At 44.7% G+C, this 144,179-nt stretch overlaps 1 protein-coding gene across 3 annotated transcripts; it reads right to left on the bottom strand.

The window, feature by feature from the left end:
• Positions 1 to 58,672: 58,672 nt before the first annotated feature.
• LOC134352132 (platelet-derived growth factor subunit A-like) lies at positions 58,673 to 142,386 on the bottom strand. Of its 3 annotated transcripts, XM_063059356.1 has the most exons (7): positions 142,001 to 142,384; positions 140,290 to 140,386; positions 122,189 to 122,293; positions 97,237 to 97,424; positions 64,964 to 65,087; positions 62,867 to 62,996; positions 58,673 to 59,582 (listed from the first exon to the last, which is right to left on the bottom strand). In XM_063059356.1, exons 1-6 carry the CDS (start codon positions 142,058 to 142,060, stop codon positions 62,887 to 62,889), a joined length of 684 nt encoding a protein of 227 aa, XP_062915426.1. In that variant the 5' UTR covers positions 142,061 to 142,384; the 3' UTR covers positions 58,673 to 59,582; positions 62,867 to 62,886. The 3 variants fall into 3 exon arrangements, with proteins under 3 accessions (XP_062915426.1, XP_062915428.1, XP_062915429.1); XM_063059358.1 differs by lacking the exon at positions 62,867 to 62,996 and having other exon boundaries at positions 142,001 to 142,385; XM_063059359.1 differs by lacking the exons at positions 62,867 to 62,996; positions 64,964 to 65,087 and having other exon boundaries at positions 142,001 to 142,386.
• Positions 142,387 to 144,179: the final 1,793 nt, after the last annotated feature.

The raw sequence follows: 144,179 nt of genomic DNA, 5'->3' as shown, positions 1-144,179 counted from the left end.
TAGGAGCCTGAAGGGGCTACCCCTCAAGCACTGGCTACTCTTCAGGACCACCCTCCTGATCTTCGGTCTCCAGGGGGTGGGGGATAGGGGGTTCACTCGGGGGAACTCTTGGTCAGTTTCAGAATCAAAATCAGGTTTATTATCACCGACATACAGTATAGATTGCAGTACAGTGCAATCCATAAAAAGAATACTTCAAGATACAATAAGAAATAAATAAGGGAGCAAATTAGAGAGGTTGTTTCATGGATTCATGGACCGTTCGGAAATCTGATGGCGGAGGGGAAGAAGCTGTTCCTAAAAGTGTGTGCCTTCAGACTCCTGTACCTCCTCTTTGATGGTAGCAACGAGAAGAGGGCATGTCTCAGATGCTGAGGGTCCTTAGTGGTGGATGCTGCCTTCCTGAGGCATCGCCTTTTAACGATGTCCTCAGTGGTGGAGAGACTGCTGCCCATGGTGGAGCCAGTCTAGCTTACAATCCTGTGCATCAGAGCCTTCAAACCAGGCGGTGATACAGCCAGTCAGGATGCTCGCCTCAGTACATCTGCAGAAATTTGCTAGAGTCTTTGGTGACCTACCAAATCTTCTCAAACGCCTTTTGCTCCTGGGCCTGGCCACGGTGGCTGTTCGTGAGTCCAGAAGTCAAGGGTTCTGCCTGAGCTGATTGCCTGTCTCTCTTCTGAGGTAATGTCCAGGCCTAGGTGTGTCTGGAGAAGGAGCACGTAGTGGCTGTAGGTACAATGAGGGACTTCTGGGACACACCACCAAGCCAAAACTGCCTGGTTCAGGAAATGTTATTATCCTTCAACCTACAGACTCCAGGACCATCACTCACCTCAACACTGAACTGACTCCACACGCTATAGACTCGCTTTCAACCTCATTATCATTGAAACAGAATAGACGCTCACGGGATGTTTTTTTTTCCTCTCACTATTCTCTGTAAACTCTTCTGCGTGAAAATCCCAGGCGATCAATAGTTTCTGTGATACTCAAACCACCTTGAATGGCACCAACAATCATCCCACTGTCAAAGATCGCATTTCTCCCCCATTCTGATGTTTGGTCTGAACAACAACTGAACCTTTTGACTGTTATGCATTGAGTTGCTGCTGCAAGATAAGCTGATGAGATATTTGTGTTAATGAGATGTACAGGTGTACTTATTAAAGTTAACAAGCATGGGTACAGGTGGCCACTGAGTGTATGAACTTTGATAATAAATTTACTTTGAACCTTGGCTGATTTCCCCTATCTCTGTCCTTTTATTTTACCAACCCCATCATCACTAATTCTATCCCCTGCTCCCATTTGCACCTGCCCCTCTCTCCTCCCCTCCTTTCCAATCCCATCAAAGCAGGTTCCAGACCACATCTGAGCAGTACTATCCTAAACTCATACTCTCTGGAAAGATCGAGGGGAGCAAACCTAGAGGAAGATCTCGGCTTATGTACATCAAAAGCATAGCCAGGTGGCTACACATCGAGGAAATGGAAGTCGTCCAAAAAACGAAGGATAGAACTATATGGAAAACCATGGTCATCAAAGTCCGCATTGGATATGGTACCTAGACAGACAGACGGACTATCCTTGCTACTGTGTTTCCCAGCACTAGATCGAGTCTCAAAGTAAATTTATTATCAAAGTACATATATGTCATCTTACACAACCCAGGGATTTATTTTCTTACAAACATTCAGAGTAGAACAAAGATAGAATCAATGAGAAACTGCAAAGACTGACAAACAACCAAAGTTCAAAAGAACACAAAATGGGCAAATATAAACAATAATAAATAATTAATACTGAGATTATGAGTTGTGGAGTCCTTGAAAATGAGTCGATAGGATGTGGAGTCAGTCCAGTACTGAGGTGAGTGAACTTACCCATGTTGGTTCAGGAGTTAAATGGTCGTAGGGTAATAACTGTTTGTGAAGCTGGTGATGAGAGGCCTAAGGCTTCTGTAACTCCTTGCTGGTGGCAGAAGTGAGAAGTGAGCATGGTCTGGATGGTGGGGGTCTTTGATAACCGATGCCGTTTTCTTTTGGCTGTGCTGAATGGCGGAGGAGAGATTTTCCTGTGATGGACTACCTCTGCATCTTGACACAGGCAGCATCTCTTAACTCATACAGCCACTCCCAGTCACTTCCAAGCCTGTAATGCAAGAAGACAACAAATTTCTGGCAGTGAATGTCAGATATTTGTGCCTGGAAAAGACTTTGCAATCCTGATTTCCAACTTGCGTTGGGCAGACAGACTGATTGCGACAGAGATGTTTGCGATCTCCCTCCTTTCCCCAGGGGAGTTGCTTCAGCCCTTGGCAGACTCTTCCAGAGGATTTAAAGGATAATAGCGAGACCAGACCAGAAATCCCAAGCATCCATTCCAGTCTGCACTGAGTGTTACCGATATCATAGCTGGACAATGTGTGGCATGTCAAAATAGCAAAGCAACGGGGTAGGGAAGGGTTGGCTTATGGAGGAGGTGGACAGGATGGTCCCAAATTAAGTCCTATACTTTTAGAGTACCTTGCGTGTCCTTAGGACATCCCAGCACACTCCCCACATCCAATGAAATACCTCTGAAAAATTCTCAGAATTATTAATTTACTTATTTCAAGTGCAACTTCAGTTTATTGTCATCCATCTGTACACCTCCAATGTTCCTCTGACCCAAGGTGTATAACACAGATATAACTCACACACATCACACATAAGGTAATGTTGCCACAAATAAATAATAAGGTCCATTTATGACACAAGTTAAACAGTGAACAGCAGAACACTATTGGCCCTGTTCAGCACTTGCAGAGTTTGTCTTCTTTGGCACATTGGCTGTTTACCAGTCTTTGTGTGTGTGTAGTTTTTTTTATAAATTCTATTGTATTTCTTTATTTTCCTGTAAATGCCCACAAGAAAATTAATCTCAAGATAGTATATGGTGACATATATGTCCTCTTCTTAAACTGGTCATCCCTACTGGGGCATGGGCCACTGACCACAGCTCGCCGGAGTTCTCTGTCCTGGGCCCGTTTCGAAGATTCAAAGAACATTTGTTACCAAAGTACGTGTGCAGTATACAATTCTGAGACAGCCACAGAACACAGGAAACCATGGAACCCATTGAAAGAAAGACATCAAATCCCCAATATGCAAAAAAAAAGAACAAGTCACACAGATGCCAAAAAAAAGAGCAGTTAACACAGAATATAAAACACCAAACCACAAAGTCGTCAGCAGCGTCCAGGCACATTCAGTTCGGTCCAATCTCGCGCCGTGTCGTTCATTATCTGTGGTTCACAGAGCCAGTCCGCCCTGATCAAATCACACAAACTAACAACAAAAAAAGGAGCAACTAAAAACCAGAAACACATCACAAAGTGAACTAGAGTCCAATCCACAAACCCCGTTGATTAAACCTTGCTCAAGACCCAGGACTCCAGCACCATTCTCTGGCAGCCTCGAGCGAGAGGGAGAGAGAGATCTTTCATACTCAGGCACCTTCTTCTGGGAGCAGCAAGCAAGAGAGAGAGAGAGAGAGAGAGAGAGAGAGAGAGGGAGACCGGTCACACGCAGGCACCGTCCTCCAGGAGCAACGGGGGTGGGGGGGGAGAGAGAGAGAGAGGGACACACACACACCAGTCACACGCAGGTAGACGGCAATGAACACCCACTTGCCTTCCTCTCTGAACTTCATTGATTCAATCTTCCTCACTGCTTTAATCAGCATGATCGGTGACAGATGCAGTCGTTCTTGGATTTGCAGCCCTTCTCCAGGCTTCTGGCCTCCAGGCCTCTCATTCATCGAAACTTTACTGAAGCAACACTCACAACACGCTGGAAGAACTCAGCAGGTCGGGCAGCATCCGTGGAAATGATCAGTCGACGTTTCGGGCCGGAACCCTTCGTCAGGACTGAAGAGGGAAGGGGCAGAGGCCCTATAAAGAAGGTGGGGGGAGGGTGGGAAGGAGAAGGCTGGCAGGTTCCAGGTGAAAAACCAGTAAGGGGAAAGATAAAGGGGTGGGGAAGGGAGGCAGGGAGGGGATAGGCAGGAAAGGTGAAGAAAGAATGGGGAAAACACAATGGGTAGTAGAAGGAGGTGGAACCATGAGGGAGGTGATAGGCAGCTGGGGGAGGGAGCAGACTGACATAGGGATAGAGGAAAGGAGGGGGAGGGAATTACCGGAAGTTGGAGAATTCTATGTTCATACCAAGGGGCTGGAGACTACCTAGATGGTATATGAGGTGTTGCTCCTCCAACCTGAGTATAGCCTCATCATGGCAGTAGAGGAGGCCATGTATGGACATATCTGAATGGGAGTGGGAAGCAGAGTTGAAGTGGGTGGCTACTGGGAGATCCTGTCTGTGTACTGAACCCTCTCTTCCAGGTGAAGATACCTCCTCTCCCAGGGATAAAGCCTAATGGAGCTTCTGTTGGTGTGTCTGCAGCTCTGGGTTTTTATGGGATGGAGCTGCTAGCCCTGTGCCCAGCCATGCTCATTTCACAGCCAGGCTTGTGACCATCCATGGTGGAGTTTGACATTGATGTGCATTGATAATAAATTGACTTTGACTTCCACTTTGATTCCTCCTCTCACTCTCCAGTTCCTTCACTCTTTTACCCTTAACGTTCTCCCTTTCTTTCTGCTCCCACCCCCTTTCCTCACACTCACCTTCCTCTTATCCTCTGCGACCCTCCTTTTGACCAAATGTTTGGAGACTCCTCCTAATATTTCCCTCTTTGGCCTGGCATCCAATGTTTTGATTGCACCTCTAAGTCTAAATTTACTTTGAATTTTGAACTTTTATTGATTTCCCCCATCTCTGTCCTTCCTTCCAGCCCCATCATTACTAATTCTATGCCCCTGCTCCCACCGACCCCTTTCCCCCACCCCGTCAAAGTTTCACGCAGTTTCCAAACCACGTGCAAGTAGTACTAACCTGGCTGTGGCACATCATCGGTTCTCCGCATGGACGATCCCCACACCTGATCGGGCTGTAGGATTAGAGTCTTGACATCAGATTGCTGAATCCTTTTGTCATTTGCAAGCATGCTGTGATCAGATTCAGAATCAGGTTTAAAATCACCAGTTTATGAGGTGAAATTTGTTGTCTTTTTGGCACCAATAAAATGCAATACATAATAATAGAAAAAAACATGAGTTATCATAAATATGCATGAAAGAAACTTAGTGAGTGTCTTTGGTGACATACTAAATCTCCTCAAACTCCCAATGAAATATAGCCGCTGTTGGGCCTTATGTAACTGCATCAATATGTTGGGTCCAGGATAGATCCTCATTGTTGACACCCAGGAATGTGAAATTGCTCACTCTTTCCACTTCTCTCGATGAGGGAAGTTCCCTTGTGAGTCCCCTTGTCTTACCCCTTCTGAAGTCCACAATCAGTTCTTTGGTCTTACTGACATGGAGTACAAGATTGTTGCTGTGACACCTCATAACTAGTTGTTTAAGAAGCTTCTAAACCAGGGGTTCCCAAACTTTTTTGTTCTAGGGATCAATACCGTTAAGTAAGGGGTCCGCACCCCAGTTCAGCCACCCCTGTTCCAGACAAACATGTGAACACACAGTAAATGGAGGGATATGGATCATGTGCAGGCAGAGAAGATTAAATTTAATTTGGCATCATGTTCAGCACAGACATTGTGGGCTGAAGGGCCTGTTTCTAAAGATAAAGAGCAAACGAAAAGATAAAGATTAGCTTTCTTTGAAAAACGGTTTGGCATGAACTAAATGGGCCGAAGGGCCTGCTTATGTGCTGTACTTTTACATGACTCTGACTCCATGTCCTTCAAAACATACAGTGACATGCATCGTCTGCGTCAAAGAGGATGGGGGCGGGCAGCCTACAAGTGTCGCCATGCTTCTGGTGCCAACACAGCGTGCCCACAACTCACTAACCCTAACCGGTACGTCTTTGGACTGTGGGAGGAAACCAGAGCTCCCGGAGGAAACCCAAGCGTTCAAAGGAAGAACGTACAAACTCCTTACAGACAGCAGTGGTCCCATGATCACAGCTTCCTTGTTGTTTTGCACTTGTTATTTTACTTTTGTACTTTATAGTAATTGTATGTCTTTGGACTGAACAGCTGCCACAAGAAGTCTCACATCTGCGATGATATGATTCTGGTACCGATTCTACCCTTCGTGAGGCAAGTGTTGTATAGTAATCTCACTTCAACATAAAGTTCTCTCATCCCTCTCCTAATGTTTACTCTCTCTCTCTCTCTCTCTCTCTCTCTATTTCACTCTCTTTCTCTTCCTCTTTCCCTCTCTTTCTCCCTCTCCGCTCTTTCTCTCTTTCTTTCTTTCTCTTTCTCTTTTTTCTATCCTTCACACTCTCCCCCCTCTTTCTCATACTCTCTTTCTTTCTTTCTCTTTCTCTCCATATCTCTCTTTCCTGGCAGTGTTAGCAGTGAGGAGGATGCCAAGAGGATGCAGAGTGACTTGGATAGGTTGGGTGAGTGGGCAAATTCATGGCAGATGCAATTTAATGTGGATAAATGTGAAGTTATCCACTTTGGTGGCAAAAATAGGAAAACAGATTATTATCTGAATGGTGGCCGATTAGGAAAAGGGGAGGTGCAACGAGACCTGGGTGTCATTATACACCAGTCATTGAAAGTGGGCATGCAGGTACAGCAGGCGGTGAAAAAGGCGAACGGTATGCTGGCATTTATAGCGAGAGGATTTGAGTACAGGAGCAGGGAGGTACTACTGCAGTTGTACAAGGCCTTGGTGAGACCACACCTGGAGTATTGTGTGCAGTTTTGGTCCCCTAATCTGAGGAAAGACATCCTTGCCATAGAGGGAGTACAAAGAAGGTTCACCAGATTGATTCCTGGGATAGCGGGACTTTCATATGAAGAAAGACTGGATGAACTGGGCTTGTACTCGTTGGAATTTAGAAGATTGAGGGGGGATCTGATTGAAACGTATAAGATCCTAAAGGGATTGGACAGGCTAGATGCAGAAAGATTGTTCCCGATGTTGGGGAAGTCCAGAACGAGGGGTCACAGTTTGAGGATAGAGGGGAAGCCTTTTAGGACCGAGATTAGGAAAAACTTCTTCACACAGAGAGTGGTGAATCTGTGGAATTCTCTGCCACAGGAAACAGTTGAGGCCAGTTCATTGGCTATATTTAAGAGGGAGTTAGATATGGCCCTTGTGGCTACGGGGGTCAGGGGGTATGGAGGGAAGGCTGGGGCAGGGTTCTGAGTTGAATGATCAGCCATGATCATAATAAATAGCGGTGCAGGCTCGAAGGGCCGAATGGCCTACTCCTGCACCTATTTTCTATGTTTCTATGTTTCTCTTTCTTTTCTCTCTTTTCTCACTCTATTTCTCTTTCTTTTCTCTCTCTCTCTCCCTCTCCCTCTCCCTCCCTCCTTCCCTCACTCTTGGCTCCTCTCCCTTTGGAAAAGTGGCCATGTGGTCTTCAACAGTCCGTAATCATGGTGCAGACCTGGGAACCAGAGGCTGGTGTGTGTTGTCTGGGACACTTTGATGAAATCTCCTTTTCATCTTTCCAATTCTTACAAAGAATCATCTGCACCCTCCGAAAGGTTCTCTGCTTTTTCTACTTCATTGCTACAGTGCGTATACGACTCTCCCTCTGGCATTCTGGGGACAGGAGAGGAGCTCAAGAAAGGTAGAAAATGTGGACAAACGAGAGTTTATTGCTCGGGCATAGAGTTGACCAGGTTGGCCAAACCAAACACAAAACCAAGGTAAAGGGAAGTTCAGAAACTGCTCGGGATTGAAAATAGAAGCTGAGGTTTGGAGAGCAGGGAGTATTAAATGAAAAATATACAACAACGTGCTTTGATGAAGTTCCTTTAACATGGAAAATAGTGACTCAGAAATGCAATCAAAACATTGGACGCCAAGTCAAAGGAGGAAATACGAGGAGGGCTGTCCAAACGTTTGGTCAACAGGAGGGTCAGAGAGGATGAAAGGAAGGTGAATGGGAGCAACGGGAAAAGTCAAAGTAAGTTTATTACCAAAGTGTTTGCTGTAGACAGTGAACCTCGCCACATACCAGCCGGAGATTCATTTTCATGCAGACATTCAGAGGAAAATAAAGAAATACAAGAGAATATCAGGAAAACTATACATAAACAAAGACTGCCAAACAACCAATGTGCAAATGAAAACTAATTCTGCAAATAAAAAGGGTATATAAATATATTTCCTGTCTCTCTCTCTCTCTCTCTCTCTCTCTCTCTTTCTCCCTCTCTTTATATATACTGTGTGTGTGTAATATTATGTAAATAATACTGTAAAATCTTTGTAAGTGAGTCCATAGGTTGTGGAATCAATTCAGCACTGAGGTGAGTTAAATTACCCGTGCTGGTTCAGGCGCCTGATGGACGTGGGATAACAACTGTTTCTGAACCTGGTGGCGTGGGACCCAGGGCTCCTGTGCCTCCTGTCCGAGTGGACAGACGAGGAGCAGAAGGGAAGAGGAGGATGAGGGTTGGAGAGGAAGGAGAAGGGGAGTGAGAGGGAAGAGGAAGAGAGAGACGTTGCGAAGGGAAATGGAGTTGGAGCAGATGGGGGAGAGAGTGTTTATGAAGAGGGGTGGATAGATGAAAGAGGAGGAGAGGAAGAGGAAGGTAGGAGGGAGTGAGAATCATTATAGAGTGAAAGGGAAATGGAGGAGATGGGAGAGAGAGGGTAGGGAGACAGTACTGTAGAAGAAGAAGGGTAGACGTATGAAAGAAGGGGGAGTGGGAGAATGGACACAACAGGGATATTTTATGATGTTCAGAGAAATATAACCCAAGTAGAGTACTGTGCTAAAGTCTTAGGCACACATATATATATATATAACTAGGGTGCCTAAGACTTTTGCAGAGTACTGTAGTAATTTTACGTTTTGCACTGTACTGCTGCAAAAGACATCAAAAAACAAATTTTATGACATATGTGAGCGATGATAAACCTGATTCTGATATGGATCTCCATTGCAGACTGAGAGTGGTAAGGGGACATGGAGAGGCGAATCATGGTTGGGAAAAGGGGAAGGGAGAGGGGAGGGAGCAGGGATCACCAGACACACATTCTGTAATGATCAGTAAGCTAATTGTTTGGAATCTAATGACCTTGACTGGCATTTCAGGGCTGGGCTTGTCTGCATCAACACCTCCCCCGTCCCTGGCACTCCTTCTCTGCCACCTGTCCCACACCCCTCCCACGACACACCACCCTCGCCATTCCCAACGTCATTTGCTCCACGTTGACGAATATCTACTGTGCAAACGTTTAGGCACTCTAGATATGTGTGTGTGTGCGTGTGTGTGTGTGTGCGTGTGTGTGTGTGTGTGTGTGCGTGTGTGAGTGTGTGTGTGTGTGTGTATGTGCGTGTGCGTGTGTGTGTGTGTGTGTGTGTGCGTGTGTGAGTGTGTGTGTGTGTGTGTATGTGCGTGTGTGTGTGTGTGTGTGTATGTGCGTGTGTGTGTGTGTGTGTGTGTGTGTGTGCGTGTGTGAGTGTGTGTGTGTGTGTGTATGTGCGTGTGTGTGTGTGTGTGTGTGTGTGTGTGAGTGTGTGTGTGTGTGCGTGTGTGAGTGTGTGTGTGTGTGTGTATGTGTGTGTGTGTGTGTGTGTGTGTGTGTGTGTGTGTGTGTGTGTGAGTGTGTGTGTGTGTGTGTGTGTGTGTGAGTGTGTGTGTGTGTGTGTGTGTGTGTGTATGTGTGTGTGTGTGTGTGTATCTGTGTCTGTGTGTGTGTGTGTGTGTGTGTGTGTGTGTGTGTCTGTGTGTGTGTGTGTGTGTGTGTGTGTGTGTGTGTGTGTGTGTGTGTGCGTGTGTGTGTGTGTGTGTGCGCCTAACACCTTTGCACAGATTGTATATAGTTCGCTTTTTCCACACTTTCTATGCTGTCAGGATTTCTGCTGTCTTTCCAATACACTGTTAATCCTCCTCCCTCCCGAGTGAATGAGCGCTAAATATCCCTTTAACACAATAATGAAGCATTTATTGCCTGACCAAGCACACCGAAGAATAAATAAATTATTTGGAGATTATTACAATGCTGTGCGTGGGAGCTTGTTGTGCAAAGATTTGCCGCCTGGATTCCAACTTAGCAACAGTGACTGAAAATCCAAATGACTTCAGTAGTCCTGAGGTACTTAGGGACATTCTGGGAATGTGAAACTTTCCCTCAGAATACGAAACTTTTCCTTTCAGAGTCTGAAGAAGGAAGGCAATTTTTATTTCTGGTAAATCAGGGAGATGATGTTAACAGGTGGAATCCAAATTGTGAAATCACAAACAAGAGAAAATCTGCAGATGCTGGCAATCCAAGTAACACACACAAAATGCTGGAGGAACTCAGCAGGCCAGGCTGCACCTACAGTATGGAAAAGAAAATACGTTCGACTTTCGGGCCGAGACCCTTCACCAGTCCTGCTGAAGAGTCCTGGCCTGAACCGTCGCCTGTACTCTTTTCTAAAGATGCTGTCTGGTCTGCTGAGTTCCTCCAGCGTTTTGTGTGTGTTGTTTAGCGAACTCACTCCATTTTTGATCAGATCAAAAACAATTTATAAAACATTTTTAAAGGAGCAACACGCACAAAACGCTGGAGGAACTCAGCAGATCAGGCAACATTTATGTAGAGCAGGGGTTCCAAATCTTTTTTATACCATGGACCCCTACCATTAACCAATGGGTCTGTGGACCCCGGTTTGGGAACCCCTGATATGTGGAAAGGAATATACAGTCAATGATTCGGGCCGACACCCTTCATCAGGACTGGAAAGGAAAGGGGGAAGAAGCCAGAATAAGAAGGTGAGGGAGGGGAAGAATGATAAACTAGGATGGGTGATTGGTGAAGCCAGGTGAGGGGGAGAGTGGGTGGGTGGGGGAGGGGGTGATGTGAGAAGCTAGGAGGTGATTGGTAGAAAAGATAATGTGCTGAAGAAGAAGGAATCCGATAGGAGAGGAGAGTGGACCATGGGAGAAAGGTAAGGAGCAGGGGAACTAGAGGGGAGATGATCGGCAGGTGAGGAGAAGAGAAGGGGTAAGAGGGAAACAAGAACAGGGAATGGAAAAAGGGGGGGGCCAGCTGGTGGCGCAATGACATCAGCGCCGGACTCTGGAACGGAGGTCCCCGGGTTTGAACCCAGTTGGGGCCGCTCCCGAGTACGCTTTCCATCTGTGCCGGGTTGAGTGTCGAGATCGCAACTCAACCTCGTAAAATAAAGGGGAAAATATTGCGAAATGTCTGTGTGAGGAGTGGTGCGTCACACAGTCTCTCTCTCTCACTCCGCTCCTTGTAAAGGCATGAAAAAGACATCGTTAGATGTTCATGCTGTCAGGTTGGAGGCTACCCAGGTGGAATATGAGTGTTTGCTCCTCCAACCTGAGAGTGGCCTCATCGTGTATATAAGCACCCTGACAAGATTTACAGGAGCAGTAGCAAACACTATTTTGCTGAGCTGACATATGTGGACTGAAGACAAAATATCGATGAAATGTTCCCTACCGTGTAGTGTTTGGACACTCACTCACCACATTATTAGTTACCTCCTGTACCTAATAAAGTGGCCACTGAGTGTATGTTCACCATCTTCTGCTGCTGTAGCCCGTCCACTTCAAGGTTGAATGTGTTGTGCATTCAAAGATGTTCCTCTGCACACAACAGTCGTAACACACGTTTATTTGGGTCACTGTCGCCTTCCTGTCAGTTTGAACCAGTCTGACCATTCCCCTCTGACCTTTCAATAACAAGGTGTTTTCGCCCACAGAACTGCCACTCACTGGATGTTTTTTTTTGTTTTTCACACCAGTTTCTGTAAACTTTAGAGACTGCGCATGCAAATCCTAGATCAGCAATTTCTGAGATACTCAAACATCCCCGTACTTTTGAGGTATCACCTTTCGAAAATGTTCTCGATGCTGGGGAGGCCGGCGCCCATGATGGAGCTGGCTGAGTTAACAACATTCTGCAGTTTTTCTGATCCTGTGCGGTGCCCACCCCCGCCCCCTCGACCATCCACGCCGTTTTCTCTTCTCACTGCTGCCATCGGGAAGAAAGTACAGCAGCCTTAGAACCCACATCACCAAGTTCAGGAACAGTTATTACCCCTCAACATTCAGTCTTCTGAACCAGTGTGAATAACTTCACTCACCTCAACTCTGAACTGATTCCACAACCTATTGGCTCGCTTTCAAGGACTCTACAACTCATGTTCTCGGTATAGGCCTGAGCTATTAGGGAAGATTGAATAGACTAAGACTTTATTCCTTGGAGGTATACAAAATTATAAGGGTATAAGTAGGGTAAAGGCAAGCAGAATTTTCCAGTGAGGTTGGGTGGGACTACAACTAGATGTCATAGGTTAAAGGTGAAAGGTGAAAAGTTCAAGGGGAACATGAGGGGGATCTTCTTCACTCAGGGGGTGGTGAGGGCGTGGAATGAGCTGCCAACACAAGTGGTGCATGCGAGCTCGATTTCAACGTCTAAGAGAAGTTTGGATAGGTACATGGATGGTAGGGGTATGGAGGGCTCTGGTCCCAGTGCAAGTGCGTGAGAGTTTATCAGTTTGAATGGTTCAGCATGGACTAGCTGGGCCAAATGGCCTGTTTCTGTGCTGTAATTTTTTATGTATCTATTATTTATTTACTATTTGTTTATGAATTATCATTTTTTTTTAAATTGGCAAAGCTTGTCTGCTTTTGCGCATTGTTTGTCAACCTTTGTGTGTATTTTTTTCATTGATCCTATTGTATTTCTTTGTTCTGCAGTGAATGTCTGCAAAATAATGAATCTCAGGTCATAAATGGTGATATATATGTCCTTTGAAAACAAATTTACTTTCAACTTTGAACTTTGGAAGTTGATAAGCCCCTGATTAGTTTGGGTGTCAAAGGTGTCAGGGAGAAGGCAGGAGAATGGGGTTGAGAAGGACAATAAATCAGCCATGATTAAAGTCAAAGTCAAAGTAAACTTCATTATCATATGCCACCATATACTACCCTGAGATTCATTTTCTTGCAGGCGTTTACAGGAAAATAAAGAAATATGAAAATTCAAGAAGTTTTTATTGAAAGGCCAAATCACTTCCAATAAAGCACATGATGACCAAGCAGAGGCCTTGATATTACAGCTCGAGATGTCAGAGTTCAGAGTTCAATTTCTACGCCGTCTGTAATAAGTTTTTATGCCTTTCCCGTGACCACGTGGGTTTCTGCTATGTGCTCTGGTTTCCTCCCACAGTCCAAAGCCGTACCAGTTAGTAGGCTAATTGGTTATTGCAAATTGCCCCGTGATTAGGCTGGGGTTAAATCAGTGGGATGCTCTGTGGTGTGGCTCGTTGGGCTCTAAATTAAAAAAATAAACTACCCCGATAAAACTCCACAAGGGACTCAACCTCCCTAGATAAAACTGTGGCTTATCCCAAATACTTCTCTCCCTGTTGCTGTAAAATTAGCACGAAGCTGAGGTTGCTCTGGGTTGATAATTCAGTACAGAACTGATCCCTACATACATTTAATTGTCTGATTATCCCTCTGTAAATTGCTAATTAAAGCATTAAATGGATCACAGAGACTTATCCGTGGAATATATCTCGTGCTATCCCCCTGCCGTTACAATGTGTGGAAACTATTTTCTCTGATTTGCCTCGCGGACAGACCACAGCAGTCAGCTGTTTCCAGTTGCTGGACTGAATGTTTATTTCAAGTGGTGATTATAGAAGTGAACAAACTGGAGAAAGACAGTCGAGCAAAACTTAATCTACACTCGGCCGCCACTTCATTAGGTACCTCCTGTAATACAGTGACCAATGGCTGGATGTTCATGGTCTTCTGCTGCTGCAGCCCGTCCACGTCAAGATTCGACATGTTGTGCATTCAGAGATGCTCTTCTGCACATCGCTGTAGCAACACATCACTATTTGAGTTACTGTCGCCTTCTCGTCAGCTTGAACAAGTCTGGCCATTCTCCTCTGACCTCTCTCATTAGCAAATTGTTTTCAGCCACAGAATTGCCGCTCACTGCAGGATGTTTATTCTTTGCACCATTTCATGCTGTCGCATGTGAAGAATCGCAGGAGATCAGCAGTTTCTGAGATACTCAAACCACCCTGTCTGGCACCAACAATCATTTTGTGGTCAAAGTCCCTTAGATCATGTTTCTTCCCCATTCTGATGTTTGGTCTGAACAACAACTGAACCTCTTGACCATGTCTGCATGCTTTTATGTATTGAGTTGCTGCCACATGATTAGCTGATTAGATATTTGCATTAACGAGCAGGTGTACAGTGCATAATAAATTGGTTGCTGAGTGTACCTCCAAGAGGCCAGAAACCTGTCTCTGACACAAGCCCAGAATGAGTGCATGGTCGACCCTTGTTGCAGGCGTATCAGCTTTAGTTTGTGAAGCTACTGAGTGAAATATTGGTCCAGAGTATTCAACGTACAGTGTGGGATAGGTTAAAACTCACAAAGGCTTTAACCTTATGATGCTGAAAAAATTAATTCATATCTTATATCGAATCAACTAAATTACTGCGATACACTTTTTACTGGCCTTCCTAAGCAATCTATTGACAAACTTCAACTTATTCAGAATGCCCCTGCTAGACTTTCAATTAAAACCAGAATGGGGGAGCATATCACTCCCGACCTAGCTACTCTGCACTGGCTGCCTGTATCTTTTAGAATTGATTTTAAAGTCCTCTTACTTATCTTTAAAGCTCTTAATGGTCTGGGAGTGGAGAACATCACAGAATCACTTTTTTATAATCCTGCTCGAGCTCTCAGGTGTTCTTTTGCCAGTCCCTTAAATTTAAACAATCTCCCTCAAAAGATAATTGGCCGGCTAGCTTTTTGAACTGTGGAATTCAATACCTAAAACTATAAGAGATGCAGACTCAGTTGACACTTCTAAATATCAGCTCAAAGCATATTTATTTAATCTTGCTTTTAACTAATTTTTTGTCTTTTATTTTCATGTTTATTTTTATTTTTCAATTTATTTTAATGTTTTCACTTTATCCCATTGTAAATCACATCAAACTACATAATCATATGAAAATTTCTCTATTATTATTTTTTTTCTCTCCACTGGAGCTGGTACAACCTGGGGTCCAGGCAAAGCCAAGCACACTCGATTCTCAATCGCTAGGAACTTTTGGACTATTCTAGTGGTGTTTAGTATTGTGACTTCCTGAAGATTTACATAGATATTACTGTGTAGGTCTGGTTGTTTAATGCTATTGTGATGACTTTGAGATGAGACCACTTGTAGATATTACTATTGGGACAATGTATACATTGTTCATGCTCCATAGTCTTTCAATTTCCTCTTTTAATAATAATAAGTTGGGCCCAGGAGTCATATGTCTCCACAGTTATTATTATTATTAACTGCAGAGACACAAGAAACAGCTGGAAACAGGATCAACCAATGAGATGCTAGAGGAACTACATCCCACACCCACCCCAGACACCACCATGCTCCAAAGGACGAGCAGTTTCAAGTTGCTGGGTGTCAATATCTCTGAAAATCTATCCCGGGCCAAACATATTGAAGCAATTATAGGTTTGATGGACTGTACCCACTGAAGTTTAGAAGAATGAGGAGTCCAGATACACTGGATATGGAAAGGATGTTTCCAATAGTGGGCAAATCTATTACCCCAGAGTGGAAGAACATCATTTTGGGACAGAGATGAGGGGGGATTTCTTTATCTAGAGGGTGGTGAATCTGTGGAATTTATTGCCACAGATGGCTGTGGGGACCATGTTATTGAATACAGTGGACGCATTGGGACCAATTAAGCAGATGCCCCAATTAGCTGAAGTTTCATGGAAATAGTTTAAAAGGTATAAAAAGACAAACTACCACTTAACTGAGTAACAAATTATGTATTTGAATAAAATTCAGAACGAATTAGAACACTATCAATACTATTGCCTGCGGTATCTGATGAAAACAGGACACCAATGTAGGAGAGTATTTAAAGTGGAAAAGGTGTTGCACTAGGGCTGTTCCACTCTTTCAACCTCAGAAGTTCAAGTCCAGTGGTACGGTTAGTAATCACAATTTGGATCCTTCTTGGTTGCAGTGTTTGACCATGACTTATTCTGTGCTTCGTCACGCCCTGTGCGTTGCAGAGCTGCCTTCCTGGCTGTTGGATCTCACTGTTGATCTCATCCACCCAGTCTGCCAGAGTTGACTACGCATGTTAGGACAGGCATGTCCCTATCTCAACATGGTATGAGGCCAGCCAGCCAGCCTCCCTCACCTGGTTTAACTCACATGTCGAAACAGTATACTTTGAAGTTTGCGAAAATTTGGAATGACTTCTAAAACATTGACAAACTTCTGTGGATGTGTACTGACTGGTTGCATCACAGCCTGGTGTGGAAACACCAATGCCTTTGAATGGAAAATCCTATGAAAATTAGTGGATACAGCCCAGTCCATTATGGATAGAGCTCTCCCCACCAATGAGCACATCCACAGGGAACGCTGTCACGGGAAAGCAGCATCCGTCATCAAGGAACCCCACCTTCCAGGCCATTCTCTCTTCTTGCTGTTGCTATCATGAAAGAGGTACAGGAGCCTCAGGACCAACACCACCAGGTTCAGGAACAGTCATTACCTCTCATCCATCAGACTGTTGAACCAGAGGGGATAGCTTCACTCAAATTCACTTGCCCCATCACTGATCTGTTCCCACAACCGATGGACTCATTTTCAAGGACTCTTCATCTGAGGTTCTTAATATTTATTACTTATTTATCAATTATTATTATTATTATTACTTCTTTTATTTTTCATTTTGTATTTGTACAGTTTGGTTGCTCATGGATTGTCCATCCTATTGGGTGTGGTCTTTCATAGATTCTATTGTGTATCTTGGATTTATTGTGTATGCCTATGAGAAAACGAATCTCAAGGTTGTATATGGTGACATATAGCTATGTATTTTGATAATAAATTTACTTAGAACTTTGAACATTGAGATATAAAAAAGATAAACCGAGTGACAAAAATTATGTATCTAAATGAAATACAGAACAAATTAGAACATTACCAATGCTGCTACAGTATATAAAACTGTGTATTACTTCCTAATATTTATTGACAGAGGAATTAATCCAGTGCAGGCTGCCACGCAGATAATGGACTGCCTTCATATAGTGCTTCAGACGACCAAACAAGTGCATGCGACTGACGCTCGTTAGGAACTGTTCGGCGACAGACCCCGTCCCAATTAAGTGGCACAGTATCCCAAATAAACAAAGGGAATCTCGGCTATTTTCTTGATTAGATTTTGTTGTTTTAAAGTTGTCCCAAATAAGCTGCCCTGATTAATGGATGGCCCAATTAACCGGAATCCACTGTATATTTAAAACAGAGGTTGATAGGTTCTTGATGAGTTAAAGGCATGAAAGGTTATGGCGAGAAGGCAGGAGAAAGGAGTTGAGAGGGATAATAAATCAGCCATGGTTCAATAGCGGAACTGGCTCGATGTGTGTCAAATGGCTTAATTCTGTTCCTACCTTATGTCTTATGTGATCTGGGAGGAAACAGGAGGATCTGGGGGAAACCCATGCGGTCACAGGTAGAACTTGCAAACTCCACACAGACAGTGCCTGAGGTCAGGATTGAACTTGGGACTCTGGTGCTGCAAGGATGTGCACTATCCAATGTACTCCCTTGAAAACTAGTTCATTGAAAACAATTAGTCTTCTGTACCCTACAGCACTGGGTAGAGCGGTGAGTTTAACTCCCACTCATTCATCTGCCCTCATTGATATGATAATGAGGGATAGGAAACTGGAATTGGAATTGGTTTGTTATTGTCACATGTATTACATGAATCTGACTTGCAGACCCCAGTCAGCTCGGATTGACAGCCACATCTCCTCCACCATCTCCACCAGCACAAGTGCACCACAGGGCTGTGTGCTCAGCCCCTGCTCTGCTCGCTTCACACTTATGACTGTGCAACTGAGCCCAGCTCCAAAGCCATATTTAAGTTTGCTGATGACACCACTTTCACTGGCTGAATCAAAGGTGGTGACGAATCAACATATAGGAGGGAGACATACGGAAACACCAACACCCTTGAGCAGATAATCCACAAAAAGTAATGGATATGGTCCAGCCCATCATGGGTAAAGCCCTCCCCGCCATTGAGCACATCTATACAGAACCCATGAGAGGGGATAACTTCCCAAATGCACTCACTCCGTCACTGAAATGTTTCCACAACCAATGAACTCACTTTCAAGGATTCTTCATCTCACAGCCTTGATATTTCTTGCTGACTTATTTATTATTATTATTTTGCTTGGTTTGTTTCTTTGCAGGTATGTGGCCAGGTGGTTAAGGCATTGGACTCGCGACCTGAAGGTCGTGAGTTCGAGCCCCAGCCGAGGCAACGTGTTGTGTCCTTGAGCAAGGCACTTAATCACAGATTGCTCTGTGACAACACCGGTGCCAAGCTGCATGGGTCCTAATGCCCTTCTCTTGGACAAGATTGGTGTCGTGGAGAGGGGAGACTTGCAGCATGGGCAACTGCCGATCTTCCATACAACCTTGCCCAGGCCTGCACCCTGGAGAGTGAAGACTTTCCAGGCGCAGATCCATGGTCCCGCAAGACTAACGGATGCTTTTAATTTAATTTAATTGTTTCTTTGTATTTACTGTCAATGCCAGCAAGAAAATTAATCTTGGAGTTGTATATGATGACATAAGTACTTTGATAATAAATTTACTTTGAACTTTGAACATGTACAGTACCGAAGTACAGGAAAAACTTGTCTTGCATACTGTTCATATAGATCAATTCATTACAACAGCATATAGAGATAGAACAAGGTAAAACAATAACAATGCAAAATAAAGTGTTGCAGGTAGGTAGGAAATAAGGTGCAGTTCATAACAAGGTAGATTATGAGATCAAGTGTCCAACTTAAAATACCTGATGGCATGAATATCGACTTCTCCTTCCAGTTAAAAAGTTTTTCCCTCCCCCTCCCTTCTTCTTCTATTCCCCAACTCTGGCCTCTTACCTCTTCTCACCTGGCTATCACCTTCCCCTCAGTCCCCTCCTTCTTCCCTTTCTCCTATGGTCCACTCTGCTCCCCTATCAGATTCTTTCTCCTCCAGCCTTTTACATTTCACGCCCACCTGGCTTCACCTATCACCTCCTAGTTATCCTCCTTCCCCATCTGCTACCTTTTTATCCTAGCATCTTCTCCCTTTCCAGTCCTGATGATGGGTCTCAGCTCAAAACGTCAACTGTTTACTCATTTCCATTGCTATTGTCTGACCTGTTGAGTTCCTCAGATATTTGGTATGTGCTGCTTTGGATTTTCAACAGAATCTCTTGTGTTTATACTTGAGAACTATTTAACAGTTTTATAACAGTGAGATAGAAGCTGTCCTTGAGCCCGGTGCTATGTGCTTTCAGGCTTTTGTGTTTTCTGCCCAGTAGGGAATGGGGAAAAGAGCAAATGTTTTCGATGGGTTGGGTCTTTGATTATGCTGACCAAGGCAGCAAGAAGTGTAATCAGAGCCCATAAAGGGGAGGCTGGTTTCTGTGATGTGCTGAGCTGCATTCACAGCTCTCTGCAATTTCTCGCAGTTATTGGTAGAGCAATTTCCATACCAAACCATAAATGGGACACTTTCCATGGTACATTGATAAATATCAGTAAGGGTCAACAGGGACGTGCCGAATTTCTTTAGCCTCATAGTCATAAAGCTCTACAGCACAGAAACAGGCCCTTCAGCCCATCTAGTCCATGCTGAACTATTATTCTGTCTCGTCCTGCACCTGGACCATCTATATTGGCTCTTATTGATGGTGCTCACCTGGATAATTGCTTAGATCCAGACCCAGCACGAAATGAGGAACTGCTGTGTGCCTTGTTCTTAGAAAAACGTGGCTCCAGGATAATATTCCATGCACCATCAATCTTCAGGCTATGCCATTCAAGGAGATGTGCTAATATTATTTTAGTAACTATATGTGCTGTGTGTAAATGTATATTCTGTACCTTGCACCTTGGCTCCCCAGGAACAATGTTTCAATTAGCCTGAAGAAATAGAAGCATTGATGAGCTTTCTCGTCCATTGTGTCTACGTGGTTGGATCAGGAGAGAACAAAATGCTTTAAGGTATGTTTAGTGCTGCACTCAATGGCCAATTCCTGTCCTGTATCTCCCTGTGAGCCCCATAACTTCTCCACCACCATTTCACTCCCACCACCATCCACTCATAAAAATTAAAAATTCTTCCTCCATGTTAGGAATAATCAAACTCCTCTCAATATTAAGCAACACACATCAAAGTTGCTACCTGGCCTGCTGCGTTCACCAGCAACTTTGATGTGTGTTGCTTGAATTTCCAGCATCTGCAGATTTCCTCATGTTTGCGTCCTGTCAATATTAAACTTCTTTGTTAAAATCATTGTCTGGACAAAAGTGTAGTGACATGGAATACCACTGAGTCATTCAATGCATTTCCTTATGGGTGATAATGTTGAAAGATAAACACATTAATATACTGTTGTTAATTTAAATCCCTTGGCAGACGTTCCAATCAATACTGACTTTATTTATGAAAAGCCTTGCACCTGCGAAAAAAATCATACAGAATCAATTCTTCAAATAGAGATATGAGGCCGCACTATGGTGTAAGATCATTGAATGCTGAGCCAAAAATGTATTTATTTTGTGTGCTGACGGATGATAAAACAGGTGTCTTTCTTTTAAAGAAAATATAGTTGGTTCCTTTGAAACAGGGAAGGGTTTAATTTGGCTTTGCCATTACAGCCAAGTTTGCGGATGACACAAAGATAGCTGGAGGGGCAGGTCGTGTTGAGGAAGCGGGGAATCTGCAGAAGGACTTAGATTAGGAGAACGGGCAAAGAAGTGGCAGATGGAAAACAGTGTAGGGAAGTGTATAGTCATGCACTAAAAGCGTAGACTATTTTCTTAACGGGGAGTAAATTCAAAATTCAGACATGCAAAGGGTCTTGGGAGTCTTTGTGCAGGATTGCTTAAAGGTTAGCTTGCAGGTTGAGTCAGTGGTAAGGAAGGCAAATGTAATGTTAGCAGTCATTTTGAGAGAACAAGGATATAAAAGGTTGTAAGGCTGAGGCTTTATAAGGCATTGGTCAGACCTCACTTGGAGTATTGTAAGCAGTTTTGGACCCCTGATCCAAGAAAACATGTGCTGGCATTTGAGATGGTCTAATGATTCTGGGAATTTAAGGGGTAACATATGAGGAGCATTTGATGGCTCTAGGCCTGTAATTGCTGATGTTCAGAAGTATGAGGGAAGATCTCATTGAAACCTATCGAATATGGAAAGGCCAAGATAGAGTGGATGTGAAAAGAATGCTTCTTATAGTGGGGGAGTCTAGGACCAGAGGGCACAGCCTCAAAATAGAGGGATGTCCATTTAGAACAGTTATGAGGAGGGATTTTTTTCACAAGAGGGTAGTGAATCTATGGAATTCATTACCACAGATGACTGTGGAGGCCAAGTCATTGGATTGATAGGTACTTGAATAGCCAAGGTGTCAAAGTTTACAGGGACAAGGCAGGAGAATGGGGTGGAGAGGGATAATAAATTAGCCATGATGGAATGGCAGAGCAGACTCAATAGGCCGAATGGCCTAATTCTGCTTCTATGTCTTATGGTTTTATGGCATTAATTGTGGCCCGTAACGGTATGAAGTTGGAAGGAGAGTTAACACAAAATATTTCTCCTCAGACCCCTCTGCTGGTGGCTGTTACATCGAAGCCCATGTCAGACTGAGAAAGATCACCCTGTAATTTGCTGGACCTGCTCCAGGAATCTGCACAGTGTTGGATGATCCAGTTATAAAGAGCTCAATTGTTTTGTTTTTCTGTTTACATCAGGGATGTCCATTCTTTACCTGCTGTTCCTTCTATTTTCATCTGTATAGCTTGACTTCATAAGCATGATGCACCCTCCATTGAGCACACCTACAAGAAGCAGCATCCATCATTAAAGTCCACCAGCATCCAGGCATGCTTTCTTCTCTTCACTTCTTTTGCACATTGTCTGTTTGTCCGTCTTTGTAGTTTCTCATTGACTCGATTGTGTTTCTTTGTTTCTACTGTGAATGCCTGCAAGAAAGTGAATCTCAAGGTAGTATATGGTGACAATTCAGGGACAGTTATTACCCTTCACCCAACCAACAAGAGTAACTTCACTCACCTCAACTCTGAACTGATTCCACAACCTGTGGACTCACTTTCAAGGACTCTTTACAACTCATGTTGATTATTTATTATCTAAGATGCACTTTGATAATAAATGGACTTTGAACCTTGAACAATAACAGCATTGCACAGACTTCACAACACAAGCAACATATCACACAGACAAAGGAGCTTAAGCAGAATCAGATTCATGCTTGTTACCATTGGCATATAGAACAGTACCACACAGTACAGACCCTTTGGCCCATGATGTTGCGCCAATGCCTTAACGTATTCTTAGATCAATCTCACACTTCCCTTCTACACAGCCCTCCACTTTTCCTATTGTCCATGCCCTCCAGTCCTCGACTCTTCCACTATAGGAAACATCCTCTCTGCATCCACTCTATCTAGGCCTTACAATATTCAGTAGGTTTCATTGAAATCCCACACCCCCCCTGCCAAATTCTTAAATGTGCCTGATGCATTTGCTTCTACCACCATTCCTGGCAATATGTTCCACACACCCACCACGCTCTGTGTAAGTAACCTAGCTCCAACATCTCCCTATACTTTCCTCCAATCACCCTCAAATTATGCCCCCTGGTATTAGCCATTTCCACCCTGGGAAAAAATCTCTGGCTGTCCACTTGATCTTGCCTCTTATCACCTTGTACACCACTATCAAGTCAACTCTCATCCTCCTTCGCTCCAAAGAGAAAAGCCCTAGATCGCTCCACCTGTCTGTCATGAAATTTTGGGTTTTTTTTTTGTAGCAGCAGTACATAACATTTGCTGTAAGTTACAATAAATAAATTGTGCAAACATAAAGAAATAAAAAAAGATGGGTTTATGGATCGATAAGAAACTGAATCGTTGAGTGTGGGTCTTCCTGTACCTCTTCCCTGATGGTAGCAATGAGAAGAGGAAATGAGAGGGAGTTCAAGTGTTTCTAACAACATTTCACCCAGTTGATGACTTTCTACGTTCTACCTAATATCCGGTGAGTTCTTTTCTCCCTGGTCCACCCTCTTCCCTTATCAGATTCCTTCTTCTTCAGTGCAGTACCTCTTCCACCAATCATCTCCCAGCTTCTTACTTCATTCCCCAACCCCTGCCAACCACCCATCTTCCCCCTCACCTTGTCTTACCCATCACCTGCCAGCTTGTACGCCTTCTTCTCCCCCCACCTCCCTTCTTATTCTGGCTTCTTCCCTCTTCTTTTCCAGTCCTGATGAATGGCCTTGGCCCGAAATGGTGACTGTTTATTCTCCTCCATGGAAGCTGCCTGACCTGCAGAGCTCCTCCAGAACATTCTGTGTGTGCATTGCTCTGGATTTCCAGCGTCTGCAGAATCTCTTTTCTGTTAAAGAAGTGCTTTCTTTGTCCCAGAACACCCAGAGAAGTCGGAAGATTTGTTTCATTAATTTTCTGAACGCTCTGCCAGGAGAAAGTTCCCTGTTAAGTAAATCGGTGATTTTACTCAACCATTATCAACTCAGAGTGACACTGGGTTGCTGGTGCCTTTCACGTCCGGAGGCTTTGCAGAAATCCTAAAGATTACAAAGATAAAGATAAGCTTTATTTCTCAGCTGTACATCAAAACAGTGAAATGCATCACTGCATCAAATCAAATCACCAAAGCAAACAGTGAAATGCATGGCTTGCGTCAGATACCAGCACAGCCTGAGGATGCGCTGGGCTAGGCCATGAGTGTCACCAGGCTTCTGACACCAGCATAGCCCACAACTCACTAATCCCAGCAGTTCCCAACCTTGGGTCCACAGTCCCTTTACATAATACTATTGGTCCATGGCATAAAAAAGGTTGGGAACCACTGCATTAGACCATGCGGTCCACTGTTCCTTCATGGATGATTTATTATCCCTCTCAACACCATTCTCCTGCCTTCTCCCGTTACTAGTCAAGAACCTATCAACCTCTACTTTAAGTACACCCAACAACTTGGCCTCCACAGCCGTCTGTGACACCTGTACTTCCTTAGAGTGGGGGAAGAAACTGGAGCACCCAATGGAAACACACGTGGTCACAGGGAGAACGTACAAACATTCTCCCTGTCACCTTTGATGCCCTTACTATTAAGAACCTGTGAACCTCTGTTTTAACTACAGTATACCCTCCACAGCCGTCTGTGGCACCCGTATGTCTTTGGAATGTGGACGGAAGCTGGGGTATGCAGAAGAAAGCCACGTGGTCATGGGGAAAACATACAAACTCTTTATAGACCATGGCAGGAATTGTACCCTGATCATTGATCGCTGGCGCAGTAAAGCGATTGTGCTACAAACTTCCCTCCTAAAGACTCAAGGACTCCTCAATAACTATTGTCCAGCCGCACTCACAACCACAGTGATGAAGTGTTCTGAGAGTTTCGTGATGAAACATATCAACTCCTGCCTGAGAAGTGACTTGGATCAGCTCTAATTTGCCTACTGGAGCAACAGGTCCACGGCAGATGCCATCTCATTGGCTCTTCACCCAACCCTGGAACCCTGGACAGCAAAGATACATACATCAGGGTGCAGTTTATCAACTACAGCTCAGCATTCAATATCATTAAAACCTGTGTAGATCAGTGTGTGCCTACAAAGACTTGCTGTACATTCCCAAACCAAAAGCCGTGGATGAACCAGGAGGTAGGTTGCCTGCTGAAGGCCAGATCTGTGGCATTCAAGGCTGGCGACCCAGGTCTGTACCAGAAAACCAGGTATGACTTACGGAGGGCTACTTCAAGGGTGAAGAGACAATTTTGAATATGAGGTTGGGGGCGCCATCAGACGCGACAACTCTGACAGGGTCTGCAAGACATTACTTCCTACAAAGCGAAACCCAATAGCATGAATGGCAGCGATGCTTCACTACCAGATGAACTCAACGCCTTCTATGCCCGCTTTGAAAGGGAGAATACAACTACAGCTGTGAAGGTCCCTGCTGCACCTGATGACCCTGTGATCTCTGTCTCAGAGGCCGATGTTAAGTTGTCTTTAAAGAGGGTGAACCCTTGCAAGGTGGAAGGTCCAGAGGGAGTTCCTGGTAAGACTAAAAACCTGTGCCAACCAACTGGCGGGAATGTTGAAGGACATTTTCAACCTCTCACCGCTATGGCAGAAGTTCCCACTTGCTTCAAAAAGGAAACAATTATACCAGTGCCTAAGAAGAATAACGTGAGCTGCCTTAATGACTATCGCCCGGTAGCACTCACATCGACAGAGATTAAATGCTTTGAGAGGTTGGTCATGACTAGACTGAACTCCTGCCTCAGCAAGGACCTGGACCCACTGCAATTTGCCTATTGTCACAATAGGTCAATAGCAGACGCAATCTCAATGGCTCTCCACATGGCCTGAGACCACCTGGACAACGCAAACACCTGCGTCAGGATGCTGTTCATCGACTATAGCTCAGCATTTAACACCATCATTCCCACAATCCTGATTGAGAAGTTGCAGAGCATGGGCCTCTGTATCTCCCCTTGCAATTGGATCCTCGACTTCCTAACTGGAAGACCACAATGTGTGCAAATTGGAGATGATATCTCCTCGCTGACGATCAATATTGACACACCTCAGGGGTGTGTGCTTAGCCCACTGTTCTACTCTCTCTATACCCATGAACGTGTGTCTAGGCATAGCTCAAATACCTTCTATAAATTTGCTGATGATTCAGCCATTGTTGGTAGAATCTCAGGTGGTGACGAGAGGGCGTACAGGAGTGAGACATGCCAACTAGTGGAATGGTGTCACAGCAACAACCTGGCACTCGACATCAGTAAGACGAAAGAGCTGATTGTGTACTTCAGGAAGGGTAAGATGAAGGAGCGCATTACCAATCCTCATAGAGGGATCGCTGAGCGTGTGCCTTCAGGCTTCTGTACCCAAGATGGATCCGACTAAATTCACAACCCTCTGCAGCTTTTATCGGTCCTGTGCACTCAGCGATTCAGGAACAGCTTCTTCCCCTCTGCCATCCGATTGCTAAATGGACATTGAACCCGTGTACACTACCTCACTTTTTTTAATATATATTATTTCTGTTTTTGCACAATTTTTAATGTATTCAATATACTTATACTGTAAATGATTTACTTATTTATTTATTCTTCTGTATTATGTATTGCATTGAACTACTGCTGCTAAGTTAACAAATTTCACGGCACATGCCAGTGATAATAAACCTAATTCTGATTCATTATCCCCTCAAAAATAATCACTAAGCTTTGGATCCTAGATTTCCTCTCTTGCAGGCCCCATTCATTTCAGATTGATCATCTCCGTCAGCACAGGTGCATCACAAGGCTGTGTGCTTAGCCCCCTGCTCTACTCGATAATGGTTGTGTGGCTATGCTCAACTCCAATGGTATATTAAGACCATAAGATATAGGAGCAGAATCAGATCATTTGGCCCATCAAGTCCACCCTGCCATGCCATTATGGCTGATCCAAATTTCCTCTCAGCCCCAATCTCCTACCTTCTTCCCATATTCCTTCATGCCCCAACCAATCAAGAATCTATCAGCCTCTACTTTAAATATACATGCAGACTTGGCCTTTACAGCTGCCTGTGGCAAAGAATTTCTCAAGTTCACCGCTCTCTGGCTAAAGAAATTCCACCTCATATCCATTCCAAAAGGGTGGCCCTCTATTTTAAGGCTGTGTCCATGGTCTTAGACTCTCCCACCATAGGAAACATCCTCTCCTCATCCACTGTACCAAGGCCTTTCAACAATCGATAGGTTTCAATTAGTTCACCCCTCATTCTTCTGAATTCCAGTGAATACAGGCACAGAGCCATCAAGCACTCTTTATATGACAATCCATTTAATCCTGGAATCATTTTTGTGAATCTCCTTTGAACCCTCCCCAGTTTCTGCACATCCTTTCTAAGACAAGGGGCCCAAAACTGCTCACAATACTCCATTTGAGGCCTCAATATTACATCTTTGCTTTTATATTCCATTACATCTTGGCTTTTATATTCTAGTCCTCTTGAAATGAATGCTAACATTGCATTTGCCTTCCTCACCACAGAATCAACCTGCAATTTAACCTTTAGAGAACCTTGCACAAGGACTCCCAAATCTGTTTATGCCTCAGATTCTTGTGTTTTCTCTCCACTTAGAAAATGATGACTGTTGGAGGCCAATCAAAGGTGGTGATGAATCAGCCTATAGGAGGGAGATTGAAACCGACTCAATGGTGCCTCAGTAACAAACTCTTCGTGAATGTTGGCAAGAAGAGGAGTTGATTATTGATTTCAGGAGGAGGAAACTGGAAGTCCAATAGCAGGTTGTCATCGGAGGATCAGATATGGCGAGGGTCATCAGATTTACATTTCTTGGTGTTATCACTTCAGAGGACCTGTCCTGGGCCCAGCACGTAAGTGTAATTATGAAGAAAGCACGGCAACGCCTCTACTTCCTTAGGAGTTTTCAAAGATTCCATAGAAGCATAGAACATTACAGCACAGAAACAGGCCTTTTGGCCCTTCTTGGCTGTGCTGAACCATTTTTCTGCCTAGTCCCGCTGACCTGCACCTGGACCATATCCCTCCATACACCTCTCATCCATGTACCTGTCCAAGTTTTTCTTAAATGTTAAAAGTGAGCCCGAATTTACCACTTCATCTGGCAGCTCATCCCACACTCCCACCACTCTCTGTGTGAAGAAGCCCCCCTCCTTAATGTTCCCTTTAAACTTTTCCCCCTTCACCCTTAACCCATGTCCTCTGGTTTTTTTCTCCCCTCGCCTCAGTGGAAAAAGCCTGCTTGCATTCATTCTGTCTATACCCATCATAATTTTATATACCTCTATCAAATCTCCCCTCATTCTTCTTTGCTCCAAGGAATAAAGTCCTAACCTATTCAACCTTTTTCTGTAACTGAGTTTCTCAAGTCCCGGCAACATCCTTGTAAACCTTCTCTGCACTCTTTCAACCTTATTAATATCCTTCCTGTAATTTGGTGACCAAATCTACACACAATACTCCAAATTCGCCCTCACCAATGCCTTATACAACCTCACCATCTCTGGACAGTGTCAAGATCTTTGCACAGTGTATTGAAGTAGAACAAGAAAAAAGAATAACAAACAGAAAAAAAAGTGTAACTGCTCAGAGGAAGTGTTGTGCAGGTAAGCAGCTGTGGGTCAAGCAGCCATGTTACTGTACTAGAAAACCGTCTCAGAGCAGAGTAGAGCTGTTCTTGAGCCTGACGGCACATGATTCTGCATAATATCTAAAACTTTGCCAAACTTCTATAGATGTGTGCTGGAGAGTATACTGACTGGCTGCGTCACAGCCAGGTATGGAAACACCAATGGCCTTGAACAGGAAATCCCACAAAAAGTAGTAGATAAATCCCAGTCCGTCACAGGTAAAGCCCTCCCCGCCATTGAGCACATCTACACGAAGCACTGTCGCAGGAAAGCAGCGTCCACCATCAGCAACCCCCACCACCCAGATCATGCTCTCTTCTCACTGCTGCCATCAGAAAGAAGGTACAGGAGCCTCAGGACTCACACCACCAAGTTCAGGAACGGTTATTGCCCCTCAATTATCATGCTCGTGGACCAGAGGGGATAACTTCACTCAACTTCACTTGCCCCTTCACTGAGATGTTCCTACTACCTATAGACTCATTTTCAGGGACTCTTTGTCATATGTTCTTGATATTCATTGTTTATTTGGTTTTTTTATTATTATTTCTTTCTTTTTGTATTTGCACAGTTTGTTCTCTTTTGTACACTAGTTTAACACCCAAGTTGGTGCGGTCTTTCATTGAGTCCTATTATGGATATTATTCTATTATAGATTTATTGAGTATGGCCCCCAGGAAAATGCATCTCAGGGTTGTATATGGTGACATATAAGTATTTTGATAATAAATTTACTTTGAACTTTGAGAAGAAGCAAATGGTTATTTCAGATACAAAATGTAGCCTTGTGGTGGAGTAAAATGCACAGAGCGTGACCTTTCTTTTGGACTTTCGGAAGAGGCACCTAAAGGCTTAAGAGAAGCATTTGCAAAGAAAAACATCTCAGTCATCAAGCGCGGTTGCATGGTAACACAGGCCAGGAGAACACACACGTCGAAATGGGAAGATCACCTTACAATTTAGGCAATAGTAACACTTTCACACACAAGCAAAGAGGGATCAAACACATCTCCAGGCCCACTGCAATCCAATACTTACTGGCTATTTCACTTAATGCTTCAGGGGGATATGTTTGAATGCAATTGCAACAAGGTTCAATGCTACTGTTTACGTAGAGAGAGATGTTCTTTGCCCTCGGCTAAATAAAATCCTCATTCAAACCTTTCTGTTGTTTTTTTTCTAAAAGTCTAATGTCATGGCATCGCCCTGGTTTGATATTCCAACATGTGTAGAGCATCTTTTATGGAGCAACTGTTCATAGGAGTGCTACCAAACAAATGACTTCAGCTACCAACAACGTTTCCTCTAATTGTTTTTTACAGCTGCGCAAACCAACCATTGCTCCGAGCAGGAAATATTTACACGGCCTGAAAGTTGTGCGGTAATATTCATGCTTTGACTATTTAGAATCAAAATTGAAATACTGACAATGTAAATAAGTTGAAATTCTAAGCTGTTTCAAAGTAAAGGTTGTGATACTTTTATTATTATTATCTTAACATTATATCAATGAAAATTCCAGCTGTGTGGCAACAAAGGCTATGTGCGCGGGTACATTTCAGTTACTGCGCGGCCGCGCACCCACACAGCTTAAAACAAAAGAGTAGAACCAACCTCCAGAGGACACCAGGACAAGTGAGCTAAAGCTCATACAAAGAGAGTAGTGGAAACCAGTGTAGTCAGTTGAAGACAGTAAAGTCATTATCAAAGTATATATATCTCACCATATACAGGACTGGGTAAGAGTCTTAGGCACATACTGTATATTTCGCTGGGGAGCCTACAACTTTTCTACAGTACTATATTTGCCAATGTGGAGAGGAGAGCGAGTTTGTAAGTCTGGTGGGAGCAAAGGATGTTGGGAGTGGTGAGGGTGGAGCACCGTGGGAGGGGTGTGGGACAGGTGGCAGAGAAGGAGAGCCGGGGTGGGGGTGGTGCGGGTGCAGACACACCCAGCCCTGAGACACAAGGCAAGATCATTTGATTCCAAACAATTGCTTAATTGATCGTTACAGAATGTGTCTCTAGTGCTTCCCACTCCCTCCCCTCTCCCCTCCCCTTTTCCCAACCATGATTCCCCTCTCCCTGCCCCCTTCCCTCTCTCAGTCCACAATAGAGACCCATATCAGAATCAGGTTTATCATCACTCACGTATGTCATGGAATATGTTGTTTCTCTTGTGGCAGTGGAATACGTAAAATTACTACAGCACTGTGTAAAAGTCGTAGGCACTCTAGCTATACATATGTGTGTCTAAGACTTTTGCGCAGTTCTGTACTCCCTTACGATTCATTCTCTTGCAGGTATTCTCAGTAAATACAAAGAAACATAATGTAATCAATGAAAAACTGCACACAACAAAGATGGTCAAACAGCAGTGTGAAAAAGGCAACAAATTGTGCAAATACAGCAGACAATAGAAAATAGGTGCAGGAGTAGGCCATTCAGCCCTTCGAGCCAGCACCACCATTCACTGTGATCATGGCTGATCATCCACAATCAGAATCCAGTTCCTGCCTTCTCCCCATATCCCTTCATTCTGCTATCTTTAAGAACTCTATCTAACTCTTTCTTGAAAGAATCCAGAGAATTGGCCTCCACTGCCTTCTGAGGCAGAGCATTCCACAGAACCACAACCCTCTGTGTGAAAAAGTTTTTCCTCAACTCCGTTCTAAATGGTCTACTCCTTATTCTTAAACTGTGGCCTCTGGTTCTGGACTCCCCCAACATCGGGAACGTTTCCCGCCTCTAGCATGTCCAATCCCTTAATAATCTTATATGTTTCAATCAGATCCCCTCTCATCCTTCTAAATTCCAGTGTATACAAGCCCAGTCGCTCCAATTGTTCAACATATGACAGTCCCGCCATCCCGGGAATTAACCTCGTGAACTTACGCTGCACTCCCTCAATAGCAAGAATGTCCTTCCTCAAATTTGGAGACCAAAATTTTTTAATACAAATATTAAAAAATAATAATAATAAATAAATGAGCAAAAACTTCAAGAACATGAGATGAAGAGTCATTGAAAGTGAGTCTACATTGTTGTGGGATCAGTACTGGGATGTGTGACACTGAGTGAGTTTGTCCCCTCTGCAAGAGCCTGATGAGGGGTAGGAACTCCTCCTGAACCTGGTGGTGTAGTTCCTGAAGCTCCTGAACCTTCTTCCTGTTGGCAGCAGCCAGAAGAGAGCATGACCTGGGTGGTTACGGGTCGTTAATGATGAATGCTGCTTCCTTGCCACAGTACTCCGTGTAGATGTGCTCGATGGTGGGGAGGGATTTACCCGTGATAGGAAGGCCTGTATCCACTACTTCTTGTAGGATTTTCTGTTCAAGGCCATTGGTGTTTCAATACCAGGCTGTGAGGCAAAGAGTCCATCAGGGCTGCCAATAATGTAATCAATAAATTCTGTGATGCTGAGAATTGCAGAAACTAATAGATCCCAGATGATTTCAGAACTGGGAAAACAATTAGTATAGCACTATGACAGTGGCAGTGACACGAGTTAAATTCCTGCCACCATCTGTAAGGAGTCTGAACATTCTCCCCATGACCGCATGGGTTTACTCCAGGTGATCCAGTTTCCTCCCACAGTCCAAAGACGCACGGTTAGGGTCAGGGAGTTGTGGGCACACTATATAGGTGTGGAAGCATGGTGACACTTGTGGGCCGCACAGCATTCAGCCTGTCGTGGACGTTGACAAATCTCTCTCTACGTTTTGATATTATAATGTTCATGTGACCAAATAAGACCAGTCTAATCTAAGCTAAACCTAAATATCCGTGACTGTGTGAGTTTCCTCCCCCATTCCAAAGATGTATGGGTTGGTAGGTTAATTAATCAGATGGGTATAACTGGGGGCAGGCTTGTTGTGTCAGAAGCTCTTGTTACCACGCTGTTTCTGAATAAAATAAAAATTTTAAATATCACAGTCATAGGGAAGGAATTGGGCAATATAAGGACATGAAAATGATCATCAGAAAATTACGAAATGTAACGATTCTTCCTGAATTAAATCAACTATCCAAAAGGTGCCACGGTAGTGTAGTGGTTAGCAACCCAGGTTCAATTCCCAACACTGCCTGTAAGGAGTTTATACGTTCTACCCGTGACTGCGTGGGTTTCCTCCGGGTGCTCCAGTTTTCTCCCACAGTCCAAAGGTGTACCAGTTGGTAGTTTAATTGGTCATTGTAAATTGTCCCATGATGAGGCTGGGGTTAAATTGGGGGATTGCTGGGCAGCATGGTTCAAAGAGCCTATTCCACGCTGTACCTCAATAAATAATTAGATAGATACATTTTCTTGGCTTGAAATTACAATTTGTAGACGGGCAACTTTGGCTCTCTGTTTTGGCTGGGTTAAACGTTATACTTCACGTATCCCAGGGACCACATGTGGGAGAGATTCATGTTCACACAAAGGCAGACCTTGTCCAGTTGCTCCCCTTGGATGGTGTTGCTCATGAAGACACCAGGCAAGATTGGAGTCAACTGTGACCTCCTCGCTGTGGAGATGATCGGAAGGTCTCGTTAGGTGAAGATAAAAATTTCATAGCCTCAGGTCATCCCAAAGGGCCATTTAGTCAGCGAATTATCTTGCAATGTGTGAAAGCAGATCTGTGAACAGCAAGCTCCCACAAGTGAAAGTGTAAAGGTCAAAGAGTCAGAGAGATATGGAGCACTACAGCACTTCAGCCCATCTAGTCTATGCCAAACTTTTATTCTGCCTAGTCCTATCAACCTACACCTGGACCATGTCCCTCCATACCCTTCCCATCCATGTACTTACCCAAACTTCTCTTAAATGTTGAAATCAACCCCACATCCACCACCTACCCTGGCAGCTCATTCTGCATTCGCATCAACTGAGTGAAGAAGTGCCTCCTTTCTGCACTCTAGTTGATCTTTCATTGATCCTGTTATAATTACCATTCCGTATGTTTACTGTGAATGCCCACAAGAAAATGAATCTCAGGTTTGTATATGGTGACATATATGTCCTTTGATAATAAATTTACTCTACTCAGGTTCCCCTGAAAGATTTCACTTTTAACCCTTAACCTATGACCTCTCGTTCTAGTCTCACTCAACCTCAGTGGAAAAGCCTTCTTGTATTTATCCTATCTATACCTCTGTATAGACAAAGTTCTCAAAAGAGCCCGAGCAGCTCGATCACTCATACCAGCAATGAGAGAAAGACAACTCAGATTCCTAGGACACATCATGCAGAAAGGTGAACTGGAAAAACTTACACTCTCTGGAAAGATTGAGGGGAGCAAATCTAGAGGAAGACCTCGGCTTATGCACATCAAAAGTTTAGCCAGGTGGCTACACATCGAGGAAATGGAAGTCATCCAAAAAACGAAGGATAGATCTATATGGAAAACCATGGTCACTAAAGTCACCAAAGTCTCCTGCAGCCGGAGTCTGATGTATCGCTGAGAGGTGGGAGGAGACCGCTCGGCCCGTCGGCTTGGTGCAAAAAAAACCGAAGGATAGGTCTATGTGGAAAACCATGGACACCAAAGTCCGCATCAGATATGGTACCTAGACAGACAGACAGACATACCTCTGTACTTTTACCATACCCAGTAATTTGTTTTTAAGGGATAAATATTGGTCAGGGCAAGGGGGAGAGAAGTCACAAGCTATTCTTCAAGATACTGCTTCAAGCATCTCTGTCCATCTGAACGTTCAGACAGGATTTCCATTTGCCTTTTCAGATTATTTATTTATCACAGGTACATCAAAACATACAATGGAATGGATCATTTGTGTTCAAAACCAACACAACCTTAAGTGTAGGAGCCATGTATCTATTTTCTGTCTGTCAGTGTTGTATTGTGCATTTCATGTTTGGTCTGGTTTACAGTAATTTGTTACGTGGGTTGGGACATGGTAGAAGCAAATGAGTTCAAAGTACATTTATTATCAAAGTATGTATACATTATACACCCTTGAGATTTGTCTCCTTACAGGCAGCCACGAAACAAAAAAACCCAAAAATAAACCCAATACAGTATATATAAAAAGACTGTCTAGCATCCAGTGTGCAGAGAATAAAAACCACATCATGCCCATAAAAAAGACTGCCGAACACCCAATATACAATGAAAGAAAACACCCTTTGTATTCACCCTTTGTTCCGTTAGTTTAGTTTATTAGAGAGGGGGTGAGCCAGGGAAGCGATATTTTTTCCGTTGACCACTAATTCAGATAAGATCGCTTACTTTGTCGTTTCTTTTATTCTTCTTGTCTTCTTGACCCTTGGCTCGTGGTGGAGCACAAGCCATTGATGAAGCCCTGTCTCCATCGTCCAATATGATTGGAGTTCATCAATATTTCTGTAACCCGTTGTATCCGCTGTACGGGGGAATTGACCAGCACGGCTTCAGCAGAGACCTGTTGGCCAGCCTTACGTGTTTCCATCTCTCACGATGGGGACATGAGTTGGACTTGAGAGGCTTTTCACTTGTAAAGCTAATTTTAATATCGCTAATTTTGATCACTTGTCTATGCTGGTTTCATAATAAAGGACGGAAAGTTTTGACTTGGAACTCTGTTATTTGGAAGCGCGTCACTTCGTGTCAATTCCCTCACTCAGTCCCTCCACGGTTTTGCTTTGTTTCTCAGGTAGCCGCTACACTCAGGGGCAGCCTGCAAGTGTCGCCAACAGAGCGTGCCCACAATATACAGCAGACCAACACAAGCAACAACAGCAACGCTATGCTATGTTAGTGACCCCCACCGTAAGGTGTTCGCACGTTCTCCACGTGACCACGTGGATTTCCTCCTGGTGCTCCGGTTTCCTCCCACATTCCAAAGACAAACGGGTTAGGGTTAACAAGACACACTTGTGGGCTGTCCCCAGCGTATCCTCAGACTGTGTTGGTCGCTGATGGAAAACACGCATTTCTCTGAGTGTTTCAATGTACATATGACAAATAAAACTAACATTCCTTTGTTGTAATCTGCCGGATTTGAGTGAGGGCGGTGCCTCATCCTCTACTCTCCACAGACTCAGTTCATGGGCCAGTGACCTGATTTACCTCTGTTCCGTGCATTCAGTGACACCAGCCATCCCCCCAGCCCTGGACAACAGAGGCTCAGAAATTCCTAACCTTGAAATGACTTCCTCCCAAAAGGGCTTTATCATTGAAACGTCTTGTGAGAATGGCATGCAATGAAATCTTTGTTAAGCCGTAGACGAACGTCTAATGAACCAGTCTAAAAGGAATTTCTACTATTGCCTCCAAGAAAAACAAGGATAGCCTTTTTCTTTTTGTCTGTCAATCAGCTCTCCTCCACCCGTTCACCTTAATGCCCCAAGTGGTGAGAGATAATTTTCTCCATAGAAATGAAACACATTTGACTTCTGAGAATAATTGTCTCCGTCCACACTTTTGGCCATTATTTGCAATCCATAGACATGAGTAATTAGCTCGTTTTCCCGCACTTTTCAGCACTGAAAGGCATACACAGAGCATAAAGCGTCATCGACTTATTGTGAGAAAGGGCAGGTCCAGAACATTCAGGACCAGAATCAGCTTTATTATCACTAACATATGTCATGAAATTTGTTGTTTTGAGACAGCAAGACATAAAATATGCCATCACTTACAGTATTGTACAAAAGTCTTAGACACACATGCTGTATGTATAGCTAGGATGCTAAGACTTTTGCACAGTACTGTATTAACTTTATGTATTGCACTGTACTGCTGCCACAAAAAATCTAATTTCATGATGTATGTGAGTGATGATAAACCTGATTCTGAGTTTTATTTATTGAGATACAGCACAGAACAGGCCTAGCCCCCTGAGCCACGCCGTCCAGTTTAATCGTAACCCCCCAATTTAATCATAGCCTAATCACGGGAGAATTTACAGTGATTACTTAAACCACTAACCCGTACATCTTTCGACTGTGGGACAAAACCAGAGCACCTGGAGAGTGCCCACATGGTCACGGGGAGAAAGTATATTCTCCTTACAGGCAGCTGCGGGAATTGAACCGGAGCCACTGGAACTGTAAAGCGTCGTGCTAACCACTACGCTACCATGCCGCCCTATGGGTCTCTATTGTGGACTGAGAGTGGGAAGGGGGCAGGGAGAGAGAGCGGGAAGCACCAGAGAGACATTCTTTATTGGTCAATAAACCAATTGTTTGGAATCCAATGAGCTTGCCTGGTATCTCAGGGCTGCACCTATACCACCCCCTCCCAACCCCTGGCACTCCTTCTCTGCCACCTGTCTCACACCCCTCCCACCTTCGCCATTCCCAACATCCTTTGCTCCCGCCAGATTTACAACTCACTCTCTGCTCCACGTTGACAAATACAGTACTGTGGAAAGGTCTTAGGTACCCTAGCTATATATATGTGTGCCAGAAACTTTGCATAGTACTGTGTATTATATTAGATAAAAAGTCGTTGTGGCTGTCCCTCGAGGTCGAGGATGATGGTCTTCGTTCTGAAGAAGTGGCCCACAGAGCGAAGACGCCTGTGCGTGTATTTGTTTAACGTGTACTTGATGTTGCACTCCAAGAAGCACACGATACTTCACAAGTCAACCAACTGATTCCAATGGCATGGAAACCACGACGATTGGAGCTGATGGATTTGCTGTAGCCTTCATCTGCCTTCACAGCCGTTGAGTTCGAAGTAACTTCATCCGCCTGTTCCACCGTTGAGGTCTTGATAAATAGGAGAACAAAAATACTGAGGTAATGTTCATAGGTGGGTGTATCGTCCGATCAGAAATCTGATAGCAGAAGGAATAAAAGTTGTTCCTAAAATGTTGGGTGTGTGTCTTCAGGTCCCTGTGAGGAGAAGAGGGCATGTCCTGGGTAGTGGGTATCCTTAATAATGGATGCCGCCTTTTTAAGACACTGCCTTTTGAAGATGTCATTCATAAATAAGCACCCGTTAGTCTCGTGAGACCAAGGATTTGTGATTTGGAAGGTTTCCAGGGCGCAGGCCTGGGCAAGGTTGTATGGAAGACCAGCAGTTGCCCATGCTGCAAGTCTCCCCTCTCCACGCCACCGATGTTGTCCAGGGGAAGGGCACTAGGGCCGATACAGCTTGGCACCGGTGTCGTCGCAGAGCATTGTATGGTTAAGTGCCTTGCTCAAGGACACAACACGCTGCCTCAGCTGAGGTTCAAAGTAGCGACCTTCAGGTCACTAAACCGACACCTTAACCACTCGGCCATGCGCCAACACAGTCATTCATAAAAGATGCAACAATCGAACACAATCCAAAATAAACCAGGCACCGGACTAGAGGAAACAGACTGAAAGGGAGCATTTTTAAAAGCAAATGGAAACACTGTTGGGAATTTCAAGTAATTCTCTAAAATTTCTGAGTGGATTTCTGTTTCCTACTGTTGTGAGTATACGGCGTGTACCTGAGAGGTAAGGTCTAAACAGAGCGGGTGTGGAGAGGATGTTTCCAATAGTGGGAGAGTCTAGGACAAGGGAGTACAGTTTCAGAATTGAAGGATGTCCCTTTAGAACAGAGATGAGGAGGAATTTCTTTAGCCAGAGGGTGGTGAATCTGTGGAATTCATTGCCACAGACGGCTGTGGAGGCCGAGTCATTGGCACTGTTCCCTCTAAGCTTTGCAAGTGCATGGCTGCACAGTAACTGAAATGCTCCCACACACAAAGCCTTTGTTGCCACGCGGCTGGAACCTTCTCAACAATTAAGCATTTAAAGTGCCACAGAGTTTTCAGGCCATGTAAAAATTTCCTGTTCAGAACAGTGGCTGGCCTGCACAGCTGTAAAAAAAAATCAGAGGGATCGTTAGTCATTGGGGATATTTAAAGCCGAGTTTGATAGGTATTTAATCCATGGGATAGAAGCTGTCTTTCAGCCTGGTGGTATATGCTTTCAGCTCTGTTGTATCTTACGTGGACAAGCGAGGAGAGAAGAATATTGGAGTAGGTGGGGGGTCTTTGATTATGTTGGCTGCCTTACCAGGATAGCGAGAAGTGTAGAGGGAGGAGAGGCTGGTTTTTGTGTTGGACTGTGTCCAGCAGTGGATGGGTTTTACCTTTCTGTTGAGTTGTGATGTCATACAGAGGACATCTTCACAAAACCACACCCAGGGTTTTCTTCAGAAGAGACACAGACAACAATCATCACAGTCCTTTTAAGGAACGGAATTAGACCTATAAGCATTATTTGGATGGTGCTATCTCATGCCTCAACAGATGCTGCCGTAGTTTAAAAGTCAAAACATAGAACATACAACATAGAAAAGTGCAGCACAGTACAGGCCCTTCGGCCCTCATTGTTGTGCCGACCCTCAAACCCTGCCTCCCCACCTTAAATTCCTCCATATACCTGTCTAGTAGTCTCTTAAACTTCACTAGTGTATCTGCCTCCAACACTGACTCAGGCAGTGCATTCCACACACCAACCACTCTCTGAGTAAAAAAACCTTCCTCTAATATCCCCCTTGAACTTCCCACCCCTTACCTTAAAGCCATGTCCTCTTGTATTGAGCAGTGGTGCCCTGGGGAAGAGGTACTGGCTATCCACTCTATCTATTCCTCTTAATATCTTGTACACATCTATCATGTCTCCTCTCATCCTCCTTCTCTCCAAAGAGTAAAGCCCTAGCTCCCTTAATCTCTGATCATAATGCATACTCTCTAAACCAGGCAGCACCCTGGTAAATCTCCTCTGTACCCTTTCCAATGCTTCCACATCCTTCCTATAGTGAGGCGACCAGAACTGGACACAGTACTCCAAGTGTGGCCTAACCAGAGTTTTATAGAGCTGCATCATTACATCATGATTCTTAAACTCTATCCCTCGACTTATGAAAGCTAACACCCCCATAAGCTTTCTTAACTACCCTAAACGCAGGGATTTATTATAAATATCTTTGATTGGTCATAGGCATGGATCAGTATGAGATAAAATTAACTCTATTTGCCACATGTACACTAAAGCTTCGAAGCATACAGTGAAATTCATCATTTGTGCCAATGACCGCAGTCCGAGGATGTACTGGGGGCAGCCTGCAAGTGCTGGCACACTTCTGGCACCAACATAGCGTGCCCGCAACTCAGTAACTCTAATCGGTAAGTTGTTGGAATACGGGAGGAAACTGGAGCACCTGGAGAAAACACACACAGTTATGGGGAGGAGCGTACAAAGTCTTTATAGACAGCGACAGAAATTGAACCCGGGTCACGGGCGATGCAATAGCGTTACCCTACTCGCTATGCTACCTAGTACCATACCGTGCTGTAGGTGTCACCTTGAGTCAGCAACATGTAAATTCAAGTCTCAATGGACTGATTGTCTGGTGTTCCATAGTGGGAAGGGTGCCCAACCACATTCAAACTTCTCAACGTTGGAGCAAATCCAGTTGGCTCAGTACTCCGGGTATAAGGAATTGCATAGTATGTCCCCTTTTCCCCACGATCACTGCCTCAACACTCCCCTTTCACACTATTTAGTTTTTTATTACGTTTAACTTACAGTAATTTTTAAACTCCTGCACTGGACTGCTGCCACATATCAAATTTCATGATATATTCAGTGATAATAAACTTGATAATGATTTGGATTCTACCTGAAAAAAAGCAGAGGTGTTACCTCCAATATCCTGTCCAATACTTTTACCTCAATAAATGTCATAAAAACATAAAAATCTTCTCCCCCACCCGCCCAACTTCCCCCTCACCTGGTCTCACCTATCACCTGCCAGTTTCATACTTTAACCCCATTCCACCACCCACCTCCTCCCCCCTCACCTGGACTCACCTATCACCTGCCAGTTTGTAGTCCTTTTTCTCACCCCACCTTCATACTCTGGCTTCTGCCCCCTTCCTTTCCAGTCCTGAAGAAGGGTCTCGGCCCGAAATGTCGACTGTTTATTCCTCCCCACAGACGCTGCCTGACCCGCTGAGTTCCTCCAGCATTTTGTGTGTGTTGCTCTGGATTTCCATCACCTGCAGAATATGTTGTGATCATGAAAGCATTGTTGTCTGTGGATCTCACCATATGTTAACTGACTATTGCATACTGGGCATACCGGGGGTAGGGGGTGGGGAGGTGCAGGGTGTGGGGGGGGGTGGTGGGTGAGAGCAGTTAGCGTAATAGGATAACAGTGTCAGCTGTAAGATCAGGTTGAAATTCAATTCCCCAACCCGGAGTTTGTGTGTTCTTCCCATGACTGCATGGGTTTCCTCCAAGTACTCCAGTTTCCTCCCAGATTCCAACGACGTACAGATTAGTAAGGGTTAATAAGTTGTGGGCATTTGATGTTTTATATTCTGAGTTTTTTTTGAGTTGAATTGACTTTATTACTTACACCGTTCACATATGTGAGGAGTAAAAATCTTTACCTTACGTCTCCATCTAAATGTGCAATGTGCAATTTATAGTAATTTGTAATAAATAGTATATTCATGTGATAAATAATAGACTCATTTTTGTGCCATTTTATGCAATTTATTCTTTGTGCGTTGGGGCTTTGATGTTTTCCTTTGAAAGGGTTCCGTGGTGTTTATTTGTTTTGTGGCTGTCTGTGGGATGAAGAATTTCAGGGTTGTCTACTGTATACACACTTCGATAATAAATGTACTTTGAATCTTCGAATTCTTTGTATGTTGTGGTCCGGAAGAAGGGTGACATTTGTGGGTTGCTCTCAGCACGTCCTTGAACTATGTTGGTCATTGAAGCAAGCAGCGCATTTGCTCCAATGTTTCGATGTACGTGTGACATATAAAGCTAATCCTTATCTTTATCTCTTTCCTGCGTTACCAAAATGACTAATTGCAATATTGTACCAGCAAACATCCTTTATTGTACAAGGTTGACTGTGGATTGGAATCCAAGAAGAGATTGCTCCACCAGACTTCCACAGAGAAACATGAAGCAAACAGAGAGAGCGGGTGAAGAGAATCTCTCCACAGGCACTGCCTGACCTGCTGAGTATTTCTGTCATTAGATACTATATAAATGCATGCTATTCTTATAAAGACCATGGATGAGTGATTAAGTAAGAAAGAACTAGCACTGTCTGTGTACTTTATCCAAGACTAGGACTTTATTCTTGAAGTGTAGGTGATCTTTTTGTTTTTTATTTCTTTATTTATTGAGATACAGAATAGAATGAGTCCTTCCAGCCCTTCCAGCTATTCTGCTCAACAGTTTCATCCCACACCCTCTCAGTTTAACCCTCGCCTCATTGCAGTACAATTTACAATGACCAATTAACCTACTAACCAGTACGTCTTTGGACTGTGGGAGGACCACCAGAGCTCCCGGAGGAAACCCACAGGGTCACAAGGAGAACGTACAAACTCCTTACAGCAGCGGCGGGAATTGAACCCCGGGTCGCTTATACTTTAAAGCATTGTGGTAACAACTGCACAACCGTGCCACCCGAAAGAGGCGTATAAATTCATGAGGGACATAACTAAGGTGAATTTTCCCCAAGGCCGGGGTATCAGGAACCAGAGGGCACAAGTTTAAGGTGAGAAGGGAGAGATAATAAGAACCTGAGGGGCAACTTTTTTGGCAGAGGGTGACTACATCTAAAGTTCAACCTTCAAAGTGATTTTATTATCAAAGTACTATATGTATATGTAACTGTAAACTACCTTGAGCAACACACACAAAGTGCTGGAGGAACTCAGCATCGGGCAGCATCTACAGAAAAGAGCACAGTCACCGTTTCGGGCTAAGACTCTCCCTTGGGATTACTTTTCTTGCTAGCACTTAAAGGACAAAATATGAACACGATGGGGTATTTACGAAAAACTCTCCATAAACAGACCTAGACTGACAAACAAATAATGTGCAAAAGTAGATAAACTGCAAATAGTTTGTAAAGAGTCCTTGACAGTGACTCTGCAGGTCAGAGTTCAAAGTAAATTTATAATCACATTTAAAAGACAGGTTCATGTATAGGAAGGCAAGGTCTAGAGCAGGGGTTCACAGCCCGGGTTTCACAGACCCTTTGGTTAATGGTAGCGGTCCATGGCATAAAAAAGGTTGGGGGCCCCTGGCTTAGAGAGACCTGGGCCAAATACAGGCAAATGGGACTAGTCTAGATGGGCACCTTGGCCAACATGAACAAGTTGGGCCGTAAGGCCTGTTTTCATGGTGAATGACAGCATGACTCGATAATTTACATTGCACTGTTGGAGTTGCATTGGACAACGCATCTTAAAGAGCAGTCTTATAATTTTATTTTTTATTTCTATTTATTTAGAGTTACAGCAGGGAACAGGCACTTCCGGTCCAATGGGCCGCACTGCCCAGCAACCCACCTATTTAGCTCTAATCACAGGGCAATTTACAATAAATAACTAACCTACCTGCCGGTACGTCTTCAGACTGTGGGAGGAAACCGGAGCACCCGGAGGAAATCTACACATACACGGGAAGGAACACACAAACCTGCTTACAGACGGCACCGCAATCGAACTCTGAACTCCGACGCAATGGCGTCGCGCTAACCATTACGCCACCGTGGCGCTGAACAATGGATTTTAAAGTGCAGTTTTAGAAATGTTCACTTGACAAGTCAGATAGATGTTCCGATGGCTTTAATCAATGGGTCTGTAGCCACAACACAACAGGCAGGAAATGATGGTGGGGCCTGTTACTGAAGGCGCTGAGTCTTTAAATTCTCTTGGCAGAGCACAGGATCAATTATGGTTTGGCTACAATGCCTTTCTCTTCTGATCTGCTGTAATAGCTGGTGTAATCAGGAGGTAATTTAATGCCACATCTACAGAAGCTCTCCTAGCGTGTGTTGAACAAATTTCTGTTTGTTTCGCTAGTTATAATGAAATTACTGTTTTGGGATAATCAGCAAGTCAATAGGCCAGTCCTGGATGGTAATAACCGTGCTGACAGGTGAGCTCGGTGGATTATGGATGAGCATGTCAGTGGGACCTCCACTATTTGGCCAAGTGATCACAAGGAATAATCACTCAAGTTGCTCGGCGAGGACTTGGGTGGAATTAGTGATATTAGTGGAGCTGCCGCCACGAAGCCCTGACGACCCGGGTTTGATCCTGACCGCGGGGGCAGTCAGCATGGAGATTGAACGCTCTCTCCGGTATTGGTATCGGGTTATTGTAGTCATATCCACAGAGGTGTCTATTCCGGTGGCGTAGTGGCATCCGCAACGGACTTCTGAGTGAGAGGTCCCAGGTTCAGTCCCTGCCGGCCCCTCGCACGAGCTCTACTTGCGCTGGGTTGAGTGTCAAGCTAGCAACTCGGCCACGTAAAACAGACGAACACTGAAGAAATGGCAAGATTGCCACTCGATACACCAACCTGGCACAGGGAGGAACTTCACCTTTACCTATCTACTGAGGTAAGCGAAAAGCTTATCCTTCATACTCAAAGTTCAAAATACATTCATTACCAACGCACATGTACAGTCCTCCAAGAGGACCACAACCTTGTTGTAGGGTTTTGAAGCCTGTGTGCTTCAATTACCCAGAGAGCAATGTTGGCTGAGGTCAGGTCCCTGTGCTTTGGCTCTTGGTAGGTTCACAAGTCAAACAGTAGAGACCAGACTAAGAGCGGTCCACTGGTCCTCCAGGTTTAGGGGTTCAGCTCAGGGCTAACAACCCTAACTGGTCAAAAAAATTGTTACAGAAACAGCAGTGGAGAACCTCTCTTTATCTGCGTGCAGTGGTACGCAGAGACAGAGATGGAAAACCAAACTCTCGAAGTCAATGGCATAACAGATAGTTAGTAAGTATGTATACATTATACAACCTTGAGACTGATCTCCTAACAGGCAGCCACTAGATAAAGAAACCCAAAAAAAAGATTTAAAAAAAAGACTGTCAAACACCCAATTTGTAGAAAAAAAAACAAACCTTGCAAACAACAGATACAAACATAGGGAGAACCTCTCAGGTTTTTGACTGTCCTCGGAGTGAGGGGACAAAGAAATTCCACAGAGATCAATAAAGTGGTGATAGTTCCAGAGAGACAGGGATCAAGGGATAGGGGGAATAGATGGGAACAGGTTACGGAAATGGATGATCATTCATGTGGTGGACTCAGCCCAGTCCATTTCAGGTAAAGCCCTTCCCACCACTGAGCACAGCTACATGGAGAACTCTCGCAGGAAAGCAGCATCCATCATCAAGGACCCCCATAACCAAGGCCATGCTCCCTTCTTACTGCTGCCGTCAGGAAGAAGATACAGGAGCCTCAGGACCCACACCACCAGGTCAGGAACAGTTATGACCCCTGAACCATCAGGCTCCTAAACCAGAATAGATAACTTCACTCACCCCAACAGATTCCAAAACCTGTGAACAACCTATAGACTCACTTTTAAACTCATGTTCTCAATATTTATTGCTTATTTATTTATTATTATTATTACATTTTTAAATCTTTTTGTATTTGCACAGTTCATTGTCTTTTCAACATTGGTTGTTTGTCCATATCTAATGTCTGCAACTTCATTGTGTTTCTTCGTATTTACTGCAAATGCCCGCAAGAAAATGAATCTCAAGGTACTAGTTGCTGATATGTATATACTGTGATAATAAATTTACTTTGAACATTGAATGATAATATTGAGTAGTGTGCTAGGTGAGATTTTCACACTTGGAGGCCACTTTATTAAGTACCTCCCGTACCTAATAAAATGGCCACTTAGTGTATGCTTGTTGACTTGGGCTGCTGTAGCGCATCCACTTCAAGGTTCAATGTGTTGTGCGTTCAGGGATACTCTTCCGCACACCGCTGCTTTAAGGTGTGGCTATTTGAGTTACCGCCACCTTCCCGTCAGCTTGAACCAGTCTGGCCATTCCCCCCTGACCTCTCTCATTAACAAGGTGCTTTCGCCCACAGAACTGTTGCTCACTGGATGTCTTTCGTTTTTCACACCATTCTCTGTAAACTCTAGAGATAGTTGTGTGTGAAAATCTCAGGAGATCAGCAGTTTCTGAGATACTCAAACCACCCTGTCTGGCACCAACAACCATTCCACAGTCAAAGTCACTTGGATCACATTTCTTCCCCATTCTGTTGTCTGGTCTGGACAATAACTGAACCTCTTGACCATGTCTGCATGCTTTTATACGTTGAATTACTGCCACATGATTGGCTGATTAGATATTTGTATTAACAAGCAGGTGTCCACTGAGGGTCTATTGTCTTATACATCTCGAATTCCTTGTCCAAATGAAGTTCAAAGAGTAAACAGTGTACAAGGTTGGCTGCCGGTGACTAGTGCTGTTCCGCAGGGCTCAGTGTTGGGACTGCTTCTTTTCACATTATATGTCAATGATTTGGTTGAAGGAGTTGATGTCTTTGTACCCAAGTTTGTGGACAATACAGAGATAGGCGGAGGGGCAGGTAGTGGATGGAAGGAAGTAACAAGCCTGGGATGGATGGATGAAGCAGGTCAACGATTTGAATGGGGTATTCCCGCTCCTTATTCCCATGTCTCTGTGTTTCTCTGTCTGTTCAGTCTGAAAACACAGCCGCACGGACACAGAGGACAACGGCTTGATCTGTGTGGCGATTCACAGCAGTTAAGATCAGAGGACAAGAAAGAACGGAATCTATATTCAGACAAACAAAAGTGAGAAGTGCGCCCATCACCAGAGGTCAAACGCCGAGGAAGAGCAAAGGCTGATTGGGGATTAGCCGTCAAACAGAGTCTGTGACCTCTTGGCCCTACCCTTCTACTTGGGGGATGATGAATACCCCTCAATAGGAAGATCACACAAAGAGAGCGGACACTGAGGGGCGCGGGGGCTGGGTGAGATGTAAACAAGGGAGAAGAAGAATGTCCGAGAGAAATGAGGTTGCATTTCCGCGCCCTGCCTGGACTTTATTGAGGTGACATTTGTTAGGAGCAGACAATAGCCTGGGTCTGAGTGTTGACTGGACTGGTGTGTAAACAGCAAGTCAAACGATATCCTGAATGATGGTTACTACCTGACTTAGCCTGCTTATACTTACAGCCAGTCGCCTTCCTGGACTATCAGCCAGGGGACTCCATCAGGTAAAGTAAATGTTGTCACATGGCAAACAGGACGCAGTTCTTCACGGGCTGACAAGATGGCCCCCTTTGTAGCCCATTCTTTGCCACTGACCTGGAGCAGTCTTGTGACCTCAAGTCAGGTCTGGCCTTTATCCTAGACCTTGTCTTCAGTTCTGGTCGCCTCATTAGAAGACGGATATAGAAGCTTTAGACAGGGTGCAGAGAAGATTTAACAGGATGTTACCTGGATTAAAGAACATGCCCTATGAAGACAGGGTTCCAATGCGCTCTGGTCCTAGACACTCCACTATAGGAAACATCCTGTCCATGCCCAATCCATCTTTCAATATTCATTAGGTTTCAGTGAGATCCCCCTATTTCTCTTAAACTCTAGCAAGTGCAGGACCAGACCCACAAGATGCTCCTCATGCATTAACCCTTTCATTCCTGGGATTGTACTCTTCTGGATCCTCTCCAATGCAGAGGTCTGTGTTGTCAATGAATTAACATAGGATACGGATCATAGACCACGGAACAGTAGAGCACAGTACAGGCCCTTTGGCAAACAAGGTTGTGCTGACAGTTTAATCTATTCCAAGATCAATCTAACCCTCCCCTCCTGCAGAGCCCTCCATCTTTCTATCATCCATGTGCCTATCAACGATTCTTTTATGTCACTAATGTTTCTGTTTCTACCACCACCCCTTGCAGAACGTTCCATGCACTCGCCACTGTGTAAAAAGAATATACCTCTGACATGCCCCTGTACTTTCCTCCAATCACTTTATCTGTGCCTCTTATCACCTTATAAACCTCCATCAAGTTACCTCTCATCCTCCTTCGCTCCACAGAGAAAAACCCCAGCTCACTCAACCTCTCCTCATAAGACATGCTCTCAAATGCAAGCAGGATCCTGGTAAATCTCCTCTGCACCCCCTCTAAAGCTTCCACATCCTTCCAATAATGAGGCGACCACAACAGAACACAATTCTCCAGAAGTGTGGTTAAGTTAGAGTTTTATCGTGTTACCTTGTGGCTCTTGGAATCAATCCCCCAAATATTGTTGAGAACACACATGCACCAAGCTCTTCATGTTTTGTTTAGAGTCACAGCACCATGAAAGTTCCCAGGCACATATATACAGCTAGGGAGCTCAGATTTTTGTACAGTACTGTAGTGGTTTTATGTATTGCACTGTACTGCTGCCACAAAAAAAACATATTTTATGACATATCTGAGTGATGATAAATCTGATTCTGGTATGGTCTCTATCGTGGACTGAGAGTGGGAAGGGAGTAAAAGGAAAAGTACATCTCATCCGGAGTTTCTTCGGTTAGCGGGCAATTTCTCTCTACGTCTCTCTGACATAGAGGGGAACTGTGTACGAGGCAAGTTACAGCAGTAGTTTGCCATTGCCTTCTGCCGGGTGAGTTTCCAAAGAGATCACCAGCTCGTAACCCAGCACAGATGGAAAGCGTGCAAGGGAATCGGCTGGATTCGAACTCGGGACCTTTCGTCCCGAAGTCCAGCAGTGATGCCACTGCACCACCAGCCAGGTCTGGGAAGGGAGCAGGGAGACGAGAATCATGGTTGGGAAAAGGGGAAGGGAGAGGGGAGGGAGCAGGAAGCACCAGAGAAACATTCTGTTTGGAATCAAATGACCTTGCCTGGTACCTCAGGGCTGGGTGTGTCTGCACCCACACCACTCTCCATCCCTGGCACTCCTTCTCTGCCACCTGTCCCACACCCCTCCCATGGCACTCCACCCTCACCATCCCCAACGTGCTTCGCTCCCGCCAGATTGACAAACTCGCTCTCCGCTCCACGTTGACAGATACAGCACTGTGCAAAAGCCTCAGGCCTCCTGCTATGTACGTGCCTAACGCCTTTGCACAGTATTGTATTGTACGACAAGGTAACAGGCCCAGGTGGAAGAAGAGAAAATATCCAAGTGTGGAGGGAGGTCTTTGATTAGGCTGGCTGGTTTCCTGAGGCAGTGAGAAGTATAGACAGAGTGCATAGAGGGAGGCTCGCTCCTGGGGTGTGTCTATTGAGTCCACAACTCCCTGAAGTTCCTTACAGTCACAGGCAGAGCGGTTGCCATACCAAGTCGTTATGTGTCCGGATAGATTGTTTTCTGTGGTGCATCAATAATAATCACTAAGGGTCAACAGGGAAATGCCAAACATCTTTAGCCTTCTGAGAAAGTAGAGGCATTGGTGAACTCCTTGTCCATGATATACTTAGTGAATTTAATTAAATTCCACAGCTGCAGTGCCAGGATTCGAACTCAGATCTCTCACTCATTTGCCCAGGCCTCTGCATTACTAGTCCAGTAAAGTACACTCAGTGGGCGCTTTATTGAGTGGACCCGTACACCTGCTCTCAAACGCAAATATACAATCGTGTGGCAGCAACTCAATGCATAAAAGCATGCAGACAGGGTCAGTTGTTGCTCAGACCAAACATCAGAATGGGGAAGGGATGTGACCTAAGTGACTTTGACTGTGGAATGATTGTGGTGCCAGATGGGATGGTTTGAGTATCTCAGAAACTGACTGATCTGGGATTTTCACGCACAACAGTCTCTAGGATTTACAGAGGATGGTGTGAAAAACAAAAAGCATTCAGTGAGAGGCAGTTCCGCGGGTGGAAACGCCTCATTAATGAGAGAGGTCAAGGAGAATGGCCAGACTGGTTCAAGCTGACAGAAAGGTGACAGCAACTCAAATAGCCACGTGTTACAACAGAGGTGTGCAGACGAGCATCTCTGAACACACAACACTTAAACATTGAAGTGGACGGGCTATAGCAGCAGAAGACAATGAACATACAGTCAGAGGCCACTTTATTAGGTACAGGAGGTAGCTGATGAAGTGGCCACTGGGCGCAATTGCAACACCACATTTAGCCCTGAGGAATTCATACTGTCCTCTTGTAGATGGGCATCAGACTAGCATCGTGGTTAGCCCGATGTCATTACAACTTGGGGCTTTGGAGTTCAGAGTTCAATTCCAGCGTTCTCTATAAGGAATTTGTACACCCTCGCCACAGAATGCGTGTGTTTCCTCAGGGTGCTCCAGTTTCGTCCTTCAGTCCAAACCTGTACCGCCTTCACCTCTATTCAGGGCCCCAAGTAGTCCTTTCAGCTGAGGCAACACTTTACCTGTGAATCTGCTGAGGTGGTCTATTGTGCCCAGTGCTCCTGACGTCCTCTACACTGGTGGGTGAGACCACCATCGTAAACCGGTTAGTAGGTTAACTGGTCATTGTGAATTGTCCCATGATTAGGCTAGGGTTAAGTTGGAGGTTGCTGGGGGGGGGTGCGGCTTGAAGTGTCCAAAGGGCCTGGTCCATGTTGTTTTTCTAAATAAAAAATAAAATAAAATCTGCCATGCGTTAGAGTGGGAGTATTATATAACAAGATGTAGGAGAGCCAAGAATTTTGTTCAGAATCAACTTTAGCAGCTGTTAGCAATCCAGGGCTGTGCAGCAATCTGACGAAGCACGTCTCTGCACGTCAGGCTCTGCCACTGTGAACCTACGAACGGATACTGCAGGTCCAAAAGTGCCTTGCATACCCGGAGCCAAGCCTCTCTGATGGGATTGGCGGTCCGGCTGAGGCCCAACGCGGATTGGGGGTACGGTTTGTCGAGCGCCCTCGCTCCATCTGTCGAAAAGAGCAGGATCTCCCGGTGGCCGCCCATTTCAATTCAGCTTCCCATTCCCATTCTGACATGTCGCTCCATGGCCTTCTCTGCTGCTACGAGGATGTCACACTCAGGTTGGAGGAGCAACACTTCTGAGTAACCTCCAACCTGACGGCATAATTTATACAAATTCCAATAGTTTCTTCCCTGACTCCCTTTCTCTCTTTTTTCCATTCCCCATGTTGGTCATCCTCTTACTCCTTCTCGTCTCCTCACCTGCCCACCATCTCCCTCTGGTTCCCCTCCTCCTTCTTTTTCTCCAATGGTCCATTCTTCTCTCTGATCAGATTCCCTCTCCTTCAGCCCTTTAGCGCTTCTACCTGTCATCTCCCTGGTTCTTACTTCACCCTCCCTCCACCACCTAGGCACTTCGCCCTCACCAATCATCTGTACACAATGCTCCAAGTGCACTGTGACTAAAATTTTATATAGCTGCAGCAAGTCTAACTCGAGCACTCAAGATCCTAACAATGAAAGCAAGCAAAACCTTCTCCTTCTTTCCGCCTTCTCCTCTTGTTTTGCCACTTTCAGTGAGCTACAGAATGGGACCTCAACGTCTCTCTGAAGTTCAATTAAAGAGCCTATCGCTAACTCCTTTCACCTCACCTCACAAAGCGCATCACGTCACACTCGCAGAGTTCCAAAAAGACTCTGAAGCCATCCTGGAGTTTTGGCGACCCTAAGGTGTCCTGAATGCAATGATCGTGTCTATCTGAGCAAAATAACTCAATAAAAGTCCTAAGTGAGAGATGGGACTTAACCTTAGATCAAACACCACCAGGTTCTGGAACGATTATTACCCTTCACCCAATGTGGATAACTTCACTCACCTCAAATCTGAACTTACTGTCAATGACTCTACAGCTCATGTTCTCAAAATTATTTATTTATTATCTATTTATCTAACTATTTATTTATATATAAATATATGAAAAACCAAACAGTTAATGAATTAATTAATTCTTTGCTATTTATTTACACAATTTGTCTCATTTTGGACATTAATACTTTGTCTTTGTTTCTGTTTTCATCCTGGCATCCACCCCCCTCCTTCTCAGTCCTGAAAGAGGGTCTTGGCCCAAAACGTTGACTGCTCATTCTCCTCCATGTACGCTGCCTGACCTGTTGAGTTCCTCTGGCACTTTGTGTGCGTTGCTGTGGATTTCCAGCACCTGCAGAATTTCTTGTGTTTTTGTCTATGTATAGTGTTTTTTTTCCATAAATTCTGTTGCATTTCTTTATTTTCCTGTGAATGTCTGCAAGGAAATGAATCTCAGGGCAGTACATGGTGCCATATACAAATCCGTTAGCAAATTGACTTTTGCGTTGACTTTAACTTTGACCCCACCCCAGCAGTTAATGACCAACGGGTGCATTGCATTATCCAGGAGCCAATGGGAATTCATATTCTTCACAGTGCACAGAAAATCATGCGGTGGGAGTGCCTGTAAAAATGATAAGGGCATATTTAAGAGGATATAGAGTGGAGCCAACATCTCTAAATATAAAATATTCCACCCTGTCAGGTCATGGCAACAGCAAGTTGGAAAAGGCCAGTAGGTCCACTTGATTCATACCAACTGGAGATCCTGATGTTGTAAAAGGTGCTATCGAAATGCGAGACTTTTGTTTATTTCATAGTTCTGTTAAATTAAAACTGCAAAGTCATCTACCTAATATTCATAATACCATCTAACTGCATCCCATCTACCTAATATTCCTGGGACACAGTCCAATGAGTAGCAGAATCTTGCAGTCCATAAAGACTAGGATCCAATTCCTGATCTGGATTAATTTAGCTGATTTCAGCTGGGACAGCATACAATGATGCACTGTCAGCATTTGTTAGAGGATAGGGTCTGGGAAGTTACTGATGAAACCAGCCTTTCCATAAGACCATAAGACACAGGAGCAGTATTAGGCCAATCAACCCACTGAGTCCGCTCCATTTCATTATGGGCAATTTATACTCCCTGCCTTCTCCCTGTAATCTTTAATGACCTGACTAATCAAGAACTGATCAACCTCCGTTTCAAATATACCCAATGACTTGGCCTCCACAGCCTCTTGTGGCAATGAATTCTTTACCCTCTGGCTAAAGAAATTTCATCTCATCTCTGTTCTAAAGGGACAACTTTCTACTCTAAGGCTGTGCCCTCTGGTCCTAGACTCCCTAACTACATGAACCATCCTCTCCTCATCCACTCAATCCCAACCTTTCAATATTTGATAGGTTTCATTAAGAACCCCCCTCATTGTTCTAAACTCCAGTTAGTACAGGCCTAGAATTATCAGATGCTCTTCATACATTAACCCCCTCATTCCCAGATTCATTCTTGTGAACCTCTTCTGGACCTTCTCCAATGCCAGCAGATCTTTTCTTAGATAAGAGGCCCAAAACTGCTCATAATAATCCAAAGTGTGATCTGGCCAATGCCTTATAAAGCCTCAGCATTACATCCTTGCTTTTATACCCTGGACCTCTTGGGTTTAGTGGACTAGAGAGGACTAGAATAGAAATGCAAGTATGTAAGTACATAAAGGCGACCCTGGTTTCAATTCTCACAGCTGCCTGTAAGGAGTTTGTACGTTCTCCAGAATCCAAAAATATACCTGTTGGTAGGTTAATTGGTCTTTGTAAATTGTGCCATGATTAGGCTAGGGTTAAATCAAGGATCGCTGTGCGGAGGGCCTCAGAGGGCCTATTCCCCACTGTATCTCAATAAAATAAAGTTAAATTTAAATTTAAAAATGAGTTCTAACATTGCAATTACGAGCCAGTAACAAACGCTGGAATAAGAAGCCAGGTGTAGGCTGTGCTGTCTTCGCTCTGTTGCACGCCGCAGCCCGAAGCCAGATAGCGAGTCTGCCTGACACACCCCTGCACTGAACTATCACTCACATCAACCGCACAGAGCAGGCAGAGTAGAAGTAAATTTGTAGAGCTCTTGGCATATTTGGAAAAAAATATATATATTGGATCAAATCCCATGGAAAACAAAACCTTTGTTTCTGTAAGCGTGCTATCGTGATAAATCATTTTCTGCAGCTTAGCATAACCAAGAGCAGACGTAGGCCAGAGAAGCAGTTAACAGAAATAGTATAAGCTTTAGCTCTGAAGTGTATAAATATCACGTTTCATTTAAGTTACTGTTGCTTTGTGGTCGTAACAAGAGTAAGGCTGGTTCACTGGCATAATATGTTCAATGAGATTTGCACATCGTGGGGAAACTGACAGCAGCCTGATGCCTAAAATGATTTCCACATTCTGAGCAGGGCTACTTCCAAGGTGACGAAACCTTCACGGGGTGAGAGGGCTGTCTTCTTTTTCTGCCTTAATAACCCGCGGCCAAATAAATTGCTAAATGTGCCGCTTTCGGAGTGAGGTCCGAGGTTTGGAGGCCTGAGAATCTGGGAACAAGGACGGGTGGCCTTTCCTGGGGTTGGAGGCCTTTCTGGGGTGTGTCCCAAATCCCCCACGGAGGCTAACACCAGGTGCCTCACGGACACGTGGAAGCACATTCGGAGCAGCCTGTCTTGCTGTTGTAGGCCTGTCTACATGTGTCAGTGGGTGGGAGGGTGGGAGGGATAGGAAAGGAGCCTGATTCGCTGTTACTCGTGTTGTTCTGGTGAGCACTGTTGGTACGGTGTGTTGGCGCCGGAATGCGAGGCGACACTTGCGGGCTGCCCCCAGCACGTGCTTGGGTGTGCTGGTTGTTAAAGCAAATGAGCCACTTTACTCTATGTTTTGATGTACTGTACATACAATTGAATGGGGCTGAGAGGGATAATAAATCAGCCATGATGAAATGAAAGGCAGATCGATGGTGCGAATAACGTAATTCTGCTCCCATGTCTTATGGTCTTGCATGCAATAAATAAATCTGAATTTGAATCTGAACCTTTAATGTGCTCTGGAGTCATTCAGGATCAGTTTCTAAGTTGAAACCACACACTTCACAGGTAAGAAGGGGATGGCTTGGATAAAAGTTGAAGGGGAAAGCTCGGTGAAACATCCTGAGAGGAGAGCATTGTGCAGCACTTATCCCACTGGCAACCTGCTTCCACTAGTACAAATCCAACTTCCCAAACTTGTTAACGGTGCCGCACAAGTGGGGCAATAAAATCCACAACATCTCTGTTGTCGCCAGTCTTTACAATCGGAGGTAGATTTCAGTGTCACGTTTATTATTTGTTCTTTTGTGGCTGCAGCACAGCGCATACAAATGTACGATAGATTACAATAAGAAATAAATTAAAATATAGTAGTGTCAAGATGGAGCAAAGATCGTGAGGTAGCATTCATGGGTTCATTGTCCATTCAGAAATCTGATGGCAGAGGGGAAGAAGCTGTTCCTGAAGTGTTGAGTGTGTGTCTCAGGCTCCAGTACCTCCTCCCTGATGATAATAGTGAGAAGACAGCACGTTCTGGGTGATGGGGGGAGGCGGAAGACACAATAATGAGCCCACCTTTTTGAACTTCCTTTGTCGCATCAAAAAGCAGTGTAATTTGCGTCAAAGGCCAATACACAGTAGCGTAGTGGTTAGCACAACACTTTACAGTACCAGCGACCAGGGTTCAATTCCTGCTGTTGCCTGTAAGGAGATTTTACGTTCTCCCATGACCGCATGGGTTTCCTCCTTGTGCCCTGGTTTCCTCCCACAGTCCAAAGACTCGGTGGTGGGTTAATTGATCATTGTAAATTGTCCTGTGATTAGGGTAGAGCTAAATAGGGGAAATTGCTGGGTGGTGTGGCTCAAAGAGCTGGAATGGTTTATTCCATGCTGTTTCTCAATTAAAAAAAAACATTTTTTTTAAATTTCAAGGACGTTCTTGGTACAGCCAAGTGTTGCCACGTTTCCAACGTCAACATAGCATGCCCACAACTTACTGTGTCTTTGGAATGTGAGAGGAAGCTGAAGCACCCAGAGGAAACACACGGGGTCACGGGGAGAATATAAAAAATTCCTGACAGTCAGCAGCAGAATTGAACTAGTGTTGCTGATACTGTAATAGCGTTACACAAACCACTAGGCTCCAGTGCCGCTAATTCGATTGTCCGAAGAGAGTTGACCACTGACAACGGTGGCTGTGTGAAGATATCACGAAGGAGGCCTTCGTCAGGAAAGCATTCTGGATAGACACTCTTGCCAAGTTTCATTGAACAGAATAATAATAATAATAATAACTTTATTTATAGAGCACGTTTCACACAGGTGATGTACTTCAAAGGCTTTACAATGGGATATAAGTACAAACATTAAAATAAAATAAGAAATAAACATGAAAATAAAAGACAAAAAGATGTTAATTAAAAACAAAGTTAAATAAATAGGCTTTGAGCTGGTGTTTAAAAGTATCAACTGAGTCTGCATCCTTTATAGTCTTTATTTATTGAATTCCACAGTTTAGGAGTCTAGTTCAAAAAAAAAGCTGACTTGCCAGCAATTGTTTGAGGGAGGTTGTTTAAATTTATGAGACCAGCGGAAGGAGACCCTGAGACCTCGAGCAGGATTATAAAACGAAAATGATTCTGTGATGTACTCTGGTCCCAGATCATTGCAAGCTTTAAAAATGAGCAAGAGAACTTTAAAATCAATCCTAAAAGATACAGGAAGCCGATGCAGAGAAGCTAGGTCGGGAGTAATATGCTCCCTCATTCTGGTTTTAGTTTAAAGTCTAGAAGTGGCATTCTGAATGATTTGAAGTTTGTCAATAGAAGGTCAATAAAAGTTGCATTGCAGAAATCTAGTCTATTTGACGTGAATCAATTTTTCAGCATCATTACGTGACAAAACGAACAGACCTTGGCAATATTCCTCAAGTGTAGAAATGCTACTCTGGCCGCTTACATTATGTGGGATTTGAAATTCAAATCTGAATCAAGAATAACATCCAGGCTAGTTAATTGTGATTTTACAAGGGGAGCCAAACTCCCAAGGTTACCAAGAAGATTTGTCTCTTTTGGATTTGGGACCAACCAAATGTACTTCAATTTTATCTTCATCTAGTTTCAGGAAATCATTGCTCATTCATTTGCTTATTCCATACACACCAGAAGTCAGAGAAGGCAGGGACTTATCACCATCAGGTTGAACCAAGATATACAATTGGGTGTTATCCGCATAAGTTTATTGATTGGGAGAATGGGAGTGCTCATGGTGTAGAATCTACAACAGGTGTTCAACTAAAATGCGGTCAATAATCTTCCTGCTTTTTCCCGTTCTGTGTAAATATTGAGGAGGATTGAGCAGTGCATGACAGAAGATGTGCCTTTCTATGGAACAAATGCAATCTCAAAGTTGCCAAACTGCGTAAGATGGAGTCAGTGAGCAACAATGCAAGTTCCTGCCTTCTGAACTGCTTACCCCAGGAGGGCAAGCAATTCACATAGCCAGCTCAGGTATCCCCATCTGGCTGTCGCTGTGCGACATTAACATGCAGCTTTCTGGCATAGCGGAGAGGTCAATAGATACGCTTCCCAAATAGAAACTGATATTTGACCTTAGACCTGGCAGAGCTCAACCATAGTTCAATGCTCAGGAACAGGTGTTAAAACACAGTGTAATTATTAACCACAAGGCAGTGACTGAAGTATCCCGAGAAACCAATTACCTAAACATGCTTGAATTTAAAATAATTGCTGCCACTTGCTCCAGAGTCCTCATTACTCTGGTGGACTAATGCTCTATACAAAGCAAATCTGAATACCATGTCAATTATCAACACAAAAATACGCTGAGCAAAGGTTCCCCACCTTTTTTATGCCAAGGATCCCTACTATTAACTGAGGGTCTGTGGATATCAGGTTAGGAACCCCTGATCTAGAGTAACACACACACACACACTCACACTCACACACACAGAGTGCTGGAGGAACTCAGCAAATCAGACAGCATCTATGGAAAGAAATAAACAATTTCAGGTCATCAGGATTACCCAGATTATTACCAAGTCAATTATTGTAGGTTCTGCTCAAATTTTGAAGACTGTTTGAACTTTTTAAAGATTCCTTTAGATAGCCAACCACGTTTTTTTTTCCAGAGCAGAAAGGGCTGATACATGGGGACTGATATCGCTGGCACAAAACAACAAATTTCATAACAGATGGGTTGAGTGAGCTAGGGCTTTTCTCTTTGCAGAAGGGGGATGAGAAGAGACCTGACAGAGGTGTATGAGATGATAAGAAGCATTGATAGAGTGGACAGCCAGAGAATTTTTCCCAGGGCAGAAATGGCTAATACTGGGGGCATAATTTTAAAGTTTGTTGTTCCTTTCTGCGCCTTGTGGTGCATCGAGCGGAAACTTTGCCGCTTCTTTTAATATTTGTCTGTTTATGACGGCCGAGTTGCTTGCTCGATGCTCAACCCGACATGGATGGAAAGCGTGCAGGGAGCTGGCCGGATTTGAACCCAGGACCACTCGCCTCGAAGTCCGGTACGGATGCCACCACACCACCAGCCAGCCACATAACGTTACAGTGGTTGGAGTAAAGTACAGTGGAGATGTCAGAGGTTAGGTTTTTTCCCCCACAGAGAGTGGTGGGGACGTGGAACGTGGAACCAGGGGTAGTGGTAGGCAGAGATACATTAGACACTTAGGTCACCCTTAGCTAGGCACATGATGTATTCCGTAGACTGGCATAGAGGTTGATCATAAAAATGATTTCTTTCAGAGGGCATTTTGACTTTGCTTTGCTTTTAAAAAATACAAGCCCTTACAATGAGAACAGTATTTTTTTAAATCACATCACCAATTCGTAGACATCACTTTCTTGAGTATATTCAGGAGTTTTAATTATTGTTGTGACCACATATTTAAAAAAAAATCAGGCTCCTCGTAGAGTTTATGATTCATAAAGTTAGAGTGATCAATGCAACAGATACTCTTAACTACTTCACATACACTCAGTGGCCACTTTATCAGGTATACCATTTCAGTAATGCAAATGTCTAATCAGCTAATCATGCTATAGTAACTCAATGCATAAAAGCATGCAGACACGGTCAAGAGGTTCATTTGCTGTTCAGACCAAACATCAGAATGGGGAAGAAACGTCATCTAAATAACTTTGACCGTGGAACGATTGTTGGTGCCAGACAGGGCGGCTTGAGTATCTCAAAAACTGCTTGCCTCCTGGGATTTGCACGCACAACAGTCTCTAGAGTTTATGAAGAAACAAAAAGCATCCAGTGAGTGGCAGTTCTATCGATGAAAATTCCTTGTTAATGGGAGAGGACAGAGGGGAATGGCCAGTCTGGTTCAATCTGACTGGAAGGCAATCGTAACTCAAATAACCACACGTTATTCCAGAGGTGTGCAGAAGAGAATCTTTAAACACACGACATGTCAAATTTTGAAGTGAATAGGCTACAGCAGCAGAAAACCACACCAAGTTCCACCCCTGCAGCAAATAAAGTGGCCACTGAGTGTAGGTACATGTGTGAAATAAAAGCTAAAAAATATTTTTCCTTTTAAAAAATGAAAATCATATAGTTTTACTGAATGACAAAATAATACCAAAATAACATTTTGCACTATATAGGACCAGAGATAACTTGTTTTTTTGTATCATTTATTAATGCAAAATAATTTTACTTGAAATGATTTAAATTAGAAAGTAGGAAGAACGGAGATAAAGGGAAATATTGAACCAAAGAGAGTTTTTGGAAAAAATTTTTTTACAAATTTTCTGAACGTCTTAGGTTAAAGATCATATTCTTCCAGTAAAACAAATCAACAATATACTGCAAAGTTGTAGCCTGCAGTCTCATAAATGCAATAAAATATACAAGTAGTCCACTGAATAATAAAACAATAAAGAGAGTACAGTAGAAGCAAGCTTAATATACACCTAATGGTGCGTTCGTGATCTCTTAACATCCGTCTTCAAGGCTGCCACCCCACCCTCAGAAGGAACCGCATAGTTCAAAAGAATTAGAACGCTGTGCAAGGTCGCTCCACAGTCCTATGGATGGCTCTGATAGGGAAGTTGAGTTTGGATAGTTCTTATCAGCGTTGTGCCTCTCGTTCATTTGTTCCTCTGAGGCATCAAATTAACAGCCTTTCAATTAACAGCACCATTATAGAAGTTCTTCATTATATATCCATCGTTCACTTGAAACCGTAACCTTTCAGCAGCATTTCCAATAATCTTTGCACTCTTATGAATGCCTTTTTTATTTCGTTTCTTTTTAATGTATTTCAAAAAAGACAGAGACAAGATGCCGAGTTGCATCAGTTTACCACGCAAACCCAGTCTGCGTTCATACTCTTTGTTACCTCAGTCAGTTTTTTTTAAAAAAGTTGTCCATTTTCAGTTTGCCAGGGAGAGAATTTTGTTGAGGGCAGAAGGGAAACAGTCTAAATAAAAGCACCTTTGGGGTACAGGCTTTGGAATGTAACGAAAGGGTGTTTGTCCTTTGCCCTCCATTACAAGTCCTCGATTAGCTTAATTTCACCTCACATCTGCAAGAGAAGAAACAGAAAAGATTAACTGGAATTCAATCAAATGACAAGCTCTTCCATTAAACGAACTTCCAACTTAGCATGCATGGTGGCATATCGCAAGCAAAGAGACGTGGCTGTGTTAAGTGTTTGTGATGCCGGGTATATTTTTTAGCATCTTGCTCCCGTAAGTGTACATGTGCAAACTTTACAGTCAAGGAAAACTGTGACTGCAGACACAACAACATGTTATTAACGGATCAGATACTAAAGATTCTGCAGATGCCAGAAACATTGAGCAACACACACCAAATGCTGGGCGAGCTCAGCAAACTAGATGGCGTCTATGGAGAAAAATAATCAGTCACCACTTTGGGCCAAGACCCTTCACCTGACACAAACTGGGGGACCGTTTTGTCGAGCACCTTCACGCTGTCTACTGCAAGAGGCATGATTTTCCAGTGGCCACTCATTTCAGTTCAACTTCCCATTCCCATTCCAATGGTCCATGGCCACCTCTACTGCCATGATGAAGCCACTTCCAGGTTGGAGGAGCAACACCTCATTTTCTGTCTGGGTAGCTTCCAACCTGATGGCATAAACATTGGTTTCTCTAACTCCCGGTAATTTCTCTCCCCTCCCTCATAATCCTTTTCCATTCCCCATTCTGGTTCCTCTCTCATCCCTCCTCTTCTCCTCCCCTGCTTGTCATCCCTCCCCCACTGGTTCCCCTCCTCCTTCCCATTCTCCTCTGGTCCACTCTCCTCTCCTATCAGATTCCTTCCTCTCCAGCCATTTACTTCTTCCACCTATCACCTCCCAGCTTCTTACTTCAATCCACCTCCGCCACCCACCCACCTTCCCCCTCACCTGGTCTCACCTATCATCTACCAGCTTGCACCCCTTCCCCTCTCCCTACCTTCTAAGTCTGACTTTTACCCCCTTCCTTTTCAGCCTTCAGCTCAGACTGAAACATTGATCATTTATCCCCTCCATAGGTGCTGCCTGACCTGCTAAGTTCCTCCAGCATTTTATGAGTTGGTAAACCACTGTTCAAACACTGGTTGAAAGGCTATATAATTTGAAACCTGCTTTAGTCCACAATAATACTTATTGCAGCTAGCTATTCAAGCAATGCCGCTGTGTAGCTGAGTCAGAGAGATTTCTCAGATCTCTATCTAAATCTTTCGGCCTCTCCAAATAACTCTCCCAAAGGCGAGATTCATGATGGGGTACATTTCAACAGGAACTGGCAGCTCTTTGTTAACCCATCAAAGGGGTCGTTATTCAGCTGAATCCAATGTAGTTCACACCCAACGGCCAACCGTACTTTCCACTAGGAGTCTTGGCAGAGCGATCGGGGATGGAATCCTGCCTAATTTCCGCTTTCCCCTTGCTGAGGGCCGCAGAAGGGTTGCAGCAATCTCCAGCCGTGCCCTGCTGACACTCTGGGCAAGTTAAGTGTTGGGAAGCACATTCAGCTGCAGGTTAACATCAGGGACTCTAGCTGACACGTTCGCGTTCATTCTGGTGGGATTCAAACTCATCTCTCAGGCCACTGTCCACTGCCGCTGCCTGAAAGGAGTTTGTACGTTCTCCCCGTGATCGCTGGGTTTCTCCAGGTGCCCCAGTTTCCTCCCACCATCCAAAGACATGTGGGTTAGCATGGCAATTGGTCATTGTAAACTGTCCCATGATTAGCTAGGGTTAAACCGGGGGCTGCTGGGCGGCGTGGCTCGAAGGACTGGAAGCCCTATTCCACGCTCTAACTCAATAAATAAACAAATACAATTCTGTCCTCGGGTTTTATTCATTTCTGGAATGGACAACAGTTCCACCCTATCCCGCCCCCTCATAATTTTACATAGGGGTAGTGTAGTGGTTGGCATAAGGGGCTTTACAATGCCAGCAACCCTGGTTCAATTCCTGCTGCTGTCTGCAAGGAGTTTGTACGTGTTCCCTGTGACCGTACGGATTTCCTCTGGGTGCTTCAGCCTCCTCCCACACTCCCAAGATGCACTGGCCAGGGTCTGTATGTTGTTGCATGTTATTTGGCGCCATAAGCACAGCGACACTTGTGGGCTGCCCCCCGCCAGTACAATCCCCGGACTATGCTGGTCATTGACGCAAACAACGCATTTCACTGAATGTTTTGATGCTTCCATGTATACGTGATCTTTAAATTATTTATCCATCTACTGGAAATACCCTCTCTACATCTGCTCTCCTCTCATCATCATCCTCACGTGCCGTGTCGTATGACGCAGGTGATTATGCTCTTTCCGTGACCGTGATTGTTCTTGGTAAATTTTTCTGCAGAAGTGGTTTGCCATTGCCTTCTTCTGGGGGCTGTGTCTTTACAAAACAGGTGACCCCAGCCATTTTCAATACTCTGCAGAGATTGCCTGATATCGGTGGTTGCATAACCAGGTCTTCCGACATGTACCAGCTGCTCATACGACCATCCACCACCTGCTCCCATGGCTTCAAATGGCCCCCTGATCAAGGGTGGGGGGTGGGGGGGGGGATAAGCAGGTGCTACACCTTGCCCAAGGCTGACCAGCAGGCTAGCGGAGGGAAGGAACACCAACACTTTACACCTCCTTTGGCAGGGATATATTACCATCTCGCCACTCACCACTCGATCAAGGACTTTCAATATTCAATAACTTCCAATGAGATTGCCCCCTCATTCTTCTAAACACCAGCAAGTACAGGCCCAGAGCCATCAAATGCTTCTCATACATTAACCCTTTCATTCCCGGGACTTGTCTGTCTTTAACCTCATGGCTTTCTCTAACACTTTATTCCCCCTCTATTTGAAGTTAGCTCCTCTGTGAAGACGGATTCAAGTTATTGGAGTTAACATATCTTTCAATCTTATTTCCTATCGAGTCAAGACAGTTACTGCTACCCACCTTTCATTTATTTTACAAATTAACACCATTAAAAGACATCTCACAAAAGATAAATCAATTTCCCTGCCCGTCATTGCAATAAATCAAAGGACAATAATCAGCATCAGGGCAAGGAAAGTAAGCCAGGTTAGAAATGTGCAGATATGTGCCTTTTCACATCAGTGCAGAGGAAAATAAGCAGTGAAAGACTGAAATGTCCAGCGGTGATCAGTATCTACCCAAGGGGCAGAATCAGATGAGCCAATCAAATAATAATTTCTACCCACTCTCAAGCCAAGGCGTGCTAAGATTTGGAACGTGATTGTGTTAAAATTATAGCATCTAATCATTTTTTTTTCTCATGAAGTACAGTGGCTGAAATCAGTCCGCCACCTGAACGAGTCCTACCTGAATGGGTCCCAGAGCTTTTATGTTGGTAACACATCCTTGTCAGGTGAGAGTATTAACTTTTTACGCCTCCGTTTTTTTATTTTTTCACTATTTCTTCCTCTAAAACGCTTTGGTTTGGTGATAGGGCCTAAGGAAATGCACTTGTGTTGGAATTTAACAAGACCTCAGCAAGTACTGGAGCAGCCACTAACTAAACACGGATCACAACCTTACTAGTTCAGCAGTTCAATAACACTACTCTAACAATCAATAAACAGGGTTACCACCTCTGAAACCAAACTACTTAATTGGAATGATGATTCCCTCCATTAAGAATAAGTTGAATAAGGGAATCTCACTGCAAGACTGAGTTGCCTAATTAAAAAGTGCAAATTATTATGCAGTTTTCTAATATTTCTCTTTTAATTATGCTGTTCAAGTGAAGTTATTGGATTTTTAAGAAGTTATCATCATCATCTTCATTTTGTGCCATGTCATGTGATGTAGACGATCATAGTCTCATGACCATGATTGTTCTTGGCAAATTTTTCTACAGAAGGGGCTTGCCATTGCTTTCTTCTGGGTAATGTCTTTACAATACAGGTGGCCATCCCCACCCACCAGCCATTATCAATACTCATCAGAGATTGTCTGGCTGGCCTCAGTGGTTGCACAACCAGGACCTGTGATACACACCAGCTGCTCAGAAGACCATTTACCACCTGCACCCATGGCTTCACGTGACCCTGATCGGGGAGGGGGAGGCAAGCAGGTGCTACACTTTGCCCAAGGGTGACCTGGAGGCCAGCGGAGGGAAGGAGCACCTTACACCTCCTTTGGTAGAGACATATCTCCCCCTACCACCCAAACAGTGTTAAAACTTGAACTTAAAGTGAACTCGGAAAAAAAAATTGTAAACTTGGGGAACGTGTAATTCACTGCATCTCTGTTCAACAAAACATAGGAATTAACAGAAAAGAAGCTGAAAACCGGGATTAAATAATGGAAGCCAACAGGGGTCTCTGCTTGCCAAATGTCCTTACCCTAGCACACCCATCTGCATTGTGGATGCTAAGAAGCCTGAAACTTCAAATATTAACAATGTTCATAAAAGGAAATGGCTTCAACAAAATTAAGTAGATTGAGGAGAAAGAGTTTACAAACAAGTGAGTACTTGCTTTTTCTATCACGGGGCAGAACTTCAACCCCAACTTTCTCCTTAAGCTTGTCGAAGGGGATTACACTCAGTGGCCACTTTATTAGGTAAGGAGTGCAACCTGGTGTGGTCTTCTGCTACAAGGTTCGACATGTTGTGTGTTCAGAGATGTTCTTCTGTTGTAACACATAACTACTTGAGTTGCTGTCGTCTTCCTGTCAGCTTGAACCAGTCTGACCGTTCTCCTCTGATCTCTCTCATTAACAAGGTATTTTCACTCACAGAACTGCCACTCACTGGATGAATATTTTTTTTAAACTTTTTGCCCCATTCTCTGTAAACTCCAGAGACTGTCGTGCATGAAAATCCCAGGAGATCAGCATTTTCGGAGATATTCAGACCACCCTGTCGGGCACCAACAATCATTCCATAGTCAAAGTCACTTAGATCATATTTCATCCCCATTCTGAAATTTGGTCTGAACAATAGATGAACCTCTTGACCTCTGCATGCTTTATGCATTGAAGTGCTGCCACATGATTGGCCAATTAAATATTTGCATTAACCAGCAGGTGTACAGTTGTACCTAATAAAATGGTCACTGAGTGTATGGCAGGGGCTGGAAATGCCCAGTTTAATAGTATTCTGCCCCTAAGTGTTTGCTCCCTACATTCAATGGGAATTAATTTTCTGCGCACACCACTGTAAATGTGCATTCACAACATATGCCAGTGATATTAAACCTGATTCCGATTCCGAGGAGAATTTCCACGAACTGAATTTATCCCTTAAAACTCAGCCGGTGGTGGCAACCCTACAATTGAATTTAAAACCTTATAAACTGCTGAAGAGACTGCAAATGACTGTTTTATTAATGCAGATTAACAAGAACAGAAATTTTAACATTTGAATGGAACGACATATTTCAGACAAACCGAACAGGCAACTCAGAAAAGTACCTTCATGTTCTCTGTACTCGAAATTGGACTGTAGAGCTGTGCACGTACATTCCAGGTGCTCTTCTAACCTCACTATAACCTCCTTTAATCTTGGTTTGTGTCTTATATATTCCACTTTTGCCACCTGCAAGTCAACATAGTGGGTTAATAGTCTAATTCTGCACTAATAATTGCACTCACAGAGAAAAAGAACACTCAAGTCATTCAGAGTTTGAAAAACTACTTATCATTCATTATCATGCATTTGCGATTTACAGTGATGATCCATTTGCCACAAAAAGCAGGTTCTCGCGATGGATAATTTGACCGCCGCCCCCCCCCCCCCGATTCCCGTTCTGACACATCACTCCATGGCCTCCTTTACAGCCACAATGAAGCCACTTTCAGGTTGGAAGAGCAACACTTCATATTCCTCCAACTTGATGCTATGAGCATCAGTTTCTCTAACTTCCGGTAACCTCACCCCCCCACCCCACCATTCTTCTTCTATTCTGGCACCCCTGTTACTGCTTCCCTCTTTCTCACCTGCCCAACACCTCCCATTGGTAACCCTCCTTCTTCTTATTCGACCATGGTCCACTCTCATCTCTAACTGGTTTCCTTCTTCTTCAGCTCTTTACATCTTCCACCCATCACCTTCCAACTTCTCACTTCATCACCCCTCACCTGGTCTCCCCTATCACCTGCCAGCTTGTACTCTTACCCCGCCCTCACTTTTTTATTCTGTCTTCTTCCCAGTCCTGATGAAGGGCTTTGGCTCAAAACAGTGAGTTTATTCCTCTCAAGTGTCGTTAACAATCTTTCCCCCTATTGCTGTCTTGCTATGTTCTACCCTGAGCTCCTCCGGCATTTTGTGTGTGTTGCTCCAGATTTCCGGCATCTGCAGATGTTCTTGTGTTTCTGGAGAAGGAGGAAAAGAGTAAACAGTCAAGTTTCGGGCCAAGACCCTCCGTCAGCACTGGAAAGAAAGAGAAGTCAGAGTAAGAAGGTTGGGGTGGGGGGAGGAAGAGGTACACGGTGGAAGGTGATAGGTGAAACCAGGAGAGGGGTAGGGGAAGGCGGTGAAATTAAGAGCAGGGAAGTTGATTGGAGAAAGAGATAAAATGCTGGAGAAAGGGGAATCTGATAGGACAGGACAGAAGACCATGGAAGAAAGGGAAGTGGGAGCAGTACCAGAGGGAGGCGATGGGCAGTAAAGGAGATAAGGTGAGCAAGGGAAACAGGAATGGGGAATGGTGAAGGAGGAGGGGGAAATTACTGGAGGTTAGAGAAATCGGTGTTCATGCCATCAGGTTGGAGGCTACCCAGATGGAACATGAGGTGTTGCTCCTCCAACCTTCTTCTTCAGCCTTGTACCTCTTCTACCAATCACCTCCCAGGTTCTTAATTCATCAACCCCTGGTCTTACCTATCACCTGACAACTTGTACTCCTCCCCCTCCCCCCAAACCTTTTTATTCTGGCATCTTCCCGCTTTCGTTTCAGTCCTGAAGAAGGGTCTCGGCCAGAAACAGAGTCTTTATTCCTTCCCATAGATCCCGCCCGACCTGTTGAATTCCTTCAGCCTTTTGTGTTTGTTGATCTAATAAGACTTGACCTCTGGGCAATGCATTGCACATACAGAACAAAAATCTTGCATTTCCCTTCAGTATCCCATGAGGAGACACACACAAAGCTGGATTTGAGCCCTGCTAGGATCAAATGAATTAAAGGTAATCCGATTCCAGCATATAACACCTATTTCAAAGCAACTGGGGATGCCAACCAGCTCTGGCAGTGAACTACCTGAACATTTTGAGTACTGTTTATGTGAAACCAATGATCTGAGAATCCAATCCTCAACAGGCTTGCCAAATAACCCTAAACAAACAGATTAGAGAGTTTAAAACCCTTTGGTTAGATGTGAAGTAGTTAGGGATCAATCAATTAAAAACATCTTTTCAAAGATGGAATAACAAAGGAAATATATTAACGAGCCTCTTGAATTTTGTTCAGTTGGACTTCTTATTCTCTCTGTCCAGTGCATACGATCAACTCCGACAATAATAGTGTAGAATTTAAACGCAGTTCTATTTAAATGGTGACTCCAATGTAATTCAAAGTTCCAAGTTCAAAGCTCAAAGTAATCTTACTATCAAAGTACATTTATGTCACCGTATACTACCCTGAGATTCATTTTCTTGCAGGCATTCACAGTAGAACAAAAAATACAATTGAATCAATGAAAATCTACACACAAAGACTGACACACAACCAATGTGCAAAAGAATACAGACTGTGCAAATACACAAAAAAGTAATAAGTAAATAGAAAGAGAGAGAAAGTGAAATCTATACGTTGTGTAATCAGTTCAGAGTTGAAGTGAGTGAAGTTATCCATGCCAGTACAGCAGCCTGATAGTTGTAGGGTAATAACTCTTCCTGAACCTAGTGGTGAGGGACTTAAGGCCCCTGTACCTCCTTCCCGATGATCAGTAAGGGTGGCTGCCAAATTATGAAGACAGCAGAGGTTTTCTTTTCAGTATCAGTTGGAAATACTCAGCAGCATTCAAAGATAAAAATGAGCTTTATTTGTCACTTACATCAAAACATATAGTGAAATGCATTGTTTGTATCAAATCAAATCAACGAGAGTCGCGCTGGGGGCTAGGTGTCACCATGCTCCCAGCGCCAACGTGGCATGCCCACAACTCACTACCCCTAACCCGTACATCTTTGGGATGTTGGAGGAAACCAGAGCACCCGGAGGAAATGCACACAGTCACGGGAAGAATGTACAAATTCCTGACAGGCAGCGACGAGAATCGAACCCCAATCGGTGGTCACTGGCACCATTAAGCTAACCACTATGCCACTCATTCGAGGAGAAGGAAGCCATGTTAATGTTACAGATTGGTTGAAGGTGCTGAGTCTGCACAAATGCTGACTGGCTGCGCACTTCCAGTGTCTGCAATATTTCACTGTCACTCTTCGGAAGACTTGCATTGATGTTTCCAGCCTGGAACTCGTAGCAGCTCTAACAAATTAACCACAGGACTGCTTATGTACAATAGAGAAATGAACCAAGTATTACTCTACAAAATGATCCCTCTCTCAGGTTGAGCAACATCTGGGTAGCCTCCAACATGTCAGCATAACCCAGTCATCCTCAATGGGGAGGTTCAATGGCATAACTCAACCTTCCACAAAGCAGAGTGTCCTATCACTGCGAGTTGTCTAAACAACCATTCAGTTAGTTAATCAATCACAATTTCACCCACCATGGAACAGGCATGGAACTTGGAGAAGCCTTCTTGTGATTAATTAACTTACAACAACTTTTCTGTTCCCATGGAACAGTTTTTCTCAGATTCAACAACTTCTTCAACTTCATTCACTTTCTCCAGCTATGGGCACGCTAATGATTTTCAGTACAGGTACCTCCCAGCATATGTGCCTCCTTCCTGAACCATGACTTCCCCTTGACCATACTTGACAGAGCCTTTGACCTTATCTCATCTATTCCCTTTCCTCCTAGGCAGAACAAGGATAAAGATCCCACAATCTTTATTTTGCAAACCCACCAGCCTCTATATTTAATGGATTATCCATCAGCTCCAACTTGTCAGATTAGGTTATTTGGCACAGTGGAGAGTGTCTTAACTGGTTGCATCATGGCCAGGTATGGAAACTCCAATGCCTAGGAACGGAAAAGTCTAGAGGAACAGTCAACTCCCTCAAAATTTCCGGGATGCTGCTTGGATGAGAGAGCACATCTTATGAAGATAGATGGAGCGAACCAGGGTTTTTCTCTTTGGAGCAAAGGAGGATGAGAGGTGACTCCATAGAGGCGTACAGGACCATAGATTCATAGGTAAACCGGATAGCCATCAACTCTTTTCCAGAGCAGAGATGGCTAATACGGGGGGGCGGGGGGGGGCATAATTTTATGGTGATTGGAGCAAAGTATAGGGGGGATGGCAAAAGTAGGTTCTTTACACAGAGAGTGGTGGATGTGTGGAACACACTGCCAGAGCTGGTGGTACAGGGAGATTCATCAAAAACATTTAAGAATCTCTTAGATAGGCACATGAATGATAGAAAAATGGAGGTCCTGATTTAAGGGTCTTGGCCTGAAACATTGACTCTTTATTCCTCACCTGACCTGCTGAGTTCCTCAAGCATTTTGAGTGTTTTATTTTAGAAAATTATTGAAGTTCAGGGTCTTTAGCTTGGATAAACACATTCATATACAAACTAAAAAGGAAAAAGGGGTTATTTTAAAGATGGGAGAATTCCAACATATGTTCCCATGAAAGAAAATGATGAGCTTTATGTGCCATGTGCACACCGAAACATACAGTGAAATGCATCAGATCAAATGGAAGAGGACTGTGCCGGTCAGCCCATGGATCTGGTTGTGCAAATCTATACACATATGAATAAAAGTTCTCCTTTGCACTGCTGTTCATATTTAATCCAGACACGTAACATTATATTTTTGAATGCATAACAGTTTCCAATATGAAAAAAATATGAAGAATTACACAATGGTGTAAAGTTACTCAAAAGCATACCACTCTTTTTGGACTGGTTCTCACTGGTCTCGGTTGTTTATGACCAGAACAGTGACTGCTGCTCGATCCATCAGCAAGGAGTTGAGACAGGCCCCACTCGCCATCAACAGGGAGCTTGCACACATATGGACACACACACACACACACACACTTCAGTTTGCACGCAGACATACAATGTACAACTAATACACACACACACACACACGCACACACACAATATAGACCAGCATTAATGCCGTTTGCATGCATCTCAAAGTTCAACGTAAATTTATTATCAAAGTACGTATATGTCCCCGTGTCCTACCCTGAGATTAATTTTCTTGTGGGCATCTTTATATTATACAAGGATGCTGCCAACACTAAAGGGCCTGAGTTACAGGAGGAGGCTGGACACACTGGAGGAGAGGAGAATGACGAGTAATTGCATAGAAGTTTATAAAGTCATCAGGGGTATAGATACTGCAAACACGAGGAATTCTGCAGATGCTGGAAACTCAAGCGCCACACATCAAAGTTGCTGGTGAACACAACAGGCCAGGCAGCATCTCTAGGAAGAGGTACAGTCGACGTTTTGGGCCGAGACCCTTCGTCAGGACTAACTAACGGAAGAGCTAGTAAGAGATTTGAAAGTGAGAGGGGCAGGAGGAGATCCAAAATGATAGGAGAAGGCAGGAGGGGGAGGGATGGAGCCAAGAGCTGGACAGGGGATAAGGTGGACAGTCAAAGTCTTTGCCCAATGGTGGGGGAGTCGAAAATTAGAGGGCACTAGTTAAGAGAGGAGAGATTTAGAGCACATGGTACAGGCCCCATCTACTCCAAGATCAATCTAACCCTTCCCCCCCCAACACAGCCTTTCATTTTATTTCATCTAAGAGCTTGTCTAAGAGTCTCTTAAATGTCCCTAATGAAGAATCTGCCCCAACCACCCCCCCTCCGGCAATGCACCTACTGCCCTCCATGTAAAAAAACGATCTCCGACCCGACATTCCCCCTATACTTTCCTCCAATCACCTTAAAATTATGCGCTCTCGTATTAGCCATAAACTGCTAAGAGGCATTTGTATAGGTACATGGAGGAGAAGGGCTTGAAGGACGATGGGCTGAATCCATGCAGCTGGGACTAGCAGGGAAGACACTGTAGTCAGCAGGGACAAGTTGGGCCGAAGGGCCTGTTTCCACGCTGTGTTATTTTATTTCGCTGTGTGATTCTGCCTGGCTCGCTGGGTTCCTCCAGCTCCTTGTCTATTGGTCCGATGCACAGGTTCTATTACAAATCAGCAAGTGCTACCCCAGTGGTAGCCCGGTGGAGCCTGAGAGACTGCAAACTGTGGCCACCCTACAGTACATTTGCCCTGCCGATGGAAGTTAATTCTTCCAGCACCCCACTGACTCCAATCTTGTAAAGGCACCTCTTTCCACTTTGGAGATCAAGGCCAACTGATGACCTAACAATGGCCTTTAAAATAATGGGAGGCCTTGATTGTGAGGGAATGTTTGCACCTGTAGAGACAATCATACCTAAAGGCCATCAGAGCCAAAAAAGTCACCAAGGGATCTAACGGAAATCTCAGAAATTTCACACAACTTCACTCGCCCCATCACTGAACTGTTCCCACAGCATATGGATTCACCTTCAAGGACTACTCATCTTATATTCTGAATATTTATTGCTTATTTATTATTATTATTGCATTTTTTCCTTTCTTTTTGTATGTGCACAGCTTGTTGGGTTTTTTGCACATTGGTTGTTGTCCGTCCTGTTGAGCGTGGTCTTTCATTGGTCCTACTGTGTTCCTTGGATTTACTGTGAATGGCCACAAGGAAATAAATCTCAGGGCTGGGTAGGGTGACATATATGTACTTTGATAACAAATTTACTTTGAAGTGTGAGAGAGCTGTATCACCCAAAAGTGAGATGGAACTCACTCTCTCAGGGGACAGTTGAACCAAATGGCTGAAGTAGAAGTGGGTTTGACTGTAACGTTCAAAGAAAAGTTTGGATAGGTGCATGGATGAAAAGGGGTGTGGAGAAATATGGTCCAGGTAAGAGTGGGTGGGACTAGCCGGGATTTGGGTCAGCATGGACTAGACGGGCCAAAAGATCTGTTTCTGTGCTGTGGCGCTCTATGACTATAACTCAAGTAACAGAGAAGGGTGTACAGGGAGGATGGGTGAAGGAAATATTTTTATTTATCCAGATACAGTGCTGAAGCCATGTCGCCCAACAATCAGCCAATTTAATCCTAGCCTGATCATGGGACAATTAACCCATCAATCGGTACATTATCGGACTGTGGGAGGAAACCGGAGTACCCAGAGAAACCCATTCGGAAATGCAGAGCATGTTCAAACTCCTTACAGGTGGCGTCAGGAATCTGGGTCACCGGTACGGTGAAGCGTTGTGCTAACCTCTGCGCTACTATGGTGCCCCACCACAGAGGGCCATGGTGAGAAGAGGGAGGAGAGGCTTGATAGATCATGGAGTTGTCAGCCTGAATGGCCTGCATCTCTGCTGTGCAATACTTTTGTGATTCTACATCACTGAAATCTGCAGCGTTAGCCATGCTACAATATAAATCAAAGATTATGGAAACCGCAAGATGGTCAAAACATTTTAGATGGCATAGGAAGTTTAATCAGGGATTGTTGTTGGTTACAGCTGCTAGAGATCCGAGCAGGTGCACTGTGAAGCTTTGAACCAGCGGATCAACTAATGTGTAACCTTAAGAACCAAAGGGTGTAGAAATAATACTAAATCTTCCTTTGGATGTGATGTTTACAAAACAGAAGTACCAGAGCTGGCCTTTCAACCAAATCCTGCAATTTTTCTGATGTTACTTAAAACTGCCCTGTGAAGTTTTTGCAAGTTTCCCATGACAAATTGTTACCCATAACCACATCAAAAAAAAGTGCACTGCAGCCTTTTTCCAGACAGCGCTAAGAGACTAAATTCCAATTATCTTAGTTGCATTTGCTGTGCATTTTATATGGTTAACAAGTGGCTCAAGGCTGTCTGTTAACTCAATGCCAGTAACTGGAGCCGGGCTTTACTGAAATACTTCCTATAGGAAATTTCTCACAAGCTGAATACAAAAACCTAATATGTTCTGAACTGATTCATTGCTTAAGTGCATCATCCAACAGATATTTTATTAAAAATCTATCTTCTACTGTGAGTCATTAACCTATTTATTCTCTATTTTCTATTAGCTAAAGTTCAAAGAAAATCTATTATCACAGTATGTACGCTCAGTGGCCACTTTATTCGGTACGTCCTGTATCTAATAAAGTGGCCACTGAGTACGTTTGTGGTCTTCTGCTGCTGTAACCCACTCATTTCAAGATTCAATGTGTTGAGTGCTCAGAGATGCTTTTCTGCACACTACTGTTGTAATACATGGTTATTTGAGTTACTGTCACCTTCCTGTCAGCTTGAACCAGTCTGGCCATTCTCCTCTGATCTTTCTCATTCACAAGGCAATTTTGCTCAGGGAACTGCTGCTCACTGGATTTTTTTTAAAATTTTCCCACTCCTCCGTAAACTCCAGGGACTGATGTGCGTGAAAATCCCAGGAGATCAGCAGTTTCTGAGATATTCAAACCACCCCATCTAGCACCAACAATCATTCCACGGTCTAAGTAATTTAGATCACATTTCTTCTCCATTCTGATATTTGGTCTGAACAACAACTGAACCTCTTGACCATGTTGGCATGCTTTTATGCATTGAGTTGCTGCCACATGGTTAGCTGATTAGATATTTGTGTTAATGAGGGTGTACAGGTGTACCTAATAAAGTGGACGCTGAGGTTATATGTCACTGTATACTACCTTGAGATTTATTTTCTTGTAGGCATTCGCATTAGAACAAAAGTACAACACAATCAGTGAAAAACTACACACAAAGACTGACAAACAACCAGTGTGCAAACAAAGACAAACTGTGCAAATACAAATAACAATAAATAAGTACTGTTGAGAAAATGGGTTGTAGAATCCTTGAAAGTGAGTCCATAGGTTGTGGAATCAAATCAGTGTTGAGGTGAATGAAGTCATCCACAGTGGCTCAGGGACCTGGTGGTGTGGGACCTATGGCTCTTGGATCTCCTTCCCAAGATCAGCAGCAAGAGATCTTGGTCTGAGTGGTGGGGGCCCTTGAGGAACGATGCTGGGTTCTTGTGTCATTATTCCTTGTAGATGTGCTTAATGGTGGGGAGGGCTTTTCCTGTGATGGAAACTAATTTTTGTGGGCTTTTCTGTTCTTCCACCATGGTGTTTTTCATACCAGGACATGATACAACCCACTCTCCACTGTGTATCTATACAAGCTTGTCAAAGTTTTAGATGACATGCTGAATCAGCACAAATTTTAGGAAAGTCGAGTTGTTGCCATACCTTCTTTGTATTGGCACTCATGTACTGGCAAGCAACAATCTGCATTCAATTAGGTGAAAGAATTTAAATTGAAGATACAAATTTATTTGCTACCAATGTTGCACAGTGTGCTTTATACCCAATAACATACAAATATGTTACAAAGGTAATAATTTGCAGCATTCTGCTACTGTAAAGTCCCTCTACCTTTGACTCTAGCCAGAGAACCAAGACGTACAACGATGTAAACTGCTCATAGGACAACTAGATGGAAAAAAATTAATCTTTTGATTGCTAGCACTACAGATGACAGGATATCAGCCTCTATTCACATTTCATATATATGAGTGTGGTGTCGCCTGGGGGATGAGGGGAGGTCGTCGGGACTGATAAGCTCCACCGGGGGCGCTGTGGCACAGTGTCCAGGCTGGAGTCAGTGCTGCCCCCAGTGTTCATTCGGAGGGAGCCGGGCTCTATTGTGGATTGATGGCGCGAGTTGTGGACTCTTTTATTGCGTAACTGTGTTTGAATTTGTGCTTGCTATCTTGTGTGTGCTCTGTGCTGTGAGTGACTGTTGGTACTGTGCTTTTCACTTTGACCCTAGAGTAACCCTGTCTCGTTTGGCTGTATTCATGAGTACTCATTATGGTTGAATGACAATTAAACTTGAACTGAATTGAATTCCACAACCAGCAATGAAACAGAACATCCAAAGATGTATAAAAATGTTATTCAGTATCTCCCACATTTAGGTATAAATGCATTTGCTCTCTTAATTTATAATGCAGAAAGATTTTAGTCAGAGTGAATATTTTCTTGAGTCAGTGCTTATTTACTTATGTAAGATTTATAGAGTAGCTTTAACATCATTAAACATGTCATGTTACTTTGCAGGAATATCACGAAACAAAGCAGACACTGAGCCACAAGGAGCAGAGTGAAGACTTAAGGGCTTCGGCTCACCGGGCTTAGGCGGAAGCGGGCGAGGCGAGGAAGGTTTGACATTCATTTTCTGTTGCTATTTGAGGAGAGGGGCATTATGACTGTGAGGGCAGTTTGCTGTTCTCGGTGTCGGATGTGGGAGGCCCTGGAGTCTCCAAGCCTCCCGGACGTCTACATCTGCGCCAAGTGCATCGAGATGCAGCTCCTAAGGGACCGCGTTACGGAACTGGAGCTGCAGCTCGATGACCTTCGTCTGGTCAGGGAGAGTGAGGAGGTGATAGAGAGGAGTGGAAGGCAGGTGGTCACGCTGGGGCCACGGGAGGCAGACAAGTGGGTCACGGTTAGGAGGGGGAAGGGGAAAAGGAAGGTGATGGGGAGTACCCCGGCGGCTGTGCCCCTTAACAACAGGTACTCCTGTTTGAGTACTGTTGGGGGGGACAGCTTACCCGGGGGAAGCGACAGTGGCCCTGCCTCCGGCACAGAGTCTGGCCCTGTAGCTCAGAAGGGTAGGGCAAGGAAGAGGAGGGCAGTTGTGATAGGGGACTCGATAGTAAGGGGGTCAGATAGGCGATTCTGTGGACGCAGTCCAGAGACTCGGATGGTAGTTTGCCTCCCTGGTGCCAGGGTCCGGGATATTTCTGATCGTGTCCAAGATATCCTGAAGTGGGAGGGTGAAGAGCCAGAGGTCCTGGTACATATAGGTACCAATGACATAGGTAGGAAAAGGGATGAGGTCCTGAAAGAAGAATATAGGGAGCTAGGAAGGGAGTTGAGAAAAAGGACCGCAAAGGTAGTAATCTCGGGATTACTGCCTGTGCCACGCGACAGTGAGAGTAGGAATGCGATGAGGTGGAGGATAAATGCGTGGCTGAGGGATTGGAGCAGGGGGCAGGGATTCAAGTTTTTGGATCATTGGGACCTCTTTTGGCGCAGGTGTGACCTGTACAAAAAGGACGGGTTACACTTAAATCCTCGGGGGACCAATATCCTGGCAGGGAGATTAGCGGGGGCTACTGAGGTGACTTTAAACTAGAATGGTTGGGGGGTGGGAATCAAATTAAAGCGGCTAGGTGTGAGGAGGTTAGTTCACAACAGAGGGATGGGAACCAGTGCAGAGAGACAGAGGGGTGTAAAGTGAGCGTAGAAGCAAAAAGTACAAAGGGGAAAAGTAAAAGTGGCGGGCCGACAAATCCAGGGCAAGCATTAAAAAGGGCTAAGAGAGTTGTAAAAGAGTGCCTGAAGGCTTTATGTGTCAATGCAAGGAGCATTCGTAATAAGGTGGATGAATTGAAAGTGCAGATTGTTATTAATGATTATGATATAGTTGGGATCACAGAGACATGGCTCCAGGGTGACCAGGGATGGGAGCTCAACGTTCAGGGATATTCAATATTCAGGAGGGATAGACACGAAGGAAGGGGAGGTGGGGTGGCGTTGCTGGTTAAAAAAGAGATTAACGCAATAGAAAGGAAGGACATAAGCCGGGAAGATGTGGAATCGATATGGGTAGAGCTGCGTAACACTAAGGGGCAGAAGACGCTGGTGGGAGTTGTGTACAGGCCACCTAACAGTAGTAGTGAGGTCGGAGATGGTATTAAACAGGAAATTAGAAATGTGTGCAATAAAGGAACAGCAGTTATAATGGGTGACTTCAATCTACATGTAGACTGGGTGAACCAAATTGGTAAAGGTGCTGAGGAAGAGGATTTCTTGGAATGTATGCGGGATGGTTTTTTGAACCAACATGTCGAGGAACCGACTAGAGAGCAGGCTATTCTGGACTGGGTTTTGAGCAATGAGGAAGGGTTAATTAGCGATCTTGTCGTGAGAGGCCCCTTGGGTAAGAGTGACCATAATATGGTGGAATTCTTCATTAACATGGAGAGTGACGTAGTTAATTCAGAAACAAAGGTTCTGAACTTAAAGAGGGGTAACTTTGAAGGTATGAGACGTGAATTAGCTAAGATAGACTGGCAAATGACACTTCAAGGATTGACGGTGGATATGCAATGGCAGGCATTTAAAGGTTGCATGGATGAACTACAACAATTGTTCATCCCAGTTTGGCAAAAGAATAAATCAAGGAAGGTAGTGCACCCGTGGCTGACAAGAGAAATTAGGGATAGTATCAATTCCAAAGAAGTAGCATACAAATTAGCCAGAGAAAGTGGCTCACCTGAGGACTGGGAGAAATTCAGAGTTCAGCAGAGGAGGACAAAGGGCTTAATTAGGAAGGGGAAAAAAGATTATGAGAGAAAACTGGCAGAGAACATAAAAACGGACTGTAAAAGCTTTTATAGATATGTAAAAAGGAAAAGACTGATAAAGACAAATGTAGGTCCCCTGCAAACAGAAACAGGTGAATTGATTATGGGGAGCAAGGACATGGCAGACCAATTGAATAATTACTTTGGTTCTGTCTTCACTAAGGAGGACATAAATAATCTTCCAGAAATAGTAAGGGACAGAGGGTCCAGTGAGATGGAGGAACTGAGCGAAATACATGTTAGTAGGGAAGTGGTGTTAGGTAAATTGAAGGGATTGAAGGCAGATAAATCCCCAGGGCCAGATGGTCTGCATCCCAGAGTGCTTAAGGAAGTGGCCCAAGAAATAGTGGATGCATTAGTGATAATTTTTCAAAACTCGTTAGATTCTGGACTAGTTCCTGAGGATTGGAGGGTGGCTAATGTAACCCCACTTTTTAAAAAAGGAGGGAGAGAGAAACCGGGGAATTATAGGCCGGTTAGCCTAACGTCGGTGGTGGGGAAACTGCTGGAGTCAGTTATCAAGGATGTGATAACAGCACATTTGGAAAGCGGTGAAATGATCGGACAAAGTCAGCATGGATTTGTGAAAGGAAAATCATGTCTGACGAATCTCATAGAATTTTTTGAGGATGTAACTAGTAGAGTGGATAGGGGAGAACCAGTGGATGTGGTATATTTGGATTTTCAAAAGGCTTTTGACAAGGTCCCACATAGGAGATTAGTGTGCAAACTTAAAGCACACGGTATTGGGGGTAAGGTATTGGTGTGGGTGGAGAATTGGTTAGCAGACAGGAAGCAAAGAGTGGGAATAAACGGGACCTTTTCAGAATGGCAGGCGGTGACTAGTGGGGTACCGCAAGGCTCAGTGCTGGGACCCCAGTTGTTTACAATATATATTAATGACTTGGATGAGGGAATTAAATGCAGCATCTCCAAGTTTGCGGATGACACGAAGCTGGGTGGCAGTGTTAGCAGTGAGGAGGATGCTAAGAGGATGCAGGGTGACTTGGATAGGTTGGGTGAGTGGGCAAACTCATGGCAGATGCAATTTAATGTGGATAAATGTGAAGTTATCCACTTTGGTGGCAAAAATAGGAAAACAGATTATTATCTGAATGGTGGCCGATTAGGAAAAGGGGAGGTGCAACGAGACCTGGGTGTCATTATACACCAGTCATTGAAAGTGGGCATGCAGGTACAGCAGGCGGTGAAAAAGGCGAACGGTATGCTGGCATTTATAGCGAGAGGATTCGAGTACAGGAGCAGGGAGGTACTACTGCAGTTGTACAAGGCCTTGGTGAGACCACACCTGGAGTATTGTGTGCAGTTTTGGTCCCCTAATCTGAGGAAAGACATCTTTGCCATAGAGGGAGTACAAAGAAGGTTCACCAGATTGATTCCTGGGATGGCAGGTCTTTCATATGAAGAAAGACTGGATGAACTGGGCTTGTACTCGTTGGAATTTAGAAGATTGAGGGGGGATCTGATTGAAACGTATAAGATCCTAAAGGGATTGGACAGGCTAGATGCAGGAAGATTGTTCCCGATGTTGGGGAGGTCTAGAACGAGGGGTCACAGTTTGAGGATAGAGGGGAAGCCTTTTAGGACCGAGGTTAGGAAAAACTTCTTCACACAGAGAGTGGTGAATCTGTGGAATTCTCTGCCACAGCAAACTGTTGAGGCCAGTTCATTAGCTATGTTTAAAAGGAAGTTAGATATGGCCCTTGTGGCTACAGGGGTCAGGGGGTATGGAGGGAAGGCTGGGTTCTGAGTTGGATGATCAGCCATGATCATAATAAATGGCGGTGCAGGCTCGAAGGGCCGAATGGCCTACTCCTGCACCTATTTTCTATGTTTCTATGTTTCTATGAAAGAAACAAAGACCCGGAGGATAAATTACATTTTAAGGAAAACCTTAAAGAGGGGCAAAGGTGTTGAGAGAGCTTGAGAGCTTAGGACCAACAACATGGCTGACAGTGGAGGAGTAACTAACGAGGCCAACACTGAAGCAGCACTGAGATTTTTGAGGATTGAGAAATGTAGGGCTAGAGGAGACCATGAAAAGAGGGAAAGGCAAAACCATAAAAGGATCTGAAGTGTCGGTGATGAAGGGTCCAAACAAAACATTGACTGTTTATTCCTCACAATAGATGTTTCCTGACCTGCTGAGTTCCTCCTGCATTTTGCGTGTTACAAAGGATTTGAAGACAAGGCTGAGAATTGGAATCCAATGTAAATCGTAAGATCATAAGACATAGGAGCCAAATTGGGCAATTTGGCCCATAGGGTCTGCTACACTATTCAATCATGGCTGATTATTTTCTCTATGAATTTAACTCCAGTCAGGAACCAGAGGCAAAATCTCTTTCGTTTAATGCCTTTGGTTACCAAAGTGACAACTCAGAATTATTCGATCAAATTTATGCTAGTTTACTACCTGATATCAAACCAGAGATGATAACTGAATAGGGATGTGGTCTGCGTTAGAACTTGATGTAACACTTTCCTGATAATATTTCTGAAAAATAGAAACAAGCTGTGGTTCATTGTGAGGACAACCATGTGAAAACACACACACTGATATTAATGAGGCTCTATAAGGCATTGGTCAGACAGCACGTGGAGTGTTGCATGCAGGTTTGAGCCCCTCATCTCTAACAGGATGTGCTAGGAAAGGAAGAGCAACTGATAGCTCTTGGCCTGTACTTGCTGGAGTCCAGAGAATGGGGGGGGGGGATGTCATTGAAACTTATCGAATATTGTAAGGCCTAGACAGAGTGGATGTGGAGATGATGTTTCCTACACTTGGGAAGTGCAGGACCAGAGGGCAGAGCCTCAGAGTAGAAGGACGTCCCTTTAGAATAGAGAGGAAGAGGAATTTCTTCAGCCGGGGGTGGTGAATCCGTGGAATGCACTGCCACAGATGGCAGTGGAGGCCAGGTCATTGGGTATATTTGAAGCGAAGGTTGATAGGTTCTTGATTAGTAAGGGCATGAAGGGTTACAGGGAAAAGGCAGGAGAATGGAGGGATATTAAATCAGCCATGATGGAAATGGCAGAACAGACTCAAATGGGCTGAAAGGCCTCATTCTGCCCCACGTCTTATGGTTTTATTCACACACAAACACTAATATGAACACACACACAAATACACATACATACATACAAACACACACACACAATGTTTATAAACTGTTAGCCTGTATAAATAGAACAATTTGAGTTTGAAGAAAATAACCAGAAGTATTCAGCACTTGCCTCCGCGGCACATTCATATGCCTCTGGGATAGCCTTGAGCTATAATGCAGTCTTTAAACTGCTCATGGTTCAGGAAATTGTCTGAGGTGTAAATACAAGGTCTTTCAGGTTTCAGCCTTTGCATTAGCTTTGTCTTTTTGCAAATTCCTCCCTTTCTTCAGCCTCTCAGATCCTAAACCTGCGGCTGCTGATGGAGTAGGGCAAACGGAGGCACTGACTTGTCCGCCAGTGTCTCAGTCCTGCTCCTGCTATGTGTGTGTGTGTGAAGTTTGGTACGTGCATGTGCACTGATGAATGTGTGGGCTTGGCAGGTCTCAATCTTAATTATAATGGAATTTGGTTTGGAGTTTTCGTTACCATCTACAAAAGATTCTGTCTCTCTTCAAACGGACTCAAAGCTGAGAACCATTCCAAACAAATTCATGAAACCACTCAAGCAGTTTCAGAGAGGATGTGAGGGAGATGGCTGTTTAAAAATTAGTAATCACAACAAGGACAATCACATTATTTATGTTTTGTGGTTGCTGCTGCTTTGACTGCTTTGTGCTTGCTCATACTATGTTGCAAACATTGCCCTAAAAATATTTCCACTAGATGTTTCACATCTTCTCATAATCATAACGTTCTCCACTTTACTTTGAAATCTCCACTTCACTTTGAAACTATAGGAATGCCTCTGTTCTTTAGTACATTTCCATTCCTCTCACCTTCAAGCTCTTAAAACCAAATCACTTCTCCTGAATATATCTGGATTTCTCCTTAATTCCTTTTATCCAGAGTCTGCTGCGGTGAGACTGTTAACCCTTGGTTTCCCAAGAAGATGTTCCCTATCCAACTGATCCAAGCCCTGCACAAAGGGACTTGGAAAGATGCTGCTGGATGTTGATAGGGAAGAGATTTCCCACCATAAATGAGAAGCAATAGAAAAAACTACTGCAGATGCCAGAAATCAGAAATAAAAACAGAAGACCTAAAATGGCGGAAACACTCAGCAAGTCAGGCAGCTTCTGTGGAGACAGAAAAAGTAGTGTGTGAAGTCCAAGACCATCATCAGAACTGGGAAAGAGAGAAAGGATTTAGTCTAGGGAGCTGAGAAGGAGGACAAATTTTCCATAGCACATTATAGCTGGATGATGTTAGCATTCATTTCAAGAGGAATAGAGTACAACGGCAAGGATGTAATGCTGAGTCTTTATAAGGCATTGGTCAGACCACACTTGGGGTATTGAGAGCAGCTTTGGGCCCCTTATCTATGAAAGGATGTGCTGACATTGGAGATGGTCGAGAGGAGGTTCATGAGAAAGATACGAGGAATAAAAGGTTAACGAATGAAGAGTGTTTGACGGCTCTAGGCCTGAGTTTAGAAGAATAAGGGGGGAACTCATTTAGATCTATTGAATATTGAAAGACCTAGATAGAATGGATGTGGACGAGAGGGCATACAGGAGTGAGATATGCCAACTAGTGGAGTGGTGCCGCAGCAACAACCTGGCACTCAACGTCAGTAAGACAGAAGAACTGATTGTGAACTTCAGGAAGGGTAAGACGAAGGAACACATACCAATCCTCAGAGGGATCAGAAGTGGAGAGAGTGAGCAGCTTCTAGTTCCTGGGTGTCAAGATCTCTGAGGATCCAACCTGGTCCCAACATATCGATGTAGTTATAAAGACGGCAAGACAGCGACTATACTTTATTAGGAGTTTGAAGAGATTTGGCATGTCAACAAATACACTCAAAAACTTCTGTAGTTGTGTTGTGGAGAGCATTCTGACAGGCTGCATCACTGTCTGGTATGGAGGGGGCTACTGCATAGGACCCAAAGAAGCTGCAGAGGGTTGTAAATCTAGTCAGCTCCATCTTGGGTACTAGCCTACAAAGTACCCAGGACATCTTTAGGGAGCGGTGTCTCAGAAAGGCAGCGTCCATTATTAAGGACCTCCAGCACCCAGGGCATGCCCTTTTCTCACTGTTACCATCAGGTAGGAGGTACAGAAGCCTGAAGGCACATACTCAGTGATTCAGGAACAGCTTCTTCCCCTCTGCCATCCGGTTCCTAAATGGGCATTGAATCTTTGGACACTATGTCATTTTTTTTAAAAATATAAAGTATTTCTGTTTTTGCAAGTTTTAAAAAATCTATTCAATATATGTATACCATAATTGATTTACTTATTTATTTTTTTATTCATTTTTTCTCTGCTAGATTATGTATTGCATTGAACTGCTGCTGCTAAGTTAACAAATTTCACGTCACATGCTGGTGATAATAAACCTGATTCTGATGTTTCCTTTAGTGGGGGAGTTTAATAAATTAATAGGTTCCTGATTAGTAAAGGCATCGCAGGGAGACAGCAGGAGAATGGGGTAGAGGAGGATAATAAATCATCCATGATGGGATGACAGAGCAAACTTGATGGCCTAATTCTGCTCCTATGCCTAATAGTCTCATGTTCAGTGTTGTAAGGTGGCTGTGAGAGCTCCAGAGGGTGCAGAGTTAGAGTCACATATAGTGGATTCCGGTTAATTGGGACCTGAACATTTTGGCCCACTGCTTATTCCTCGCCAACTGTCAGTGACAAAAATCACTGGTTTTTGAACACAAACACAGACATGTAATGCTATTTAAAATGTTAACTCTAAGCATGGTGTGGAGATGGCCATGCAAGTGCACATGACTGATGCTAGTTAAAAACTGTTCGGCAACAGTCTCCTGTCCCAATTGCGCATTGTGTTCCAAATACAGGAGGAGAATCCCAGCTAGTTTCTCTACTAGTTTTTGTTCTTTAAGAGTTGGTCCAAATAAGCGTCTGCCTCGATTGACCAATGGTTCAATTAACCATATCCCACTGTAATTATACAGCACAAAATGTATCTTTCAGTCCCTCACGTATGTGCCAACCAGTAACCACCCATATGTGGCAAAGTTGTTTCCCATGATGGGGGAGTCTAGTCCGCAAGGGCATGACTTCAGGATTGAAGGGCGCCCTTTCAGAACAGAAATGCGAAAGAATTTTTTTAGTCAGAGGGTGGTGAATCTATGGAATCTGTTGCCACGGGCAGCAGTGGAGGCCAAGTCATTGGGTGTATTTAAGGCAGAGATTGATAGGTATCTGAGTAGCCAGGGCATCAAAGGTTATGGTGAGAAGGCGGGGCAGTGGGACTAAATAGGATAAAATGGATCAGCTCATGATAAAATGGCGGAGCAGACTCGATGGGCCGAATGGCCTACTTCTGCTCCTTTGTCTTATGGTCTTATATTTGAAGCCACTCGGATTCAAATTTATTTATCACATGTACACTGAAACCAGACATCCCACCTCTCCCGGAAGTTCTGGGAGTCTCCTGCATATTAATAGTGGCTTCCCGATGCCCGCAAATTATATATAATGTCCCGGAAATCAATTTTTTTGAGAGCGAGAGAGCGCCCGAGAGAGAGAGAGAGAGAGAGCGCGCGAGAGCAAGAGTGTGAGAGCGACAGCGACCACGAGAGAGAGTGAGAGCGCGTGAGAGAGAGAGAGAGAGTGACCACGAGAGCGAGAGAGGGAGCATGCGCGAGAGTGCCGTGGCAGAGTGTTCCAAAAAAAGAAAATATCAAACGTACGTCACCCCAGACTACACTAAAGTGTACCTCTGCCTAATAGGGGTCAAAAATAATGACAGTGTTGCTCACTGCACTGTTTGCAACAGTGACTTTTCTATTGCCCATGGTGGGTTAACCTGTAAAAGACATGTTGAGGTGAGTTTAACAGGTGTCATTTATTCATTAGCATAGCTAACATTATTTAAACTAGCTGGCTAGCTGCTAAGGAGCTACTGTATTGCAGACATCCCACCTCTCCCGGAATTTCCGGGAGTCTCCCGCAAATTGATGGTGCTACCTCCCTGAAATGAGTTTTTGCAGGGTGGGATGTCTGTGAAACATACAGTGAAATACCTCCAATTACAGTACAGTCTGCCACTGGGCCTCCAGTCCTCGGCACCATACTGTCAAACTTGCAAGCATCAGTCTCTTACACTAATCCTATTTCATTCTCCCCAGATTCCCACATTCCCAGTCCACGATGACAGAGCAGGTAGTTAGAAGCAAATAGTGGCGACAGTGCGGCTGTTTCACATGGTACAAAAGAAGCTGAAAGGAGATATATTCAAGGTGCATAAAATTATGAAGGGCCTCGAGAAGATAAACACAACGGACCCATTTCTGTCAATGGGAGAAGTCTGTGGCCAGGGGCATAGATTTATGATAAAAGAAGGAAGGATTAGAAGGAAGCTGAGGAAAGATTTTTTCATCCGAGGAGAGATAGATGTCTGGAGCTCACTGGTTGAAAGAGCTGTGGAGGCAGGTACTTTCACCACACTTAAAAGATACCGGAACATGCACTTAATATACAAGAGCTGGGAAGTTGGATTAGTTCAAATAGTTCTTTCCTTGTTCAACCCAAACTGAAAATTCTTCTTCCGCATCATAAGTATCCATGATTCAACAGAAGAGATTGACTGAACACAAGAGATTCTGCAGATGCTGGAAATCCAGAGTAACACTCAAAAAGTGCTGGAGGAACTCAGCAGGTCAGACATCACTGAACTGATCACTGAACACAACCTATGGACTCACTTTGAAGGACTCTACAACTTATGATCTCTGTATTATTTACTTACTAATTTATTATTATTAATCATAATAATTATACAGCAGCAGAGTGGTTAGCACAACGCTTTACAGTACCAGCAACCCAGTTCAACTCCCGCCACTGCCCATAAGGATGGTATGTTCTCCCTGTGACCATGTGGGTTTCCTCCGGGTGCTCCAATTTCCTCCCACAGTCCAAAGTCCTGTGATTAGGCTAGGATTAAGTTAGGGGTTGCTGGGCTGCACAGCATGAAGTGTCAGAAGGGCTTATTCTGCACTGCATCTCAATGAATAAAATAAATTACTTATTTTTTGTCTTTGCACAGATTGTCTTCTTTAGAACATAGGTTTCCTGTCAGTGTTTGTAAGTAGTTTTTCATTAATTCCACTGTATTTCTTTGTTCTACTGTGAATGCCTGTGAGAAAATGAATCTCAGGGTAGTGTATACGTACTCTGATAATACTTTGAACTTTCAACTTTAAAGACTTGACATTTCGGGTCAAGACCCTTCATCAGCACTGTGATTTGAGTGACCCGGAGAGATTTGGCTGACCCTACGTTTAGACTTCATCCAAGTTGACCAGACTGCCTGGTGTGCGTATCGAAGTGCAAAACATTCCAGCTTGCACAAGTTAAAACCTCCACCATTACAATCACCTGCCTATTTTCAGCTTTGGAAAAAAATAGTGCTTTGTTTGAATGACGTTATCGTTTGGTGCAGGTTTATCAGGTACAATCTTAAATGCTAGAACCCTGTCAGTCAAAAACAAATGTCAACTACCTCAACAACTACAAACAGAGGGACACTTATACTCCCTTTGGGCAAAGATGCTTTGAGGAGGAAGATTTATACAGGACTTCAGACAGTTCATTTTACAAGTCAAAGCAGAGCAAAACAATAAAATTCCTGAAATATGTGCCCTGAAACAGCTGCTGCTGCTACGGAGGCTATAATTAACAACCAAAGTCAAGTCATTGGTCAAAACATTTACGAGCAATAAGAAAGCATAGCTTTTAGATCTCTGGTTAGAAGGGTCTAATCATACACACAGTGATGAGTCCTTCAGAGAAACAGATGATAGAATCTAATCATAGACACAAAGATGTCAGAAAACTCAGTGGTTTTCACTCAGATGGGGGAAATCTTCCTCCAAGAGGACCACAACCTTGTCGTAGGGTTTGGAGGCTTGCGTGCCTCAGTGATCCAGAGAGCTATGTTGGCTTGAGTTCTGTGCCTTGTGCCTTGATTCTTGGTAGGGTTGAAGGGTAGAGGTCCACTGCTCCTCCAGGTTCAGGAGTTCAGCTGAGGGCTGACAACCCTGACTGGTCAAACAAAATGGTTGCAGAAACAGCAATGAAGATAGAAGACCTTCATTGCTGCCCAAAGTGCAGGGTGTAACGGGCATTAAGTAAGGAGGAAATCTTACAAATGTGGTTAAGAATCTAGAACAGTACAGCAAATTACAGGCCCTTCAGCCCATGATATTGTGCTGATCCCTTAACCAACTCTAAGAACAATCTGACTCCCTCCCACACAGCCCTCCATTTTTCTATCATCCACACATCTGTCTAAGAGTCTCTTAAATGTCCCTAATACATCTGCCTCTACCAGCATCCCTGGCAGCGCATTCCACACACCCCACCACTCTGTAAAATAACCTACCTCTGTCATTCCCGCCCCCCAATACTGTCCTCCGAACACCTTTAAATTATTGCCCCTCATATTAGCCATTCCTGCCCTGAGAAGTTGTCTCTGGCTGTCCACTCTATCTGTGCCCCTTATAATCTTGTACATGTCTATCAAGTCACCTCTCATCCTCCTTTGCTCCAAAGAGAAAAGCCCTTGCTCGCTCAGCCTTTCCTCATAAAACATGTTCTCTAATCCAGGCAGCATCTGGTAAATCTCCTCTGCAGTCTCTCTAAAGCTTCCACATCCTTCCTATATTGAGGCAAACAGAATCTAATACAATACTCTGAGAGTGGTCTAACCAAAGTTTTCTAGAGCTGCATCATTACCTCACGGCTCCTGAGCTCAATCCCCCTGACTAATGAAGGCCAACACAATATACGCCTTATCAACTTGCGCAGCAACTTTGACGGTTCTATAGACGTGAACCTCAAGATCCCTCTGTTGGTCCACATTGTCAAGAATGCCACTGTTAACCCTGTGTTCTGCCTCAAATGAGAAGTGGGTACAGGAGCTTCAGTCCCACACCACTAGGTTCAGGAAAAGTTAGTACTTTTCAATCATCAGGCTCCTGAACCAGCTTGGGTAATTTCACTCACCACAACACTAAACTGATTCCACAACCTATGGATTCATTTTCAAGGGCTCTGCTACTCAAGTTCTCAGTATGTATGTATTTGTTTGGTTGTTTGCTTGTTTATTTACTTATTTATTTATACAGTTCGCATTCTTTGGCACATTGATTGTGTAGGGTCTTTGTGTGTCGTTTTTCATTGAATCTACTGTATTTCTCTGTTCTACCGTGTACGCTTGCAAAAAAACGAATTGCGAGGTAGTATATGGTGACATATACATACTTTGATAACAAATTTACTTTTAACTTTCAAGTTTGACTTCTCCCAGTGAATCATTTCACACTTTCCTGGCTTGACCTCCATCTGGTTAGTCAATGTTTCGGACAGAAATTATTACACAAGATGTGTACCACTAAACTATGTTGCAATAACACTAATCCACAAACTATCTCTCTGCAGCATCTGGTGTTCCTCCCATCCTTCCTTTATTGTACAGGTTGTGACTAAGAAAACCGGACAAATTTCATACTGGGAATTGTAATTCATTGTTTTATATATAGAAAAAGAAGTTGGATCTTTTTCAAGGTTATCCCTCTGATGGAGAGATACCAAATGACTTTGGAATAGATTTCCAGGAGTTGTCTGGCAAGTTTTGACCCTGGTTGCCATCTTTCGAATGTCACCTCTCTCTCTCTCTCTCCCCGTTACACCACTGGCACTTAGGGCAACAATAAAGGTCTTCCATCTCTGGTGGTGTTCAAGGCTTCCTTCATCGTGTCAGTAGCTTCCTCTCGGTTTTCACGGCTGTCGGTCATGCAAGTCCCAGGTGGAGACTCAGGAATACTGCCACACTCAGATGTAGAAGGACTCTTCATTGCTGTTTCCGTAACAATTTTGTTTTAGCAGTTTGTGTTGCAAGCCCTCAGCTATCTTCCGAATGTAAGCCAAGACAAAAAGGCATCACAACACAATATTTGAGAACATTTCAGGAAGAGCTGATTAGTTAATGACCAGGCTAGGATATACCCCCCCTGAGGTCACTGGTGCTAAGGCCAAATATTGTTTCCCAGGACTTGGATGAGAAAAGCCTCAAATGTGCCAATTTTTTTTGTGTGAATCGACTTTGGAAATGTATTGAGATGTTTGTGCCTATTTTGTGTTGAAGGAAGTTGGATCAGGCTTTACCTGTTGTAGTTCAGGCCAACACTGACATAATTTTCCCACTTTATTTCAGATCTGATGATGTCAATGTGTTTTCTGCTTGTTAATTACATACTGAGAGAAACTGGACCAGGAAGTTACAATGTCTGACCTTCATGAGTACAATAATGAATAACTCAAACTAAGAGTGCTGCAAAGTGTGGAATTAAAAGTGTCCTCCTGTAATTGTGTTGCTGGCAGCTGTGGTAAACTGATAACAAATTCCTCCACTCACAATCCAAGTTCAAAGTTCAAACTAAATTTATCGTCAAAGTACACATAAAGTACCATGCAAAAGTCTTAGCCACCCTAGATTTTTTTTAATATGGTTTTAGATGGTATGGTCTCCATAGGGCCCTGATCTCAACATCATCAAGGCTGTCTAGAATTACCTGGAGAGACAGAAGCAAGCAAGATAGCCGAAGTCTGCTGAAGAATTGTGGCAAGCTCTCCAAGATACTTGGAACAACCTACCAGCTGATTTTCTTATAAAACTGCACGACAATGTGCCGTTATAGAGAATTGATGCCATTTTAAAGGTAAAGGGTGGTCACACCAAATATTGATCTGATTTATCTTGCTGTTTACTGCTCCTTATAGTAAATTCTTTGGATATTTAGAAACTTTCCATTTCTTTAGTTTTGAAAGCATCTCCGCTTTAAGAATTTTTTTAATATGTGCGTAAGACTTTTGCGTGGTGCCGTATGTCACCATAGACACTGAGACTCATTTTCTTCCCAGCGTTCACAATCAATACAAAGAAATATAACAGAATCATTGAAAATCTACACACAAAGATAGACAAGCTACCAATGTGCAAAAGACAACAAATTATGCAAGTGCAAGAAGAAAAATAAATATTATTAATAATAGACTAATAAATAATAAATAATATTGAGAACAGGAGTTGTAAAGTCCATGGCTCTACCATAGGCAATGATTTAAGAGGTTCGTTACTAACTGCAACCACACCACTCTGTCCTCAAGGAAGTCTCTCTGGGAAGACACATGCACTATTATTGCCCCACCCACAATATTTTCCTCACTATCTCCCTATTTTTTATATCCCACTTCCATTATTTGACCACATCACCCACCTGTTCAATAGTTCAATAGTTCAAGTTTAATTGTCACTCAACCACACATGGATAGCCATGAATACAGCCAAACAAAACAGCTGTACTCTGGAGCCAAGGTACAAAACACAGTACCAACAGTCACACACAGCACAAAGCACATATAAGGTATCAGTAAAATACTGTCACGCAAAAAAAAATTAGTCCAGGACTCTGAGTCCATGAAAGTTGCAGAAATCTGGAGTCAAACACATTATGGCTTGTCTTCTGCCAAGCGAGCACTGCGTGTCCATGAAACAGAGGTCAGGTTTTAACATTTACTGAACCACAGTAAATATTTTTAAGACCACAAGACATAGGTGCAGAAATAGGCCATTCATGTTCTCAAATCTGCTCTACCATTCCCTCATGACTGATTTATTTTCCCTCTCGACCCCATTCTCCTGCTTTCTCCCCGTAACCTTTCTTATCCTTACTGATAAAGAACCTATCAACTTTTGCTTTAAACATACCCAATGACTTGGCCCCCACAGCCGCCTGTGGCAATGAATTCCACAGATTCACCACCCTCTGGGTAAAGAAATTCCTCCTCATCTCAGTTCTAAAGGGACGCCCAATTCTGAGGCTGTACCATCTAGACCCAGGCTCCCCCACAATAGGAAACATCCTCTCCATCCAATCTATCCAGACCTTTCAACATTGGATATGCTACAATGAGATCCCCCACTCATTCTCCTAAACTCCACTGAGCACAGACCCTGAACCACCAAACTCTCCTCACACATTAACCCTTTCATTCCTGGAATCATTCTCATGAACTTCCTCTGGACTCTCTCCAATGTCAGTACATCCTTTCTTAGAGAAGGGGCCCAAAACTGGCCCCAAAACTCCGAGTGCAGTCTGACCAATGCCTTATAAAGCAAGAACACCCTAATTTTGCAATCTTATTTAATTACTTGTTTTTTTATGGCAATAAAACAGTATTAATAATTTCTTAGAGCCATTGAGTCACACCACACTGCAGAGTGGCATGGTTGTATAGTGGTTAGCATAACATTTTACAGTACTCGTGATGCGGGTTCAATACCCACAAGTTCTCTCCATGACCGTTTGGGATTCCTGCCATAGTCCAAAGACATATGGGTTGGGTAGATTAATTGGTTAATTGGTTGTTGCGGGGGATTGCTGGGCAGTGCAGATCGAAAGGCCAGAAGGGACTGTATCTCAATAAATAAATAAATAAGAACAGAAGCAGGCCCTTCGACCCATCTAGTCTATGTCAAACTGTTACCCTGCCTAGTCCCTATGGCCTGCACCTGGACCATAGCCCTCCATACCCCTCCCATCCATGCACTATACATATCCAAACTTCTCTCAAACATTGAAATCGACCCTACATCCACTGCATTCACCGGCAGCCCGTTCCACACTCTCACCACCCTCTGAGCCAAGAGGTTCCCTCTCAGGTTCTCCTCAAATATTTCACCTTTCACCCTTAACCTATGACCTCTAGTTCTAGTCTCACCCAACCTCAGTAGAAAAAGCCTACTTACATTTCCCTTATCTACACCCTTTAGTATTGCGTATACCCACTCTCAAATCTTCCTTCTTTCTTCTATGTTTGAGGGAATAAAATCCTCACCGATTCAACCTTTCCTTATAACTCAGGTTTATAAACAAGATTATCCCAATTGACGCCAGGCAGACAATCTCTGAAGAGTATTGATAATGGCTGGGACCACCCGTCTTGTAAAGACACTGCTCAGAAGAAGGCAATGGCAAAGCACTTCTGTAGACAAATTTGCCAAGAACAATCATGGTCAAAGACCATAATCACCCATGTCATACGACACGGCACATAATTAGTATGATGATGACATCCCAATTTAGCAAACATACTGAATGACTTCTAATTTTGTATTTGCAGACTTGTTCAACACACCTGATATGAGGGGAATCAAATTACTAAGTAAATGTTTTTATAGAAAACTCATGTGGAACACTTAACCATCAAGGGTGAACTGAGTACTTAATTATTTAATCTTATTTTTGCATGACCAGCATAGATTGTCCACCTCCAACTACCTTTGAACTGGGAGGATATTTTAGTGGTTAGTTGAGAATTAACCACTTTGCTCTGAGACTGGAGTCACATACAGAAGTGATCAGATATGTACAGTATCCTACAAACAAGAGAATATGTGCAGATGCTGGAAATCCGAGCAACACACACAAAATGCTGGAGGAACCCAGCAAGCCAGGTAGCATCTATGAAAAACAGTATAGTCAATGTTTCAGGTCAGGACCTTTCATGAAGGGTCTCGACCCAAAACATCAACTATACTCTTTTTCATAGAAACTGCCTGGCTTTCTGAGTTCCTCCAGCATTTTGTGAGATATGTATATTAGATTATCTCCCTAATTACCTGTGAACAAGATGTTTTTTTTAAAGTCAAAGTCCAAGATAAAATTATTATCAAAGAATGTATATGTCACCAAATACTACCTTGAGATTCTTTTTTTTCCAGGCATTTACAGGAAAGTGAAGAAATATAATAGAATTTATGAAAAACTATATATAACTAAAGATGGAGAAACAACCAGGGATGAGAAAAGACTAATTCAACTCCCATTTCAAAGTTGCTGGTGGAACGCAGCAGGCCAGGCAGCATCTCCAGTAAGAGGTACAGTTGACGTTTCGGGCCGAGACCCTTCATCAGGACTAACTGAAGGAAGAGCTGGTCCTGACGAAGGGTCTCGGCCTGAAACGTCGACTGCACCTCTGCCTAGAGATGCTGCCTGGCCTGCTACGTTCACCAGCAACTTTTATGTGTGTTGCATGTTTTCCGCATGGGTTTCCTCAGGGTTCTCTGATTTCCTCCCACAGTCCAAAAACGCACCAGTTGGTGGTTTAATTGGCCATTGTAAATTGCCCTGTGATTAGGCTGGGGTTAAATTGGGGGTAGCTGGGTGGCATGGCTTATTGGGCCTGAAGGGTCTGTTCTGCGCTGCATCTCAATAAATAAACAAACAAACAAACAAATTGTGCAAATAGATAAAACTGAGAACATCAGTTGTAGAGTCCTTAAAAAGGGGAGCCTGTAGGCTATGGAATCAGTTCAGTGTTGAAGTGAGTGAAGTTATCCATGCTGGCCCGGGAGGGTAATTACTGTTCCTGAACCTGGTGGTATGGGACCTTACACTCCTCCACCTCCATCCCGATGAGAAGGGAGAAGCCTGGTTGGTGGGGGTCCATGATGATGGATGCTGCTTTCCTGTGACAGTGCTGCTGGTAAATGTGCTCAATGGTGGGGAGGGCTTCGCCTGTGGTGGACTGGGCTGTATCCACCAATTTCGATAGACTTTTCCATAAAATTATTGTGCTTATTTTATAACAACCCAATTATTTCATGAACGCCATTAGCCTAGTTTTTGTCTTTATTCCCAATTTACTTCATTGAAATTACATTTCCCAGCAATTTGAACCTGCAACATCCTGGGCACCTGGATTCAAGATCCTTTATTGTCATTCTTCAGTTCACAAATGTGAAGGGGAACGAAATGATTATTATTCCAGATCTGATGTCGCATAAAAATACATAATAAGCATAAAGAACACAATAAATGTAAATATAAAAGCAATCCTGTAACGGAGAATGTACAAGTAGCTATTATACATAGACTGATTGCAAAGTGACACTGGATGATGTGTAGGTAGTGACGGTGTTGGTGGGGTGGGGAGGATTAGTGGATGGAGGTGTTGAGCAGCCTGACATCTTGGGGGAAGTAACTAGTGTGGATGCTGTGTAGCCCCCTCCCTGATGGCAGGGATGGCGGTGGGTGGGGGGGGGGGGTTCCTTCATGATGTTACTGGCCTTTATCTGGCTTTCTGTACATACTATACTATATGCCCTCGATGGCAGGTAGGCTGGTGTCAGTGGTGCGCTGGACAGTTTGACTACCTGTCGTAGAGCCTTCCTGTCTGCTGCAGTGCAGTTTCCGTACCATGCAGTGATGCAGCTTGTTAATGCACATCTGTAGGTCGTATGCCAGTGACCGAACTACCCGCGGCCGGCATTTACCCAGACATGATCACACTTCCTTCGTGGGATTGCCATGATATTGCATAAACAATAGAAAGAGCTGAAGTTATTGTAACACTGATAAAAACAGCTTGACAAAGCCGGTGAGATATTTAATGAGTAACCAAAAAGCAATTTTTTTGCTTCCTTCTCAGAACAGAGTTAAAAGGCAAATGGTGTCCAAAATTAAACAGCTTGTTCAATGCCTGGATGAAAATATTTGGTAATTTATTCAGCAATTATAAACTATTGCCCGTATCAAATTCACAACTTGGCAAAAACCAGAAATGTCTGCTGGTATCAAAACTCACTGGCTGATGTGCTTTAAAGTCTTTGGCAAGTGATCTGATTTTTCCTGAGTCACTGACGATACAGTAATAAGTTATAAGTAAGAAATAACTATATTTCAATCAGTTGAGTTTCTTAATAATGCTATTAATTTTATTCATTTACACCTCCTCGATCCTAGATTTCCTCACATGCAGACCCCAGTCAGTTCTGATTGGCAACAACATCTCCTCCACAATCTCCATCAGCACTGGTGCACAAGGCTATGTCCTCAACCCCCTGAAATCCTCACTTTATACCGATGACTGTGAGGCTAGCTACAGCTCTAATGCCACATCTGGGTTTGCCGGCGGCACCACTGTCATTAGCCGAGTGGAATTTCACTCACCCCAATGCCGAACTGACTCCATAACCTACAGACTCACTTTCAAGGACTCTACAACTCATGTTCTCAATATTTAGTATTTACTTATTTATTTTACTTTTTGTATTTCAGCAATTTGTTGTGTTTTGCATATTGGTTGTTTGTCCATCTTTGGGTGCAGATTTTCATTGATTCTACTGTGTTTCTTTGTATTTACTGTGATTAGCCACAAGAAAATGAATCTCAGGGTTGCATATGGGTGACATATATGTACTCTCAGATAATAAACTTACTTTGAAATTCGTCATCCGCTGGCTCAGCATGGTCACTAAACTACTGATCTCACATAGAGCAATGACCCACATTTCTAACCGTCTATGATTCATAGGCCAGGCTCCCTCTTTGCACTTAGAGAATGCTTGGTAAATGGAAGCATTCATCAAAAGATATGTTTTCCAAAAAAAAAGAAATGCTTCTATTCAAATCTGAACGCAATTCATTACATCAAAGGCCATGTGGTAATACATCATACATAAAAAAAAAAATAAATTCTTTACCCACCCTGTCATCTCCATTATAAGAGAGGAGGCTGGTTGATTTTGTGTTCTATCGTGATCTTTAGTATTTTTTATTTTTGATACTTCACATTAAATATATTAAATGTATGAGAATATAGAAATGAGAACAGTACAGCATAGGGACAGGCCCTCAGTCTATGATGTTGTACGGAACCAAATAAAATAGTAATCAGTTATGCCAATACAGTGTCCATATTAGCCATCCCACCCTGCAAAAACTCATTTCAGGGAGGTAGCACCCCCGTCCCCCGCAACCCCATATCCACACACCCCCCTCCACCCCCGGTCGACCTCCAAAGGTGTATGTAATACTTTGTTTAGTGATTTTGTCCAATCTGTAAACCAAGTTGTGTACATGCAGAAAATGTGACATTAAAATATGTTATTATCATGGAGTCATTTTTTTTTATCCTATTACAACTTTAAGCAAGTCTACAGGGAGTTTGGCCTCATCACGTAGGCATCAATAGAGTAGCTCCTTAGCAGCTGGCCAGCTAGTTTAAATAACGTTAGCTATGCTAATAAACGAATGACACCTGTTAAACTCACCTCAACATTTTACATTTTAACCCACCATGGGCAATAGAAAAGTCACTGTTGCAAACAGTGCAGCGAGCAACACTGCCATTATTTTTGAGGTCGACTGTAAAGCCCGCCTACGGAGAAAACTGATAGGTCTACTTAGCACGAAGAGAGACTTATCAGGATGCTCGCTCTCGCTCTCCCTCTCAAAAAAATCGATTTCCGGGATATTGTATATAATTTCCGGGAGTCAGGGAGTCACTATCAGTGTGCGGGAGATTCCCGGAACTTCTGGGAGAGGCGGGATGTCTGCCATATTCTTCTGTTTCCCTCACATTCATGTGCCTATCTTAATGCCTCTTAAAAGTCCCGAATGCATTTGCCTCTACCACCACACCAGGCAGCGCATTCCAGACACCCACCGCTCTCCATGTAAAAATACTTGCCCTTCACATTTCCTTTGAAATTACCCCCTCTTACCTTGAAGGCATGACCTCTGGTATCAGGGATTTCAATCCTCGGGAAATGATATTGTCTGTCTACTCTATCAACGCCTCTCATAATCTTATAAACCTTTATCAGATCTCCCCTCAGCCGCTGCCGCACCAGAGAAAATAACCCAAGTTTGTCCAAATTCTCGTTACAGCACCATCAACAATCTACATGAAAATAATCACTAATTGTGGTTTTGTTAATAATTATCTAAAAAGTGAAATATGGAGATGAGAAATTCTGCAGATATTGGAAGTCCAAAGCAACACACACACACACAAAATGCTGGAGGAACTCAGCAGGTCGGGCAGCATCTATGGAAATGAGTAAACAGTCGATGTTTTGGTCCGAGGCCCTTCTTCAGGATTGAAAAGGAAGGGGGAAGATGCCAGAGTAAAAAGGTGGGGAATGGGGGAAGGAGAACAGCTAGAAGGTGATGCGAAGCCAGGAGGATAAGAAAGGCTGGAGAGGAAGGAATCTGAGAGGAGAGGAGAGGAGTGGACCATAGGAGAAAGGGAAGGAGGAGGGGACCCAGTGGGTGGTGATAGGCAGCTGAGAAGAGGTAAGAGGCCAGAGTGGGGAACAGAAGTGGGGGAAAGGCAATTACTTTTACCTGAAGGAGAAATCAATATTCATGCGGGTTGGAGGCTACCCAGACAGAATGTAAATTGTTGCTCCTCCGCCCTGAAAGGTGGCCTTGTCATGGCCCAGGAGGAAGTCATTACGGCCCCACGTCAGAACGGGAATGGGAATTAAAATGTTTAGCCAACGGAAAGTTCCACTTCTGGCAGAAGGTGCTTCACAAGGTGGCCCCCCCCCCCACCCCATTTGCGACGGGTCTCACCAATGTAGCGGAGGCCACAACAGGGGCACCCGACACAACAGACAATCCCGGCAGATTCGCTGATAGGGCTGTTTAGGGCCCTGAATGGAGGTGAGGGAGGAGGTGAGTGGGCAAATGTATCACACCGGCCGCTTGCAGGGAAAAGTGCTGGGGGTGAAAGGTAAAATAACTCATTTTATTATCCAATGATGCTGTTAAGTTTCCAGAGTTTCCCCTACCCCTCCTCAGCAGCTAAACTTCTGTGGGGTATAAATGATCCTTTTTCCATTTCTTTTCCCTGTGCCAGAAACAGACAGACCATATCTTTGTTTATTTTTTTCAGAAATGTATTCTCCAGTCTTTAAAAGAACCAATTAAAATTGCTTTCAGACTTCACCAAAAGATGAACAAGATGAAGTCAAGCTATTTTTCGCATGCCCCGTGCCAAGGTGGACCGTGTCCAATTTTTTCTCCCCACTCCCCCTCCTCCCTCGGAACGAGATCACGGGCGTCTGGAGTTCGGTTACAATGCAGTCTGCACAGATCTTTTGTTTCTCACCTTGACACTTCGGTGGTGTATCCGAGAAGGCTGGCACCTAACACTGCCGGTGTTGCAGCAACCGGTGCATCGCCTGACCTCCACACAGGCTGGCCATATCATGAAGTTGGCAGATGTCGGGTCTATCTGACTGCGAGGTATTTCATAAATGACCGTCCTCGTTCGGCACACTGCAGGCACAGCTTCTTCTGAAAAGTTTGAACAAAGTCGCTTTGAGTGCTTGGCTCAAATCAAATTATAAAGACAATTTCCTTTGAACTCTCAAGACATTTTTTTATACACAGAGAAAGCATTCAGATCTTATAACCCTGCTTCAACATCAACAAAATATGAATTCTAAGCACACAGAGGAGAAATTTGTCATCAAAGCGTATTTGGAAAAGTACTGAAAACACTTTTTCACGGATTTTTTTTCCCTCTGGTTTTCCTTTCTATGTTCATTCTTCTTCCCACAGACAGTGGGAATACAGATTTGGGACTATCACATATCGAACTAGTCAGTTGTGTGTGAACCTAATTGTTCTTCACTAGTCAGGACGTCAAAGGTTATGGGGAGAAAACAGGAGAATGGGGATTGCAAGGGATCATAAATCAGCCATGATGGAAAGAAGGAGCTGATCTGATGGGCCGAATAGCCTAATTCTGCTCATATACAGTACTGTGCAAAAGTCTTGGGTGTGCGCACACACACACACACACACACACACACACACACACACACACACACACACACACATATATATATATATATGTACCTAAGACTCTTACACAGTACTGGAGTAATTTTATGTATTGCATTGTACTGCTGCCACAAAAAAAAACAAATTTCATGACATATGTGAGTGATGATAAACCTGATTCTGATAGGGGTCTCTATTGTGGACCGAGAATGGGGAGGGGACAGGGAGAGGGGAATCATGGTTGAGAAACGAGAAAGGGAGAGGGGAGGGAGTGGGAAGCACCACAGAGACATTCTGTAATGATCAATAAACCAAATGTTTGGAATCAAATGGCTCCTGGTGTCTCAGGGCTGGGTGTGTCTGCACCCAGTACTACCCAACCCCCCCGTCCCTGGCACTACTTCTCTGCCACCTGTCCCACACCCCTCCCATGATGCTCCACCCTCGCCATTCCCAATATCCTTTGCTCCCGCCAGATTTACAAGCGCACTGTCCGCTCCATGTTGACAAATACAGTACTGTGCAAAAGTCTTAGAACATAGAACATAGAAAGCCCACAGCACAATACAGGCCCTTCAGCCCACAAAGTTGCGCCGAACATGTCCCTACCTTAGGAATTACTAGGCTTACCTATAGCCCTCTATTTTACTAAGCTCCATGTACCTACCTAAATGTCTCTTAAAAGACCCTACCATATCCACCTCCACCACCGTTGCTGTCTTAAGCACCCTAGCTATAGATATGTGCCTGAGACTTTTGCATTTGACGTGAAATGCATTTTTTGCCACAGTAGTACAAAGCAACAACATAAAAATTCCTACCAATTACAATTACTAGCAATCCCAATTACTACCAAGTACTGTTTTCCAAGCTCCTGTACCTCCTCCCCAATGGCAGTAATAAGAAGGGAGCAAGTCCCAGATGGTGTGGGTCCTTAATGAAGTATGCCACCTTCACTAAGGAGATGAAGGATCCAGAGAGGGACAATTTTTTGTGCGTAGCTCCCACAGGAATCATGAAATACTCCCAATTGGAGCTACTAATCTGCAGCCACAGAGACAGAAGTACCTAACACTGTTTCACATCTAATCCTAATTTTTTAAATTCGTATTTCAGGATTTTGATTGGAACTGTCAGGACCTGCAAACCTTTGCCCCTTGATGGTAAAGTCACTTTATTCATTTAGTGATACAGCATGGAGCAGGCCATTCTGGCCCTTCGAACCACTTCACCACAACAACCCCACAACTCTGATCGGGGACGTTTTCCCTCTCTCTGATTCGCGAATGTCTGCAAAGAGAAAGGATTTCAGCTTGTATTCTGTGTACATTCTCTGATATTAAATTGAACCATCGAACCTTTGAACCCTAACCTAATCATGGAACAATTTGCAATGACCAATTAATCTATCCGGCACGTCTTTGGACTGCCAGAGGAAACCAAAGCACCTGTACATTCCATGGGGAGAGGGAACAGAAATGCTTTACAAAACGGCACCAGAATTGAACACTGAACCACGGTATAGAGAGAATGTACAAACTTCTTACAGACAGCAGTGGAACTGAACCTGAGTCACTGGCACTGTAATAGAAATCCACTTCCGTGCTGTTAGGTCCTGTTACCTCTGTACAAGGATACCTAATTCCCTTCAAACATCAACATATAACAATCGGTCAGCACTTAAGCAAGTCTCTTTTTGTTGACCAGAGTGGATGAACTCACAACTTCTTCTGTTGTACACTCAGTGGACACTTTGTTACGGACACTTGTTCGTTAATGCAAATAGATAACCAACCAAGGACTAGACAGAGTAGATGTGGAAAGGATGCTTCCCATGGTGGGAGAGTCTCGGTCAAGAGGGCACAGCCTCAGGATAGAGGGGCATCCATTCAAAACAGAGATGCGGAGAAATTTCTTTAACCAGAGGATGGTGAATTTGTGGAATTTGTTGCCACATGCAGCTGTGGAGGCCAGGTCATTGGGTGTATCTAAGGCAGAGTTTGATAGGCTCTTGATTGGACACGGCATCAAAGGTTACGGGGAGAAGGCCAGAAAATGGGGTTGAGGAGGAGGAAAAAAAGGATCAGCCATGATTGAATGGCGGAGCAGACTTGATGGGCCAAATGGCCCAATTCTGCTCCTATATCTTAAGGTCTTAATCACATGGCAGCAACTCAATGCATAAAAGCATGCAGACATGGTCAAGGAGTTCAGTTGTTGCCCAGACCAAACATCAGAATGGGGAAGAATTGTGATCTAAGTGACTTTGACTGTGGAATAATTGCTGGTGCTAGACAGGGTGGTTTGAGAATAGCTTCTGGATTTTCATGCACAACAGTCTCTAGACTTTACAGAGAATGATACGAAAATGTCTTGTTAATGAGAGAGTTTGGGGAGAATGGCCAGACTGGTCCAAGCTGACAGGAAGGTGACACTCAAATAACCACGCGTTACAACAGTGGTGTGCAGAACAGCAACACACACAGAACTCCAGCGATTTTCACGCATAACAGTCTCTACAGTTTGCAAAGACTGGTGTGAGAAAACAAGAGAAAAATGCAGTGAGCAGCAATTCTGTGGGCGAAAACACCTTGTTAATGAGGTAGATCAGAGGAGAATGGCCAGACTGGTTCAAGCTGACAGGAAGGCAACAGTAACTCAAATAACCACACGTTACAACAGAGGTGTGCAGAAGAGCATCTCTGAATACGCAACATATTGAACCTTGAAGTGAATGGACTACAGCAGCAGAAGACCACAAATATACACTCAGTAGCCATACTCTTGTTCAGTCCTTTAGATGTTTTATTTTACATTCAAGTCTTTTCTTCTTACTCTAATGACTCAAAGTCACTCTGGATTCATCGATCAGTTGGAAAGCTACTCCATGCTTCCAAATCTTTCTGCCTGCCTTTGGCACCTCTCGCTGGCTGAATACATTGGCCACCATACCAAGAGTCCTCCAATGAAACATCTTCTCCCGTCGTTTTTAACAAAGGAATTTCAAAACACCACCACAAAGAGAAGATAGATGGTATAACGGAGCTAAAGCCATATATCTGCGTAGAAATCATCGAGAAATGAGAACACCACCACAAAGAGAAGATAGATGGTATAACGGAGCTAAAGCCATATCTGCGTAGAAATCATCGAGAAATGAGAACACCACAACCTTCTTGCCATTTAGGCAGATAGCAAAAAGGATTTAAATGTCACTTTGCTATTCTTTTTGACAATGCACAATCTCCAATTATAGCTGAAGGGTTTTGGACCAGACTTAAATTACAGTCTGAAAAAACCTCCTCCAGATCATCCTCAGGAAAGGATGCTTTCTGTCTCTAAAATCAGTATCTATAACTTTTCTTTAGGAATTTCTTTAGCCAGAGAGTAGTGTATCTGTGGAAGTCTTCTTTATGTATATTTAAGGTAAAGGTTGATAGATTCTTGATTGGTCAGGGCATGAAGGGATACAGGGAGAAGGCAGGATATTGGGGCTGAGAGAAAAAAATGGATCAGCCAAAATGAAATGGCAGAGCAGACTCGATGGGCCAAATGGCCTCATTCTGCTTCTATATCTTGTGGTCTGTAGTCTTTTCCTTTGGTATTTGCCTAGGAAATCACAGCACTGAGATAACACACTCAAAATCCACAATTGTTTCCCCAAAACAGCCCAGAAATCGAAAAACCATGAGACCATAAAGTATAGGAGCAAAATTAGGCCATTCAGGTATTTCAGCCCATTGAGTCTGCTGCCATTCAATCATGCCTGATTTATTTTCTCTCTCAACCTCAATCCTTCTCCCAGTAACCACTGATGCCCTTAGTAATCAAGAAGCTATCAACCTCTGCTTTAAACATACCTAATCACTTGGCCTCCATAACTACCTGTGGCAATGAATTCCACAGATTCACCATCCTCTGGCTACTCGGGAGTAGGATTCCCTAGAAGTGCTGGAATTCTGACACAGTTCTGCAGGAAAATCTGAACAGCACTTTGATGTACACTGAAAAGGTTCCAAACGTTTCTCTGATGTCTCCTCTGCCTGGTGTGGACAAGTGTGAGGAGAAAACAAGACCAGCCATCCCACTGATCCCGTTTGCTCTCCAAAGTGCCTGCTACGAAACAGGTTCGTGCAATCCAGCCACACTGAATCTACTGGCAGCAATGATGGGCAATGGACATGTAGAGATTTACAGTAGATACAAAATTATGAAATTGTGAGGGATATAGATAGGATAAATGCAAGCAGGCTTTTCCACTGAGGTTGGGCAAGTCCAGAACTAGAGGTCATGGGGTAAGGGTGAAAGGTGAAATGTTTAAGGAGACCATGAGGGGGAACTTCTTCACTCAGAGAGAGTAAGGATAAGCTGCCAGTGGAAGTGGTGGATGCAGGTTCGATTTCAACACTTAAGAGAAATTTGGATAGGTACGTGGATGGGAGGGATATGCAGGGCTACAGTCTGGGTGCAGATCAATGAGACTCAGCAGATGAATAGTTTGGCAAGGACTAGATGGGCCAAAGAATATACTTCTGTTCACCACCTCTACTAAAGAAACTCCTCCTCATCTCTGTACTAAAAGGAATTAATCCCCACTTCCATCATTTGACCACATCACCCACCTATTATTACTGTTCATCCAGTAAGCAGCAGCATCCATGAAACATAGAGGTCCGGTTCTAACATTTAACAATGTCACTAAACCATAGTAAGTATCTTTTAAGACCATAAGGCATTGGAGCAGAATTAGGCCATTTGTCCCAGAGTCTGCTCCACTATTCCATCACGACTGATTTATTATCTCTCTCTACTCCATTCTCCTACCTCTCCCCTAAGCCTTCAATGCCCTTCCTGATCAAGAACCACAACCTTCAACACCTTTACTAATTAAGAATCTATCAACCTCTGCTTTAAATATACCCAACGATGTGTGCTCTACAGCGTCTGTGGCGATGAATTCCACAGGTTCACCACCCCCTGGCTAAGAACCCCTTCACTCTTCTGAATCAAGTTTGATAAAGTACTTTTCTGCAAAACAGCACATGAAAAGAGGCATTGGACTAACAGTGGATGTATCTGACACATATACAGGAGCTCCAAAGGAGGGAGGAAACACAAGTATACTACCTATGCATGTGTATAAACCCATGAATACTGCCTCACTATTTCTGTTCTATATTTACACTATTCATTTCTTTTATATATATATATATATATAGAGAGAGAGAGAGAGAGAGAGAGAGAGAGAGAGAGCGAGCGAGAGAACGAACGCGCGCGCACATGGCCAAGTGGTTAAGGCATTGGACTAGCGACCTGAAGGTCGTGAGTTCGAGCCCTAGCCGAGGGAACATGTTGTGTCCTTGAGCAAGGCACTTAATTACAATTGCTCTGCGACGACACTGGTGCCAAGTTGTATGGGTCCTAATGCCCTTCCCTTGGACAACATCGGTGTCGTGGAGAGGGGAAACTTGCAGCATGGGCAACTGCTGGTCTTCCATACAACCTTGCCCAGGCCTGCGCCCTGGAGAGTGAAGACTTTCCAAGCGCAGAACCATGGTCTCGCAAGACTAACGGATGCCTTTACTATATATATAGCAGCATGATGGAGATACGTCTCTAACAAAGGAGGTGTAAGGTGCTCCTTCCCTCCACTAGCCCGCAGGTCACCCTTGAGCGAGGTGCAGAAACTGGGAGCAGGTGTTGAATGGTCGTACGAGCAGCTGGTGCACATCACAAGTCCTGGTTATGTGACCACCGACACCAGACAGACAATCTCTGAAGAGTATTGATAATGACTGGGGTCACCCGTCTTGTAAAGTCACTGCCCAGAAGAAGGCAATGGCCAACCACTATGCAGAAAAATTTGCCATGGTCATAGACTATGATTGCCCACATCATATGACATGGCACATGAAGAACAAACGATTGTAATTAATAGTATATTTTATGTATTGCACTGTACTACTGCGACAAGTTTCATGACATATGTCTATGATAATAAACCTGATTTCAATTCTGACTCTGAGTGTGAGTAATTCTTTCCAAAACAATAACCTCTTATAGTAATTCTGGCGCTGCACATGTGCCTGGAAGGAGCTCGTGGCCCGAATGTGCTCATAGCCTCAGGAGAAGCTTCCAAGAAGGGCTCGGTTCTAGGAAACACCCACTTCACTCAGTGTAAAATCCAGCTGGCCTCTAGTGCAGGGAAATTGAGCTCTTACACCACCTGTGTAGTGGCGACACAAGTACTCCAGTCGAGTATGATGTTGTCCTAAAGGGTTGGATATCGATGGGTCCTCAGGTGGCTGTAGAGGCTGATCCAGGATCCACATATTCCAGTGCCGTAAGGGCAAGTGTAAGTGGGGTCTGTGGCTCGATCTTTTGTTTTATCTGTCTTTTCTTTCGTAGCTGCCACTTGTTCTCTGTGGCACAGCAGAGGTCCCTCTCATGTACAGTAACTCCTTCCTGAACATATTTCCTCCAGGTATAACTACTGAGTGAAACGTCTTCCCAGATTTTAGGTGTAATGTTGAATTTCTTCAGGCTGATTTTGATGTTACTTTTGAAACATTTCCTTTGCCCACCAGGGGACCTTCATTCAACTGGGAGTAAAAGATCTGTTCAGGGAGACGTGATGACATGATCTATCCATTGCAGCTGGTGTTCCTTGATCGTGGTGGAGATGCTGTTCATATTGGCCTCCTCCAGTACGCTGGTGTTAGCGCATCTGAACTTCCAAACAATTGTCAAAATCTTACGTAGGGAGTTTATGAGTTATTGTACCAGAATTGCGTAGCAGAGCACATCCCAAAACTCAGGCAAAGGTGCATGAGCTGAACTCAGAGATGCCATTGCCACACTTCAAAGAATACAGTTTCACGCTGCTGTCCTACCCCGCAGCCATCTTTCTAGGCAGGGAAAGCAATAATAAATAAGCCACGATCGAATGGCGGAGCGGACTCGATGGGCCGTATGGCCTTATCCTGCTCGTATGTCTTACGGAAACTGCAGACCCAGTGGAAAAGGTCCAGCAAGTCAAGAGTTCAAGGCCTGACGTTCGGAATCCTGTCATCAGCGAGACTAGAATTCAAGGCCTGGTGTTCAGGGTTCTGTCATCAGCGAGCCCAGAGTTTGACACCTGGAGCTCAGGATCCCATTACCAGTGAGTTTGAAGTTCAAAGCTTGGGGTCTCAACTTTAGCGAGTCCATAGTTCAAGACCTGGAGTTTGGGGTCTTGTACAGAGTTCAAGGCCTGGAGTTCAGTGTCCTGTCATCAGCGAGTACAAAGTTTGAGGCCTGGAGTATGAGGTCCCATCATCGGTGAGTCCAGAGTTCGTGGCCTGGAGTTCAGAAGCCCATTATCAACTAGTCTGCCGTTTGAGAGCTGGAATTCAGGGTCCCATCATCAGTGGGATCTGGGATCGATATCGAAGATCAAAGTCTGAAGGCCAGCCAGAAGTCATTTGGTGACACTTGCTGGGTACATCTTTCGGTCATGTTGGTTGTTGATGCAAATGACACATTTCACCATATGTTTCAATATACACATGATAAATAAATGAATCTGAATAGGTTCAACATTTTATACACAAAATTATGAGGGATATAGATTGGGTAAATGCAAGCGAGCTTTTTCCCCACTGAAGTCAGATAGGACTACGACTAGAGCTCATAGGTTAAGGGTGGAAGGTGGAAAGTTTAAAGGGACCATGAGGGGAAACTTCTTCACTCACAAGGTTGTGACAGTGTGGAACGAACTGCCAGCACAAGTGGTGCATGCAAACTCGATTTCAATGGTTAAGTGAAGCTTGGATATAGGGATATGGATGGCTATGGTCCGGACACAGGTCGATGGGAGCAGGCAGTTTAAACGGTTTGGCATGGACTAGACAGGCCGAAGAGCCTGTTTCTTTGCTGTACTTTTCTATGACTCACTGGAATTAAGAGGAATGAGGGAGGGATCTCATTTAAACCTACCAAATATTGAATGGCCGAGATGGAGCTGAGGTAGAGAGGGTATTTTCAACAGCAGGAGAGTCCAGGACCAGAGGGCACAGCCTTAGAATAGAAGGATGCCCTTTTAGAACAGAGATGAGGAGGAATAAGCCAGAGATGAAGATTAAAGACAAAAGTTAGCTTTATTTTCACGTGTACATGAAACATGCAGTAAAATCCATAATTTGCATCGAGAATAGGCTGGAGGCAGCCCACAAGTGTTCCAACGTAGCAGCCCACAACTTACTAACCCTAACCCATACGTCTCTGGGTTGTGGGAGGAAATCAGAGAACCCGGAGGAAATCCACGCAGTCACGGGGAGAACAAGGAAACTCCTTACAGCCAGTGGTGCTGAAAGTGTTACGCCTAGTAAATCTCTGAATTCATTGCCACAGACGAGGCCAAATATTTGCGGAACCCTTTATTCGTAAGGACTCCAAAGGATACCAGGAGAAGGCAGAAGTATGGGGTTGAGAGGGAAATTAAGTCAACCACGATGGGATGGCGGAGCAGACTCAGTGGGCTGAATGGCCAATTCTGCTCCTGTGTCTTATGGAAGTATCACTCACAACACGCTGGAGGAACTCAGCAGGTCAGGCAGCAGCAGTGGAAACGATGAGTCGACGTTTCGGGCCGGAACCCTTCGTCAGGACTGAAGAAAGAAGGTGGGGGGAGGGTTGGAAGAAGGCTGGTAGGTTCAGTTGAAAAACCAGTAATGTGAAAGACAAAGGGGTGGGGGAGGGGAAGCAGGGAGGTGATAGGCAGAAAACAATGGGTAGTAGAAGAAGGAGGCAGAACCAAGAGGGTGGTGATAGGCAGCTGGAGGAGGGGGCACAGTGAAATAGGGATAGAGGAAGGGAGGGGGAGGGAATTACCGGAAGTTGGAGAATTCTATGTTCATACCAAGGAGCTGGAGACTACCTAGACAGTATATGAGGTGTTGCTCCTCCAACCTGAGTTTAGCCTCATCATGGCAGTAGAGGAGGCCATGTACGGACATATCTGAATGGGAGTGGGAAGCAGAGTTGAAGTGGGTGGCTACCGGGAGATCCAGTCTGTTTTGGCAGACGGAGTGGAGGTGCTTTTATGGAAGCATACCTGATCACTTAAAGCCGACAAATATTTGAATTTCAGTCTCCCGTGGGTTAACATTGGTTAGATGTAGCTGCCTTTATTTAGATAAGAGAGGAGTGGAAAGTGACTTAAGACCATAAAACCATAAGACACAGGAGCAGAATTGGGCCATTCAGCATGATCAGGAAGGTTTCACTCTGAAGAAGGTGCCTGACTTTCAGTGACACCCATCTAAGTAAACAAAGTAATTTTTATGGGACTGTAGCGATGTGCTACACACAGCGCTAGAATAACCACACGGAGTCGGTGAGTTGGAGTTGCAATGAAAGAGGTTTATTCAAACTTTGCGGCCTGCTTTAAAGCCTTCCCGTTCCCGCCCTTTTTGCTGCCGGCCCTCTGCCCGCGCGCGCTGTTTCGTGAGCCGGTTCGTGGGTGTCAGAAAGTGGGTCGCCACATAACCCCCCCCCCCAGAACCAGCGATACCTCCTCCAATGTCCACAGTCTGGATCGGCCTCTGTTTGGGAGGTCTGCCCCTGCGCTGCGGTGCCTGAGCCTGGACCGGCTGCGCCAAGTCCACATGGGCCGGTTTGAGTCGGTCCACCGTGAAAACCTCCTCTCTCCCCCCAATGTCCAGCACGAACGTGAACCCGTTGTTGCTGATCACCTTAAACGGCCCCTCGTAGGGCCGCTGTAGCGGTGCCCGGTGTCCGCCCCGTCGTACAAAAAGAAACTTACAGTTCTGCAGGTCTTTGGGTACGCAGGTCGGGCTCTGTCCGTGCTGTGAAGTGGGTATGGGCGCCAGGTTACCGAGCCTCTCCCGTAGTCTGTCCAGGACTGCCGTGGGTTCTTCCTCATGCCCCCTTGGGGCTGGTATGAACTCTCCTGGGACGACCAGGGGCGCGCCGTACGCCAACTCGGCCGACGAGGTGTGTAGATCCTCTTTGGGCGCCGTGCGGATTCCGAGCAGGACCCAGGGAAGTTCGTCCACCCAGTTAGGCCCCTCCAGGCGGGCCATGAGAGCCAATTTCAGGTGACGGTGGAAGCGCTCCACTAGTCCGTTCGACTGTGGGTGGTAGGCAGTTGTGTGGTGTAGCTGTGTTCCTAAAAGTCTGGCCATAGCCGACCACAGGCTGGAGGTGAACTGGGCGCCTCTGTCGGAGGTAATGTGGGCCGGTACCCCGAAGCGTGCTACCCAGGTTGCGATCAGTGCTCAGGCGCAGGATTCGGAGGTGGTGTCGCTGAGCGGGACTGCCTCTGGCCATCTGGTGAACCGGTCTACCATAGTTAGGAGGTACCACGCTCCTCGTGACACTGGCAGGGGCCCCACGATATCCACATGGATGTGGTCGAACCTCCGGCGGGTGGGTTCGAACCGCTGCGGTGGAGCCTTGGTGTGCCGCTGCACCTTGGCCGTTTGGCACTGCATACACGTTTTGGCCCATTCACTGACCTGTCTACGAAGTCCATGCCACACGAACCTGTTGGAGACCAGCCGGACAGTTGTCCTGATGGAGGGGTGCACTAAGTTGTGAATGGATTCGAACACCCGCCGCCGCCAGGCTGCTGGGACGACGGGGCGGGGTTGGCCGGTAGCTACGTCACATAGTAGGGTCCTCTCACCTGGGCCTACGGGGAGGTCTTGTAGCTGCAAACCGGAGACTGCAGTCCTGTAACTGGGGATCTCAGCGTCTGCCTGCTGTGCCTCTGCCAGCGCTGCATAGTCCACCCCCTGGGACAGGGCCTGTATGGTAGGTCTGGAAAGTGCATCCACCACGACGTTGTTCTTTCCAGAGACATGCCGGATGTCCGTCGTGTACTCTGAGATGTAGGACAGATGTCGCTGCTGGCGGGACAACCAGGGGTCGGACACCTTAATGAATGCAAAGGTAAGCGGTTTGTGGTCTGTGAACGCGGTGAAGGGCCTACCTTCTAAGAAGTACCTGAAATGCCGGATTGCCAGGTATAGTGCCAATAGCTCCCAGTCGAAAGCACTGCATTTGAGTTCGGGTGGTCGTAGGTGTTTGCTGAAGAACGCCAGGGGTTGCCAGCGACCCTCGATGAGTTGTTCCAGCACTCCACCGACTGCTGTGTTGGATGCGTCCACCGTGAGGGCAGTAGGAACGTCCGTTCTGGGGTGCACTAGCATCGCGGCGTTTGCCAAGGCTTCTTTGGTTTTAACGAAAGCGGTTGCGGCCTCTTCGTTCCAGGTAATGTCCTTGCCCTTACCCGACATTAGAGTGAACAAGGGGCGCATGGTTCGGGCTGCTGAGGGGAGGAAACGGTGGTAGAAATTCACCATACCCACGAATTCCTGCAAGCATTTGATTGTGTTGGGTCGGGGGAAGTGGCGGACCGCGTCTACCTTGGCGGGCAGCAGGGTTGCCCCATCTTTAGTAATCCTGTGGCCCAGGAAGTCGATGGTGTCGAGTCCGAACTGGCATTTGGCTGGATTGATTGTAAGGCCGAATTCACTCAGGCGGGAGTAGAGCTGGCGGAGGTGGGACAGATGCTCCTGCCGACTACTGCTGGCTATGAGGATGTCGTCCAAATAGATGAATGCAAAGTCCAGGTCGCGTCCCACCGCGTCCATTAGCCACTGGAAAGTCTGTGCGGCGTTCTTTAGACCAAACGGCATTCGGAGGAATTCGAAAAGTCCGAACGGGGTGATAAGTGCTGTTTTGGGGATGTCGTCCGGATGTACAGGGATTTGATGGTATCCCCGGACGAGGTCTACCTTGGAAAAGATCCTTGCGCCGTGTAGGTTTGCTGCGAAGTCTTGAATGTGCGGCACAGGGTAGCGGTCTGGCGTTGTAGCCTCGTTCAGTCTGCGGTAGTCACCGCATGGTCTCCAGCCCCCCGTTGCCTTGGGCACCATGTGAAGGGGGGAGGCCCATGGGCTGTCGGACCGTCGTATGATCCCTAATTCCTCCATCTTCTTGAACTCCTCCTTCGCCAGTGGAAGCTTGTCCGGGGGAAGCCTTCGAGCATGGGCGTGGAGGGGTGGTCCCTGGGTCGGGATGTGGTGCTGTACTCCGTGTCTGGGCATGGCTGCCGTGAACTGCGGTGTCAGCACTGATGGGAAATCCGCCAGGACCCTGGTGAATTCATCGTCAGACAGCGTGATGGAGTCCAGGTGTGGGGCTGGCAACTGTGCTTCACCCAGGGAGAACGTCTGAAAAGTCTTGGCGTGGACTAATCGCTTCCCTTGCAAGTCGACCAGCAGGCTGTGGGCTCGTAGAAAATCCACCCCCAGGAGTGGTTGGGCCACGGCGGCCAGTGTGAAGTCCCACGTGAACCGGCTGGAGCTGAACTGTAGCCGCACCGTGCGGGTGCCGTAGGTTTGCATTGTGCTGCCATTAGCGGCCCTCAGGGTGGGTCCCGGCTCTCTGTTGCGGGTGTCGTAACTCGTTGGGAGGTAAGACGCTGATCTCCGCTCCGGTGTCGACCAAAAAGCGGCGTCCCGACTGCTTGTCCCAGACGTACAGGAGGCTGTCCTGATGGCCAGCCGCCGTAGCGATCGGCAGCGGCTGGGCCTTGGCGTTTCCCGGGAATTTGCAGGGCGGTCTGCAGCGGCGGGCCTCCATGCCCCACCGCTGGTGGTAGAAACACCATTGTTCGTTGGGCTCCTCACTCCCGTCGCCGGGTTTTGTAGGCTCTGCTGCCGGGCCCAGTCTGGTCTGTCGTTGGGCACGCGGCTTGGTGATCTGTGCGACGGATGCCCCTCTCTCCTTCCTGGCATTCCACAGCACATCTGCTCGGGCCGCCACCTCCCGGGGTTTGCTGATCTGCGTCGGACAGCAGCAGGCATATGTCCTCGGGCAGTTGCTCTAGGAACGCCTGCTCAAACATGAGGCAGGGTTTGTGTCCTTCAGCCAGGGCCAGCATCTCGTTCATTAATGCTGACGGCGGCCTGTCTCCCAAACCATCCAGGTGCATTAAGTGGCGTGCTCGTTCGCGCCGTGAGAGTCCGAAAGTCCTTATGATCAGGGCCTTGAATGCCGTGTATTTGCCGTCCTCTGGGGGCGACTGTATAAACTCCTCAACTTGTGCAGCAGTCTCCTGGTCGAGGGAGCTCAGCACGTAGCAGTAGCGAGTGGACTCCGAGGTTATCTGCTGAATGTGGAACTGTGCTTCTGCTTGTTCGAACCACAAATGGGGCCGCAGCGTCCAGAAGCCTGGCAGTTCCAACGAAACTGCGTGAACAGATGCAGCGTCGGTCATCTCTGGTCCAAATATCGTTAGGGCCGTCGGGGTCACCAATTGTAGCGATGTGCTACACACAGCGCTAGAATAACCACACGGAGTCGGTGAGTTGGAATTGCGATGAAAGAGGTTTATTCAAACTTCGCAGCCCGCTTTAAAGCCTTCCCGTTCCCACCCTTTTTGCTGCTGGCCCTCTGCCCGCGCGCTCTGTTTCGTGAGCCGGTTCGTGGGTGTCAGAAAGTGGGTCGCCACAGGACCATCGTTTACCTCGCAGCTAAGGAAACGCAAAAGCATATTGTGCTGCCAAGGGTGTTTCAGTTTGGACAGTTCTAACCTTGCTGAGCCACTTTCTCCATGCACAACTTTTTATATTCGATCCCCCCACAGTTTGTGAGCACTGTGGGTGAAGACTCTCCTCTCGCTGGTTGAGGAGACTTGGTATGTCACCAAAGACACTCGCCTGTTTCTACAGATGTGTGATTGACAGCATTCTAGCTGATCGTCCCCATCCGGTACGGACGGGCCTCTGCGCTGGATGGAAACAAAAACTGCACAGGGTTGTCAGCTCCGTCATGGGCACTAGCCTCTCCAGCGTCGAAGACAACTTCAAAAGGCAATTCCCCCGAGAAGGCGGCATCCACCATTAAGAACCCCCACCATGCAGGGCATCCCCACTTCTCATTGCTACCATAAGAGAGGAGATACATGAGACCGAAGACCCACACTGAACATTTTAGGAACAGCTTCTTCCCATCTGCCATCAGATTTCTGAATGGACCATGTACCCATGAACACCACCTCACAATTTTTGTTCTTTTTGCACTAATTATTTTATATATATGTATGTCTCTCCCTGCTAGTACACAGCTTCTCCAGCAGAAAGCCTCATGTAGTGCCTCCTCACTGGGGACACAGAAACTGAACTCCTTTCGGACTCAGGACTACAGAGGACAGGGAGGAGTTCTGGCCCCTACACACATAGCACACAGGCCCACCGGTGTGTGGACACACCCTGGTGCTCGTGAACCAAATCCCCAGCCATGAGTATATAGCCCCACTGCCTTGTGGGAAGCCTCAGCAAATCCAGAATGGAGACCCTAAAGGCATTGAATGTCCTTCCAGCAGCTCCTGCAGCCAAGCTGCTGCCAAATGTATCGCTTCATAAGCTTTCCTTTGGACTACACTGGTGAGGCCAAGAGGGGAATCTTGATGACTGGGCATCTCAGGATCTCCATACCTTGTGATGATGATGATCATCACCCATTGTCCTTCGGGACGGACGGATGCCAACCACCATATATATACACACACACACACACACACACACACACACACACACACACATACAATGGAGATATGTCTCCACCAAAGGAGGTGCAAGGTGTTCCTTTCCTCCATTAGCCTGCAGGTCACCGTTGGGCAAGATATAGTGCATGCTTAGCCCCCCTCCACCGCTGATCAGGGTCACGTGAAGCCACGGGAGCAGGCGGTGGATGAGCAGCTGTTGCAGATCACAAATCCTGGTTATATGACCACTGACACCAGGCAGACAATCTCTAAAGAGTATTGATAATGGCTGGGGTTTCCAGTCTTGTAAAGACACTGCCCAGAAGAAGGCAATGGCAAACCACTTCTGTAGAAATATTTGCCAAGAACAATCATGATCACAGAAAGAGCCAAATCGCCCACGTCATACAGCATGGCACATAACAAACAAGTAATATGCAAATATATACACACACACACACACACACACACACACACACACACACATATATACACACACTATGTATATACATATATCTATATTTACACAGTCTTGCATTATAATGCTGCCACAAAACCTGACATATATCAATGATAATAAGCCTGACTCCCTGCACTGAGCAGCCTGCTGTCCTGTTTCAGAGAATAATTAACATTCAAGCACATTGCCAAGGCCTGGGATCATAAGAGGACAGACCAGGTAAGGACAACAGATTTCCTTTCCTGGATGGGATGGACTTGCACAGTGGTCACCATAGACCAGATGAAGACACTCACTGTTAGAGGAAAGCTCCCCCAACATAATTAGGCAGTAAAGGAAATATAAGACACTAAGACATAGGATTAGAAGTATGACATAGAAATAGGCCATTCAGAGATATGCTACCCCTCTCAACCACATTCTCCTCGCTTCTCTCCATTAATGTGAAATAATTAAATCGGAAACAGTTTTACCAGAGGGCAACCATTTAAGGTGTGAAGGGAGCAGAGAGTTGCGGGTGTCTGGAATGCATTGCCTGGGGTGGTGGTAGAGGCAAACACATTCAGGACTTTTAAGAGATGATCAGATAAGCACATGAATATGAGGAAAGTGGAAGGATATGGACATTGTGTAGGCAGAAGAGATTAGTTTGATTGCAAATTTATTTGGGTTCAGCACAACACTGTGGGCTGAGGGGGCTGTTCCTGTGCTGTACTGGTCTATGTTTCTCCTGAAGTAATCAAGATCCAAACTAGCATAAACAATGAAATGTGTAGAGTTCATACCATTGCCATTTGACTTAAACATTTCCCTAGTTTAGGGACACGAGGGTGCCAACTATATCGTTCAAATCCATACCCCATTCCTGTGCCACAGGACAGCAGCCATTATGGCCCAAAATACAGTGCAGGACAGCCAGCAATTACGTGCCGTTGTAACAATGAGGAGTTTCAGCAACTTAAGAAAGGGGCAGCATGACAGCTTAGCGGTTGACACAATGCTCCATGACGCCAGCTATCACCAATCAGGGTAATACCTGCCACTGCCCGTAAGGAGTTTGTACGTTCTCCCAGTGACCATATGCATTTCTCCGGGTACTCCAGTTTCCTCCCGCAATCCAAAGACGTGTAAATTCAAGATTCAAAGTACACTTATTATCAAAGTTTGTATACAGAATACAAATCTGAGTTTCATCCTCCCGCAGGAGCCATGAAACAAAGAAACACCATTGAATTTGTTCAAGAAAACATCCAACACCCAACGTGTGAAAAAAAAAACAAATTGCGCAAACAGCAAAAAGGAAGTGAACAATATGTAGAATACCAAATATCAAACCAGTAGTACTCGGTTTAGTTCAGTTGAGCGCCGAGCTGCTAGCCAACACTGGCCAGAGGGCTACTATTCACCGAAGAGCCCCAGTCCATATCAATTGCCCTGATCAAACCACTCAGAAACAGCAAAATAAAAAGAGTAACCAGAATCCAGGGGCACATGCTATGCTGGCAGCAGAAGCATGGTGACATTAGCGGGTTGCCCACACCACAATCCTCAGACAGTGTTGGTTATCGACGCAAACGATTCATTTCACTGTTCTCGATGTACATGTGACAAATAAAGCTAACCTTACTTTTTTCTCCTTCCAGCCATGCACGAACCCAGAAGCCCCAAGGGTCCGCAAGACTGATCAATGCTGCTAAGTCAATTGCAATGTGAGAATGTGGGAAAATCCCACTGATTTCCAGATATTTTCCCACTGGGAAGCGTGCCTGCTGAACCTGTACAAGATTACACCTGCAACATGTCCAGTGACTCCATTCATTTCAATGGAAAGTGACGGCTGGCAGGGAAAGGGGTACATTTCAGGTAATGCATTTGTTGATTTAACTGCTTCTGACTTTTAAGCTTGAAGCGTTTTTTTGGGGGGGATGTTTAAAAAACTGCATTTTTAATTAAAAGCTTCTGACTGCTAATATTGGAGATATCCACTATCAAAGCATTTCTATGGGATTTACGACCTAAGCACAGGATATCAATACTCAAGTCAGAACATGTTCCATTGAGGGAGTTCTCATTCAATGTAACCATCTTGCTTCCGCCCCCTTCTTTCCAGTCCTGATGAAGTGGTCTCAGCCCAAAGCGTTGACTGTAAAGGTGCTGCCTGACAGAGAACATAGAAGGCAGTACAGGTTATTCGGCTCACAACATTGAGCCAACCTTCTATCATACTCCAAGATCAATCTACCCCTTCCCTTCCACACAATTCTCCATTTTTCTTCCATCCATCTGACTTGCTGAGTTCCTTCAGCATTCTGCGTGTGTTGCTCATGTCTTCTAGCGTTTGTGGAATCTCTTGTGTTCTTGGGTTTCTGTAACTCTCTTTAGTGCTGATAAAAAGATCACAGTCTTAAAGGGTTAATTCTATTCTCTCACCTCAGATGGTAACCGGCCTGCGGAGTATCCCTGGCACTTTCTATTTTTATTTCAGATCTGTGGTATCTGCATGTTCTAATACCACAGATTATTGAGAAAGATTGAATAGCTTAAGACTTCATTCCCTGGAGCGTAGAAGACTCAGGGGAGATTTGAGAGAGTTATACAAAGTTATGAGGGGTATAGACAGGGTAAATTCAGGCAGGCTTTTTCCACTGAAGTTGGGGGAGCTAGCACTAGAAGTCATGGGTTAAGGGTGAAAAGTGAAATGTTTTAAGGGAACATGAGCTTCTTCAGAGGAGGGTGTGAGTGTGGAACACGCTGCCTGTGCAAGTGGTGGATCCAGGTTTGACATCAACATTAGAGGAATTTGGATAAGTACCTGGACGGGAGAGGTAGACAGCTGTTGTCCAGCTGCACACCATGGGACTAGGGTGAATAATACATCGGCACTTGCTAGAGAGTCAAAGAGCCCATTTCTGTGCAATAGCGTTCTAGTTTCTGTCCAAGTCCATCTTAAATTTTGTAAAATTATTTAGGATTTCAAAAGAAGTCAAATGATACCGCAGAATAATGAATGCCGCTATGGGCCGTTCCAGCATACAGGGATGCATGAAATGTTAGTTGATATTCCAATCCATCACCAGCCAGGACGGGCATCCATCCCAGTTTTGATGACTGCTACGGTTCAGTAACTGTTTGCTCAAACGTAACAAATGAAAATCTTTATAGCTGACATTAAAACAATCTCCAGCTCTCCAACCGTCTGCATACACAGGCACAGTTATAAACAAGTTCTGCAGGGCTGCAATGTGTCTTCAGATACTCTGTCGCACGCTGGGGCATGAATTTGAATTTAAGGAATTTATTGGGGCAGGTTTGTCGAGGGAGGATTTTCCACACCACGTTCCAAGTGCACGAAACAACAGCGCATTGTAGAAAAAGAGTGATGTGGGGGGAATATTAATAAAAGTCATTTAACTGTAGAGATTTTTTCATATTTCGCACTGCATTACAGGGTGAAAAGGAAAGTAGAATATTGCTGTTTTGTGCATTATTCTTGTCAAAATAACAGAGGGTTTACAAAGACAGCAATTAAGCAGGCTACAAAAAGCCTATGCATTACTTTTAATACACTCAACACACAGTCCTGCTGAAGGGTCTCGGCCCGAAACATCAACTGTACTTTTTTCCATAGATGCTGCCTGGCCTGCTGAGCTCCTCTAGCGTTTTGTGTGTGTGGTTTGGATATCCAGCATCTGCAGATTCTCTCGTTTGAGATTTCATTACTTTTAGTACACTCTCTTCTGTATAGTCCACGCATTTAAACAGAGAGCTAGGAATCTGTGATTACGTAACTGTCATGGGATTTAATTTAATTTATAAGACAATGACCAAGAGTATGTGTTTTGACAGTCTTCCCTCAACAAGTCAATAAAATTGCAATATTACAAATTGCAAAGCTAAGGATCATGGATGTTGCATTGCAGCTGTCTATGTTGTGTTCACAAGCCAGGGCAGTACACCAGGCTCCAGGCCCATGCAGGCCCCCTCTACATGCAGCTAATGGAGCCAAAAGAATGGCAGAGACCGATACGGTTTGACACCAGCAGTGTCGCAGGAGTTGCCAGCTAGCATTGAACTCCATGACTTGCCTTAGGGACTCCAGCTCTGAATTTTTCCTCGGGGTTTACACCCAAAGTCTTCCCCACAAGTGGAAGACTCTGATTCAAACATCTGCTGCCTTGCAGCTGTATATTTCTGAACTAACCATTTGTATATTCAACAGCATTAATGTGTAATTAGCAGCCACTTTATTAGATACGCTTCTACACGTGTGTTAATGTAAATATCCAGTCAGATATCAAAGATGCTCTTCTGCACACCACTGTTGTAACATGTGGTTATTTGAGTTACTGTCACCTTCCTGTCAGCTTGAACCAGTTCTCCTCTGACTTCTCTCATTAACAAGGCATTTTCACCCACAGAACTATCACTCACTAGATTTTTTTTTGTTTCTCACACTATTCTCTGTAAACTCTACAGCAAAGGGTTCCCAATCTTTTTAATGCCATGAACCCCAACCATTAACCAAGGGGTCCATGGACCCCAGGTTTGAAACCCCTGCTCTAGAGACCGTTGTACATGAAAATCCTAGGAGGTCGGCAGTTTCTGAGATACTCAAACCACCCTGTCTGGCACCAACGGTCACTCCATTGTCAAAGTCGCTGAGGTCAAATTTATTCCCTGTTCTGATATTTGGTCTGAACAACAACTGAACCTCTTGACCATGTCTGCATGCTTTTATACATTAATTGGCTGCCACATGATTGGAAGATTAGATATTTGCATTAATGAGCAGGTGTACCTAATAAAGTGGCCACTGAGAGCAGAATTGAGCAATCCCTTCCTCAGGTTGAACTGCAGTGTTTGCTGACAAAATCATTAATTATGTTCAGGTTAATGGATACCCAGATGCACATTACAAACCAGAAGCACCACCACAGAGACACTGAGAAAGCAGCTCGACATCTTATCAGCGCCGTTTGAATCCAAATCCAAGGAACATTACAGCCTCACAATTGGTCTTTACTTTCCTTCTTCTTCCCCGTTTTAAAATTATTTTTCCTTAATTCCCAGTGCCCTGCACATTTCCATATTAAGAAGGCAATTTGCAGAATGAGAATATTCCTTTGGTGAGATGACTAACTGAAACAATGCCGAACCACCCCCACCCCAGCCTAATGGTTTAAAGTACATAAGTGACTCATCATGCAAGGATTTGCAGATAATACCAAACAGCCTGGCACTTCCTAACTTTTATTATGATAATTCTGCCTCTGACCATCATTAAATGCTGATTCAACAATCCCACACACCCAAGAGAGAAACTTGCAAGGGCTATAGATACGGGTTAAGTTGGTGGAAAAGAAAGCAAAAGCAATGTTAGTGCTCATTTTGAGAGGACTGCAATAGAAAAGCAAGGATGTAAAGCTGAGACTTTATAACGCTTTGCTCAGACCACACTCGGGAGCATTGTGAGCAATTTTGGACGTTATCTGAGAAAGGGTGTGCTGGCATTGGAGAGGGTTCAGAAAAGGTTCACAAGAATTATCCTGGGGATGAAAAGGTTAACATACATGGGCTGTTTAATGGCTCTGGGCCTGTACTCGCTAGAGTTTAGAAGAATGAGTTGGGCGGGGAGGGGGGATCTCATCGAAACCTATCGAACAGTGAAAGACTTAAGAGTGGACATGAAGAGGATGTTTCGTATAGTGGGCTAGCCTAGGACCAGAGGCACAGCCTCAGAATAGAAGGACGTCCCTTTAGAACAGAGATGAGGAGGAATTTCTTTAGTCAGAGGGTGGTGAATCTGTGGAATTCATTGCTACAGACTGCTGTGGAGGCCGAGTCATTGAGTATACTTAAAGCAGAGGCTGATAAGTTCTTGATCAGTCAGGACGTCAAAGGTTATGGAAAGGAGGCAGGGGAATGGGGTTGAAAGGAATAATAAATCTACTGCGATGGAACGGCAGAGCAAATTATGCGAGCTGAATGGCCTAATTCAGCGCCTATGCCTTTCGGTCTTATGGATACATTCCTGTTCCTTTGCCACCAAGCTCTCCACAAACAGAAGTCAACACTGGTGGAGTAAGGTTGCAGAATCACCACAAAAAAATCCATAAATAATTCCAATGTTTCTTGTGGGTGCAGTGACAATATAGTATGACTAAAACTTGGCAAACTACAATATGGCTTCAGTGCAAGTTTCTATCTGCTGCTGCTATTATCTGTATTCTGTCTGCTTAGCCAATATTTTGCCATCAATGTGGACGGGGAGATGTGTGATGCAGTCTGGTGGAGTCCTGCAGCCACTTCTGCTGCACACGTTTAACTGCCCAACCTAGTGTAGAGTCATAGAGAGATACAGCAAGGAAGCAGGTTCTTCAGTCCATCGACTCTGCAACAACCTCACACTAATCCAATAGTGATCCCATAATTTGCATTGGCCACTTCATCAGGTACCTCTTATGTGTATACTAGTGTATAGTTGTGCTGCTGCAGCCCGTCCACTTCAATATTCAAAGTTTTGTGCATTCAGAGATGCTCTTCTGCACACCACTGCTGTAACGCGTGGCTATTTGAGTTACTGTTGCCTTCCTGTCAGCTTGAACCAGTCTGGCCATTCTCCTCTGACCTCTCTCATTAACAGGGCGTTTTCAGCTACAGAACTGCCACTCACTGAATGTTTTGTTTTTTGTACCATCCTCTGTAAACTCTAGAGACTGTGGTGTTGAAAACTCCAATAAATCAGCAGTTTCTGAGACACTCAAACCACTCTGACTGGCACCAACAATCATTCCATGGTCAAAGTCACTTAGATCACATTTTCTTCCTCCATGCTTATGTTTGGTCTGAACAGCAACCGAAACTCTTGACCATGTGTTCATGCTAATGTAGCCCCCCGGCCACCCTCAGGGTCGCTCGGCTCGCTGTCGTCTAGGGAATTGCAGCCGCATGATTGGCTGATTGAATATTTACATTAACGAGCAGGTGTACAGGTCTACCTAATGAAGTGGCCACTGAGTGTAATGTTACAATTTATGTCGATGAGCCTCCTTTGCTGTGAACAACTGGACGTTTGGCACTGCATTGGATACCCTGATGTTGCACTCATGTGAAGAGCATCATTGGTTGTGAACATACATTGTGTTGCACCATTACAGTCCCTTACACGTGACCCAGAAGTTCTTAAAGAAGTGCTTGACAAATGCGCCTAGCCTAACTTCTCAAAACACAATCCATAAGGCATAGGAGAAGGATTAGGCCATTTGGCCCATCGAGTCTGTTCTGCCATTCCATCATGAATGATTTATTATCTCTCTCAATCCTATTCTCCATTAATAATCAAGAACCTATCAACAACAAACAAGAGAAAATCTGCAGATGCTGGAAATCCCAAGCAACACACACAAAATGCTGTGAAACATCAACTGTATTCTTTTCCTAGATGCTGCCTGGCCTGCTGAGTTCCTCCAGTTTTTTGTGTGTGTGTGTTGCAAGAATCTATCAACCTCTGCTTTAAATACACCCAATGACTTGGCCTACACAGCTGTCTGTGGCAATGAATTCCACAGATTCACCCCCTATGGCTACTCGGGAGTAGAATTCCCTAGAAGTGCTGGAATTCTGACACAGTTCTGCAGGAAAATCTGAACAGCACTTTGGTGTACACTGAAAAGGTTCCAAACGTTTCTCTGATGTCTCCTCTACCTGGTGTGGACGAGTGTGAGGAGAAAACGAGACCAGCCACCCCACTGATCCCGTTTGCTCTCCAAAGTGCCTGCTACAAAACAGGTTCGTGCAACCCAGCCACACTGAATCTACTGGCAGCAATGACGGGCAATAGACATGTGGAGATATACTGGAGTGTATATACAAAATTATGAAATTGTGAGAGGGATAGATAAGGTAAACGCAAGCTTTTCCACTGAGGTTGGGCAAGTCCAGAACCAGAGGTCATGGGTTAAGGGTGAAAGGTGAAATGTTTAAGGAGACCATGAGGGGGAATTTCTTCACTCAGAGAGTAAGGATGAGCTGCCAGCGGAAGTGGTGGATGCAGGTTCGATTTCAACCCTTAAGAGAAATTTGGATAGGTACGTGGATGGGAGGGGTATGCAGGGCTACAGTCCGGGTGCAGATCAATGGGACTCCGCAGATGAATAGCTCCGCACAGACTAGAGCCAAAGAGCCTGTTTCTGTGCTATAACCATGACTCTGAAACAAAGCAGGAGGAGAAAAGAATTGGGATAAGTACAGAGAGAACCTCCATATCATGTACTTCCTTTGTTTTGACGTTCTTCTTGGGTTTGTTCCCATTAAAGTTACATACAGTATATCACAGAGCAGCAACATCAAGCGGTTCAGATAACAGCATAAACAACAAGAGAAGATTGAACACTCTGTCAATATTAAGTCAACCACAAGGTGTGCTATGTCCTTGAGCCAAATTACAGCTGGAGCTGTTCCAGATAACACTCGCAGGTGGAGTTTGTGCATTTTCCGTGCGGTTTCGGGTGGTGGTGTAGATAGCCAGGCAGCTAATTTCGTATCACATGATCTGAACTATAGGGACAACTCACCTTTATACCATAGCAACAGACAAAGGAAATATCAATCAGCCATGATGATTAGGTGGCACAGAAGTGGTTAGCACAATGCTTTACAGTACAGGCAACCTGGGTTCAATTCCCACCGCTGCCGGTCGGGAGTTTCTACATTCTCTCCGTGATCATGCCGGTTTCCTCCCGCAGGCCAAAGACGTACCATTGGTAGGTTAATTGGTCATTGTAAATTGTCCCATGATAGATAGATGCATAATGATGAAACAGGCTCAATGGGCCAAATGGCCTGATTCCACTCCCATGTCTTATGCTGTTATGGAAGTAATATATCTAGAATGTAATGTACAGGAATCTCATCGTTAAAACTTAAATGAGGGAATGAGAGCTAAAATTCTGAGTTATTTAACAATAAAGAAAAGTCTCTGCGTCACAGCAAAATCATTCAAATAAAATGGCACTAATCTTATCCACAACCCATTCTAAGCCACAGGTCATAATCATATTACCACTGTTGAAGGAAATTTCTTGGTATAAAGCAATAATGAGTAATAGTTGACTGAAAGTAATCACTTTCACATTGTTGATTGTTCTAGTCAGTCACTGTGGTAAAAGAATCACAAGTGCAGCAACACAGATCCAAAGATAAATTTATACTTCAAGGGATTCTTTACAAATAAAACCTTTAAGTTAAACTTACCGACGCTTCGTTTTCTCCTTATAGGTGCTGAGCGCTTTGTGTACTCGTGTTTTATTGTGTTAATACTGTGGGACCTTAAATTAGAGTCTGAATGATCGTCATCCCCTGTAGTAAGAGAAAAACAGAACATATTGGAACAGCCATACTTTTTGATGCATGGCCGTGATAATTATGAACACAGATATTTTATTACTTGGTGCTGATCTACTGTATATCACTTCTTCAGCGGGAAACCACAAAGCATTTTTTATATCTCACGGGCGATTCAATCTCAAACAAGACACGACAGTGCAGTCTTTCAACTTCAAGGTGCAACTACCCGCATTTGATGTTCAAACATGCAAAGTTTCTGATCAGGAGCCTAAGAATTCAGGAGACAATTCTAGTATTCTTGTTTTATATGAAATCAGGTGAACTCAACATTGCCAACGGGTAGCAGGCACAGGTGCCTCAGGACTTGTACCACCAGGTTCAAGAACAGTTACTACCCCTCAACCATCGGGCTTGTGGACGGAAGGAGAGAACTACATTCATCTATTGTGATGTTCCCACAACCAGTGATCTCATGTTAAGGACTTTTTATCTTGTTATTTCATGCTCTTACCATTTATTGCTATTTATTTATGTTTGCATTTGCAGTTTGTTGTCTTCTATGCTCTACTTGCTCCTTCATTGATCCCGTTTACAGTTACTATTCTATAGATTTGTTGTATGCCCGCAGGAAAATGAATCTCAGGGTTGTATGTGGTGACGTATATGGACTCAGATAATAAATTTTACTTTGAACTTTGAAGAGACAGAAGCAGTGACCCTCTGCTCTGTTTGCCTCCATTCCTCACCAAGCAATGTACTTAGCTACTAAGACATTGTGCAGGATTCCTTAAAGGCTAACTTGCAGGTTCAGAGTTCAAAGGTCAAAGTACAAATATGTTACTATATACAACCTTGAGATTCGTCTTCTTGGGGGCATACTCAGTACGTCCAACAATGAAAGACCACACCCAACAGGGCCGATAAACAACCAGTGTGCAAAGTACAACAAACTGTGCAAATACAGAAGAAATACTAATAATAAAAAAATAAGCAATAAATATTGACAGCATGAGATGAAAAGCCCTTAAAAGTGAGTTGTGGGTACAGTCCAGTGAAGGGGCAAGTGAAGTTCAGTGAAGTTATCCCCTCTGGTTTAAGAGCCAGATGGTTGAAGAGTAGTAACTAGTGGTGTGAGTCGTGAGGGTCTTCCTGATGGCAGCAATGAGAAGAGAGCGTGTCCTGGGTGGTGGGGGTCCCTGATGATGGATGCTGCTCTCCTGGGACAGTGCTCCGTGTAGATGTGCTCAATGGTGGGGAGGGATTTATTCATGATGGACTGGGCTGTATCCACTACTTTTTGCAATATTTTCCACTCAAGGACAATTGAGTTTTCAACGTTGAGTCAGTGGTAAGGAAGGCAAATGCAATTTTTGCATCAATTTCAAGGGGACTAAAATATAAAAGCAATGATGTAATGCTGAAGCTATATAAGGCATTGGTCAGATCAGAGTACTGTAAACCATTTTGGACACCTTGTCTAAGAAAGAATGAGCTGGCATTGGAAAGCGTCCAGAGGAAGTTCACAGGAATGATCCTGGGAATGAAAGAGTTAACATACGAGGAGCTTTTGATGTCTCTGGGCCTGTATTCACTGGAGTTGAAAAGAATGAGGCGGGAAGTCAGTGAAACCTGTCGAATTTTGAAAGACCTAGAGATATTGGATGTGGACAGAATGTTTCCTATAGTGGAGGAGTCTGTGACCATAGGGCACAGCCTCAGAATAAAAGGACATCTGGGCTAACACAGGTGCAGCAATATACCTTATATATTGCTGCTGTAAAGCTACTAACTACATTTCAGTGATAATGAATCTGATTCTGATAAAATAAATCAAAACTTTGCAATACCAGCAAATGCATGGTCCCTCTTTTGAATATGCACAAAATGTGGTTTGTTTAAGCACAAAATACTCTGCAGATGCTGGGGTCAAAGCAACACTCACAACACGCCAGAGGAACTCAGCAGGTCGGGCAGCATCTGTGGAAACGATCAGTCAACGAGACTAATACGGCACCACCTTTGTCAGCGGGGTTGATCGTGAGGTTGGGATTAGTGCGGAGAGAGTGGAGGGCAGTGCATTCAGAGGGAGTGAGGTTGGAACAGGAGAGAGGAGTGGTGAAGTTGAGACAGTTGATGTCTCGGCGACAGTTGGAGATGAAAGACTAATCGTTTCCACGTTGACTGATCGTTTCCACGGATGCTGCCCGACCTGCTGAGTTCCTCCATTGTGTTGTGAGTGGTGGTTTGTTTAAGGTCAGACACGAGAATTGTTGATTAAAGTTCAAAGTTCAAACAAATTTATTATCAAAGTATATATATCTGTCACCATATTCTACCCTAAGATTCATTTTCTTGTGGACATTCAGAGTAAGTACACAGGCAATACAATTAATAGAAAATAGAGATAGGAAATCTGCACACAACAGATGGACAAACAACCAATGTGCAAAAAAGAAAAACTGTGCAAATATGAAAATATTAAACAAATACATAAGGAAAGAATATTGAGAACATTAATTGTGGAGTTGTTGAAAGTGGGTCCGTCGGTTGTGGAAACAGTTCAGAGTTGAGGTAAGTGAAGTCATTTACGCTGGTTCATTTGAAGGCCCATAACTCTTCCTGAACCTGGTGGGGTGGGACCTAAGGCTCCTGTACCACCTTCCTGATGGCAGCAGCGAGAAGAGAGCATGTAACTAAAGGTATCTATTTTTGTCACTATAAGAAGACAAAACTGGAGTGATTCAACACAGTGCATTTTATAGTGGAGACACAAGAGTGTGCAGATGCTGGGGTCTGGAGCAGACAAGGACAAACTAAGGGAGGAATTCAGAGGGACAGGCAACATCTGTGAGGGGAAATGTGCAGCCGACATTTCGGACTGAGAGCCTGCATCAGTTTTGTATTTCATGGTGTCCCGATTCAGTAAAGTCCAGAGTTTGCTTTCAACCAAGTATTATCATCCTTTTATCAAACCATCCATCAAGACATTTTATCTTCTACATCTTTTCAAAATCTGTTTTCTTAATTTTTAGAGATGCAGCACAGAACTGGCCCTTCCAACCCAACGAGCCATGACACCCCGCAACCCCACTATTTAACCCTAGCCTAATCACAGCACAATTTACAATGATCAATTAATCTACTGACCAGTACGTCTTTGGACTGTGGGAGGAAACTGCAGCACCTGGAGGAAACCCAAGCACTCGCAGGAATAACGAACAAAGTTCTTAAAGAGGATGCCAGAATTGAACTCCGAACTCTGGTGCCCCCAAGCTGCAATAGCTTCACGCTACCTTGCTTTGCTCTCACCCGCTTTGCCAACAGTGGAAAATAAAGCAACACACATAAAAGTTGCTGGTGAATGCAGCAGGCCAGGCAGCATCTCTAGGAAGAGGTACAGTCGACGTTTCAGGCCGAGACCCTTCGTCAGGACTAACTGAAGGAAGAGTTAGTAAGAGATTTGAAAGGGGGAGGGGGGGTAGCTCCAAAATGATAGGAGAAGACAGGAGGGGGACGGATGGAGTCAAGAGCTGGACAGGTGATTGGCAAAAGGGATATGAGAGGATCATGGAACAGGAGGCCCAGGGAGAAGGAAAAGTGGGAGGGGGGAAGCCCAGAGGATGGGCAATAACGGATGGGGTACGAAGGGGAGGTGGGGCATTAACGGAAGTTAGAGAAGTCAATATTCATGCCATCAGGTTGGAGGCTACCCAGACGGAATATAAGGTGTTGTTCCTCCAACCTGAGTGTGGCTTCATCTTTACAGTAGAGGAGGCCGTGGATAGACATGTCAGAATCCAGATCTTGGCTCCATCCCTCCCCCCTCCTGTCTTCTCCTATCATTTCGGATCTCCCCCTCCCCCTCCCACTTTCAAATCTCTTACTAACTCTTCCTTCAGTTAGTCCTGACGAAGGGTCTCAGCCCGAAACGTCGGCTGTACCTCTTCCTAGAGATGCTGCCTGGCCTGCTGCGTTCACCAGCAACTTTTATGTGCGTTGCTTGAAATTCCAGCGTCTGCAGATTTCCTCGTGTTTGAGTGGAAAATAAAGCCTTTGATAGTTAATCCTAAAAACAGAAAACTGACCTAAACATGATCAGTTCCACTGACTTCACTGCATGTAGCGCTAGTGATCAAAGATGAATCTGCCCTGCCTGCTAAGAGCTTTGCACACTGTTGCACTTGAGTAAACGGGCCAAGTCCAAGTATGAGACTGAACCAGTCTGAAGGGAAGCAAAACGTGGACGTGAAAGGCTGTTCCCCACACCCACCCACACACTGCTGTGCCCACGGCCTCTGTGTCAGAATGCACATTATGGATACCCATACCCGTCACGTGCATCTGCTTCATCACTGTTTGGTATTGCGGCATCAATGCACAGGATCAGAGAAAGCTGCAGAGGGGTCGTAGACCCAGCCAGCCCCATCACGGGCGCTAGTCTCCCCACCATCGTGCACATCTTCATGATGACACCTCAAGCAGCAGAGTCCATCACTACATCACACAATACACGCCCTCTTCTCTCGACTACCATCCGGAAAAAGGTACAGCAGACACACATTCAACATTTTAGGAACAGCCTCTTCCCCTCTGCCATCAGATTTCAGAATGGTCCACGAACCCATGAGCATTACATCACTATCTTGCTCTCTTTTTGCACTACTTAATTATTTTTCAGATTTCTTCTTGTAATTTATAGAAACTTTTTAATGTATTGCTGCTGCAAAACAACAAATTCAGTGGCATATGTAGTGATAGTAAACCTGATTCTGACTCTTTTCAACCCGTGAACACTACCTCACAATTTTTGTGTATGCGCGTGTGTGTGTGTGTGTGTGTGTGTGTGTGTGTGTGTGTGTTTCAGCCTGATGGCGTTCGTCAGCTGTGTATCTAGAAGGGAAAGCCCTGATCTCAAACATCCGCTATACCCACTCACAGGTGAGATTTCATGAGTAAACCCAGGGGAAACTTTTGGAGCTGGAGTCTACAAGGTAGCCCTACATTGAGTTCAACACTGACCAGCAACTACTGCGACACCACTGCTGCCAGACTGTATAGGTCTCTCCCGTTCGTTTAGATTCATCAGCAGTGTGGAGAGGGGAAAGCTGCTACATGGACACCTTGCTCTCTATATCATACAGCCCTGGCTTGCGTATCACGTAGACAGCTGGCACACAGGACCCATGGCGATCCCAACCAACGGAGGGCCTCAGAGACCGCGGTATCTATAGGATAATTAGGAGACCATGTTGCCATGGCCTGGGGTCACGTGGAGGACAGACCAGGTAAGGACGACAGATTTACTTTCCTGGACAGGATGAATTTCCACACCGGTCGCCATACATCTAGCTGAAGACACTCACTATTAGGGGAAAGTTCCCCAACATAAGTAGATAGTAAAAGTAATACAAATATCGTGGTCAGCTTCTAATATTCCAGACTGCTATCCGACTATTAGATTGGTTCACTCAGCATACACCAGAGAACAAACTTTGTCTCCTCATCTCAAGAACAGTACAACACAGGGCCAGACCCTTCAGCCCACAATGTCTGTACTAACCCATCCCATCTGCTTACACATGATCTATGTCCCTCCATTCCCTGCCTGTCCATACACCGGACCAAATACCTCTTAAGTGTCGCTATTGTTTCTGTTTCCATCCATTTTCTCCTAGCACCGACCACACTGTGTCAAAAACCTGCCTACCACACGCCTCCCTTAAACTTTCCCCCTTTGACGTTAAGTCATGCCCTCTGCAATACGATACCTCCAGTCTACGGAAAAGATTCTGACTGCCTACCCTGTCTGTGCCTCTCATAATATTATCAGCTCTAACCTCAGCCTCTGACGCTCCAGACAAAACCAGAATCAGAAGCGGGTTGTCTATCATCGGCATCTGTCATGAAATTTGTTGTTCTGTGGCAGCATTACACTGCAATACCCAATAATAAAAATTGTGCAGTAAAAATTATTGTGTGTGCGTGTATGAAGTTAAATTAACTAAGTAGTGCAAAGGGAGAGTAAAAAAAGTGAGGTAGTGTTTATGGCATCATTGTCCATTCAAAAATCTGATGGCAGAGGGGAAGAAGCCGTTTCTAAAATATTGAGTACGTGTCTTCAGGCTCTCATACCTCCTCCCTGATGGTAGCAATGAGAAGAGGGCACGTCCTGGGTGACAGGGGTCCTTGATGATGGATGCCTCCTTTCTGAAGCATTGCTCCTCGACAATATCCTGGATGCTGGGGAGGCTAGTGATGGAGCTGATCGAGTTGACAAATTTCTGCAGCTTATTTTGATCCTGTGACTCACAACCCACCCCCCCCCCCACCACCAGATGGTGATGTAGTCAGTCAGAATGCTCTCCAGGGTACATGTGTAAAAATATGCGAGTGTCTTTGGTAACATACCAAATCTCCTCAAGCTCCTGATGAAATACAGCCATTTTGTAATTGCATCGACATGTTGGGCCCAGGGTAGATCATCAGAGATTTTGACACCCAAGAACTTGAAACTGCTCACCCTTTCCACTTCTGATCCCTCGATGAGGACAAACAATCCTAGTTTGTCCAACCTCTTCTTACAGTGAATACTCTCTAGTCCAGGACATGTCCTGGAGAACCTCTTTTGTACTCTCTCCAAGGCCTCCACATCCTTCCTGATATGAGGTGATCACAAAGGCAAACAATATTCCTGATGTGGCCTAACCAGCACTTAAAACAGCTGCAATGTGACTTATTCACCAGGTGCTATACTGAACTAACAATGACCTATAAGATTACATCAGAGGTAAACAATACTTCAGCTTCTACTGAAGTTAAATTAAACAATGCAATCTATTATAACTAATACAATATCAAATTTCTAAGATTATAAGATACAGGAATGGAATTAGGCCATTCAGCCCATTGAGTCTATTCTGTCATTCCATCATGGCTGATTTATTATCCCTCTCAACCCCATTCTCCTGCCTTCTCCCTGTAACCTTTGACACCCTGATTAATCAAGAACTTATCAACCTCCACTTCAAATATACCCAATGACTTTATCTCCACAGCCATCTGTGGCAATGAATTCCACAGATTCACCTCTTTCTGGTTGAAGAAATTCCTCCTCATCTCCGTTCTAAAGATGAACCCCACCATGGTAGTTAGTGCGACGCTATTACAGCTCGAGGCGTTCCGGAGTTCAGAATTCAATTCTGACGCTGACTGTCGGGAGTCTGTCTGTCCTTAGTGTCCCGGTTTCTTCCCACGGTCAAAAGGTGTGGCAGGGAAGGTTAAATGGTCATTGTAAATTGTCCAGTGAATAGGTTTGGGTTCGTTTGGTTTGTTAGGGATTTCTGGTGTGGTGGGTCTACTTCACGTCAGTCAGTCAGTGGGTGCCGTCCCGAATCCGGGGTTGGCGGCTATGTACCTCCATCTTCTTCAATCTTGCGACAGCACCGAGTACAGCCTCTCCTCCAGTTTGTTCTCGCTGGCCGCCTTGGCACCGCCTGCCGCCGTCCCCCGCCGAACTCGAGCCCGAGGCCGTGTCGGCCTCCAGCCGCGGCCACTTCTTCGAGCTTGGCCCTTCCTCAGGCGGAGGCCTTGGGCAGGTTCAGGCACATGGTGCAGCGCCCAAGTTCATCGTGTCTCTTCTAACTAAGTGCATAGCATACGCTTCCTGGATACGCGGTGAGGCTTTAATCTCTTCCATAGAAGATGGCCGTTAGCTCACAAGGAGCTCATCCGCCCTTTGTCAGGTCCTGTTCTTTTTCAGTCCTGCCGGGTGTCCTCACACCCTCCTCACCAGACTACGTCCGGTGGGGGAGCCGGCCCAAGTTGCTGATCACTCAACCATGGCCCCCGGCCAAGCGACAGGCACTCGCCCCCTGCTGAATCTCTCCAAGCGTCTGGCACCCAACCAAAAACCATGGTGTATAACTAAATAAGTTAATTCACTAAATAAAGGGACATCCCTCTATTCTACGTAATATAATTCAGAATATTCATTCCCACAAATCCTCATGTGCAAAATTCCCAGAAGTAGTCTTCTCTGTTGAGAACATGAGATAAAGTGTCACAGGAGGGAGAACGTGAAGTAAATCCCATTTCTATCGCCTGTGATAATTCCTACTCAAATTCTTCAATCTGCAAAACATTTTGTACAAAGAAAAATATAACTTTCTAGAAGTACATATGTAAAGAACAGTCTGAATGCCCTGTAACATCTCACTAAAAAACTAAATGTTGGAGTTTCAATGCCAAACCTTGACAACAGTACCTCACTGAACTTTTGAGTTCAAGAGGAGTGAGGTAATGTTGCTGCTCTATGAAACCCTAGTTAGACCACATTTGTTCATTTTTCGCCTCCTCATTCTAGGAAGGAAGCAGAAGTTTTCGAGGAGGTGCGGAGGAGATTTAACAGGACGCTGTCTGGATTAGAGAGAATATCTTATGAAGATAAGTTGAATGAACCAAGCTTTTTCCCTTTACAGCAAAGGAGGATGAGAGGTTACTTGATAGAGATGATAAGAGGCATAGATCAAGTGGATAGCCAGAGAAGTTTTCCCAGGGCAGAAATGGACAATCACAAACAAAAGAAAATCTGCAGTTGCTGGAAATCCAATCAACACACACAAAATGCCAGAGGAACTCAGCAAGCCAGGCAACATCTATGTAAAAGAGTAAACAGCAGACATTTTGGACCGAGACCCTTCACCATTTTTTCCCCAGTCCTGATGAAGGGCCTTGGCCTGGAACATTGACTGTTTACTCTTTTCCATAAATGCTGCCTGGCCTGCTGAGTTCCTCCAGCATTTTGTGCATGTTGCAGTGGATAGTATCAGCAGGCGCAAGTTTAAGGTTATTGGAGAAAAGTGTAATGGGAGGACGTCTCTTACACAGAGAGTGGTGGGTGCACAGAATGCCCTGCCACGGGTGGTGGTAGAGGCTGATACATTAGGGACATTTAAGAGATTCTAGATAGGCACATGAATGATAGGAGAATAGAGGGCTATGTAGGAGGGAAGGGTTAAATTGAGTAGGTTAAAAGGCTGGCAAAATATTGTGGGCCAAAAGGCCTGTACTGTGCTGTAATGTTCTATGTTCCAAGTTTCAAAGCGGCAATCCACAGGCTGTAGCAGAATGGGCTGGATTTTGTTGAGATTCATTCACCTTCACAATGGCCAAGTGGCCTGCCAACTCTACTGTCAAAGGTCACATCAGAAGTAAGATGCATGGGCAAGGTTTGACTGGTGGTCGGTATATGCAGAGCATTTACATAATACAGTGGGGGAGGGGAGGGACTTTCCTAATCTTGCTTAGTGCCCTCTTTCTTAACCTTTATTTTCATAATTTATTTTCTTTGGGCTTTAAAGGTTCAATTGACTATTCAGTAATCTGTTCACTTGTTTAGACAGACTTCTGAAGTCTGACCCAATTCACACACAAAACGTTGGAGGAACTCAACAGGTCAGGCAGCATCCATGGAAAAGAAAAAAAAATGAGCCAAGACCCTTTATCATTTCCTTCCACCATTCATATTCAGATTTAGTTTCATTTATATATCACACATACATCGATACACACAGTGAAATACATTGTTTGCGTTAACAACTAACACAACCTAACAATGTGCTGGGGAGTCCGCAATTGCCGCCACACGTTCTGGTTCCACTTTCTGTGTAAAGGACTTCTGTCTGACAATCTCCCAACCCCCGTATAGAACAAGAACCCAAAATACAACAAAACCATAAGACACAGGAGCAGAGTTGGGCCATTCAGTCCATCAAGTTTGCTCTGCCATTTTGTCATGGCAAATTTATTATCCCTCTTAACACCATTTTCCTACCTGCTTCATACAGCCTTTGACGCCTTTACGAATCAAGAACCTAGCAACCTTTAAATTTACCCACTGACTCGGCCTCCACAGCCATCTGCGTCAATGAATTCCACAGATTCACCACCCTCTGACCAAAGAAATTCCTGCTCATCTCTGTTCTAAAAGCATAACCTTCTTTTCTGAGGCTGTGCCCTCTGGTCCTAGACTCCCCCACTATGGGAAACATCCTCTCCACACCCAGTCTATCCAAGCCTTTCAACATTGGATAGGTTTCAGTTGAGGTCCCCCCACATGGATAAAGTCAATCGAACACTTCTGGGATTATGACCATTCGTCATGGATGCGAAGCATTAATTTTTGACCATCTCAATAATAAGCACTCTACTAAATAAGAGGAAATTTAGCCTTTTATTTAACTTGTTACATATTCTTTTATTTGCCACCAAAATAACATTAAAGGATGCAAACAATAGAGGAATTTTCACACTTCTGTAATCTCAGGCTTTTTCCACCAAGGGCAAGTTAGACTAGAACTAAAGGTCATGGTTAAGAGTGAAAGTTGTAATGTTTAAGTAGGACACGAGGAGAAACTTGTTTGCTCACAGGTTGGTGAGAGTGTGGAATGAGCTGCCAGTAGAAGTGGTGGATTCAGGTCCGATTTCAACATTTAAGAGAAATTTGGATAGGTATATGGATGGGAGGGCCAGCCAGTGGCATCATCACTGGACTTAGAGATGGATAGTCCTGAGTCCAAATCCAGCCGTATCTGCGCAGAAGAAAGACCTGACAATCTACTTCCATGTCTTGCCATGAAAACCCTACGGACAACTACGCTATCCATAGGGTCAACGTAAGTCGCCGGCGACTCAACAGCACTCAACAACAACATATGGATGGGAGGGCTATGCAGGGCTATGTTCTGGGTGCAGGTCAATGGGACTCAGCAGATTAATCGTTCAGCACAGACAAGGTGGGCCAAAGGGCCTGATTCTGTGCTGTAGTCCTCCATAACGTCAGGACTTCTATCAAGAAGTATAATCATCATATTTGCCAAACAAAGCATGGCTTTTCTGATCTGTAAGCCTATTGCTTCACCTTAAGTACATAACACATCCAAGCAGCACCCACTAAAAAGTTTAACAGTTAAAATTTCTGTTTAGAAGCAGTTGAATATAACTTATTGGGCATTAAATTATAAGAAGACAGAGCCATTCTGCAGCATATATACTCTAGGTCCACTTTCCTACATACTTCCTTTGCCCAATAAAGTGGCCACTGGGCATATGTTCATGGCCTTCTGCTGCCGTAGCCAAAGATCATGGTTGTGCATTCAGAGATGCTCTTCTGTACACTACTGTTATAAAGCATGGTTACTTGAGTTACTGCCCCCTACTGTCAGCTTGAACCAGTCTGGCCATTCTCCTCTGATCTCTCTCATTAACAAAGCATTTTCGCCCACAGTACTGCTGCTCTCTGGATGCTTTTGGGTTTTTCACACCATTCTCTGTAAACTCTCGAGACTGTTGTGTTGGAAAATCCCAAGAATCAGCAGTTTCTGAGACATTCAAACCATCCAATCTGGCACCGACAGTCACTCAGATCACATTTCTTCCCCAATTTGATGTTTGGTCTGAACAGCTGAACCTCCTGACCATGTCTGCATGGTCTTATGCATTGAGTTGCTGCCACATGATTGACTGATTAGATATATGCATTTACAAGCAGATGTACAGGTGCAGCTAATAAAGTGGCCAATATTTGGAAATATCACACTATCAGAGCGCCAGTTTGTTAAATTAAACTCATCTATGTTTTAATCTGCAGCGAACTCAAACTAGTGTTTATAGAAAACACTCTTGTTATCAGTGAGAAACACAGACAAGTTGAGTCTGTCTTCTGCATTGTACAGTCTCAGTTCTGTCCAGCCCCAACTCTAAACACCTTCATTTCCAAAAGTGTCTGCAGAACAAAGACTGATATCCTGTAGATTACACTCATTTAAAAAAACTGCAAGGAAAGTTTTGGTACAATAAGCTGAGAGTATAAGGGGAAATCTCTCTCAGTACCATGCCTCTGTGGCTGTCCTAATGGATAATTCCTCTGGATTTTCCATTTTATTTTACATATTCAAGAGACCATTAAGATACAGGAGTAAATTTAGACCATTTAGCCCATCTAGTCTGCTCTGCCTTTCTATCACAGCTGGTTAAGATTCAAACCCATTCTTCCCGTAACCCTTAACCCCATGAGCAATGAAAAACCTGGCAATCTCTACCTTAAATACAGCTAATGACTTGGCCTCCACAGCCGACTATGGCAAGAAATTTCCACAGATTCACCCCCCCCCCCCGGTTGAAGAAATTCCTTCTCATCTCCGCTTTAAAAGGCCATCCCTTTTTTCTGAGGCTGTGCCCTCAGATTTTAGACCTCTCCTACTACAAGAAACATCCTCTCCATGCCCACTCTATCCAAGACTTCCTGCATCTGGAAGATTTCCATGAGGTATTCCCTCATCCTTCTTTACTCCATCAAGTACAGGAACAGAGACATTAAACGCTCCTCAGGGATTCATCATCATCATTATGTCGTATCATGTAGGTGATAATGGTTTTTCTGTGACCATGATTGTTCTTGGCAAATTTTTCTACAGAAGTGGTTTGCCATTGCCTTCTTCTGGGCAGTGTCTTTACAAGACGGGTGACCCCAGTCATTATCAATACAGATTGTCTGCCTGACATCAGTGGTCGCATAACCAGGACTTGTGATGGTCATACGACCATCCACCACCTGCTCCCATGGCTTCATGTGACCGTGATCGGGGTGGGGGGGGGCACTAAGCAGCCTTTCCCCAGGGATAACCTGCAGGCTCGCAGAGGGAAGGAGCACCTTACACCTCATTCGGTTGACGTGTACTGTACCTCCACCTCAGAGACTAAGCCTTTCCATCCATGTTGCGGCATGGCCCGTTTCTCTACTCAGGTCAACAATGATTTTTTTTTTTGAAATAAGTTTTCAAATTAAAGGTTTCTGTCTATTTATCTTATATTTTTATTTAGTGATACAACACAGTAAGAGGCCCTTCTGGCCCAGTGAGCCTGTGTTGCACAAGTACACCCATGTGTCCAATTAAGCTAGTCACCCATACTTCTTTGGAGTGTGGGAAACCGGAGCACCCGGGGGAAACCCATGGGGGTCAGGGGGAGAATGTACAAACTCCTTATAGATGGTGGCAGGAATTGAACCAGGGTCATAGTAACCACTATGCTACCATACTGTCCCTACGGTATTCATTTCTTTGTGTATGAATCTCCCTAAAGTACAGTTACTATTACAATTTCTGTTAGTTACTTTCTTTCTAACTAGTGCAGTGGCTTTAGTATAGTGTAGGTTGCAACCAGTGAAATATAGAATCACAGGACTGTCTTAGGCAAAGAAGCCTGTTGTTTGGCCCACTTCTTCCATCCCTTTTCCCCCATCACCTCAACACCGAACTGATTCCACAACTTAAAGACTCACTTTCAAGGACTCTACAACTCATGTTCTCAGTATTTTTTATTTACTTGTCTAATTATTTATTTATCTATCTATTATTATTTTTATTAATTGTTTTTGTATTTGCACAGCTATGTATTAATTTATCGGATTTGCACAGTTTTGTCCTGTTTTGCATATTGGTTGTTTGTCAGTCTCTGTGTGTAGTTTTTCACTGATTCTATTACATTTCTTTACTTTACTGTGAATGCCTGCAAGAAAATGAATGTCAGGGTAGTATATGGTGACATATACGTATTTTGAAAATAAACTTTCTTTGAACTTTGAACATGCTTTCCTGAAGGTGTGTAAATTACTTTTCACCAAATGGTTTTCTACCTTACTTTACTTCGCCCAGATTGACGCCAGCCTTTTAGATGGTTAGTTCTAGTTCTCTGCTGCTTATTAAGTTTTAGTCACATCAGCCTTGTGCTTCTGCCATCACTATTGCATGTTTCAAAGAAATGAATTATACACATATGTAAATATACAGTGTGTGCGTGTGTGTGTGTATGTGTATATATATACACACACACATATATATACACATATCCATTTAGTCCAGCACCTTCACTCTGTCTGCCACAACAGTCGAGATTTCCTGGTGGTGACACATTTTAATTCTACTTCCCATTCCCATTCCAACTTTTTAGTCCATGGCCTCCTCTACTGCCATGATGATGAGGTGACTCTCAGATTGGAGGATCAACACCTCATATTCCATCTGGGTCACCTCCAACCTGATGGTACGAACATCAATTGTTCTAACTTCCAGTAATTCCGCCCTCCCCACCTTCCCCTTCTCTCTTTTTTCCAATCTCCATTCTTTCTCCCCGCTCACCCCTTCTCTTCTCACCTGCCCATCACCTCCCTCTAGTGCCCCTCCTCCTTCCCTTTCTCCCATGGCCCACTCTCCTCATCTATCACATTCCTTCTTCTTCAGCCCTTTACCTCTTCCACCTATCACGTCCCACCTTCTCACTTTATACCCCACCCACCTTCCCCCTCACCTGGTCTCACCTATCATCTGCCAGCTTGTACTCCTTTCCTCGGCCCCTCCCACTTCGTATTCTGGCTTCTTCCCCCTACCTTTCCAGCCCTGATGATGGATTTCAACTCAAAGCGTCAACTGTTCGTTCTCACCATAGATGCTGCCTAACCTGCTGAATTCCTCCAACATTTTCTTTGTTGCTGTAAAAAAAAACGTTGCAGCTCTTCTCAACGACAGTCAACTCTGACCAAACTGAACGTCCGTGCAGCTCCCTATTGTCCTGATCATGTGTCTGGTCTGTTTGTATTGAGGCTGAGGGTGTGCAGATGTCAAAGGGAAAACAAAGATAGAAGCAAGACCTTTGTCGAGTTATTTACTAACATTTGCAGTGATCTGAACAAAATTATGACGAAACAATTGACCTTTACTTGTCCCCAGGCAGTAAGGGGAGATTAACACCTCTACCCACTAACCCACCGTTTGACACCCCCAACCACCACTACTTTATCATTTCCTGTCAGAGTCACCTTATCTATAGATACTCTTGTGCCTAGTGTCACAACTTAATAGACACACGATCAATCTACCTTATGTATTTATATTTATTGTGTTTTGTACCTGTGAAGAGAACAAATTTCAGGTTGTATACAGTATACATTCTCTGATATTAAAGGAGCCTATATCTAAATGTAAAATCTAATCTTCTGTTTCTGTTTCTACTGCCTCTGTTTCTATCACACGGTATAAAAACCGTTGGGGGGGGCCACGGTAGCATAGCGGTTAACATAATGCCTTACTGTACCAGCGACCCAGGTTCAATTCCTGCTGCAGTCTCCCCGAGATCACACGCGTTTCCTCCCACATTCCAAAAACGTACGGGTTAGTACATTAACTGGTCGCATGTGTGTTACTGTGTGGCAGAGTTTCATTGGGCCGGAAGGGCCTATTACTGAGCTGTATCCCTAAATTTAATTTTATTCAAAAGTAAGCTCAAAATTTTGCTAAACATTCTGAGATCTAAATCTTCAGTGATGTTCAACAACAGAGTAAGAAGAATATTTAGCCCTGAATTTTTGTTTTAATTATTACATTAATAAGGCAATGAAGAAGCCCAGTGGAACCACTGAGTCACAGAAACACTACATCGCAGAAAATACCAGTTGGCCCATTAATTCCAGACTGGCTCAATTCAAGAGATTCCCGATAAGTCTCTCATCCTATGACATCAAAAGTATTTTTCCTGCTCATAAAGTTGCTGGCCAACACTTATGTAAGAATCTCTATTCAAATAAACCAACTGATAGTTTATTTCAATATTGTTTGTGGGAACTGCTGCTCTTCCAAACATCTGTGGCAAAAGCACTTCATTTCTGTGAAGTACTTTGAATGTCCTTGAAAACTCAAAAATGTATTCAAAAGATGCTGTCAAAAAATGGTGTATTTTTCCCCATCTTGCAATAATAGTTTAAAGTAGAGACATGAGAGACTGCAAACACTGGAATGTGGAGCTAAAGGCTGGAGGAATTTAGTAGGCCGGGCAGCATTTGTGGAGGGAAATGGACAGTCGTCATTTCAGGTCCAGAACCCTCACCTGTACTGAGTATTCTAAAAACACAAGAGATTCTGCAGATGCTGGAAATGCAGAGCAACACATAAAATGCTGGAGGAACTCAGCAGGCCAGGAGGCATCCATAGAGAGGAATAAACAGTCAACGTTTCGAGTCCAAAACGTAGATTGTTTGTTCACCTCACTGGATGCTGCCAAGCCTCCTGAGTTCCTCCAGCTTTGTGTGTGTGTGTGTGTGTGTGTGTGTGTTGTGCTGAGGATTTAAAAGTTGCCCTTTAAGTACGGCTTTGAGGTTAGTTCCATTTATGTACAGACTAAAATTATAAAATAAATTGTTCTGTGGTAATTTAACTCTGTGTGTCCAGCCATGTATGTATGGGGTACAGTGAACCACCGCAGTTAGTGTCATACAGTTATATGGCTAGGAAATAGGCCCTTCAGCCCAACTCATCTATGCCAGCTGTGTTCCCATCTGCCCACATTTGTCCCACAGTCCTCAAGCACTGTATTCCACAAAACATCACCGCATTTATTTATTTTATTTAGAGATACAGCACAGTAACAAACAGGCCTTACCGGCCCAATGAGCCTGGGCCACCCAATTACACCCATACCCAATTAGCCTATCAAGCGGTACGTCTTTGGGATGTGGGAGGAAACCCGGGCGGTCACGGGGAGAAGGTACAAACTCCTTAAAGAGGGCGGCGGGAACTGAACCCAGGTCGCTGGCACGGTAATAGTGTGGGTTTCCTCCGGGTGTTTGGGTTCCCACAGTCCAAAGACATACCGGCTGGTAGGTTAATTAGTCACAGTAAACTGTTCCATCATTAGGCTACGGTTAAATCAGGGGGAGGAGGTTGCTGGACAGCAAGGCTCAACAGGACAGAAGGGCCTGTTTCGTGCTGTATCTTAGTAAATAAATAGACAAATAAACAAACAAATAAACATAAATAAAATTGATAGATAAATCAATTGTGCTAACTGCTACACTACCTCTAATAAGTGCCCCTTTTAATAAATTACTACAGATGTGCAATACATGAGGCTATAAGACAAAGGAGCCAAATTAGGCCATTTGGCCCATCAAGTCTGCTCTGCCACTAGGAGCGGCACAGTAGTGTAGTGGTCAGCACAGATTACAGTACAGGCGACCGGGGTTCGATTCCCACCGCTGCCTATCAGGAGCTGGTACATTCTCCCCATGACCGCGTGGGTTTCCTCCGGGTGCTCTGGTTTCCTCCCAAAGTCCGATGATGTACCGCTTGGTAGGTTAATAGGGTCATTGTAACTCGTCCGGCGATTAGGCTCAGATTAAAATTGTGGGTTGTTGGGCAGAGTGGCTCAAAGGGCCGGAAGGGCCTATTCTGTGCTGTATCTCAATAAATTAATCAATAACTTCCAGTTTTCCCAATTTTTATTTCACTCTTCTACGCCCCTTTATTGCCAACTAAGTAAGATGCTTTAACTTTAAATTACTTTTTTGAGTTATCTAACAGTTTATACCATCTGCCCAGAATCACTGGTGGAGATGAGAGTTCTGTGTTTAACAAGTAAAGTACAAATAAGGGATATTTCGAATGGAGTCACTCTCTGGTTAATTTTTACCACGTGCTACTTCTGAGGGCGTTGGGAAGGGTTGCTGTCAGTCTGTGACACACACCAACCGTCTACAGAGAAGCAAAATCTAATCACTGTTTGCATGTAGACACCGCAGATTATCAGCCAGCCAAGCGCTCGCTCACTGTGGGATGGGGAATGCGTCTTTGACTGTGGACCGGGTCCAAGAATGCAGTTACAAAGCTCTAATATTTTCTGTGAGGTAAAACCGGGTGCTCTGCGCCTGGATGTGCCAAGGACGGCAAAGTTACGCGGCATTTTGCCCCAGGGTCGCTAGCAGTCTGTGGTGTGTGTGTGTGTGTGTGTGTGTGCGTGTCTCAATTTCTGACCCCCGGCTGGAGACAAGGCAGAAACAAATAGAAACTGCCATTGTGAAGAGCACGTCGTACTGTACAAGGCCATACGGCGGAGAAGGAATTAAAATTCACACATCCATATGTATATATATATATAATATGATGCACTTAAACATAATTTACCTACGGATTCAATCTCCAGGAGGCGCTGAAGATCACGGATACTGGTAATATCGCTGTGTGCCAACTTCTCCAACAGTTCTGGGGGAAATTCGGTTTCCTTTAAACAAAATAACAAATTAGCGTGCAGTACTGTGAAAGAGCGGCGTGACTTTTCCTTGACGGTGGAAAAAAGTTTTGACAGTTTCTACCAAACTTGTAAAGTTTCTTTTTATTTGGTGTGTAGATAATCAGATGTCAGGTTTATTAGATCAAGCCCTGCTCACACAGTGTGGAACTTCACGATACTGAAAGGGGAAAGGAGGGGGGCGAGGGAGTGAGGTGGCATTGAGCACGGTTCTTTGCAGGACTGGTATCTTTCGTACTGCCGCCTGCTCTGATGTTACCGACAGGCACGGAAAACCGCGCCTGCAATTCAATACTACAGAGGCCAACACTCGTTCCCTCTGGTTCCCAGCCAGGCGTTCACTGAAGACCCCAAGTGCCACAGCCGAGTGCAGCAAGAAGCTACCCGGCTCGTGGTGCGGCACTTGGCGCTTTTGTTTCCTTCAAACTTTCCAGCGGATAATAACGGGGATCCCTCAAACTTCAGGGAGGGATTCTGACACGGAGAGCCTATTGTCCCCACCCCAGACGGAGTAAAACCCCACGCAGGACCACCCCGGCCCCTACACACAGACCCTCACACGCTTACTCAGACTTAAGTGACTACAGATAGACACACACAACTCACGCTTAAACACACACTGAGACACAGCCCACAGGCACATACTTAGAATGACTTGAATAAAGTCAGACAGACAGACACAGACACACACCGCTTCAACATACACTGAGAGACACAGACGGACAGACACACAAATGAATCACCCCAAACACACACCACCAGACAGGCCCACAGCAGTGAGAGAGAGATTGGGGGGGGTGGGACAGAGAGAGAGAGTGTGAGATAGAGAGAGGAAGAGAGAGGAAGAGAGAGGGAGTGAAAGAGAGACAGAGGGAGAGAGAAAGAGAGAGGGAGGGTGTTGGTGTTAGGAAAAGAAGGGAGAGGAGAGAGGGAGCGTCGCTCCCCTTCTTCACACACCCACAATGACCCACACATCTCCCGTGTAACAAAGCTCCCCCACCCTCACACACACACTAACGATCACCCACAAAGTTTTCCAGCGGTAACTATAATCTGTTGTCCCTCTCCCCCACGCCTCCCCTGCTCAGTCTCAGAGCGGCTGGTGTCTTTTTCAGGCAACGATTGTCCCCACTCTCCCCTCACGGTCCATTCGCATGGTTTTAGTTTTAAACTGTTAAGTGAATAGCGAGGCGCTTGGCAGCGCAAGTCGAAACCTGCCACAGTAAAAAAAATGCTGTCACGCACCAAAATTGCAACGCCAAAATATCCCTTTCCCAAGGCAATAAAACACACTCCGACGCCTGGGCTGAAGAAAGGGAGGGGGGAATAAAATGGACATTTGCAAAAAAAAAGTGACCGTACATGCAAATGTCCGAGCGGGTAGCGCGCCGATCCAGTGTGCACCGTCAGGGCAGCAAACAGAGCAGGCTTCGGGCTCCGGGCTCCGTGTCAGTTTCTTTGACCGAAATGCAGAATCATCGCCCCTTAAAACGTAGAGAGAAAGTCACAGAGGCAGCTGCGAGCGATGCATTGACGCGTGCTGTGTAGGAACTGAAAGGGGGGAAAATATAAAGAGCACCCCCTTACCTCAGTGTACACGCCAGGCAGGTAACACAGTCCAAGCAGAAAGTAAAGTGTGAGTCTCATTTCGCTGGAATATAGTTTCTTTCAGGAAAAGGAACCGATCTTTTAGGAGCTCCGTTAGTGCCCCTGGACGAGCCAAATCCTCCACCATCCCTCGGGAAAAGTAACGAGTGCGGGCGCAGTTATTGTTACATTAGGTTTGTAAGTTTCCTTGCCGAGCTCCCTCTCTCTCTCTCTCTTCCTGCTCTCTCTCTCTCCCTGCTCTCTCACTCTCTCTCTCTCTCTCACTCCCTCCCTCTCTCTCTCTCTCACTCCCTCACTGGCATCGGGAGCTCGCCAGCCGGTAAATCTGCATATTTGTTTTGATCAGACCAAACACACTGGGAGAAAAAAAACCCATGAGTCAACAGTGCACCGTTTTGATACCGCCCATCACCTGTGTGCTGCTCACAGGGATGGGAAGGGAAAAGGGCTTGTGACTGAAGCTCAACTTAAATCCCTTTTTTTTCTCTCTCGAAAGAAAGGACGAGTGCGTTACCAGATGCAGTTTAAACTCCCCAAAACTTTTTTTTTTGGTATGGCATGTGTGTCTGCCTCTGCAGTTTCGTTTTATTTTTGTACATCTATGTCAGCTGGAGGTGCCGGTTCTTGTAATTTGCAGTTGGACCCCACAGAATTGGCCCGGTTGGAGGAATAATCCCTCTGTACTCGGACAGAGAGACGGGGAGAGGGTGGGGGGTGGTTGAGACAGTGCTGGGAGCCCATGATCACCGTGGTCTGACAAAGGAACAGAGACTGATTGAGTGGTCTAGGGTTTTTTTTTCGCTTCCCAAGCCCGCGAAGCTGCAAAGTGAAACGACTTGCAAAATTGGGCTTCACATCACGTCTCCCGAGAAAGAGAAAGGGAGGGAGAGGGATCGAGAACACGGTGTCCGCCTAGGGGAACCTGCTGGTGGGCAGATTGTTGTGTCTTGATTTCGTTCCATCGCTCTGGGGAATGAGGGGGTCATTTTTAATGTGTTATCGTTAACCCTAGACTCCCCTTGCCCACACACATGGGAATTGGGAGGGAGGTGGAGAGAGAGAAAGGGGGATGGGAGGGAATGGGAAGAGGGTGAAGAGGGGCGGTATAGGAAGTGAAGAGAGAGGGAATGGGGAGAGGGTGAGTGGGATGGAGGTATGGGAGGGGAGTGAAGAGAGGAAATGAGTGGGTGAGTGGGATGGAGAGAAGGGGAATGGGGAGGGGAGAGAGGGGGAATGTGAAGAGGGAGGGATGGGGAGGGAAGAGGGGAATGGGGAGGAGAGGGGGAATGTGAGGAGGGAGGGATGGGGAGAGGAGTGGAATGGGGACGGGAGGGAGAAATGGGGAGGGGACGAGAGGGGGGGAATGGGGAGGGGAGGAGAGAGGGAATGGGGAGGGGAGGGAGGGATGGGGAGGGGAGGAGAAATGGGGAGGGGAGGGAGGGATGGGGAAGGGAGGAGGGAGGGGTAAGGTGAGGTCTGGGTAAGAAGGATAAGGAGATGCGAAGGAAATGAAGAGGGATTGTGGGGATGAGGTATAGAAGGGATGATAAGATGAGGAGGGATGGAGTGAGAGGAGATGAGGAGGAAGACACTCCTCACACTCCTCACCCTCTCCATTCCCCGCGCTCCGCCCCGGTTGCCACGAGCTGATTTTTCGTCGTACGCTCCTCTAATCACCGCCAGGCCAGAGGGGCAGCTCTGCCCAATCAGGAGCACCTCCCACCCACGTGGCCTCCTGACGTATCAGCCCGCCCGATCGGGGTTTCCGCGTGCCGCCCGGGCCCCGGGGATCGAGGCGCGCGGCATTCCCAGGAGCGAAGCGGCGCGTTGGGCTGCTGCTTGTGCTCTGGCCGCGCATCTTGCCTCGCTATCTTGAGCACATCTCGGAGCAACGGGATCAGTTCCTCGACGAAACCAGACAGACACGCTCCCTCTGCAAGGTGTGCATGAAAAAGTTATATCATAATTCCGTGGTGTGGCGCCAATAACCGGGACATTGAGCCTGGTACAGGGATAATTGTGCATCAAGAACACTCTCAATCGGATTTTAGAGTTACCCCTTTCTCGCTTCCACATTGGGCAGATGGTTAATTAAGCATTTTTTCTGTATTTATTTATTTTAAATGCATATTTTCTTTATCCCGAAACCACAGCGGCA

This window comes from Mobula hypostoma, chromosome 9 (assembly GCF_963921235.1).
Source record: "Mobula hypostoma chromosome 9, sMobHyp1.1, whole genome shotgun sequence".
NCBI lineage: Eukaryota > Metazoa > Chordata > Chondrichthyes > Myliobatiformes > Myliobatidae > Mobula > Mobula hypostoma.
The sequence above is the reverse complement of the archived record's forward strand: the minus strand, read 5'-3'. Positions and strand labels throughout refer to the sequence as shown.

Bases quoted from the DNA above. Each gene is read 5' to 3' on its own strand.
- LOC134352132 (XM_063059356.1), bottom strand. From the start codon at position 142,060: ATGAGACTCACACTTTACTTTCTGCTTGGACTGTGTTACCTGCCTGGC. The intron at 140,387-142,000 runs GTAAGGGGGTGC...TTTTGTTTAAAG, and splicing joins TGCCTGGCGTGTACACTGAG to GAAACCGAATTTCCCCCAGA. The intron at 65,088-97,236 runs GTGAGAAACAAA...GTTGACTTGCAG, and splicing joins TACACCACCGAAGTGTCAAG to GTGGCAAAAGTGGAATATAT.